This window comes from Prionailurus bengalensis, chromosome X (genome assembly GCF_016509475.1).
Source record: "Prionailurus bengalensis isolate Pbe53 chromosome X, Fcat_Pben_1.1_paternal_pri, whole genome shotgun sequence".
In the NCBI taxonomy this organism is placed as follows: Eukaryota; Metazoa; Chordata; class Mammalia; order Carnivora; family Felidae; genus Prionailurus; species Prionailurus bengalensis.
The window spans coordinates 128591619-128735797 of NC_057361.1; the positions used below are offsets into that span (position 1 = coordinate 128591619).

The 144179-nt window shown below is 38.5% G+C and overlaps 3 protein-coding genes across 6 annotated transcripts; all 3 read right to left on the reverse strand.

The window, feature by feature from the left end:
* Nucleotides 1–701: 701 nt before the first annotated feature.
* Nucleotides 702–2624, reverse strand: LOC122477452 (40-kDa huntingtin-associated protein). Its single transcript, XM_043570437.1, has one exon. It carries the CDS (start codon nt 2574–2576, stop codon nt 1446–1448), a length of 1131 nt encoding a protein of 376 aa, XP_043426372.1. The 5' UTR covers nt 2577–2624; the 3' UTR covers nt 702–1445.
* A 519-nt stretch (nt 2625–3143) lies between these two features.
* On the reverse strand, nt 3144–4406 carry LOC122477455 (histone H2A-Bbd type 2/3-like). Its single transcript, XM_043570441.1, has 2 exons — nt 4299–4406; nt 3144–3884 (listed from the first exon to the last, which is right to left on the reverse strand). The coding sequence occupies exon 2, from the start codon at nt 3595–3597 to the stop codon at nt 3256–3258; it is 342 nt and encodes a 113-aa protein (XP_043426376.1). The 5' UTR covers nt 3598–3884; nt 4299–4406; the 3' UTR covers nt 3144–3255.
* A 9505-nt stretch (nt 4407–13911) lies between these two features.
* Nucleotides 13912–100382, reverse strand: TMLHE (trimethyllysine hydroxylase, epsilon). 4 transcript variants are annotated; one of them, XM_043570432.1, is made up of 8 exons: nt 100234–100382; nt 82405–82595; nt 51418–51594; nt 45581–45860; nt 35545–35664; nt 31716–31952; nt 16642–16780; nt 13912–16244 (listed from the first exon to the last, which is right to left on the reverse strand). In XM_043570432.1, the coding sequence occupies exons 2-8, from the start codon at nt 82583–82585 to the stop codon at nt 16113–16115; spliced, it is 1266 nt and encodes a 421-aa protein (XP_043426367.1). In that variant the 5' UTR covers nt 82586–82595; nt 100234–100382; the 3' UTR covers nt 13912–16112. The 4 variants fall into 4 exon arrangements, with proteins under 4 accessions (XP_043426367.1, XP_043426368.1, XP_043426369.1 ...); XM_043570433.1 differs by lacking the exon at nt 100234–100382 and adding an exon at nt 95727–95854; XM_043570434.1 differs by lacking the exon at nt 51418–51594 and having other exon boundaries at nt 100234–100380.
* Nucleotides 100383–144179: the final 43797 nt, after the last annotated feature.

Sequence of the window (144179 nt, forward strand, 5' to 3'; positions counted from 1 at the left end):
ACTCCAAAATATTAGTACCGTACACAACTTCAGCGTAAAGGATGCATTTTCCCAAACCTGAATGATTGAGAAGATTCTATTCTGAAGACTTCTCGTTATCACTCCCAACACCGTGAAGAAAATAAAATGGAATTGAAAAAGCCCCCAGACTGTAATGTCTGCATGTAACATTCGGACCAAAAAGCTTTGGAAATGTAGTATTTTGAAATGGGATACCACCCTGCTCTTGCAGAACAAAGACACTGTCTTTCACATACATGACCACACAATACCAAAGAACCGTGCTGGTTTTACACATTGGAGTTAAATAAGAGGTACAGAAAGGTCCCTACTACAAATACAGGATTGTCACATGGATTAGGCATACCTCTCAGAATAGAACCTGGAACCAGAACTGTGAATTCCAATGCACACCGACACATTTGCTAAACACATTTGTTAGAACATTCCCGCCCCGCCCCCAACCTTGCACCAGACACATTTGCATGGTAGCTCTCTTAAGTAAGGACCACTTAAGCACCACATCGCAAATGATCTCTGTAGATTCACTGTGGGGCACAGCCTGAATCCCAGGCACACTGTCCATTTCAAATGAATGAATGCATCATGGACCTGAAGGAGAACTGTTTTTCTACCTCCTGCTTCTGGATGGGCAGAGAAGCTATTCCCATGTTATAGATGAAGTAAAGCTAAACCACAGGTTAGGGGCACCAGGATGGCTTTATTGTGGATTTAGGGCTGGAGCAACAACAATGTACTAATCAAATGATTCCCACAAATATGCATGGGGCAGATGAAACTACTTGGGTGATCCCACAGATAGACGTCAATATACGCTAAGAAATGAGATCACGATAAAAAAAAAATCCTATAGCTTAAGTATTTCGGCAGAACTGTGAAACATGAAATCCTCTGCCACAAAGATGTAGGGGGAGTTGGGTGGAAGAAGTAAGGGATAAACGGGGTTCTTTTTATTTCTATTGAGACAGAGAGCATGGGTGCAGCAGGGGAGGGGCAGAGAGGGAGACAGAGAATCCCAAGCAGGCTCCCAGCTGTCAGCGCAGGGCCCCAAGGTGGTGGGGGGAGGTCTCGGACTCACTAACAGCGAGATCATGACCTGAGCTGAAATCAGACTCCGGACTGAGCCACCCCAGGCGCCGCAAGAGGGTTCTCATTCTTATGTTGCAGCCTTGGGGAAGAGAGCCCTGTCTTCCACTCTCATTCTATCACGTTGTCCTGGTTGTTTTTCCCTCCCTCCGTTATGGAAGTCAGTCTTTGGGACACGGGTACCACCCAGTGAACTATATTGCTACAGTGGCCAGAGGAGGACGAGAAACCAAGGTAGAACTTTGCCGGCATCCCCGACTTGTATTTCCCCCCGAAACGCCAAGGGAGACGCACGACGTTTGGTAGCAAGCAACGAGTGCCTTCGTTCACGTGAGTCCTCAGATGCCCTGTCCCGAGGGGGAGACGGTTTCTTGCAGAACCAGGTGAAGGAGGTGATTCTGCTCGGCACTCAACAGTGGCCACATCTCCACTTGCAGCGACTTGACGGCTTCCGTGTCCTTTTCGTGGGTGGCCATGACCAAGGACTGCAGCAGCAGGAACAGCTCGTCAGGAAGCTGGCCGCCGCTCTCCTGCCCGTGGCCGTCGAAAGCCTCCCAGGAGTACTTCTCCAGAGTGTGGGCGTGCTCCGGCAGGAGCTTGGCGGGCGGCGGTTGCAGCAGCAGCAGCAGCAGCACGCGGGACACCTCGCAGCGGACCAGCACGTCGGAGAAGGCGCCCAGCGTGGCGGGAGAGGGCGCGGGCGCAGGGCCGCCGTTCGCAGGGAGCAGCGCGGCGGGCAGGGCCGGGGCCGCGCCGGGCCCGACCTGTGGCCCCGGAGGCGGCGGCGGCGGCGGGGGCGGCGGCGGCGGCGGCGGCACCGGGTGGCTGCCGTGCTCCCGCGCCAGGCGCTGCATGCGCGTGAAGACCGCCAGGGCGCCGTTGTAGTCGCGCGCCAGCAGCTGGCAGGAGGCGGCGTCGCCAAGCGCCTGCAGCGCGGCCAGGGGCAGCTGCGGGAGCTGCAGGTGGGCGGCGCGCTGGAAGTGGCCGGCGGCGGCGGCCGGCTGGCCCAGGTCGCGCAGGGCGGCGGCCAGCTCCAGGCAGAGGGCGGCGGCGGCGGCCGGCTGGCCCAGCTCGAGGTGCAGGCGCACGGCGGCGCCCAGGGCGTTGGCGGCGGCCTGCAGCGGCTCCCCGTAGGCCGCCGGGCAGGCGAGTCGCTGGCGCGCGTCGCGCTCCTGCCGCAGGAAGAGGCGGGCGGCCTCGGTGAGCGCCAGCGCCTCCCCAGGCCCGTGGAAGAGCGCCTGCTGGCAGCGCGCCACCGCCAGCTGGCACCAGGCCGCGTAGGGCAGGCACTCCTGGGCGCGCAGCTCCCGGCCCAGCTGCCCGAACTGCTCGCCCGCCTCCGCCACGTTGGGCTTCCGCAGGAACCGCTTCTTCAGCTTGCTCGACACCTGGCGGTACCGCGCCAAGAAGTCCCCGGCCTCGGGGCCCGGGCCCGCAGCGCCGCCCAGGCCGGGCGCGGACGCCGCCATGTTCGCCGCCACACGCAGACGCAGACGCGGACGCGGACGGTCGGACGTGCGGGCGCCCGGCGGCGACGTGCCCTGCGTCCGCGCTCGGGCAGCCAGGCGCCCCGTTGCCCCGGTGATACGCAAGCGACGGGGCCCGCAGGAGAGGCCTCGCCCCGCGCGGGTCGTGTGTGCAAATCGTGGACCCTGGGGCGGGGCCTGGCCAGGTGCCCCCTGTGGCTGGGTGACGGCCTGTTTACCCGCGTGGCCGAAGGCGTCTCCCAGAATCTGTAACCGAACCGGCCCGAAACCCAGCTCGCCGTCCCGCGTGACCCCAATTCCAACCTGGCAGGGTGCTCGCTCGCCAGGTCCCCCCGCCCCGGTCACTCGTCACCCCTCGCGTCAAAGCCTCCACCCGAGCCAGCCTCTCCCGCCCAGGGCCACCGCCTGCATGATCCCCGAGACAAGCTGCTCTGCTGGGTCTTCCCCGACCACGCCCCCGCCCCACGCCCCCACTCCCCCCCACCCCCGACGAGGGACGTCCCACGACCACGCCCCACACACCAGCGACAGAAGCGCTCACACGGGTTTCTCCAAACACTTTATTGGCTTTCAGTGACTGCCTGAGGCACCAGGCCGGCCGGGGCCCACCCCGGCCAGGAGTAGGCCTGGCGCCTGCCGGACCCCACGTCGCGTGGGACAGCTAGTTCCAGCCCGGGACCGCCTGGGAGATGATGGTGGACTGGAAGAAGGCGCTGAGCAGCGGGTGGTTGTGGACCACCATGTCCACGACATCCGGGGTGATGAGCCTCCTGCCGCTGTTCCGGGCCTCGATGCCGGCCAGCTCCAGGACCTTGGCCGTCAGGGACTGGATGACGGCCGCTAGGAAGATCGGGGCGGACGCGCCCAGGCGCTGCGAGTAGCGGCCCTCCCGCAGGAGGCGCTCCACGTGGCTCACGGAGAACGTCAACTCGGCTCGGGCAGTGCGGGAGCGGACCCGGCTCTGGCCACTGGACGACCCTCGACGGCTCCTCCTCACAGGCATGCTGGGCCTCGGCTGCGCTTTCTCGGACGGGCCTCGGTCTGGCGTGCGCTGCGGGAAGCGGTCGGGTGCGGCTGGATGCGGTCGGATAGGGCTGGATGCGGTCGGGTGTGGCTGGATGCGGTCGGGTGCGGCTGGATGCGGTCGGATGATGTGGCTGGATGCGGTCGGGTGTGGCTGGATGCGGTCGGATAGGGCTGGATATGGTGCGATGTGGCGGGAAGCGGTGTAAAAAGCCAGTTGGCCCGAAGTTTCCGACCGGCAGGGTTCCAAAGCCGCTACTCTATATCCTAGAGATCACAGACCGACCCCATCATTGGTCGGGTGCGCGTTTTGGGACACGTACATCCGGTGAAGTCACTGCTTTCCCATGGGCCCCCGCTGCAGAGAAACAGTGCTGGGCGGGAGCCTGCTCCCTGGAACCCCTGTTTGAAGGAACGCTGGCTTTTGGCTGGGCGGGCGCATTGTGCACACCCAACACCCGTGTAGGAGCCAGCGGCCCCGAGTATACACTAGAGGGGTCGGGCGACCACCACGACCGTCTAGTTCCAAACCGTGGCAGCACCCCTCAAAGAAACCCCTGTACGTGTCAGGCAGCCAGTCCTCACCGCACCCCCCTCCCCCCCACCCCCGTCCTCGGGAGCCCCCAGGCAACCGCTAGTCGGCTTGCTGCCCATAGGGGTTCGCCTGTCCCGGACACTTACTTCTTTCTGCACGCGGGATCGCTGGGCGAATAGGCGGCTTTCTGTGCCTGGTTGCTTTCCCGTAGCGCAGCGTTGTCACTAGGGTTCGTTCGTCCGTGTGGGAGCGTGAGCCAGCGCTTCAAGCCTTTTCACGGCTGAGTAATATTCCACCGCAGGGACACACCGTGTGTGGCGGCCTATCCCAGTTCATGGGTTGACAGGCAGCTCCGCCATTCCCACCTTGCGGCAGATGTGAACAGCGCTGCGCCGAACATTTCCTGCACAGGGTTCTGTTTGAGCACCTGTTTCTGATTCCCTAGGGTAGGAAAATTGCACTGGGACTGCGATTGAGGGGTGGGGTGCTAATTCTGCCGGTAACTTACTGAGGAGCCGCCCAGCGGATTCCCACAGCAGCTTTGCATTCCCAGCAGCAGTGTGTGAGTCCCGGTCCTTGCGCACCCTCGCCCCAACTCGTCTTTTTGCCTTTGTTTTGCTTTCTTGTGCCTAGAAGAGCCAGCCTACTGGCTGCCAAGTGGTGCCTCATGGCGGTTGTGATTTTCATCGCCCTGTTGGCGCATGATGTTGAGCGTCTTTTCATGTGCCTCTTGGCCATTTGCACATCCACTTTGGAGGAACGTCCGTTCAAGTCCTTTCCCGTTTTTTAACTGGGTTGTTCGTTCGTGCTTTCATTGTTGACTTGTAGGTGTTCTTTATGCATTCTGGAAAATACACCCTTATCCCATGTGTGATTTGCAAATGCTTCTCCCATCCTGTGCGTTTTGTCCTTTCACCTTCTAGACAGAGTCCTTTCATGCACAAAAGTTTTTGCTTTGGATGGTGTACAACTTATCCTCTTTCCACCACGCCCCTTCTTTTGTGGCCGCGCTTTTGCTGCCATATGTAAGGAACTGTTGTGTAGTTAAAGCCAGGGGGATTTATATCTATGTTTTATTCCAAGAGTTTCATAGTTTCATCGCTTACGTTTGGGTTTGTGATCCGTTTTGGAATTCATTTTCATACGTGGTGTGAAACTGGAGCCCACGTTCATTCTTTTTTCTGTCAACATTCAGTTTTCCCAGCACCGTTTGTTGAAGAGATTGCTCATTCCTCCATTGAATGGTCTGGGCCCCCTTGTTGAATATCAACTATTCATAAATCTATGGGTTTATTTCTCACTGTAAATTCAAAAACATTGACCTACATGTCTACCCCTGTGCCAGTACCACAGTTTACGATTGCTGTAGTTTTGAAGTAAGTTTTGAAAGTGGCACGTGTGGATCGCACAGCTTTGTTCTTCTTTCCAGATTGTTTTGGCTGTCTCTGTCCCTTGCATTTCCATATAAATTTAGGATTGGCTTTCACGTCTGCAAAAGATCACTGAAAAGGTTTTTAAAACGTTTTAAATGTTTATTTACTTTTGAGAGTGATAGAGTTCAAGTGGGGTAGCAGCCGAAAGAGAGGGAGACACAGACTCTGAAGCAGGGTCCAGGGTCTGAACTGTCAGCACAGAGCCTGATGCAGGGCTCAAACCCACAAACTGCGAGATCCTGACCTGAGCTGAGGTTTGCCACCTAACCAACTAAACCACCCAGGCTCCCCGATCATTGAAATTTTGATAGAGACTGTATTGAATCTATATATTGCCTTCGAGATTATGGCCATCTTAACAATATTAAGTATTCATATCACTAAAACAGAATGGCTTTTCATTGATTTAGGCCCTCTTTAATTTCTTTCAGCAATGTTTTCCTTTTAGCAAATATAATCTTGCACATCTATTGTTAAATTTATTCCCCAGTATTTTATTATTTTCGATGATATTGTAAAAGGGATTCCTTTCGCTTTTTGGTAAGTTTTTATTTAAATGTCAGTTAACATATGGTGTATAATTAGTTTCAGGTGTGCAATATAGAGATTCAACACTTCCGTAAAACATCTGGTGTTCATCACTTGTGCACTCCTTAATCCCCATCACCTATTTAACCCATCCCCCCACCCATCTTCCCTCTGGTAACCATCAGTGTATTCTCCTTAGTTAAGAATTTGTTTCTTGGTTTCCCTCTCTTTTCCCATTCTATGCTTGTTTATTTTTTCTTTTTTTTTAAACGTTTATTTATTTTTGAGACAGAGAAAGATTGAGCATGAATTGGGGAAGGTCAGAGAGAGAGGGAGACACAGAATCCGAAACAGGCTCCAGGCTCTGAGCTGTCAGCACAGAGCCCGATGCAGGGCTCGAACTTATGGGCCACGAGACCATGACCGGAGCCGAAGTCGGATGCTCAACTGACTGAGCCACCCAGGTGCCCCTATTTTTTTTTTCTTAAATTCCACATAAAAGCGAAATCATATGGTATTTATCTTTCTCTGACTAATTTTGCTTAGGATATTATTCTCTAGCTCCTTCCATGTCATTGCAAATGGCAAGATTTCATTCTTTTTTATGGCTCAGTAATGTTCCATTCTATTTATGTGCAAACCCCATCTTCATAATCCATTCACCAGTCGATGGACATTTGGGCTCTTTCCATAACTTGGCTATTGCAAAGAATGCTGCTATAAATATCAGGGTGTATGTATCCCTTGAAATCAGTATTTTTGTATTCTTTGGGTAAATACGTAGTAGTGCAATTGTGGGATGTAGGGTAGTTCTACTTTTATTTTTTGAGGATCCTCCACAATGTTTTCTAGAGTGGCCTCTCTGTTACCCCCATCAACAGTGCAAGAGGGTTTCCCTTTCTCTGCATCCTCTCCAACACCTGATGTTACTTCTGTTGTTAATTTTAGCCTTTCTGAGAGGTGTGAGTTGATCTCTCATTGTAGTTTGATTTGTATTTCCCTGATGATGAGTAATGTTGATCCTTTTTTCATGTAGCCATCTGTATGTCTTCTTTGGAAAAACATCTATTCATGTTTTCTGCCAATTTTTTAATTGAATGATTTGCTTTTTGGGTATTGAGATTTATAACTTCTTTATAGATTTTGGATACTAACCCTATATCAGGTATGTCGTTTGCAAGTATCTTCTCCTATTCTGAACACTTGCTTTTAGTTTTGTTGATGGTGTCCTTCACTGTGCAGAAGATTTTATTTTGATGATGTCCCAGTAGTTTATTTTTGCTTTTGTTTCCCTTGCCTCAGGAAACATATCTAGTAAGAAGTTGCTATGGCCAGGGGCACCTGGGTGGCTCAGTCAGTTAAGCGTTCGGTCTTTGGTTTTGGCTCAGGTCATGATCTTGTGGTTCGTGAGTTTGAGCCCCACGGTGGGTTCCATGCTGGCAGCATGGGGCCTGCTTAGGAGTCTCTCTCTCTCTCCCTTTCTCTCTGTCCCTCCTCTCATCATGTTCTCTCCCTCTTTTAAAATAAATGAATAAACTTAAAAAAAAAAGAAGTTACTATGGCCAATAAAAGTAGTTATTGCCAGTGTTCTCCTCTCAGATTTTGATGGTTTCCTGTCTCATATTTAGGTTGTTAAACCATTTGAATTTATTTTTGTGTATGGTGTAAGAAAGTGTTCCAGTTTCATTCTTTTGCATGTTGCTGTCCAGTTTACCCAACACTGTTGAAGAGATTGTCTTTTTCCCCTTGGATATTCTTTCTTGCTTTGTCAAAGATTAATTGACTATAGAGTGGTGGATTGACTTCTGGGGTTTCTAATGTCTTCTATTGATCTATGTGTCTATTTTTGTCACAGTACCACATTGTCTTGATTACTACAGTTTTGTAATATTACTTGAAGTCAGGAATTATGGTGCCTCCAGCTTTTCTTTTCTTTTAAAAGGTTGCATTGATTATTCGGGGTCTTTTGTGGCTCCATACATGTTTTAGGATTGTTTGTTCTAGCTCTGTGAAAAGTGCTTTTAGTATTTTGATAGGGATTGCACTGAATGTGTAGATTGCTTTGGGTAGTATTGACATTTTACCAATATTTTTTCTTCCAATAAATGAGCATGGAGTGTTTTGCATTTCTTTGTGTCTTCTTCAATTCCTTTCATAAACTTTCTATAATTTTCAGAGTACAGATCTTTCACCCCTTTGGTTAGGTTTATTCCTAGGTATCTTATGGTTTTTGGTTAATTTGTGAATGGGATTGATTCCTTGAGTTCTCTTTCTCAGAAAGAGAGAGAGTTCATTATGAACTGCAACAGATTTCTGCATGCTGATTTTATATCCTTTGACTTTACCAAATTCATGTATCAGCAGTTCTAGCAACTTTTTTGGTGGAATCTTTTGGGTTTTCTATGTAGAGTACCATGGCATCTGCAAAGAGTAAAAGTTTGACTTCCTCCTTGCATTTTGGATGCCTTTTATTTCTTTCTGTTGTTTGATTGTTGTGGCTAGGACTTCTAGAACTATATTAAATAACAGTGGAGGAGCCAACATTCCTGTCTTGTCCCTGAACATAGAGAAAAAGCTCTCAGGTTTTCTCCATTGAGGATATTACCTGTGGGTTTTTCATATTTGGACTTTATTATTTTGAGGTACGTTCCCTCCAGACCTACTTTCTTGACAGCTTCTATCATGAATGGATGTTGTACTTTGTCAAATGCCTTTTCTACATTCACTGGAACGATCATATGGTTCTTATCCTTTCTGTTATTGATGTGATGTACCACATTGATTGATTTGCAAATACTGGACCAACCTTGCCTCCTAAGCAAATCCCAGTTGATTGTGGTGAATGATCTTTTAAAATGTATTCTTGGATTTGGTTTGCTAGTAGGATTTTTGCATCTATGTTCATCTGGGAAATGGGCCTGTAGTTTTCTTTTTTAGTGGAGTCTTTGGTTTGGGTATCAGGGTAATTCTGGCCTCCTAGAATTAATTTGGAAGTTTCCCTTCCATTTCTATTCTCTAGAATGGTTTGAGAAGAATAGGTATTAACTCTTCTTTAAATATTTGGTAGAATTCACCTGTGAAGCTATCTGGCCCTGGACTTTTGTTTTTTGGGAGATTTATTACTGATTGAATTTCTTTTCTGGTTACCAGTCTGTTCAAGTTTTCTAATTCTTCTTGTTTCAGTTTTGGTTGTTTATATGTTTCCAGGAATTAATCCATTTTTTCCAGGTTCTCCAAGTTGTTGGCATAGATTTTCATGATATATTCTTATAATTGTATTTCTGTGGTGTTGGTTGTTATTTCTTCTCTCTCATTTGTGATTTTATTTATTTTGTGTCCTTTCACTTTCCTTTTCAATAAGTATGGCTAGGGGGTTACCAATTTCATTATTTTTTTTCAAGGAACCAGCTCCTGGCCTCATTGATCTGTTCTAGTGCTTTTTTATTTTCTATATCCTTTATTTCTTCTCTAATCTTTATTATTTCCCTTCTGCTGGCTTTAGGCTTCATTTGTTGTTCTTTTTCTAGCTCCTTTAGGTATAAGGTTACATTGTTTATTTGAAATTTTTCTTGCTTTTTAAGGTAGGCCAATATTGTTATACACTTCCCATCTTGGGACTGCTTTTGCTGCATCCTTAAGGTTTTGGATTGTTATGTTTTTTCATTCGTTTCCATGTATTTTTTTAATTTATTTGATATCCTGGTTGACCCATTCATTCTTTAGTACTATATTATTTAACCTCCATGTATTTGTGGTCTTTCCATTTTATTTTCTTGTGGTTGAATTCAAGTTTCACAGCATTTTGGTCAGAAAAATATGCATGGTATTATCTCAATCTTTTTGTAGTTTTTGAGGTCTGATTTGTGACCTAGTGTGTGATGTATTTTGGCAAGTGTCCCATGTGCACTTGAAAAGAATGTGTATTCTGCTGTTTTAGGATGGAGTGTTCTGAATATATGTTAAGTCCATCTTGTCCAGTGTATCATTCAAAGTCATTGTTTTCTTGTTGATTTTCTGCTTAGATGATCTGTCCATTGATGTAAGTGGGGTGTTAAAGTCTCCTACTATTATTGTATTATTATCAATGAGTTTATTTATGTTTGTTATTGATTGTTTTATATGTTTGGGACCTTCCAAATTGGGTGTATAAATATTTACAATTATTAGGTCTTCTTGTTGGATTGTCCCCTTTATTGTGATATAGTGCCCCCTTCATCTCTGTTACAGTCTTGGTTTAAAGTGTAATTTATCTAAGTATTGCTACTCTGGCTTTCTTTTGATGTCCATTTGTATGATATATGTTTCTCCATCCCCTAATTTCAATCTGCAGATGTCTTTAGGTCTAAAATTTATCTCTTGTAGGCAGCATTTGGATGGATCTTATTTTTTTAAATCCATTCTGACACCCTATGTCTATTGATTGGGGCATTTACATTCAGAGTAATTTTGATAGATATGTACTTAGTGCCATTTTATTACATGTTTTGCCATTGTTTCTGGAGATTTTCTCTGATCTTTCCTTGTCTTTGTCACTTTTGGTTTCTCCTTTGCATTCAGAGAATCTCCTTTTTGCAGGGCTGGTTGAGTGTTCATGATCTCTTTTAGTTTTTGTTTGTCTGGGAAAGTGTTAATCTCTCCTATTCTGTAAGATAGCCTTACTTGATAGAGTTTCTTGGCTGTGGATTTTTCCCATTCAGCACTTTGAATGTATCATGTTAAGTCCTTCCTGGCTTGCTGAGTTTCATTGTGAAATCTCCAGCTAGTCTTATGGGTTTTTCCTTGTAAGTTAAGGAATTATTTTGTCTTGCTGCCTTTAGGATTTTTCTTTATTTCTATATTTTGCCAATTTAATTACAATATGTCTTGATGTTGGTCTGCTTTTGTTGATTTTGATAGGAATTCTCTGTGCCTCCTGGATCTGGATGTCTGTTTCTTTCCCCAGATTAGGGAGGGTTTCGGCTATTATTTCCTCAAATAAATGTTCTGCTCCATTTTCTCTCTATTCTTCTTCTGGGACTCCTATAATATGAATGTTATTATGCTTGGTTGAGTCTCTGAGTTTCCTAAATCTATTCTCATGTTCCATAATTCTCTCTTTTGTTCAGATTCATCATGTTCCATTATTTTATCTCTTATATCACTTCTTAATTCCTCTGCTTCTTCCATCTTGTGTTCATTGCATCAAGTCTGTTTTGAATCTCATTTATTGCATTTTTCAGTTCTGTTTTTTCCTCAAATGATATTGGTGATGATGATAAACAATTACTAAGTACTATTTATTGTGTACTGCTCACTATGGTACTCACTTTATACACATGACCTCATTTCATTCATCACAGCTTTATTAAGTAGATGACATTTTTAGCCCCACTTTGCAGATGAAGAAACAGAGGCTCAAGGAAGGAAAGTGGCTTCCCCAAATTTACCAGGTTAGTCAGAGGCAAAGATAGAATTCAAACCCAGTTTGGTTCAAGTCCATGCTCTTCCTATGACACTACTCTGCCTCAGTCAAGGCATCAGAGAGGGATCTAGAAAGCAGAAGCTGAGAAGATACTGAATATCTGAATTGGATGGAGTGGCCATCATCAATGGGACAAAGGATCAACCAAGGAGAAAGGTGGGGCTAGCAGAGAAAAACCTTCACTGACTTCACAGGTTCACCATAGCATTGACCCTTGTGATCTTCACTTGTGCATAGGATAAATTGCTATGTTTATCTACCTATAAAAAAGTAGGTTAGAACACCACTATGAAACTAACATGGCTTACCTAACTTAAGCCACCAACATGGCTTAAGATGATTTTCACAATTGTTAAAGATGCCTTCCAGGAAGGAAGCTTGGATTCCACTAATCAAGCTAATACTTTATATTCTGGTCCAGAAGTGCTCTGAGCAAGATGGAGGACAAAAGCCAGACTCACTGCTTAAAGCCAAGGAGTAGGATAGAACTACCCACAAACCCACCAACCCCTGAATGTAAATCTGACAACAACAATGAAAGAGAACCAAAAAATAAACTACTACCATATCTGCCAGGGTCTTTGGCTGTGGTGAGCTGTAGGCTTAAGGTGGTGAGGGCACAGACATGGCCCAACTTTACAACTAAGCCACCAGCTGGCCCTGTGAGTAGATCTTCAATATGCCCTAGAGTTCCCTGGGGCAGTGATGGGAATATTTCCTGTAAAATGGTTTTGACCTAACAACTGACATATTTTGCACAGTGTAGAAAGAAGGAAAAAGTGCTGAATGGATTGATTTCCTTCTATCATCAACCTTCTACCTTTGGAAGAAGTAAAATTAGAGAATGTGAAAAACACTTCTTTTTAAAAAGTGGGGGGGGGGTTGGATGTTTACAAACTATTTGTAAAACATCTAGATATTCTTATGGTTCTCTTAAGATTCTGTTGGAAGGAACTTAATAATGAAGATGATGATTACTATCTATGAATGATCAGCTAGACTGTAAATATGCACAAGGGGGAAGTAATTAATATTTATTTTGGAATATGGAATATAATTTTTTTTTGCTTTTTAAAACTCACTTTTATTTATTTTTTATATTAAATATAATTTATTGTCAAATTGGTTTCCATGCAACACCCAGTGCTCATCCCAACGGGTGCCCTCCTCAATGCCCATCACCCACTTTCATGAATTAAAAGCAGTTTCTGTGGCCAGATTTTCGAGGTTCTAACAACCTCTGACACTTATTTAGCCATGTGATCTTGGGTAAACCACTTAATCTCTCATTGCCTCTATTTATTCATTTATAAAATAGGTTGCTATGGGGATTAAAAGCAGTTATAACAGTGTCTGGCACACGGAAAGCACTATGAAAGAGTTAGCTATTATTATTGGTCATTATATGCTGTAAACATCTTATTTAATAATTAAAAATTTGTTAGAAAAACCTGTGAGGTAGGTATTTTCCTTACTCTACTCATATGAGAAAACTTAAGCTATGAGAGGTCAAACAAAATTACAGAGTGACAGAGCCTTTAGATGTTGCCTAGTCCAAGGCCTCCCTCCATTTTAAAGTGAAGAAAAGGGGGTGTCCAGGTGGCTCAGTCAGTTGAGTATCCAGCTCTTGGTTTTGGCTCATGTCATGATCTCATGGTTTGTGGGCTCAAGCCCTGTGTTGGGCTCTGTGCTGGGTTGGAGCCTGCTTTGGATTCTCTCTTTCTCCCTCTCCCCTGTCCTCTCTAAAAATAAATAAATAAAGTAAAAAAATAAAGTGAAGAAGAGAAAACTGAAAAGCAAACTATAGCTAAAATAGAGCCTAGAACTCAACAACAAGGCTCTTCCCTTCAGTGATTCTCAAACTTTGATGGGCACCAGAATGCCCCAGAGGGCTTTCCAAAACGCAAACTGCTGGATTCTACCCCCACAGTTTTTTATTTAGTAAGTCCAGGGTGGGGGCTGAGAATTTTCATTTCTAACAAGTGCTCAAATGATGCTGATGCTGCTGGTCTATTTTGGGGACCACCATAACACACCATAGTTTATCCATCTTTTTTCCTTTTCATAAAGGACTACACAGGTTGTGAGGGCACAGAGCACTCATACAGAAATGGGAACCAGTGATGAACCTAAGAAAAAGACATAGCTAGCAGCAAGAGGGTAGAGAGAACAATAGTCCTGGTTTGTGTGGTACTTTCCCAGTTTTAACACTGAGTTCTGAAGCCCAGGAAACCCCTCAGTCCTGAACCCTCCTTAATAGTTTGTTACTCTAGATGAAGGTAAACAAAAGTGCTGGTTAACTGCCAAACACAAAAGGACATATTTACTAAGAACATGGTAATTTCTGGTGAATTTATTTGAAAATGATTTATTAATTTATTCTTATTCCAACAAATTTGTATTATGTAGTGATTATGTTAGGTGCTATGGAACACTATGATAGGCGCAGTGCTCCTGACCCACAGATCCCATCCCACCTTAGCAAAAGGTAAAAGTAACTTTACACTGAGCTTGGTAGACAGAGACTCCATGCTTACATATTCAGGGACACAAGAAAGAGATGTAAAAAAGAAACATCTCACAAAGAAAGTTTTCAATGCACCATGGGCAATACTCAAATGATTACCTTCCTTCTTTCTTCCTGTGAAAAGAGTACATTGTAGAAAAGTATGGATTGAAAATTTAGGCGAGGGTGAAATAATTAATGAATCAAGGTCCTAGGTGAGACAGAAGGTAAAGGAAATCCTTTAGCGAGAAAGACTGATCTGTATCCCTGTCTCTCCAGAGCCCTGAATATGTGATTTGCTTGTTATAAATCAATGCTGACTGTAGTTAAAATATAATTTTCAAGGCTAAGTTAAGCAAGACTTCAAAAAAGGTAAATATCCTGATGAATACTAATGGTGACATATTTCAGGAGTATATAACAGTAGGGAGAATAGACTGCATGTTAAAGTGTTACTTCTGCTCTGATTGCTAACGGGTATATTCTTTAAAACCTAGACTTAATTATCAATCTTTTGACCTAAGGATGACAAATTTCATGAAGACCCTTAAAGATTCCTATATACTACAAATAAAATGGAGAAATATTTTGAGAACATACTTTAGGACACTGGATGAGTCAATAAGATAATGCATACATTACTAAATGTGAACTAGGGACTCTTTGTGAATATTAGATTAGACTCTACTCTCTATCAGAATATTGGTTTTGATTTGTGACTTCTATCCTCACTAATAATGCTTTTTTTCCTCTTGTGCACATAGTAGCCTGGATTCTCTTTCATCATTCTATAGTGGTCAATGAAGTTATTGTACAGCTTCACTTTCAATGAAACCTAGGGGAAAATAAGCCTCATACCCATCTCTCTGTCTCTCTACCCATATGTAAAGGAAGCCATTAAAAAAATAAAAGAAACAAGGTATTAAACTTAACCCTGTCAAATCTTAGCAATTAAAATGTGTAATATTTTAAGAGAAGAAAAAAAAGATCAGCAGAAATGGAGAAAACAGATTGCATCCTAAATTCCGTCAAAAGAAAAAATGCAAGTTTGGATAGTGATGTCCAATTCTTTGGAAGCACATTATCTATCATGATGAGTTCACTGAACAGTCTTACAGACTAACCCTCTGTACTCTCTTGTGGCATATGTGTGTATATATGCATTATCATATGGAACCTCAGAAGTCTCTAAAAACTTTCTGTAATTATCCCTCACACAATTATTGAACTGATGGTTTTGTTCCACAGGAGCTATTGTGACTTCATAGTTTAACTCCTCAAGAGATGACATGGATGGAGATAACTCTTCTTGTAAGATACAAACACGTGTTTGTATTTAGTTACTCCCTTATCACAGAGCTTGTGTTATGAAGCAATTTCTGTAGTATCTGTAGTTATAGGACACTGTAGGTATAAATGTAGGGTTTCAGTTAAACTCTTTAATCCACAGGTCTATGTAAAGGACTGTCCTAAGGTATCCTCCAGCTCACTGGTTCTTAAAGAGTGGTCTGAAAACACCTGTAAGGATCCTTGAGACCCTTTTAGTGGGCCTGTAGTTTAAAAACTATTTTTATGATAACACTAAGGTGATATTTGCCTTTTTAACTCCCATTATCTCATAAATGTATAGAGGCTTTTCCAAAGGCTACCTGATGTGTGATGATGTCATCTCTCTGATACTGAGAGGGATGTGTGATTTTGTGTTCTTGAATTTTAAACATTTCTCAGTCTTAATATCTAATACAGTTAGTATCAATAGATATAATCCACATCCAAGAACTTTTTGGGGTCCTCAATGACTTTTAATAGTGTTAACGTGTCCTAAGACCAAACATTTTGCTTTATCCTGCTTTATAAAGGCTTTGGTATTCCTAAAATGCTTTCCTTTCTAACTGATCTAGTTGCAACTTCTGTTTTGTGTGATGAGATAAAGAGACAATTTGAAGTAGATATTGACACAATATTATTCTGCTGATATGAAATTCTGGTAGGCAGGGTGTCGGGTGTGTTCATAATCCTAATGCTGTCAATTTTAAGCCTGAAGCCCCAAGAGACGAGCAGTGTTTAATACATCATCCCTTGTTAAATAGCAGCCACAGAGTTGGCGATAGCCAGTGAAGGATTCCCTGCCATGTAGGACACGCCAGTTGTCTATAAATAGAACCTGTGAATGGGCAAAAACAGAGAATAAAACACCATCAGAAAAAGGGCAGACCAAAGGAACTCTAAATCAGAAGAGATCACTTAAAAAAAGCTTTAGGTTGTTCTCTGATTACATTTGATGACATATTTTTCTTTTTGAGATTAAACAAACATTTGGAACTTAGGATGTGCATGGCCCTGCAGCAGGCTGGGTGGAAGTTACAAAGATAAGTTACAGTAGGTAATAGGTCCTGCACTTGACAAACTTGTTTCTTGAGTATTCTTTTACTCAAGAATACTTGAGTATCTATTGAGTATCTACACTGGCTTCATTTTATTGTTATTTGACATCTTTAAATCAAAATTATTTGACATCTTTAAATCAAAATTATTTGACATCTTTAGAGTTTGGCACCCACCCTGCCAGGCTTTAGTTTGACCCAAAACTCATTCTCAGGTCTCCTCAACTCTACTGTGAGAGTCCGGTGTGCTGTATACCAACGATGGACAACATCATAAGGCACAGTATTGATGACAGCTCTGTCATAGTTGTTGTATCTAAGATGAAATCACAAGAAGAAAAGATATCCTCAAACACATGTTAAAGACACCTTTTGCTTATTGAACAATTCTATATAAGGCCTTTTCTATATTCATTACTTGTCCTAGATAAGGTGAGAATAAGTCAATGTTTTCTTAGGAATATAGGACTGTAGAGAGGAGCTCCACTGCCTATTGACCATATATATATTTTTTCTTTGGAGAATCTGGGGGTAGGAGATAGAAGTAAGTTCTAGCTGGTTTCTCTTCTTAGGATATGATGTTTTATCTAAAGTACATTCTCTTGGCCAAATTTTACAGAAGCACTGGGGAAATATCTGAGCTTTCTATTCATCAAGCTGAGGTGGGCAAGAGAGGTGATACTAACATGGCTTTATTTTTAACAGAACGACTTAGAACTTCTAAGTGTTTCCCTTTGGGGGGAAAAGCCAAGCTATAGCTTAGTGGACAGTTTACCCAGGGATCTTCATTAATTCATTCATGTAAATCTAACATTTATATGAGCAGCTCCTATGTGCTAGGCGATGTCAGGTGTTAAAGACACAATGATGAACATAGCAGATGTGACCCCAGCCTTTGGGGAGTTTGCATTCTATTAAGAAAGACAAATGAAGAACAAGTAATAAATACATAGATAGTTACAGATGCTATAAAGAAAAAATACCGTAATGTAATAAAAAGTGATTGGGAAGTCTATTTCAGATGGAGTGTTAAGTGAGGACTTTTTTGAAGAAGTGACATTTAAGCTAGTACCTGTATGATAAGAAACCAACAATGTGACATGCTGAGGGAAGAGTGTTCCAGGAAAGAGGAATAGCAAGTAAAAAGCATTAGGATGGAAAGGAGTTTTATTATGTTTGCAGAACAGCAAGAAGGCCATGTGGCTGGAGCTAAGTAAGCAAGGGGAATAATAGGAAGGAATAATGTGGAGGAGATGGCCATAGGCCAGATCATGTATAACCTTTTAGGCCATGGTAAGGACTTTGGGTTTTATTCTGAGTACTATGGGAAGCCACTGAAAAGCCTTTGCCAAAAATATTGGATTTTTTTCTTTTTTTTTTTTTTTTTACTTAAGTCAAATTAACCTTTTACTGAAGTATAGTACATATACATAAAAGTACATAAATCATAAGCCTGATGAATTTTCATGATGTGAACACATTCCTTCCCCTAGCATCCAACTCAATAAACAGATCATTACCCATATCCCAGAACACTCCCTTGTCCCCCTTTCCCATCTTGTCTCTCCCCTAACTCAAGGATAACTACCATCATGACTTCTGTCACCAAAGATTAATTTTTCTTGTTTATAAACTTTATATAACAAAAAATACTACAGAATGTACTCTGCTGTGTCTGGCTTATTTCATTTAATATATTTGGGAGATTTATCATTGTTGTGTTATAGAGAAGTAGATCATTTATCCTTCATGCTGTATAGAATTTTATTTTGTGACTATACCATAATTTATTCATACATTCTACTGTTGATCGATATTTGAGTAGTTTCCAGTTTGGCACTTTACAAATAGTGCTGGTGGTGCTGATCCTTGATGGCAACATAGGAAACTCCCAAACTCACCTCCCCCCCTGCACATACCAAATCTATAGCTACACATGGCGAAACTTCCTCTGAAAGAAATCCGGAAACTAGCTGAGTGACTCCTAAACATTGGGCAAATGAAAAAAAAAAAACTCACATCAAAATGGGTGGAAGATGCTGAGACACAATCTTACTATAAACCCCACCCCTGGTGCAGTAATTAGGAGGGAACTCAATTCCAAGCTTCTCTCTGAGGACTGAAGAGTTAAAAGTTTCTTAATTGGCTGTCTACCCAAGGCTTAGTGCAAGGGAGCATACAGATATGCTCAGATCCTGGTCTTGCCTAGAAAGAAATCTACTTGTATACTTTAAAAGCTGCTAACCAAGAGTCTGGCTTCTAATTAGTTTGCATCTAGGTGCTGACTGATATCCTCCCTTTTGGGAGACTGACAGGTCTTGACACGCCATCAACTACTGGGAGGCACTAAGAACAAAAAAAAGTGGCTAAGACAATCATATAAGTTTGAGAAACAACCAAGAGCTAAGGCTGAGCTGATTTATGAGATCCATCTCCTACACAAGACCACTCTGTCAAGAGTGGGAGAGGTGGCTGTTTTATCTAATATGCAGGAACCAACACAGAGTGAAAAAAATGAAGAAACAGAAGAATATGTTCTAACAAAAGAACAAGGTAAAGCTCCAGAAACAGACCTTAATAAAATGGAGATAAATGGTATATTTGACAAAGGGTTTTTAAAAATGGCCAAAAGATGCTCACCAAGGTCAGGGGACCAATGCATGACAAAGTGAGAATTTTAACAAAGAGATAGAAAATGTTAAAAAGTAACAAACACAAATACACGCTGAAAAATACAATAACTGAATTTACAAAGTTAATAGAGCAGACTAGATAAAGTGGAAGAAAATATCAGCAAACTCAAAGGCAGAAAAGTAGAATTCATTCAGAGGCACAGAGACCCCTTCCCCCTCCAAATCAACTCAAGGAAGTCCACACCAAGATACATAGTAATTAAAATGGCAAAAAAAAAGAGTGATAAAGAAATTTTAAAGCAGCAAGAGAAAAAAGACAGTTAAATACAAAAGAAACTCCATAAGACTGTCAGCTGATTTTTCAGGAGAAACTTTGCAGGAAAGAGGGAGTGGAACGATATATTCAAAGTGTGAAAAGGAAGAAATCTGCAGCCAAGAATACTCTATCCAGCAAGGCTGTCATTCAGAATAGGAGAGAGAAAGTTTCCCAGATAGACAAAAACAAAAGGGGTTCATGACCACTAAATCAGCCCTACAAGAAACATTAAAAGGGGTTTTTTGAACAGAAAGGAAAGACCAAAAAAGTGAGAGTATGAAAGTAAAAAACAAAAGCATTAAAAATAAGTATTTCTCTAAAAATCAGTCAAGGGATTCATAAAAGAATGTAAAATATGACACCATATATCCAAAACATGGGGAAAAGAGGGGTAAAGAATTGGTTCAAACATAGATGGCCATCAACTTAATATAGACTTCAATATGCAGAAAATGTTACATACAACAAAATCATAACCACAAATCAAAAACCAGTAATAAATATGCAAAGAATAAAGAGAAAGGAATACAAGTGTATCATGAAAGAAAACCAATAAAGCATGAAAGATTGTTGTCTGATTGCTGAGGCTAAGACTTCCAGTACTATATTAAATAGTAATGGTAAGAGTGGATATCGCTGTCTTCTTCATGACCGTAGAGGAAAAGTTTAATTAGTTCTTCCCCATTGAGGATGATACTATCTGTGAGTATTTCATATATGGCCTTTATGATGTTGAGTTATGTTCCTTCTCAACCTACTTTGTTGAGGGTTTTTATCAATAATGGATGCTGTATTTTGTCAAAGGATTTTTCTGTATCTATTGATAGGATCATATGGTTCTTATCCTTTCTTTCATTAATGTGGTATATCACATTGATTGCTTTACAAATATTTAACCACTCCTGCAGCCCAGGAATAAATCCCACTTGGTCGTGGTGAAGAAGTCTTTTAATATACTGTTGGATTCAATTTGCTAGTATCTTGTTGAGAATTTTTGCATCCATGTTCATCAAGGATATTGGCCTATAATTCTCCTTTTTAGTGGGGTCTTTGGCTTTGGAATCAAGGTAATGTTGGCCTTGTAGAATGAGTTTGGAAGTTTTCCATCCATTTTTTTTTGGACCAGGTTGAAAAGAATAAGTATTAATTCTTTATTTTTTAAAAAAATTTTTAATGTTTATTTTATTTTTGAGAGAGAGAGAGAGAGAGAGCAAGCAGGGAGAGGCAGAGAGAGAGGGAGACACAGAATCCAAAGCAGGCTCCAGGCTCTGAGCTGTCAGCACAGAGCCCAACGTGGGACACGAACCCACAAACTGCAAGATCATGATCTGAGCCAAAGTTGGAAGCTTAACTGAATGAGTCACCCAGGCCCCCTTAACTCTTCGTTAAATATTTGATAGAATTCACCTGTGAAGCTATCTGGCCCTGGACTTTTGTTTTTTGGGAGATTTATATATATATATAATTATAAATTTTTTTATAACATTTATATAATTTTATAAAAATTATAAAAATATATAAAATTATATATAATATAAAATTATAATTTTATAAAAATTTTAAAATAAAATTTATATAATCATAAAAATATATAATTATATATAATATAATATATATATGTAAAATTTATTGTCAAATTGGTTACCATACAACACCCAGTGCTCATCCCAACAGGCGCCCCCCTCAATGCCCATCACCCACTTTCCCCTCTCCCCCACCCCCATCAACCCTCAGTTCTCAGTATTTAAGAGTCTCTTATGGTGTGCCTCCTTCCCTCTCTATAACTTTTTCCCCCTTCCCCTCCCCCATCATCTTCTGCTAAGTTTCTCAGGATCCACATATGAGTGAAAACATATGGTATCTGTCTTTCTCTGCCTGACTTATTTCACTTAGCATAATACCCTCCAGTTCCATCCACCTTGCTGCAAATGGCCAGATTTCATTGTTTCTCATTGCCAAGTAGTATTCCATTGTATATATAAACCACAACTTCTTTATACATTTGTCAGTTGATGGACATTTAGGTTCTTTCCAAAATTTGGCTGTTGTTGAAAGTGCTGCTATAAACATTGGGGTACAAGTGCCCCTATGCATCAGCACTCCTGTATCCCTTGGGTAAATTCCTAGCAGTGCTATTGCTGGGTCATAAGGTAGATCTATTTTTAATTTTTTGAGGAACCTCCACACTGTTTTCCAGGGTGGCTTTTTGGGAGATTTTTGATTACTGATTAAGTTTCTTTGCTGGTTATGGGTCTGTTCAAATTATCTATTTCTTCCTGTTTTAATTTCAGTAGTTTGTATGTTTCTAGGAATTTGTCCATTTCTTCCAGATAGCCCAGTTTGTTGGCATATAATTTTTCATAATATTATCTTATAACTCTTTGTATTTCTGTGGTGTTGATTGTGATCTCTCCTCTTTCATTCATGATTTTATTTTTTGAAACTGTTCTCTTTTATTTTTGATAAATCTGGTTAGGGGTTTATCCATTTTATTAATTCTTTTGAAGAACCAGCTTTTAGTTTTGTTGATCTGTTCTGTTTTTTGTTTGTTTGTTTGTTTGTTTGTTCTGATGGTTTTAGGCTTTATTTGGTGTTCCTTTTCTAGATGCTTTAGGCATAAAGTTAGGTTGTATATTCGAGATTTTTCTTGCTCTTTAAGGTAGGCTTGTATTGCAACATACTTCCTTCTTAGGATGGCCTTTGCTGCATCCCAAAAGTTTTGGACTGTTGTGTTTTCATTTTCATTTGCTTCCATGTACTTTTTAAAATTTCTTCTTTAATTTCCTGATTAACCCATTCATTCTCTTTTTTGAATTTAAATTCAAGTTAGTTAACATACAGTGCAGTATTGGTTTCAGGAGTAGAACCCAGTGATTCATCACTTCCATAATACACCCAGTGCTCATCCCAACAAGTGCCCTCCTAATGCCCATCACCCATTTATTCTTTAGTAGGATGTTCTTTAACCTCCATGTATTTGCAATCTTTCCAATTTTTTTTTCTTGTGATTGACTTCAAGTTTCATACAATTGTGGTCCTAAAATATGCATGGTATGATCTCAGTCTTTTTTGGTACTTGTTGAGGGCTGATTTGTGACCCAGTATGTGGTCTATTCCGGTGAATGTTCCATTTGCACTAGAAAAGAACGTGTATTCTGCTGCTTTAGGATGAAATGTTCTGAATATATCTGTTAAGTCCATCCGATTGAGTATGTCTTTCAAAGCCATTGTTTCCTTGTTGATTTTCTTAGATGATCTGTCCATTGATGTAAGTGGGGTGTTAAAGTCCCCTACTAGTATTGTATTATTATCAGTGAGTTTTTTTTATGTTTGTTATTCATTGATTTATATATTTGGGTTCTTTCAAGTTTGAGGCATAAATATTTACAATTGTTAGATCTCTTGAAGGATAGATGCCTTAATTATGATGTAATGCCCTTCTTCATATCTTGTGACAGTCTTTGGTTTAAAATACAGTTTTTTCTGAAAAAAGTTATGGCTATTCTGGCTTTCTTTGACATCCATTAGCAAGATAGATGGCTCTCCATCCCTTCATTTTCAATCTGCAGGTGTCTTTAGGTCTAAAATGAGTCTCGTGTAGGCAGCATATAGATGGATCTTTTTTAATCCTTTCTGACACCCTATATCTTTTGATTGGAGCATTTAGTCTATTTATACCCAGAGTGATTACTGAAAGATAGTAATTTAGTGCCTTTGTGTTACCTGTAAAGTTGGGTATTTCTGGTGATGTTCTCTGTTCCTTTCTAGTTTTTGTTGCTTTTGGTCCTTTTTTCCCCAAAGAGGCTCCTATAATATTTCTTGTAGGGCTGGTCTAGTGGTCATGAACTCCTTTAGTTTTTGTTTTCCTGAGAAACTATCTTTCCTTCTATTCTGATTGACAGCCTTCCTGGATAAAGTATCCCTGACTGCATATTTTTCCCATTCAGCACATTGAATATATCCTGCCACTCCCTTCTGGCCTGCCACATTTCTGTGGACAGGTCTGCTGTGAACCTGATCTGTCTTCCCTCATAGTTTAAGGACTTTTTTCCCCTTGCTGCTTTCACACTTCTTTGTGTATTTTGTGAATTTGACTATGATATGTCTTGGTGATGGCTGGCTTTTGTTGAATTTAACAGAAGTCCTCTGTGCTTCTTGTATTTCGATGTCTTCTGTTCCCTTCCCCAGGTTAGGTAAGTTTTCAGCTATAATTTACTCAAATAATCCTTCTGCTCCTTTTCCTCTCTCTTCATCTTCTGGGACTCTTATTATATGAATGTTATTATACTTTAAGGAGTTGCTGAATTCCCTAAGTCTAAATTTGTGATCCAATACCTTTTATTCCCTCTTCTTTTCAGTTTCATTATTTTCCATAATTTTATCTTCTATATCATGCATACATTCCTCTGCTTTGTCCACACTTCTTGTCTTGGCATACATCTGGGTTTGCATCTTGGTTATAGCATTTTTAACTTTGGACTGACTAGTTTTTGGTTCTTTTATCTCTTCAGTAAGTGATTCTCTAGTGTCTTCTATGCTTTTTTCAAGTCCAGCTAGTATCCTTATAATTATTGTTTTATATTCTAGTTCAGACATCTTACTTATATCTGTATTGATTAAATCCATGGCCATTGCTTCTTCCTGTTCTTTCTTTTAGGGTGAATTCCTCTGTCTTATAATACTTTCAAGATATAAAAAGGAAACTAGATTATAGATGTGCTTTGGTATGCTTGTTAAAAGAAACTAGATTAAAAAAAGGTTTTTCTAATTGCTTTTTTTGTATCCCAAGGGCAGGGGGAACCAAAGGAAGCTAGGTCGTATTCCCCCTAGAACTGATGCTTTGTAGCACTCTATGATCAGTACACCTGGTGCCTGTGAGGGTTTGTGCTGGTCTGCTGGGGGTGGGGCCTTCTGCGCTAATTCTTAGATGGATTTGCCCTAGTGAGGATGTACCTGTAGGTTGCAGGGGGGCGGGGCTTGGTGTAAGTGGCTCTGGCCTCCACGTGGTGGCACTGTTTTGCTCATTGAAGTAGGTCAGTGCTGATGGGTGGGGTGAAAATGTCATCGCCCTATTTTCATCCCTGGATTGGGGAATTCACATCCACCTCTCTTCAGGAGGCCCTCACAGAAGAACAATCACCTTTCTTGTGTCTCTGGCTTCCACCAGATCTCTGCATTAACCCTGCTTGCATCTGAGCTGTCTGCCTACCAGGCAGCACAGCACTCCTGTGTTTTATCTCAGGCACACAGCTGGGTTTCAAAACTCCATATTTTAGGGGCGCCTGGGTGGCTCAGTCGGTTAAGCGGCCGACTTCCGCTCAGGTCATGATCTCGCGGTCCGTGAGTTCCAGCCCCGCGTGGGGCTCTGTGCTGACAGCTGGGAGCCTGGAGCCTGTTTCAAATTCTGTGTCTCTCTCTCTCTGACCCTCCCCCGTTCATGCTCTGTCTCTCTCTGTCTCAAAAATAAATAAACGTTAAAAAAAAAAACAACTCCGTATTTTAGAGATCTGCATGGCGGGGACCCATGCTGACCCTCTGGGGGAGGTTCTTGCTGTGCTGTGGCCAGTGCTGGCTTGTCCCAGAAACCGGTTGCACAACCATGCAGTAGTTCAGAGTTTTTGGTAAAGCGTAGCAGAAAGCCAGCACAAAGGCTTGTTGCCCTCAGCCAGTGTTCCTGTTCCTATGTTAGTGAACAGGGTAGGTCAGTGGCATCTGCCAGGTCTTTTGCCCCTAAAGAGGCTGTGCAATCTCTCCCAAATGCGCTCCAAGCAGGGTAACTGCTTCTCCATGTGAAACCCAGGAGATCCTCAGACCACGAATTTTTACTCTCAGTCCTTAGATTTATTTCTTCAGTGTTCAAAATGATTTGATATTTATCAGCTGTATTTGAGGGAAAGGGCAAGCCTAGGGTCTCCCAACACCTCTGCCATCTTAACTCCCCCCAACATTTTTTCCTATTTTTTTTAGTTTTTATTTAAATTCCAGTTAGTTAACATACAGTATAATATCAGTTTTGGGTGTACAATTTAGTGATTCAATTCCATATAATACCTGGTTCTCATCACAAGTGCCCTCCTTAATCCCCATCAACTATTTAACCCATCTCTCCACCAACCTATTATCTGGTATCCATCAGTGTGTTCTCTATAGTTAAGAGTCTGTTTCTTGGTTTTCCTCTCTCTTTTTCCCTGCTATGATTGTTTGTTTTGTTTCTTTAAATCACATATGAGTGAAATCATATGCTATTTGTCTTTCCTGACTTGTTTCACTTAGCATAATACTCTTAACTCCATCCACATCACTGCAAATGGCAATATTTCATTATTTCTTATGGCTGGGTAATATTCTGTCTTCTTTATCTATTCATCAGTCAATGGATGAACATTTGGGCTCTTTCCATAATTTAGCTATTGTAAACAATGCTGCTATAAACATCGGAGTGTATGTGTCCCTTCGAGTTAGTATTTTTGTATTCTTTGGGTAAATACCTAGTCATGAAATTGCTAAATCACAGGATGATTCTATTTCTTTTTTTGAGGAACCTCTCTACTGTTTTCCAGAGTGGCTGCACCACTTTGCATTCCCACCAACAGTGCATGAGGGTTTCCCTTTCTCTGCATCCTCACCAACATCTTCTGTTGCTTCCTGTGTTGTTAATTTTAGCCATACTGACAGATGTGATGAGATATCTCATTGTAGTTTTGATTTGTATTTCCCTGATGACAAGTGATGTTGAGCATCTTTTCATGTGTCTGTTGGTCATCTGTATGTTTTCCTTGGAAAAATGTCTACTCATGTCTTCTGCCCACTTTTTTCTTTCCAATTTTTAACTGGATTATTTGTTTTTTGGGTGTTGTGTTTTATAAGTTCTTTAGCAACATTTTTCCAGATATGTCTCCTGAGGCAGGGGAAGCAACAAGAAAAGTAAACTATTGGGACTACATCAAAATAAAAGCTTTTGCACAGTGAAGAAACAATCAACAAAGCTAAAAGGCCACTTAGGGAATCAGAGAAGATATTTGCAAATGACATATCTGATAAAGGGTTAGTATCCAAAAATATATAAGGAACTTATGCAAGGAAGAGATACACGCATGCCTAGCCAAATTATGGAAGCAGCTCAAGTGTTCATCAATTGATGAATGGATAGAGAAGATGTGGTGTGTGTGTGTATGTACATATATATATATATTTATATATAAATGGAATATTATTCAGCCATATATAAGAATGAATCTTACCATTTGCAACAACATGGATGGAGCTAGAGAGTATAATGCTACGTGAACTGGTCAGTCAGAGAAAGAAAAATTGCATATGATTTCACTCATATTGGAATTTAAGACACAAAACAAGCAGAGGGAAAAAAGAAGAGAGACAGACAAACCATGAAACATATTCTTAACTATAGAGAACAAACTGATGGTTACCAGAGGGGAGGTGGGTGGGTGGGGATGGGAGAAGTAGGTGATGGGGATTAAGGAGTATACTTGTCATGATGAGCACTTAGTAATGTATCAAATTGTTGAATCACTATATTGTACACCTGAAATTAATATTGTATATTAACTGCTCATTAATTAAAATAGAAAAAAAACAACAAAAAGAAACTAATGTGTGGTATTTATTTCTTGATTGAACCCATAGTATTAAATATACACACGCAGACATGCGCACACACACACATACACGCTGTGTGTGTATAGTAATAAATTGTGACCAAGCATAGTTTATCCTTGGAGTACAAGGCTGGTTTAACATTTGAAATTAATATAACTTACAATATTAACAGAATAAAGAAGAAAAATCTCATAGTTATTTTCATTGATGACTGACATGAATATAAAGGATTTATTAAAATTTAATACCCATTTATGATGTAAAAAAATCTCAGGAAACTTGGAAGTGAAATTCATCCAGAATATAAAAGACATCACCAGCACTTAAAAAAATTTTTTAAACATTTATTTATTTTTGAGAGTGAGAGAGACAGTGTGAGCAGGAAAAGGGCAGAGTGAGAGAGAGGGAGACACAGAATCTGAAGCAGGCTCCAGGCTCTGAGCTGTCAGCACAGAACCCGACATGGGGCTTGAACCCATGGACCGTGAGATCATGACCCAAGCTGAAGCTGGACGCCTAACCGACTGAGCCACCCAAGTGCCCCTAGACATCACCAACACTCTTACAGCTAATATCATACCGGGCAAAACACTGAACACTTTCATCCTAAGGATGTCTGCTCTTGCCACCCTTATTTAACATAGTGCTGGAGGTGCTAGCCAGTGCAATAAGGTAAGAAAAACAAATGAATAAGCATATAAATTGCAAAGGAAGAAATAAAACTATCCCTACAACATGATTTTGCATATAGAAAAATTTTAAGAAACCCCAAAAAACACAAACTTAGAACTAATGAATTACTTTAGCAAGGATATAGAATAAAAGGCTAATTTAAAAAGAAATCAATTTTTAATATAATGCAGCAGATAATTTGAAAATAATATTAAAATTTTATTTTATAATACCATCAAAATATAAAAATACTTAGGAATAAAATTAACAAAAGAAATATAAGATCTGTATATTCAATACTACACAACACTGCTAAGAGAAATTAAAGAAGACCTAAATAAATAGAAAGATAAATCAGGTTCATGGATTGGGAGACTCAAAACTGTTAGTTTGTTAGTTATCGCCAAAATGATCTATAGATTCAAAGCAATCCCAATCATAACCCTAACAGGCTTTTTCCTAGAAATTGACAGGCTGATGTAAAAATCTGTATGGAAATATAAAGAATCTAGAACGAGGGTTCGCAAACTATGGTCTGTGGGCCAAATCCAGACCACTGACCACTTTTGTAAATAATATTTATTAGAACAGTCACACTCATTCATTTATATGTTGTTTATGGCTGCTGTTGTACATCCACAACAGTATTGAGTAGTTTCAATAAAGACCATATATGTCACAAGCCTAAAATATTTACTATCTAGCCCTTTACAAAAAAAATCTGTAGACCCCCGATCTAAAATATCCACAATAATGTTAAAAAAGAACGAAGTTAACAAACATATTATCTGACTTCAAGAATTACTGTAAACTTAAAATGAAGTACTGGGACCTCATCAAAATAAAAAGCTTCTGCACAGTGAAGGAAACAATCAGCAAAACTAAAAGGCAACCAACGGAATGGGAGAAGATATTTGCAAATGACATATCAGGCAAAGGGTTAGTTTCCAAAATCTATAAAGAACTTATCAAACTCAACACCCAAAAAACAAATAATACAGTGAAGAAATGGGCAAAAGATATGAATAGACACTTCTCCAAAGAAGACATCCAGATGGCCAACCGACACGTGAAAAACTGCTCAACATCACTCATCATCAGGGAAATACAAATCAAAACTACAACGAGATACTACCTCACACCTGTCAGAATGGCTGACATTAACAACTCAGGCAACAACAGATGTTGGCGAGGATGGGGAGAAAGAGGATCTCTTTTGCACTGCTGGTGGGAATGCAAACTGGTGCAGCCACTCTGGAAAACAGTATGGAGGTTCCTCAAAAAAATTAAAAATAGAACTACCTTATGACACAGCAATTGCATTACTAGATATTTATCCAAGGGATACAGGTGTGCTGTTTTGAAGGGACACATGCACCCCAATGTTTATAGCAGCACTATCAACAATAGCCAAAGTATGGAAGGAGCCCAAATGTTCAATGATGGATGAATGGATAAAGAAGATGTGGTATGTATGTATATATATATATATATGTATATATATATATATATACACACACACACACACACACACACACAATGGAGTATTATTCGACAATCAAAAAGAATAAAATCTTGCCATTTGCAACTATGTGGATGGAACTAGACAGTAGTATGCTAAGCGAAATGAGATAGTCAGAGAAAGACAAATATATAACTTCACTCATATGAGGGCTTTAAGATATAAAACAGATGAACATAAGGGAAGGGAAGCAAAAATAATATAAAAACAGGGAAGGGGACAAAACATAAGAGACTCTTAAATATGGAAAAAAAACAGAGGGTTACTGGAAAGGTTCTGGGAGGGGGGATGGGCTAAATGGGTAAGGGGCATTAAGGGCTCTACTCCTGAAATCATTGTTGCACTATATGCTAGCTAACTTGGATGTAAATTTAAAAAAAATAAAGAAAAAAATTAGTATAAACTTGCACTAGCTGAGACAGTGTGGAACTGTCATAAGGATCCACCAATACATAATGGAATCAAATAGAGGTCCCAGAGACAAACCCCCATTTACATGGCCATTTGATTTTTGACAGAGTTGCAAAGGCAATTCAATGAGGCTACAACACCTGGATACCTATATGTAAAAACTATGAACTTCTACCTATACCTTACCACATAGAAAAAATTAATTTGAGATAGATCACAGATTTAAATGTAAAAATAAAACTATAATACTTTTAGAAAGCATAGGAGAATGTCATCATGTCATAGGGGTAGTTAAAGATTTCTTATGCAGGTCATAGAAACAATGACTGTTAAAGAAAAAAATAATCAATTATATTTTATTAAAATTAAAATTCTCTCCCCATTAAAAGACACTGTTAAAAAATAAATAGGTAAGTTACAGCATAGAAAATGATATTCCTAAAACATATATTCAGTAAGAAATAGTGACCAGCATATATAAAGAACTCCTACAGCTCAATAATGAAAAGACAACTCAATGAAAAAATGGGCAAAAGATTTAACCAGATATTTCAGAAGATATATAAATGGCCAATAAGCACATGGAAAGATGCTCAACATCATCAGTCATCAAAAAAAATGCAAATTAAATCCCAAAGAGATAACCACCATAATGGCTAAAACTAATGGGACTGACAACAGCAAGTAGTGGCAAGGATGTGGAGCAGCTACAATCCTCATACACTGCTGATGACAATATAAAATCAAACAACTACTTTAGTAAAAGTTCTGGCAGTTACTTATGAAACTAAACACTCACCTACTCTATGACGCAGTATTCCACTTGTAGCTATTGACCTGAGTGGAATGAAGACACATATCTACAAAAATACTTTTCTATGAATGCTCATGGCAGTTTTATTCATAATAACCCCAAATTAGAAACAGCCCAGGTGTTTGTTAATAAAAGCATTTATTCTATGGTATGAATTTCTAGAACAGGCCAAACTAATCATTGGTGGCAAAAATCAAAACCATGATCTCCTCTGGGGTGGCTGTGCAGGGTTGGACTAGGAAAGAGTATAAGGGACTTTCTGCAGTGACAGGAACATTCTATATCTTGATAGGTGTTTGGTTTACATAGGTATATGCATTTGTCCAAGTTCAGCAAGTGTATATTTGATATTTTAAAACATAATTTTATGTAAGTTTTATTTCAAAATTAAAAATTTGTAAACAAATATTGAACTTTACTTAAAGATATAAATGCTGAAGCATTTAGGGGGATATGTAGTCATATCTGCAATGTACTTTGAGATGCATCAAAAATGAGATTAATAGGTAGATAGGCAGGCAGATAGGCAGATAGATAAGAAAACAAGCATATAGCAATACCTTCCTGGTAGAATCTAGGTGGTGGGTCTATGGGTTTTACTGTAAATGCTTACAACTTTTCTATATGTTTAAAAATGTTTCTCGTCAAATGTTGGAAAAAATACTGATTACCTGCTCACTGTTCTAAGCAACGGGGATACAAGAGATGACTAAGAGAGAGTTTTCTAGAGGAGGTTATCCGATGGCAGTGAATTAGTATTTATGCAGCTGCTATTAAAATCCAGGGGCAAAGGCAGGAGAAACAGTTTATTTTTATATTTACAACTGGGTGTGGAGGAGCAGACTGAAATGAGTGGAGATGATGGGTTCAATTTTGAATATGATGTGCTTTATGATGCTATAAGATACCTAAGTGGCACTATCTAGTAGACTGTTGGATATACAGGTCAGGGGATTTGCATAAATGTGGGCTACAGACAAGTGTGGTCATGATGCCTTTGGGTACTCTAGCTGTTTGGTCACTGAGCACAATTTAATCACTTTTTTGATTTTAATAATGTTTTCATTTTAAAATCTAGTATTCTTTACCTGTTGGCCTATTTATTATTCCATGGGAAGTATAATAACAGAAATTGTTAATAAAGAGACTTAAAATAGCAAGATTAAAATGTGGTCAGTATAAGGATTTTAGGGATTTTCATTACATTTGAAGGCTAATAATGGGTAAGTACATTACAGTGGGGGATAGTTCTTTGGTGCTCACCTGATCAAATACAGCTCTTTATTCCATGGGTAGGTATTTAAGACTGGCCCAACCCCAATCATGTGGTTGTGACATTCGCCAACATTTTCAATATATTCATGCCTCAGTGGCACTTTGGTGAGGAGTTCAAATTCCTCAGGTGCCTTTTGAAGTACCTGATCTGCTGCATAGAATCCATCTACCAGCAGTGTCCTGCCACCTGTTCCTTCATGCTTAAGACAGTGAAACACTTGAATGCTGAAAAGGGAAAAATTAAAGTCTTCTGTTCAGTGGAAAAAAGAGAACATATCAAAATTTTAGAAAATTATACATGAAATAATTACTGAATCTACTTGTGTCATTTTCATTTCCTAACTATCTTTCCATATAGCCAGTTGTACTTTTTTGTGCTTTGAAATACTAATACTATTACAGGTTTCTTCTAAACATATTCAATATGAATTAAAGCCTATATGTGACAGACCCTGGAAATACAGACATGAATAAGATATAGTCTCTGTTTTAAAGAAGCCCAAAATTAAAAAAAATATGTATCAAAAATAAACATTAAAAATTATAAAAACTCAAAAATAAACATTAAAAGAATTTTTTAAAAATCTCAAAAATAAACATTAAAAAGTTTTTTATCTCAAAAAATAAACATTAAAAAATTTAAAAATAAAAAATAAACAAGCCTGTAGTTTAGTAGGAAAAGATGAAGCATAGAAATATCAATAAGATTATGATAGGAACTATAATACAGTTATATACAAGATATAGAGGGGCCACAAAGAAAGGACATTTTTTACAAGGTATATTCAAGGAAGAGAGCAAGAAGTGTATATCAGCATAGAACAGAGAATCACAAAAGGCTTTTAAACTGGGAAGCTCTATGGTCACATTAACATTTTTAAGACTTGATTAGGATGATACTATGGGAGATGGACTTGTGGGAAGCAAGATGACAAAAAATGTAGAGAACAACTTGATGACTGAAATAGACAAAAATACTGAGGGTTTGAGCTTAAAGAAAGGTGTAGAAAAGACACACCAAAGAGATACTATAGTAGATTTGATGACTAATTAAATGTGGTGGACAAAGAACAAGCAAAAATCTAGAATGACTTCAGGTTTTTCACTTGAGTAACTTGTCATATGCAAAGATGGAGAATTGTAATTGGATTATAATGAGGGAGTATGAGGGGTTGAAGTTCAGTTTAGGGGCCATGTTGAAATAGTTGAGTCATTTGTGGCTGAAAATGTTAACAGGGAAAGGAAAAGTGACTTAATGGGCTAGAAAGCTCAACTAGAATTCCCAAATTAACAAGGGGAAGATAAAATTAATAAAAATTTAGTAAAATAATAAACATAAAAGTAAATAACAAAGTAAAATAAGTAATAAATATGAATGCAGGTAGAAGGAATAAAATCAAGGAGAATCTAATATAAACACAATTAAAATGAGAAAGGTCAGGGGTGCCTGGGTGGCTCAGTCGGATAAGGGTCCAACTTCGGCTCAGGTCATGATCTCACGGTTCATGAGTTCGAGCCCTGCATCAGGCTCTGTGCTGATGGCTCAGAGCCTGGAGCCTGCTTCGGATTCTGTGTCTCCTCTCTCTCTGTGCCTTCTCCACTCATCCTCTCTCTCTCTCTCTCTCTCTCTCTCTCTCTCTCTCTCTCAAAAATAAATAAATATTAAAAAAATCAAATGAGAGAGTTCAGTTCTGGTTTTTGAGCTTTCTGTGAAACATCTAGGTCAAGATTGTTTAGTAGCTAGTTGAAGTTTTTTAACTCAGAAGAGAGGTGGATTTTGTAGTTGTCGGTAGGTGATAGCCAAAGCCAAGATCATGGAAGAAGTCATTTAGAGAGATCATTTCAAGTAAGAAATGGACCGAGGAAAAAAAGGCAGCACAGGATGCTGAGGAAAAGTGGTCAGATATAGGAGGAAAACTAAAAAAAGAAAGGATATTTAAGAAGAGGTAGTGGTTAATGGCATTCGCCAGGGGTCAAGTAAGATGTAGACTGAAAGGTACACACTGGGTATGGCAATAAGTTTCTGGTGACTTTGGAGAGAGTAATTTTAATTGGGAGGGAGTTGGATGAACTAGCTGACTATGAATTTGAGGAATGAATGGGAAATGAAAATAAAAAGATATTGAAGGTAGATGATTCTTTTAATAAGTTTAGATGTGAAGGGGAGGAATAAGGCAGGGCTGTAACTAGAGGGAGACAGAGTCCAAAGAAGATATGAGAAGCTGATAGGAAGGATTCAATAGGTATGAAAAGGGTGAATATGTAGGAGAGAGAAATCTCCAAGGAGGCCAGAAAATATGAGATCCAGAGCAAAGGTAGCTTCAGAAAGGACAAGGCATATAACAATGTTGATGATGATGATGACAATGGCTAAAGTGATAATAATCATAGCTAGCATTTCATGACCACTTAATATGTTTCAGGCAGTATGCCAAGTGCTTTAAATACATTATGTAATTTAATCCCTGAGCAATACTAATGAATAGGTTTTATTACTAGTTTCATTTTACCAACGAGGAAACTGAGGCACAGAGAAGTTATTTGTCCAAAATCACAAAGCTAACATAGGTGCCAGCTGGGATGCAGATCCAGATCTGTTGATGACATGGCCTGAACTCTCAACCACTCTTACTATACTGCTAATGTACTTGGTCCTTGTCATTGAATAGAAAGGGTTAAATTAAAGGCACAGACAACTAACTGCTTATCTTTGGTAGTGAGTTGCTCAAATTTGAGAAAAGGGTTTTTCAGTATTTGAATGTCAACCTCTGTCTAGTTGTTTCTCATCCCATTTCCTCTTTCTTCCTTCTGCACCCCCTAGAATGAGGATGCAGGCTGTTGGGATCTTCATATATTGATAACATTGACAAGGACCCTCTAAAAGCTGCTTTATTCTTCCTCTCCTGAACCAAATATTCTTAAGTTCCAAACTCTTTAAGAAAATCTATGTAGCCACAATCAATTGCATATTATCACCCGCTCATATGCTCTTTATAAATGCATATGTACACTCACTTTAGTAGTATCTTTGTGCCTCAGGCTTATCATTTATATATGCAGGAGCAAGATCAATAACAACAAAATAACTACAAAGTTACCTCTAATAAGTGGCAAATAGTAGATAAGTTCAGTATGGTATTTATTCATCATGTCACATAATTATCATTTTATTTTTGTGGTGAGAACATTTAAGATCTACTCTCTGTTAGCTACAATGATAATCAGATTACAATATATAACCACTATACACTTTAAATTTATATGTTTTATATCAGCTATTAATTTATATAATGTTTTATGTCAACTATATATCAATAAAGGGGAAAAAGTATGGTATATCTTTGGCTCAGCAACTTCTGGTTCTATGTGAAAAAATTTTCATTAATTCATCCTCTGCACCTTCTTATAAATTGGATTCAAATTCCTCTTAACACCACCCAAAGCAGCTGTGTCTAGAATATTGACCTCTTTGCAATATAACTAAATATAAGAAAACTGTGCAATTCCAAAATTAATGGTTAGGCAATACTTTTTTATGTTATTTGTAATTACTTTGACAAAATGTAAATTAAGCAAAATTAAGATCCACTTATGTAGTAAGGTGTATTTTCAATCATTTCAAAAACTTATTCTTGTAAGTTCTAAGACTGAGCAAGGGTATTTAAAAATGACCATGTTGCTAAGAGAATAAAAAGAAATAGTCATAAACGTCAGCAGCAGATATGATATTGGTTCAAATAGAATGGAAAATGATTAAGAAATTACTCAAGACCATCACATGTAAAGATCCTAATATGGAAAATTCGAATCCACTTACCCACAGGGCTCCTGAAAATAGGCAGTGTCAGTGTGCCGATCCAAAGCCAGCTTGGTGTATGCAGTGTCACCCCTGGAGAAGTCTGAAGTGAAATACCACATCCTCCCATAGATGGTTTCTCTGTCAAATGAAATGAAGAAAGATTTTTAACTATTTGAAATTTTTAATTTTGTCTTTTACAACTCTAATAACTTCTTTAGTTATTCACAAATAACATTAGTTTTTTGGCTCCAGATTTCTGTCCGTAAGGTGTAGATGACATTTGAACACACCACCAGTCTTAACAATTCTGTAACTGATTAATATTTTAGGAAGTTTGGGGGAAAACTGAAAGAACACTTGATCCTTGACCAACACAGGTTTGAACTGCATGGATCCACTCATACATGGATGTTTTTTCAATAAATACATTATTGTAAATATATTTTCTCTTCCTTATGGTTTTTTTTTTCAAAAAATTTCTTAATGTTTATTTATTTTTGAGAAAGAGAGAGTGCAAGTGGGGAAGGAGCAGACAGAGAGGGAGACACAGAATCTGAAGCAGGCTCCAGGCTCTGAGCTGTCAGCATAGAGCCTGACGCGGGGCTCAAACCCATGAACTGTGAGATCATGACCTGAGCCAAAGTCGGATGCTTAACCAAATGAGCCACCCAAGCTCCCCATGATTTTCTTATTAACATTTTATTTTCTCTAGCTTCCTTTATTGTAAAAATACAGTATATAATACGTATAACATATAGAATACGTGTTAATTGTTATTGGTAAAGCTTCAGGTCAACAGTAGGCTATTAGCAGTTAAGTTTTTGGGGAGTCAAAAAGTTATACATGAATTTTCTTTCTTTTTTTTATTATTATTTTTTTCCTTTTATTTTTATTTATTTATTTTTTTTTGAAATTTATTGACAAATTGGTTTCCATACAACACCCAGTGCTCATCTCAACATGTGGTGTGGGTGAGGGGTCAGTTCCCCTAAGCCCCCGCATTGTTCAAGGGTCAACTGTATATTGTTGTTTCAAAGCTTAGGGAACCATTCCTCTTTGTTTATATGCCTACTTTTAATAGCTTTCACATTCAAGGTTCTTTCCTATGCTCACTTTCCTTACATAGAAAAAGATGTCTTTATGCAGATGCTTTTAGAAGTGGTTAATGTAGGTCCTCACCCATCTTTTGGACAGGGAGGAATAAGAAAAAGAGAAGATAGTTTCTGTTAGCAAGTATTTAGTGAGATGCTGTATCACTGTTGCTGTATCTTTCCTTGAGATATACATCATGGGTTTTGATTTTACAATTATTTTCCTGGTGGCTCACATCTGACCAAAGGTCACTTTAATTCTTTACTTTTCAGTGTTCATCTTATTTTCTGAACCCTCAAAGGCCAAACAGGAAGCATCCTTTCTCATGGACTATAATCCCTAAAGCCCCCTCAATTTATTTACAGCACAGGTTCATTACTTGAAAGTTCTTAAAATGTGTTTATAACTAAATGGTTCAAAATGTTGATTATGCTGTACAAGGATAGGGCAAATGACCCAGCACACTATCTGCTACATAATGAGCTATATCTAGCCCTTATCAAGTAAAAGGAAAGTACTAATTATAACAAAGTATGTTTACATCACATTTAATACTACACAAGATCAATCCAAGTACTACATAGAAATGCAGACTGGCAAGTGGAAACAACACTGTATTTAGGATCAGGAAGCCTGACCTATCTGAATTCTAGTATTTTTTAATTAATTACTGAATTGTTATTAGTGAACATATTCTGGTAGCACTGTTATATATACATCACACTATTTTTTTAATTTTTAAATTAAAAATTAAATTAAAAATTTAAATTTAAATTTAATTTAAATTCCAGTTGGTTAACATATAGTGTAATATTAGTTTTAGGTGTACACTAGAGTGATTCAACACTTCCATACAACAACCACAGCTCATCATGACAAGTAAACTCCTTAATCGCCACCACCTATTTAACCCTTCCCCCTTCACCTCCCGTCTGGTAACCATCAGTTTGTTCTCTAGAGTTTTTTTCTTCGTTTGCCTCTCTCTCTTTTTACACCTTTGCTCATTCGTCTTGTTTCTTAAATTCCACATATAAGTAAAGTCATATGGCATTTGTCTTTCTCTGACTGATTTATGTAGCTTAGTATTACACTCTCTAATTCCATGCATGTCATTACAAATGGCAGGATTTCATTCTTTTTTTTAATTTAAATTCAAGTTAACATACAGTGTAGTCTTGGCTTCAGGAGTAGAACCCAGTGATTCATCACTTGCATATGACACCCAGTGCTCATCCCAAAAAGGGCCCTCCTTAATGCCCATCATCCATTTAACCCATCCCTCCACCCACCTCCCCTCCACCAACCCTCAGTTTGTTCTCTATAGTTAAGCGTGTATTTCTTGGTTTGCCTATCTTTTCCCCCTATGTTCACCTGTTTTGTTTCTTAAATTCCACGTATGAGTTAAATCATATGGTATCTTTCTCTGACTTATTTCGTTTAGCATAAAACACTCTAGCCCCATCCATGTCATTGCAAATGGCAAGATTTCATTCTTTCTGATGGCTGAGTAATATCCCATTGTATGTACATACCACATCGTTATCCATTCATAAGTTGATGGACATTTGGGGTCTTTCCATAATTTGGCTATATTGGTAATGCTGTTATAAACATCAGGGTGCATGTGTCCCTTTGAGTCAGTGTTTTTTATCCTTTGGGTAAATACCTAGCAGTGCAATTGCTGGGTCATAGGGTAGTTCTATTTTTAATTTTTTTGAGGAACCTCCATACTGTTTTCCAGAGTGCCTGTACCAGTTTGCATTCCCACCAACAGTGCAAAAGGGTTCTCCTTTCTCTGTATTCTCACCAACATTTGTTGTCTCATGTGTTGTTAGTTTCATCCATTCATTCCAACAGACATGAGGTGATATCTCATTGTAGTTTTGATTTGCATTTCCCTGTTGATGAGTGATGTTGAGCAACTTTTCAAGTCTCTGTTAGCCAGCTGGACGTTTGCTTTCAAAAAATGTCTACTCATGTCTTCTGCCCATTTCTTGACAAGATTATTTGGTTTTTGTGTGTTGAGTTTGATAAGTTCTTTCTACATTTTTGATACTAACCCCTGATCAGAAATGCCATTTGCAAATATCTTGTCCCATTCTGAACACTGCCTTTTAGTTTTGTTGATCATTTCCTTCACTGTGCAGAAGCTTTTTATCTTGATGAAGTCACAATAGTTCATTTTTGCTTTCATTTCCCTTGCCTCTGGAGACATGTCTAGTAAGAAGTTCCTATGGCTGAGGTCAAAGAAGTTGCTGCCTCTGTTCTTCGGTAGGATTTTGATGGTTTTCCTGTCTTACATTGAAGTCTTTCATCTATTTTGAATTTATTTTTGTGTATGGTATAAGAAAGTGGTCCAGTTTTATTCTTCTGCATGTTGCCGTCCAGTTTGCCCAACACTATTTGTTGAAGAGACTTTTTCTCATCTTTCCTGCTTTGTTGAAGATTAATTGACCATAGAGATGTGGGTTACTTTCTGGGTTTTGTATTCTGTTCTATTGATCTATGTGTTTGTTTTTGTGCCATTACTATACTGTCATGACCACCACAGCTTTGTAATAGAACTTGAAGCCCAGAATTATGATGCCTCCAGCTTTGCTTTTCTTTTTTAAGATTGCTTTCTAATCCCAATAGCTTTGGCTATTTGGGATCTTTTGTGGTTCCATAAAAATTTTAGGATTGTTTGTTCTAGCTCTGTGAAAGATGCTAGTGGTATTTTGATAGGGATTGCATTAAAGGTGTATAATATAGACATTTTAACAATATTTGTTCTTCCAATCCTTAAGCATGGAATGTTTTTCCATTTCTTTGTGTCATCTTCAATTTCTTTCACCAGTGTTTCCTAGTTTTCAGAATAGAGATCTTTTACCTCTTTGGGTAGGCTTATTCCTAGGTATCTTATCTTTTTTGTGTGCAATTTTAAATTGGGATTGATTCCTTGATTTCTCTTTCTGTTGCTTCATTATTGGAGTATAGAAATGTAACACATTTCTGTATGTTGATTTTATATCCTGTCACTTTACTGAACTTGTGTATCAGTTTTAGCAAATTTTTTGGTGGAATCTTCTGGGTTTTCTATAATAGAGTATCAGGTCATCTGCAAATAGTGAAAGTTTGACTTCTTCCTTGTCTATTTGGATGCCTTTTATTTTTTTATGTTTTCTGATTGCTGAAGCTAAGACTTCCAGTATTATGTTAAGTAACAGTGGTGAGATTGGACATACCTATCTTGTTCCTGACCATAGAGGAAAAGCTCTCAGTTTTTCCCTATTGATGATATTTGCTCTGGGTTTTTCATATATGGCTTTTATTATGTTGAGGTATGTTCCCTCTATCCCTACTTTGTTGAGGGTTTTTTTTGATTTATCATGAATGGATGTTGTATTTTGTCAAATGCTTTCTCTGCATCTAATGAGAGGGTCATATGGTTCTTATCCTATCTTTTATTAATGTGGTGTCATGTTCATTTATTTGTAAACATTGAACCACCCCTGAAGCCTAGGCATAAATCCCACTTGACCATGGTGAATGATTCTTTTAATGTACTGTAGGATTCGATTTGCTAGTAGTTTGTTGAGAATTTTTGCATCCATATTCATCAGGGAAATTTGCCTGTAGTTCTGTTTTTAGTGGAGTCTTTAGTTGGAATCAGGGTAATGCTGGTCTTATAGAATGAGTTTGGAAGTTTTCCTTCCATTGCTATCTCTTGGAACAGTTTGAAAAGAATAGGTTTTAACCCTTCTTTAAATGAATGTTAGATTTCACCCGTGAAGCCATCTGGCCCTGGACTTTTGTTTGTTGGGAGATTTATTACTGATTCAATTTCTTTTCTGATTATCAGTCTGTTCAAGTTTTCTATTTCTTCCTGTTTCAGTTTTGGTTGTTTATGTTTCTAGGAATTAATCCATTTCTTACAGGTTGTCCAATTTGTTGGCATATGGTTTTTCATAATATTTTCTTATAATTGTATTTATGTGGTGTTGGTTGTTATTTCTCCTCCCTAATTTTGATTTAATTTATTTGAGACCAATCTATTTTCTTTTGATAAGACTCGCTAAGTGTGGGGAATAAGTTTTGGAATTCCCTGAGCTTGTACCAATGGGTTAACAAGGCTTACAATGAAAGCATCCAAGATTAGGCAAATAGGGTGAAAGTGCTCCCAGCATAGAACAAAACAGAAAGCTGCTGTCACAGGACTTAAGGTCCAGAATAGGTAAACAGGTAAACAGGGCTATAGACTGCAGCACGGTGAAATTGCCCAGAGCGGAGCTAATTAGCAAAAGAAAAGTGCCTTGTTGATCCTAAGGTAGCCTGCTCTATCTCTCTTATCCCGTAGGCAAGCTAAGATAAACAGACGTGGTGCCTTGTGCCTGCTGTAAACCATCTGCTTGGCACCGTGAGTTTGTTTTGTATTGACCCAAACCCCTAACACTGCACATCTTCGAAACCCCTTTTCTATCACACACGAGTTAATGTTTACTGTTTCATTGTCTCTTTCTGCATGTCCATCACGTTTGTAAGCCTTCTGATCCTAATAAAAACTGAGCAAGGACCCTTATTCGAGGCTCTTGTCACCTCCCGGACATTAGCCTCTCTCATATTCAATTCTGCATCCACTCTCTTGCTGGACAAGAGAGAACTCCAGACTCAAAGTCTGCAACAGCTAGGGGGTTATCAATTTTATTAATTTTTTCAAAAAATCAGCTCCTGGTTTCACTGATCTGTTCTACTGTTTTGTTTTGTTTTGTTTTGTTTTTTAGTTTCTCTATCATTTATTTCTGGTCTAATATTTATTACGTCCCTTTATCTGCTGGCTTTAGGCTTCATTTGTTGTTGTTTTATTGCTGCTTTAGGTGTAAGTTTAGGTTGTTTGAGATTTTTCTTGCTTCTTGATGTAGGCTTGTATTGCTATATATTTCCTTCTTAGGACCACTTTTGCTGAGTTCCAAAGATTTTAGAGCATCATGTTTTCATTTTTCATTTGTTTCCATGTATTTTTAAATTTCTTCTTTGATTTCCTGGTTAACCCACTCATTGTTTAGTAGCATGCTGTTTAACCCTCATGTGTTTGTGGTCTTTCCAATTTTTTTCTTGTGGCTGACTTCAAGTTTCATAGTGTTGTGGTCATAAAACATACATGGTATGATAAAAGTCTTTTTGTACTTGTTGAGGTCTGTTTTTTGACCTAGTAAGTGGTCCATTCTGGAGAATGTCCCATGTGCATTTGAAAAAACTGTATTGTGCTGCTTTGGGATGAAATGTTCTGAATATATCTATTAAGTCCATCTGGTCCAGTGTATCATTCAAAGCCATTGTTTCCTTGTTGATTTTTTGCTTAATTTGTCCATTGGTGTAAGTGGGGTGTTAAAGTCCCCTACTATTATTGTATTTTTATCAATTAGTTCCTTTATATATGCTATTGTTTATATATTTGCATGCTTCAAGTTGGGGGCATAAATATTTATGATTGTTATATCTTTCTATGGGATAGTCACCTTTATTTTGATATAGTGCCCTTCTTCATTTCTTCTTACAAAGACTTGTTTAAAATCAAGTTTGTCTCATAGAAGTTTGGCTACTATGGCTTTCTTTTGATGTCCATTTGCATGATAAATATTTCTCATGTTCAATCTGCAGATGTCTTTAGGTCTAAAATGAATCTCTTATATGTAGCATGCAGATGTGTCTTCTTTTTTTATCCATTCTGACACCCTATGTCTTTTGATTGGAGTGTTTAGTCCACTTACATTCAGAGTGATTACTTATAGATCTGTACTCAATACCATTTTATTACTTGCTTTGTCATTGTGGAGATTTTCTTTGATCCTTTGTTGTCCTTGTCAATTTTGTTCTCTCCTTTCCACTCAAAGAGCCCCCTTTAATATTTCTTGCAGGGTTGGTTTAATGATCACGAACTCCTTTAGTTTTTGTTTGGGAAAGTCTTTATCTCTCCTCATATTCTGAATGATAGCCTTGCTGGATAGAGTATTCTTGGCTGCAGGTTTTTCCCATTCAGTACTTTGAACAAATCATGCCATTCTCTCTGGCCTGCCAAATTTCTGTTGAGAAATCTCCAGCTAGCCTTATGGGTCTTCACTTATAAGTTAGGGACTTCTTTTGTCTTGCTGCTTTTGGGATTTTTTTCTTTATCACTATGTTTTGCAAATTTAAATACAATATATCTTGCTGGCCTGCTTTTTTTTTCCATTTTTATGGGAGTTCTCCGTGCCTCCTGATTCTGGATGTCTCTTTCCTTCTCCAGATTAGGGAAGTGTTCAGCCATTATTTTCTCAAATAAATCTTCCCCCTTTCTCTCTCTTCTTCTGGGACCCCTATGATACAAATATTATTACATTTAATGGAGTCACTGAGTTCCCTAAGTCTATTCTTGTGATCATCACTCTTCTCTCTTTTGTTCAAATTCATTATTTTCCATAATTCTATCTTGTATATTACTCATTCATTCTTCTGCTTCTTCCATCCTTGTGGTCATTACAACCAGTTGGTTTTGAATCTCAGTTATCACATTTTTCATTTCTGATGGATTGTTTTTTAACTCTTTTATTTTGTGGTAAGGGTCTCCCTGATGTCTCCCATACTTTTCCAACCAGCAAGTATCTTTATGATTGTTGCTTTAAATTCTCCATCAGGCATATTAAATTATGTCTGTCTGTTTCAATTAGACCCCTGGCCATGACCTCTTCTTGTTCTTTCTTTGAATATGAATTCTTGTCTTGGCATTCTGTCTAGGTCTCTGTCTTCTTCTTTGTGTTAGAAAAGTCTGGTAGTTTCTGCTCCTGAGTGTAAATGGCTGTATGAAGAGGTCATATAGCATCCAGAGCCTGGTGCTTTAGGAAGTGTCTTTGATGTGTGTTGTGTGATTCTGCTGCTGTGTTTTGGCTGCTCTATCCCTCAGGTCAGTTCCTGCAGAGGCTCTTCTTGCATGCAGTGGGGAGTGTTTGCACCTTAGCCAAAGTGTGGTGCATTTTAACTAGGTGCGCTCTGGTCTCCTTGTTAAAAGGGACCTGATGCTGCTTGCACTAGAACTGAAGCCTTGAACAACTCTCTGGTTGGGAGACATGGTGTGGGCAGGGGTTTGTGCTGATCTTCTGGGGGAAGGGGCCTGCTGTGCTGATCCTAGGCACGCTTGCCTGAGAAAAGAAGTACCAGCAGCACAAAGTGTGACTTCGTGTAAGCAGGTTAGTCAGTTTGTGTTGGCACTGTGCTGTTTTCCTGAAGTTGGTTTATGCTGAGGGGCGAGGGAGGAAAATTGTGCCAGCCCGCTCCTTTGTCCCTGTAGAAGGGAGTCCATGCTTCCTGCTCTGAGAAAAGCACCCTCAGAGGAGCAAATAATTTTCCATTGTGTGTCCTATGTGTTTTTCAGATCACCGTTTTAACACTGTCTCTGAGTCATATGCCTGCTTGGAGCAGCACAGTATACTCTGGGATCTATCTCAGCCAAGCCTGCTGACTTTTAGAACTCCAAAATTTAGGGACCTGCTGTGGCAGGGGCCTGTGCTGGTCCTCTGGGAAAGGGTTTTGCCACACTGAAATGGATACAGTTTGACATGGAAGGGTAGGTGTACCAGAGCACGTGGGTGTGGGATTTGGAGCAAGAAGGCTAAACAGCTAATTTCCCGGTTAGCTACCCTCTGCAGGTATCTCTATGCCTATGCCGAGGGGCGGGAGAGGAAAATGGTGTCGTCTTTTGTCCTCAGAAAGGCAATGTCACCTCTCACAGATGTGCTCCAAGAAGAGCGAATAGTCTCTTCTCGTGTGCCTTACTTAGTAGTTCCTCATATCGAGCCATCTATCCCCAGGTTGTTTGCCTGCCTTCTCTCTAGGAGTCAGGCAGTGTCCTCAGGTTTCTATCCCAGTCAAGTCTGGGGACCTCTAAAATTCCAGTCTTTGAGCCCCATTGGTTGCAAAAACTCATGAAAATCAGCCCCTCTTGTTTTCCCGGCCAATGACTGTGCAGAAGTGATCTCCTTGTGCTTATCCCTGTGTGCTCCACTCTCTCTCACATTTCTCTGCAACCAGGGCTCTCTTCCTCCCACAGCACCTACAGTACGTTTCTCCCCCAAATTGCGTCTCTGCACTTCCTACCTTCCTTGATGTGGCCTCTTCTCTCCCTCTAGTTGTGGTTTGTTCTATCACTCCTCAGGTCAATTTCTTGGGTATTAAGAATGATTTGATAGTTATCTATCTGTGTTTGAGGGACAAGGCAAAGCTAGGGTCTTCCTAGTACACCACCATCTCAGCTCTACCCCAAATCCCAGTTCTACTACCTACTAGCAGAACAATACTGGGCAAGCCACCTACTTAATATATGTGGGTCTCAAATGGCTCAGCAGAACAGGAGATAAAATATACACTTATCATGATTTCTATAATGACCAAAAGAAAATAATGGTGTAAATTTGTTGGTTATGTGCTATATTGTGTAAGGCAGTATTATTAACAACTAGTCTCTGAATCAAGCCTTAGCAATCATAGTAGGTCAAAACTGGATGATCTTTAGACACCATTTTATTCAATCCTTTAATTGTTCAGATGGGAAAATCAAGGCCAAGGGGGTAGAGGTGGAGGTGGAGGGTACAGGTGTGAGTGTAATGGAGTTGCCTATGTTCACACAATCCCCTGATGGTGGAACTCAGAATACTACCTGATTCTCTTTCTTCAAAGTTAGTCCTTCTCCTAGTGTACAATGGTACCTGTCACTTTGAGGACCACTAAGCTGAAAAATTTTACAGTGACTTTGAAGTCTTCATCATATTTAACATGTAAGTGTCTTTAGAGATTAGAAATCTGGGCCTCAAATAAAGCACTATAAATGGGAATCACTTTATTCAGACCACAAAATATTCATGATTAAAAACAAGGTGACCATACCCTGTTGTTATTTTACTGGTATTAATGCTCTGGAAATTATTACTATAGATATTAGAAACTAATAAGTTACCTGATCAAGCTGATCCTTTCAGCCAACTTCTCTGTGTGTTCTTGAGTGGGAGGGACATTTTCTACAAATGCAATTCCATACAGCAGAAAATTTTGCAGAAAGTTCTTTAATCCATCATTTGTTTCTAGGAAGCTCTGGAAATCTACAGATGGAACTTGGGCTTGCTGGTAGATTTCAGCATTCCATAAGATTCTAGGCTGGATGACCTTTTGTTTCTGCCCTTCATAGCTGTTTTTCACCAGCCAATCCAAATCATATTTAGTCACATGACCATCTGGCCCTTTTAAGGGAAAAATAAAAGACATTAAAATAATAGTTATAAGTACTGCCAATAATTTACTGGTTAAGAATGTTATTTTTAGCAACCAATTACCCAGTGCTATATTGTTTATGGAACAAAATTAAAACAAGTGCCTAGAATGTTCCTGAGAACAGAAATATTTGTAGGTTGAGTAGTATGAATTAATAAGTGAATGAATGAACAAATACATCTTACCAACTAGAATGGACTAAATGAATTAGGGTAGTTTGACCTAATGATATGACATCAATATAACAGGATAATGATTTCATAAGTGACTTTGCCCACTGTGCCAAAAAAAAACCCAAAAAGTAAAAAAAAAATCCCCCCCCAAATGCTTTAGAAAATCTTCAGGATATGCAAAGGGTATAGCAAGGGGAGTAAAAGGTTTTGCTGGCATCTTATCTTTTCTCTTACTTCTTTTTACTTCTCTTTCTCTGTCTCTGTTTCTCTCTGTTTGGCTTCCCACCCCATGACAATAAAAGTATCATAAAGAATTTGTAAAGCATAAAACATATGAGAAAGATTTTAAAAATTACCTATATTTACCATTCTACCATGCAGATGAAACCACTGTTAACAGCCTGGCATCATTCCTTCCACTTTTTTCCCATGTACCCTGCCTTTGTAACTTAATATTTTAAGAGTGATTTTATCAATAAAAATTTAAATCTTTGGGGCACCTGGGTAGCTCAGTCAGTTGAGCATCCAGCTCTTGATTTTGGCTCAGGACATGATCTCATTCATGCTAATGGGATCGATCCCACGACAGACTCTGTGCTGGCAGTGTGCAGACTACTTGGGATTCTCTCTCTCTTCCCCTCCTTTGCTTGTGCTCTCTCTTTCTCACAAAATAAATGAATAAACATTTTAAAATTTTTAAATCTTCATCCTATGATTGTTTCATAAATTCATAGACTCTTAACTATAGAGAAGAAACTGATGGTTCCCAGAAGGGAGGTGGGTGGAGGGATGGGTGAAATAGGTCATGGGGATTAAGAGGGCACTTGTGATGAGCACCGGGTGTTTTATGGAAGCGCTGAATCACTAAATTCTACACCAGAAACTAATACTACACTTTTATGTGAACTAACTGGGATAAAAATAAAACTTAAAAAATGAAATCTTCATAAAAATTCTTATAATTTGCAGAATATGGACTACCAAGATTTACCTAACCAATTTTCTCTGGAGCATGTAGGGTTTTTTTCTTTCATTTCCTTATTATTTAATAGTGACATCCTTGTTTATAATTCTGATAATTTTCTTAAAATAGGAACACAGAAGGTGGAATTGTTAAATCTGAAGATCTAAACTTTTACGAGTCTTGATGCATTTAAGTTACTTTATTAGAAAGTCTACCAATTTCAGAGTGCCTGGGTGGCTTAGTCAGTTAAGCGTCCAACTCTTTATTTTGGCTCAGGTTATGATCCTACAGTTTGTGAGATTGAGCCCTGCATTGGGCCCTGCACTGACAGTGTGGTGCCTGCTTGTGATTCTCTCTCTCTCTGTCTCTCTCTGCTCCTGCCCTGCTCCTGCTCTTTCTTTCTCAAAATAAATATTTAAAAAATGTTCCCACAGTATTTTTAAAAAGTATACCAATTTCCATTCTCTACAGCAATATATATGTACCTATCAAAATAGAGTATGCTTATTTTTTAAAGATAGTTTTTCCAATTTGGTAGGTAAAGCTCTTATTGTAATAATTTTAATTTATTCATTTACTAATAAGGCTAATAAGAACATTTGTTAGACATTTATATTTGTTAGACATACATCTTTTATTTTTATTTTTAAATTATTATTACTTTATTTCAAGTTTTTATTTAAATTCCAGTTAATTAACATATAATGTAATATTGGTTTCAGGAGTAGAATTTAGTGATCCATCACTTACATACAACACCCAGTGCTCATTGCAGTAAGTGCTCTCCTTAATGTCCATTACCCATTTAACCTATCCCCCCATCCACCTCCCCTCCAGCAACCCTCAGTTTGTTGTCTATAGTTAACAATCTAGCTCTTGGTTTGTTTTTCTCTCTCTTTTTCCCTTTGCTTATTTATTTTGTTTCTTAATTTTCACATATGAGTGAAATCATATGGTATTTGTCTTTCTCTGTCTACTTATTTCATATAGCATAATACTCTCTAGCTCCATCTGTATCATTGCAAATGGCAAGATTTCATTCTTTCTGATGGCTGAGTAATATTCCAGTGTGTGTGTGTGTGTGTGTGTGTGTGTGTGTGTGTGTATACACATCTTCTTTGTCCATTCATCAGTCAATGGGCATTTGAGGTCTTTCTATAATTTGGTTATTGTTGATAATGCTGCTGTAAACACTGGGATGCATGTGTCCCTTCAAGTCAGTATTTTTGTGTCCTTTGGGTAAATTCCTAAGTGCAAATGCTGGGTCATAGGATAGTTCTATTTTTAATTTTTTTGAGGAACCTCCATACTGTTTTCCAGAGTGGCTGCACCAGTTTGCATTCCCACCAACAGTGTAAGAAGGTTCCTCTTTCTCCACATCCTCGCCAGTACCTGTTGTTTCTTGTGTTGTTGATTTTAGCCATTCTGACAGGTGTGAGGTGGTATCTCATTGTAGTCTTGATTTGCATCTCCCTGATGATGAGTGATGTTCAGCATCTTTTCATGTGTCTGTTAGCCATCTGTATAGACATATTTTTTAAATGCAAGGGTTACCAAACTATGGCCCACAGGCCAAATCTGCCTGGCAGTTGTCTTTATCACACCTGTTTTGGAACACATGATACTCACTTGGTTACATATTGAGTATGTCTGCTTTCACCCTACTACTGAAGAATTGAATAGCTGAACAGTTGTGACAGAGACTGTACAGCTAGCAAAACCTAAAAGTTTTTACTATCTGGCCTTTTACAGAATATTTGCTGACTCATGCTTTAACGATCTGCCTGTTCACTTCTTTCTCACATTTTTCTATTGAAATACTAGTGCTTTTCTTTACAAACTGGCAATAAAATACCTTATACATTAATAGGTTTTTCAGTCTCTGTAATGCATGTTGCAAATGTTTTGCATAGAAATAAACCTTTCTATGGCACGGTTTTTTTTTTTACTATAGAGAAATCAGTAGTCAAAAGTATTGATTGTAAATATTGTTTCCTCCAAAGCTTTTTTCTTTTCACTTTTTATTTTGAAATAATTATAGATTCACAGGAAGTTGCAAGGAAATGCTTTTATTCAGTAAATAAATTCAGTAGTTGCAGGATACAAAATTAATATACAGAAATCTATTGTGTATCTATACATTAATAATAAAGTAGCAGAAAGAAAAGTTAAGAAAACAATCCCATTTACAATTGAACTGAAAAGAATGAAATACTTAGGAATCAATTTATCCAATGAGATGAAAGGCCTATACTGTGAAAAGTATGAGACATGAATGAAAGAAATTGAACAACAACAACAAAAAGCGGAAAGTAATCCAATACTCATGGATTGGAAGAATTAATATTGTTAAAATGTCGATACTACCCAAACCAATCTACAGATTCAATGTAATCGCTATCAAAATACCAACAGTATTTTTCACAGAACTAGAACAAATAATCCTAAAGTTTGTATGAAACCACAAAAGACCCTGAATAGCCAAAGTAATCCTGAGAAAGAAGAGCAAAACTGGAGGTATCACAACCCCAGATTTCAAGATATACTACAAAGTTGTAATAATCAAAACAGTGTGGTACTGGCACAAAATAGACATTTAGATCAATGGAACAGAATAGAGAGCCCAGAAATAAGCTCATGAATATATGGTTAATTAATCTTCAACAAAAGAGGCAAGAATATGCAATGGGAAAAAGACAGTTTCTTCAACAAATGATGTTGGGAAAATTGGAGAGCAACGTGCAAAAAAATGAAACTGGACCACTTTCTTACACCACACACACACACACACACACACACACACACACCAAACTCAGGATGGATTAAAGACCTAAATGTAAGACCTGAAACCATAAAAATCCTAGAAGAGAACAAAGGGAGTAACTTCTTTGTCATCGGCCATAGCAACCTTCTTCTAGATATGTCTCCCAAGGCAAAGGAAATAAAAGCAAAAGTAAACTATTGGGACTACATAAAAATAAAAAGCTTCTGCACAGCAAAGGAAACCATCATCAAAACAAAAAGGCAATCTGGTGAATAGAAGATATTTGCAAATGATATGTCCTATAAGGGGTTAATATCCAAACTATATTAAGAACTAACAAAATTCAACATCAAAAAGCAAATAATCTGATTAAAAACAGAGAACCTGAATAAACATTTTTCCAAGAAGACATCTAGATGGTCAAAAGACACATGAAAAGATGCTCAAAACCTCTCATCATCAAGGAAATGCAAATGAAAACTACAATGAGATATCACCTACACATGTCAGAATGGCTAGCATCAAAAAGATAAGAAATAACAAGTGTTGTCGAAGATGTGGAGAAAAGGGATCACTTATGCAGTGTTGGCAGGAATGTAAATTGATGCAGCCACTGTGGAAAACAGCTTTGTGGTTCCTCAAAACATTAAAAATAGAAATACCATCCCACCTAATAATTCCACTGTTGGGTATTTACTCAAAGAAAACACTAATTTGAAAAGATACATGCACCCCTATATTTGTTGCAGCATTATTTACAATAGCCAAGATAGGGAGGCAGCCCAAGTGACCACTGATAGATGAATGGATAAAGAAGATGAGATATATAGACACACAATAGAATGTTATTCAGCCATAAAAAATGAGATCTTGCCATTTGCAACAACATGAATGGACCCAGAAGGTATTTGTTAAGTGGAATAAGTCAGACAGAAAAAGACAAATACCATATAATTTCACTTATATGTGGAATCTAAAAAACAAAACAAACGAACAAAAAACCAGTTTCTCAAATACAAGATAGCAAATACAAACTGGTGGCTGCCAAGGGGGAGGAGGAGGGGCAAAGTAGGTGAAGGGGATTAAGAGGTACAAACTTCAGTTATAAAGTCAACAAGCCACAGAGATGAAAAGTATGGCGTAGGGAATATACAGTCAATAATACGGTAATAACGTTGTATGGTCTTGGATGGTGATTACATGTATGGTGAGCACTGAGTAATGTACAGAATTGTCAAATCAATGTTATACACCTGAAACTAAGAAGATATTTTATGTTAATTATACGTCAATAAAAAAATAGAATTCTCGGGGTGCCTGGGTGGCGCAGTCGGTTAAGCGTCCGACTTCAGCCAGGTCACGATCTCACGGTCCGGGAGTTCGAGCCCCGTGGCAGGCTCTGGGCTGATGGCTCAGAGCCTGGAGCCTGTTTCCGATTCTGTGTCTCCCTCTCTCTCTGCCCCTCCCCCGTTCATGCTCTCTGTCCCAAAAATAAATAAACGTTGAAAAAAAAATTAAAAAAAAATATATAATTCTCTGTTTTGGAATGAGGCAAACCAGTTTTTGCAAAATAATTGTTCCTTAGAAGAATACTCCAATGAAGGCAAAGTCTGTTGTCTACTCACAAGTGAAAAAGAGTGTGGTCTCATCCAGACGAATGGTCTTTGGCTTGATGCATAAATCTACACTGGCAGTGTCCAGGCTGCGCTGGTGGGTCTTGGAGTTGTAGCAAGATGCTGAGCGGCAGTGGTCTCGAAGCCACACATAATCAAAGCGCATCACGGTGTTTGCATACTGCAGTTCTAGGGGAAAGCATTCTTTCAGATTATTTAATGTATTATTTTACAAAAAGAGATAATTATTTATTGAGGAAAACTTAAAAACAATCAATAGTCAGAAAACTTCCTTCAAAAAGTTTTCTACCAAGAAACAAGCAAGAGCAATGAGAGGAACACGAGCCTCTCAGATAGAAAACATCCTATACAATCTCTAGAATTAAAACAGTGACGTTGGGATAGGCAGAGCAGATAAAACAACACATGCATATAAAATGTCCAAAAATACACCTAAATATAGGAACTTGGTATCTAATAAACTGATAGTTATACACTGGGGAAATAATGACTTTTAAAATAAATGGCGTTTGGACAACTAGGTAGCCATTTGGAAAAAAAGACAATATTGGGTCCATAACCATATTGTCACCAGTCTCCAAGATAAACTCAAAACATATCAGAGTTCTAAATTTGGAAAAGGAGGAGAGGAGAGAAGATGGTGGCATAGGAGGACGCTGGGCCCACCTCGTCCTGCTGATCCCTTAGATTCCACCCACATCTGCCTAAATAACCCAGAAAACTGCTGGAAGACTAGCAGAACGGACTCTATGGAGCCAAGCGTAGACGAGAGGCCCACGGAAGAGGGTAGGAAGGGTGGAGAGGTGGTGTGTGCTACAGGGACTGGCGGGAGGGAGCCAGAGGTGGAGGGGCAGCCCCGCCCCCCCGGCAAGGCAGAGCCCCCAAGTCTGGCTTGCAAAAGCAGAGGGACCAGAATCTGTGAGTTCTGACAGCCAGCGGGACTTAACATGTGGAATGTTAAAAGTCAGCAGCTCTGCTCGGAGAGCGGGAGAGCGAGAGGACACGGGGAGGGAGAGTTGTTGAGCTCCGGAAGACAGAGCTCAGCTCGGCAGGGAACAAAGGTGCTGGCAAGCGCTATATCCCTCTCCCATCCCCCAGCCAAAATTCCAAAGGGAACCAGTTCCTGTCACCAAACTTGCTGGCACCACGCAAACACCCAACGCTGTGCTTCTGTGGACCCATCCCTCCGACAGGTCTGCCTCCCTCCCGGTGCTGCAGGGCCTCTCCCACAGGGGACCACCTATAGCGAAGCAAGCTAAGCCTGCCCCTCCTGCCCCTGTGCACTTTGTGGATCCACCCCGGATAATACGCCAGATCCCATCAAAGCAGCACCACAAGCCTGGCCGTGTGCAAATAGCCCAGACAGGGGCCACACCACTCCACAGTGAGTCCTGCCCCTGGGAGAGGGGAAGATAAGGTACACACCAGTCTGACTTTGGCCCCAGCAGTGGGCTGGGGCCAGACATTGGGTCTGACTGCGGCCCTGCCCACCAACACAAGTTTCTCAGGACAGCACAGGGGAGGTGACCTGCAGTTTGGAGCCACCCCAGGGACTACCCAAAATGACAAATGGAAGAATTCTCCTCAAAAGAAACTAGAGGAAGTAGCCACAGCTAACTAATTGATCAAAAAAGATTTAAGCAATACAATGGAACAAGAATTTAGAATAATAGTCATAAAATTAATCGCTGGGCTTGAAAAAAGCATAGAGGACAGCAGAGAATCTATTGCTACAGAGAATAAGGGACTAAGGAATAGTCATGAGGAGCTAAAAAATGCTATAAATGAGGTGCAAAATTAAATGGAGGCGACCACAGCATGGATTGAAGAGGCAGAGAGAATAGGTAAATTATTTTTTTTTCTTTTTTCTTTTTTATGAAATTTATTGACAAATTGGTTTCCATACAACACCCAGTGCTCATCCCAAAAGGTGCCCTCCTCAATACCCATCACCCACCCTCTCCTCCCTCCCACCCCCCATCAACCCTCAGTTTGTTCTCAGTTTTTAACAGTCTCTTATGCTTTGGCTCTCTCCCATTCTAACCTCTTTTTTTTTTCCTTCCCCTCCCCCATGGGTTCCTGTTAAGTTTCTCAGGATCCACATAAGAGTGAAACCATATGGTATCTGTCTTTCTCTGTATGGCTTATTTCACTTAGCATCACACTCTCCAGTTCCATCCACGTTGCTACAAAAGGCCATATTTCATTTTTTCTCATTGCCACGTAATATTCCATTGTGTATATAAACCACAATTTCTTTATCCATTCATCAGTTGATGGACATTTAGGCTCTTTCCATAATTTGGCTATTGTTGAGAGTGCTGCTATGAACATTGGGGTACAAGTGGCCCTATGCATCAGTGCTCCTGTATCCCTTGGATAAATTCCTAGCAGTGCTACTGCTGGGTCATAGGGTAGGTCTATTTTTAATTTTCTGAGGAACCTCCACACTGCTTTCCAGAGTGGCTGCACCAATTTGCATTCCCACCAACAGTGCAAGAGGGTTCCCGTTTCTCCACATCCTCTCCAGCATCTATAGTCTCCTGATTTGTTCATTTTGGCCACTCTGACTGGCGTGAGGTGATACCTGAGTGTGGTTTTGATTTGTATTTCCCTGATAAGGAGCGACGCTGAACATCTTTTCATGTGCCTGTTGGCCATCCGGATGTCTTCTTTAGAGAAGTGTCTATTCATGTTTTCTGCCCATTTCTTCACTGGGTTATTTGTTTTTCGGGTGTGGAGTTTGGTGAGCTCTTTATAGATTTTGGATACTAGCCCTTTGTCCGATGTCATTTGCGAATATCTTTTCCCATTCCGTTGGTTGCCTTTTAGTTTTGTTGGTTGTTTCCTTTGCTGTGCAGAAGCTTTTTATCTTCATAAGGTCCCAGTAATTCACTTTTGCTTTTAATTCCCTTGCCTTTGGGGATGTGTCGAGTAAGAGATTGCTACGGCTGAGGTCAGAGAGGTCTTTTCCTGCTTTCTCCTCTAAGGTTTTGATGGTTTCCTGTCTCACATTTAGGTCCTTTATCCATTTTGAGTTTATTTTTGTGAATGGTGTGAGAAAGTGGTCTAGTTTCAACCTTCTGCATGTTGCTGTCCAGTTCTCCCAGCACCATTTGTTAAAGAGGCTGTCTTTTTTCCATTGGATGTTCTTTCCTGCTTTGTCAAAGATGAGTTGGCCATACGTTTGTGGGTCTAGTTCTGGGGTTTCTATTCTATTCCATTGGTCTATGTGTCTGTTTTGGTGCCAATACCATGCTGTCTTGATGATGACAGCTTTGTAGTAGAGGCTAAAGTCTGGGATTGTGATGCCTCCTGCTTTGGTCTTCTTCTTCAAAATTCCTTTGGCTATTCGGGGCCTTTTGTGGTTCCATATGAATTTTAGGATTGCTTGTTCTAGTTTCGAGAAGAATGCTGGTGCAATTTTGATTGGGATTGCATTGAATGTGTAGATAGCTTTGGGTAGTATTGACATTTTGACAATATTTATTTTTCCAATCCATGAGCAGGGAATGTCTTTCCATTTCTTTAAATCTTCTTCAATTTCCTTCATAAGCTTTCTATAGTTTTCAGCATACAGATCCTTTACATCTTTGGTTAGATTTATTCCTAGGTATTTTATGCTTCTTGGTGCAATTGTGAATGGGATCAGTTTCTTTATTTGTCTTTCTGTTGCTTCATTGTTAGTGTATAAGAATGCAACTGATTTCTGTACATTGATTTTGTATCCTGCAACTTTGCTGAATTCCTGTATCAGTTCTAGCAGACTTTTGGTGGAGTCTATCGGATTTTCCATGTATAATATCATGTCATCTGCAAAAAGCGAAAGCTTGACTTCATCTTTGCCAATTTTGATGCCTTTGATTTCCTTTTGTTGTCTGATTGCTGATGCTAGAACTTCCAGCACTATGTTAAACAGCAGCGGTGAGAGTGGGCATCCTTGTCGTGTTCCTGATCTCAGGGAAAAAGCTCTCAGTTTTTCCCCATTGAGGATGATGTTAGCTGTGGGCTTTTCATAAATGGCTTTTATGATCTTTAAGTATGTTCCTTCTATCCCAACTTTCTCAAGGGTTTTTATTAAGAAAGGGTGCTGGATTTTGTCGAAGGCCTTTTCTGCATCGATTGACAGGATCATATGGTTCTTCTCTTTTTTTTTGTTAATGTGATGTATCACGTTGATTGATTTGCGAATGTTGAACCAGCCCTGCATCCCAGGAATGAATCCCACTTGATCATGGTGAATAATTCTTTTTATATGCTGTTGAATTCGATTTGCTAGTATCTTATTGAGAATTTTTGCATCCATATTCATCAGGGATATTGGCCTGTAGTTCTCTTTTTTTACTGGGTCTCTGTCTGGTTTAGGAATCAAAGTAATACTGGCTTCATAGAATGAGTCTGGCAGTTTTCCTTCCCTTTCTATTTCTTGGAATAGCTTGAGAAGGATAGGTATTATCTCTGCTTTAAACGTCTGGTAGAACTCCCCTGGGAAGCCATCTGGTCCTGGACTCTTATTTGTTGGGAGATTTTTGATAACCGATTCAATTTCTTCGCTGGTTATGGGTCTGTTCAAGCTTTCTATTTCCTCCTGATTGAGTTTTGGAAGCGTGTGGGTGTTCAGGAATTTGTCCATTTCTTCCAGGTTGTCCAATTTGTTGGCATATAATTTTTCATAGTATTCCCTGATAATTGTTTGTATCTCTGAGGGATTGGTTGTAATCATTCCATTTTCATTCATGATTTTATCTATTTGGGTCATCTCCCTTTTCTTTTTGAGAAGCCTGGCTAGAGGTTTGTCAATTTTGTTTATTTTTTCAAAAAACCAACTCTTGGTTTCGTTGATCTGCTCTACAGTTTTTTTAGTTTCTATATTGTTTATTTCTGCTCTGATCTTTATTATTTCTCTTCTTCTGCTGGGCTTAGGCTGCCTTTGCTGTTCTGCTTCTAGTTCCTTTAGGTGTGCTGTTAGATTTTGTATTTGGGATTTTTCTTGTTTCTTGAGATAGGCCTGGATTGCAATGTATTTTCCTCTCAGGACTGCCTTTGCTGCGTCCCAAAGCGTTTGGATTGTTGTATTTTCATTTTCGTTTGTTTCCATATATTTTTTAATTTCTTCTCTAATTGTCTGGTTGACCCACTCATTCGTTAGTAGGGTGTTCTTTAACCTCCATGCTTTTGGAGGTTTTCCAGACTTTTTTCTGTGGTTGATTTCAAGCTTCATAGCATTGTGGTCTGAAAGTAAGCATGGTATAATTTCAATTCTTGTAAACTTATGAAGGGCTGTTTTGTGACCCAGTATATGATCTATCTTGGAGAATGTTCCATGTGCACTCGAGAAGAAAGTATATTCTGTTGCTTTGGGATGCAGAGTTCTAAATATATCTGTCAAGTCCATCTGATCCAATGTCTCATTCAGGGCCCTTGTTTCTTTATTGACCGTGTGTCTAGATGATCTATCCATTTCTGTAAGTGGTGTATTAAAGTCCCCTGCAATTACCACATTCTTATCAATAAGGTTGCTTGTGTTTATGAGTAATTGTTTTATATATTTGGGGGCTCCGGTATTCGGCGCATAGACATTTATAATTGTTAGCTCTTCCTGATGGATAGACCCTGTAACTATTATATAATGTCCTTCTTCATCTCTTGTTACAGCCTTTAATTTAAAGTCTAGTTTGTCTGATATAAGTATGGCTACTCCAGCTTTCTTTTGGCTTCCAGTCGCATGATAAATAGTTCTCCATCCCCTCACTCTCAATCTAAAGGTGTCCTCAGGTCTAAAATGAGTCTCTTGTAGACAGCAAATAGATGGGTCTTGTTTTTTTATCCATTCTGATACCCTATGTCTTTTGGTTGGCGCATTTAATCCATTTACATTCAGTGTTATTATAGAAAGATACGGGTTTAGAGTCATTGTGATGTCTGTATGTTTTATGCTTGTAGTGATGTCTCTGGGACTTTGTCTCACAGGGTCCCCCTTAGGATCTCTTGTAGGGCTGGTTTAGTGGTGACAAATTCCTTCAGTTTTTGTTTGTTTGGGAAGACCTTTATCTCTCCTTCTATTCTAAATGACAGACTTGCTGGATAAAGGATTCTTGGCTGCATATTTTTTCTGTCTAGCACCCTGAAAATCTCGTGCCAATTCTTTCTGGCCTGCCAAGTTTCAAAAGAGAGATCAGTCACGAGTCTTATAGGTCTCCCTTTATATGTGAGGGCACGTTTACCCCTTGCTGCTTTCAGAATTTTCTCTTTATCCTTGTATTTTGCCAGTTTCACTATGATATGTCGTGCAGAAGATCGATTCAAGTTACGTCTGAAGGGAGTTCTCTGTGCCTCTTGGATTTCAATGCCTTTTTCCTTCCCCAGTTCAGGGAAGTTCTCAGCTATGATTTCTTCAAGTACCCCTTCAGCACCTTTCCCTCTCTCTTCCTCCTCTGGGATACCAATTATGCGTATATTATTTCTTTTTAGTGTATCACTTAGTTCTCTAATTTTCCCCTCATACTCCTGGATTTTTTTATCTCTCTTTTTCTCAGCTTCCTCTTTTTCCATAACTTTATCTTCTAGTTCACCTATTCTCTCCTCTGCCTCTTCAAGCCGAGCTGTGGTGGTTTCCATTTTGTTATGCATTTCGTTTAAAGCGTTTTTCAGCTCCTCGTGACTGTTCCTTAGTCCCTTGATCTCTGTAGCAAGAGATTCTCTGCTGTCCTGTATACTGTTTTCAAGCCCAGCGATTAATTTTATGACTATTATTCTAAATTCACTTTCTGTTATGTTATTTAAGTCCTTTTTGATCAGCTCATTAGCTGTTGTTATTTCCTGGAGATTCTTCTGAGGGGAATTCTTCCGCTTGGTCATTTTGGATAGTCCCTGGCGTGGTGAGGACCTGCAGGGCACTTCCCCTGTGCTGTGGTGTATAACTGGAGTTGGTGGGCAGGGCCGCAATCGGACCTGATGTCTGCCCCCAGCCCACCGCTGGGGCCACAGTCAGACTGGTGTGTGCCTTCTCTTCCCCTCTCCTAGGGGCGGGATTCACTGTGGGGTGGTGTGGCTCGTCTGGGCTACTTGCACCCTGCCAGGCTTGTGATGCTGGGGATCTGGCGTATTAGCTGGGGTGGGTAGGCAAGGTGCTCGGGGGCAGGAGGGGCAGGCTTAGATCGCTTCTCCTTAGGTGATCCACTTCAGGAGGGGCCCTGTGGCAGCGGGAGGGAGTCAGATCCGCTGCCGGAGGTTTGGCTCCGCAGAAGCGCAGAGTTGGGTGTTTGCGCGGAGCGAGCAAGTTCCCTGGCAGGAACCGGTTCCCTTTGGGATTTTGGCTGGGGGATGGGCGGGGGAGATGGCGCTGGCGAGCGCCTTTGTTCCCCACCAAACTGAGCTCTGTTGTCAGGGGGCTCAGCAGCTCTCCCTCTGGTTGTCCTCCAGCCTTCCCGCTTTCCGAGCAGAGCTGTTAACTTATGACCTCCCAGACGCTAAGTCGCGCTTGTTGTGGGAACACAGTCCGTCAGGCCCCTCCGCTTTTGCAAGCCAGACTCGGGGGCTCTGCTTGGCCGGCGAGCCGCCCCTCCGCCCCGGCTCCCTCCCGCCAGTCCGTGGAGCGCGCACCGCCTCGCTGCCCTTCCTACCCTCTTCCATGGGCCTCTCGTCTGCGTTTGGCTCCGGTGACTCCGTTCTGAGAATAGGTAAATTAGAAGATAAAATTATGGAAAAAGAGGAAGCTGACAAAAAGAAAGATAAAAAAAAATTCAGGAGTATGAGGGGAGATTCCGAGAAATAAGTGATGCAATCAAGCAGAACAATATCCGTATAATAGGAATTCCAGAAGAGGAAGAGAGAGAGAAAGGGGCTGAAGATGTACTTGAACAAATCATAGCTGAGAACTTCCTTGATCTGGGGAAGGAAAAGGCATTGAAATCCAATAGGCACAGAGAACTCCCTTGAGGCATAGCTTGAATCGATCTTCTGCATGACATATCATAGTGAAACTGGCAAAATACAAGGATAAAGAGAAAATTCTGAAATCAGCTAGGGATAAACAGGCTCTAACCTACAAAGGGAGACCCATAAGACTAGTGGCAGACCTATCTACTGAAACTTGGCAGGCCAGAAAGGAATGGCAGGAGATCTTCAATGTGATGATGAACAGAAAAAACATGCAGCTGAGAGACCTTTATCCAGCAAGTCTGTCATTCAGAATAGAAGGAGAGTAAAGGTCTTCCCAAACAAACAAAAACTGAAGGAATTCATCACCACCAAACCAGCCCTACAAGAGATCCTAAGGGGGATTCTGTGAGTAAAATGATGCAACGACCACAATGTACCAGAGATATCACTACAAGCATGGAACCTACAGACATCACAATGACTCTAAACCCGTATCTTTCAATAATAACACTGAATGTAATGTAAATGGACTAAATGCTCCAACCAAAAGACATAGGGTATCAGAATGGATAAAGAAACAAGACCCATCTATTTGCTGTCTACAAGAGACTCATTTTAGACCTGAGGACACCTTCAGATTGAAAGTGAGGGATGGAGAACTATTTATCATGCCACTGGAAGTCAAAAGAAAGCTGGAGGAGCCGTACTTATATCAGACAAACTAGACTTTAAATTAAAGGTTGTAACAAGAGATAAAGAAGGGCATTATATAATAATCACAGGGTCTATCCATCAGGAAGAGCTAACAATTATAAACATCTATGCGCCAAATACAGGAGCCCCCAAATATATAAAACAATTAATCACAAACATAAGCGACCTTATCGGTAAGAATGTGGTAATTGAAGGGGACTTTAATACTCCACTTACACTAATGGATAGATCATCTAGACACAGGATCAATAAAGAAACAAGGGCCCTGAACGATATCAGATGGACTTGACAGATATATTAAGAACTGTGCATCTCAAAGTAACAATATACTTTCTTCTTGAGAGCACATGGAACATTCTCCAAGATAGATCACATACGGGTCACAAAACAGCCCTTAATAAGTATAAAAGAATTGAGATCATACCATGCACACCTTTAGACCACAATGCTATGAAACTTGAAATCAACCACAGGAAAAACTCTGGAAAACCTCCAAAAGCATGGAGGCTAAAGAACACCCTACTAAAGAATGAATGGATCAACCAGACAATTAGAGAAGAAATTAAAAAACATATGGAAATAAATGAAAATGAAAATACAACAATCCAAATGCTCTGGGATGCAGTGAACGCAATCCTGAGAGGAAAATACATTGCAATCCAGGCCTATCTCAAGAAACAAGAAAAATCCCAAATACAAAATCTAACAGCACACCTAAAGGAAATAAAAGCAGAACAGCAAAGACACCCCAAATCCAGCAGAAGAAGAGAAATAAAGATCAGAGCAGAAATAAACAATATAGAATCTAAAAAAACCTGTAGAGCAGATCAATGAAACCAAGAGTTGGTTTTTTAAAAAAATAAACAAAATTGAAAACCCCCTAGCCAGAATTCTCAAAAAGAAAAGGGAGAGGACCCAATTAGATAAAATCATGAATGAAAATGGAAATATTACAACCAATCCCTCAGAGATACAAACAATTATCAGGGAATACTATGAAAAATTATATGCCAACAAACTGGACAACCTGGAAGAAATGGACAAATTCCTAAACTCCCACACACTTCCAAAACTCAAATGGGAAGAAATAGAAAATTTGAACAGACCCATAACCCGCGAAGAAATTGAATCAGTTATCAAAAATCTCTCAACAAATAAGAGTCCAGGACCAGATGGCTTCCCTGGGGAATTCTACCAGACATTTAAAGCAGAGATAATACCTATCCTTCTCAAGCCGTTCCAGAAAATAGATAGGGAAGGAAAACTTCCAGACTCATTCTATGAAGCCAGCATTACTTTGATTCCTAAACCAGACAGAGATCCAGCAAAAAAAGAGAATTACAGGCCAATATCCCTGATGAATATGGATGGAAAAATTCTCAATAAGATACTAGCAAATCAAATTCAACAGCATATAAAAATAATTATTCACCATGATCAAGTGGGATTCATTCCTGGGATGAAGGGCTGGTTCAACATTCGCATATCAATCAATGTGATACATCACATTAATAAAAGAAAAGATAAGAACCATATGATCCTGTCAATCGATGCAGAAAAGGCCTTTGACAAAATCCAGCAACTTTCTTAATAAAAACCCTCGAGAAAGTCGGGATAGAAGGAACATACTTAAAGATCATAAAAGCCATTTATGGAAAGCCCACAGCTAATATCATCCTCAATGGGGAAAAACTGAGAGCTTTCCCCCTGAGATCAGGAACACAACAGGGATATCCACTCTCACCACTGTTGTTTAACACAGTGTTGGAAGTTCTAGCATCAGCAATCAGACAACAAAAGGAAATCAAAGGCATCAAAATTGGTAAAGATGAAGTCAAGCTTTCGCTTTTTGCAGATGACATGATATTATACATGGAAAATCCGATAGACTCCACCAAAAGTCTGCTAGAACTGATACATGAATTCAGCAAAGTTGCAGGATACAAAATCAATGTACAGAAATCAGTTGCATTCTTAATGAAGCAACAGAAAGACAAATAAAGAAATTGATCCCATTCACAACTTCACCAAGAATCATAAAATACCTAGGAATAAACGTAACCAAAGATGTAAAAGATCTGTATGCTGAAAACTATAGAAAGCCTTTGAAGGAAACTGAAGAAGATACAAAGAAATGGAAAAACATTCCGTGCTCATTGATTGGAAGAATAAATATTGTTAAAATGTCAATACTACCCAAATCCATCTACACATTCAATGCAATCCAAGTCAAAATTGCACCAGCATTCTTCTAGAAGCTAGAAAAAGTAATCCTAAAATTTGTATGGAATCACAGAAGACCCTGAATAGCCAAAGTAATATTGAAGAAGAAGACCAAAGCAGGAGGCATCACAATCCCAGACTTCAGTCTCTACTACAAAGCTGTAATCATCAAGACAGTATGGTATTGGCACAAAAACAGACACATAGACCAACGGAATAGAATAGAGACTCCAGAAATGCAGTTGCATGGCCAACTAATGTATGGCCAACTAATCTTTGACAAAGCAGGAAAGAGTATCCAACGGAAAAAAGACAGTCTCTTTAACAAATGGTGTTGAGAGAACTGGACAGAAACATGCAGAAGAATGAAACTAGACCAGTTTCTTACAACCATTCACAAAAATAAACTCAAAATGGATAAAGGACCTAAATGTGAGACAGGAAACCATCAAAACCCTAGAGGAGAAAGCAGGAAAAAAAACCTCTCTGACCTCAGCTGCAGCAATTTCCTACTTGACACATCTCCAAAGGCAAGGGAATTAAAAGTAAAAATGAACTATTGGGACGTCATGAAGATAAAAAGCTGCTGCACTGCAAAGGAAACAATCAACAAAACTAAAAGGCAACCAATGGAATGGGAAAAGATATTTGCAAATGACATATCAGACAAAGGGCTAGTATCCAAAATCTATACAGAACTCACCAAACCCCACACCCAAAAAACTAATAACCCAGTGAAGAAATGGGCAGAAAACATGAATAGACACTTCTCTAAAGAAGATATCCAAGGGGAGGGTGGGTGATGGGTATTGAGGAGGGCACCTTTTGGGATGAGCACTGGGTGTTGTATGGAAACCAATTTGACAATAAATTTCATATATTGAAAAAAAAATAAAGTTTTATAGGAGAGGAAAAAAAGAAGATATCCAGATGGCCAACAGGCACACGAAAAGATGCTCAACGTCACTCCTCATCAGGGAAATACAAATCAAAACCACACTCAGATACCACCTCACGCCAGTCAGAGTGGCTCAAATGAACAAATCAGGAGACTATAGATGCTGGCGAGGATGTGGAAAAACGGGAACCCTCTTGCACTGTTGGTGGGAACGCTAACTGGTGCAACCGCTCTGGAAAACAGTGTGGAGGTACTTCAAGAAATTAAAAATAGATCTACCCTATGACCCAGCAATAACACTGCTAGGAATTTATCCAAGGGATACAGGAGTGCTGATGCATAGGGGCACTTGTACCCCAATGTTTATAGCAGCACTGTCAACAATAGCCAAATTATGGAAAGAACCTAAATGTCCATCAACTAATGAATGGATAAAGAAATTGTGGTTTATATATACAATGGAATACTACATGGCAATGAGAAAGAATGAAAAGAAAATACTACATGGCAATGAGAAAGAATGGTCTTTTGTAGCAACGTGGATGGAACTGTAGAAATGCAAGTGAAATAAGTCATACAGAGAAAGACAGATACCATATGTTTTCACTCTTATGTGGATCCTGAGAAACTTAACAGAAGACCATGGGGGAGGAGAGGGGAAAAAAAAGTTAGAGAGGGAGGGAGCCAAACCATAAGAGACTCTTACAAACTGAGAATAAACTGAGGGTTGATGGGGGTTAGGAGGGAGGGGAAAGTGGGTGATGGGCATTGAGGAGGGCACCTGTTGGGATGAGCACTCGGTGTTGTATGGAAACCAAGTTGACAATAAATTTCATATTAAAAACAATAAATAAATAAAAATTAAAAAAAAATTTAAGAAAAAATATTGGAAAAGGAAACCACTGAAGTATTTTAAAAGGAAACACAGGTGGGTAGAGGTTATAAAGGAGGTACTTATACTATTCTTTCAACTTTTCTGTCAGTTTGAAGTTAAACCAAAATAAAAAGTTGCCAAAAAATTAAAGACTTTCCTATATACTGGGTTACTAATATAGGAAAGGTAAATGAAAACGAGATCAAATTTGTTAGAGGAACAAAAAGTATAATGCAGCTGGAAATAAGCAAAAATGTGGAAGACCGCTTACAGAGAAATATGCTCAAAGAGAGGCAGATTCAATAATGAAAAGATACAAATTCTCCAACAAATTAATGCACAAAATTCCATGTACTTCCAGTCCAAATTCACATGGAAATTTTCATGTACTGGACAGGCTAATTCCAAAATTCATATTCAGGATTAATAAACTTATAATTTTGAAAAAGAAGAAAGGCAAGGGGGTAACTGTCTTACAAAATACAAAAAACATATATAAAGCTACAGTCATGTAAAAAGTATGATATTTGAAAAAAAAACAAAGAGGGAGGGAAACCATAAGTGACTCTTAACTCTTATAGAGAACAAGCTGAGGGCTGCTGGAGGGAAGGTGGGTAGGGGATGCACTAGATTTGGGATGGGGATTAAGGAGGGCACTTGTAATGAGTACTGGGTGTTGTATGTAAGTGATGAATCACTAAATTCTACTGCTGAAACCAATATTACACTATATGTTGACTAACTAGAATAAAAAAAAAAGTATGGTATTTGTGCAGAATAGATGAACAGGTTAAGGGAACATAATAGAGTTTCAAAACAGCCCCAAGTATACATGGAAATATGTTTATGTTAAAGGTGTCATTTCATAAGAGTAGAGAAAAGATATATTATTCAATAACTAGTTTTGGAGAAAAAGAATATTTGACAAATTTGACTCTGGATTCATATCATTCAAAACAGTAAATTACTGATATATCAAAATATAAAAAAATAAAATTGTTATACAGTGACAATCTTGAGGTAGGAATGGCCATTTTAATATATATGAAAATCATAAAAGATAAATTTGTCTATATGAAAAGAAACCTGTTTTGCAAACAATATAAAAAAACAATGTTAAGTGGCAAGTTCCTGACCTACCTAGGATCCATGGAATAATAAAATTGTGTGTATGTGTGGGTAGTCCTACATTTTTCCATTGAGAGGATCCATAGCTTTCTATAGAATTCCTATGCAATTCATAAGCTAAAAATATTGAGAACCCTGTCCTTGAAGTGACAAAAGTGATTAACTTCATTCAGATGGGTCATTACACTGAGCTAATCCAGGATGTGACAAGTAGCCTGGGGGTCACATAGAGCCTGTAGCCTGTTTTCATACATCTTGCAAGATAAGAATGGTTTTTACATTCTAAAAATGTTGTAAGACAAAAACAAAACAAAGAAGACCATGAAACAGATATGTACATGACCCATAAAGCCAAAAATATTTACTATCTGGCCCTTTACAGAAAGTGTTTGTTGGCTCCCAAAATAATTCATAGCCATAAAATCGTTTATCCCCTTCTCTTCCACTTCTGGTGATTTCACAGGACTTGCTAATATCACCAACTCAATAACTTTTTAAACATTTTCTCTCAACCAACCCTTCCTTGTACTCTATGAGACAGTCCATATAGGCCAATATGCCATCTTCTCTGCAGCCTTTAAGTTCTTGTACATGCAGCTCCCTCTGACTGGAACATTTATCCTCACCTTGTCACCCCTCTTTCCTTGCCTAAATCATATTCCGTATTCATGACTCAGTTCACAGGTTATATCTTATAAGCAGTCATATGTAACTCCTCAGTTTGGGTCAGGTACTTCTCCTCTTTGTTCTTACAGCACCCTATATATCGCCTAAAAGCATTTATCATGCTGTCTTATAATGGTCTACAGGTTTGTCTTTACCAAAGACTAGGAGCACCTTTAATATACTGAATGTGCCTTCTTCATCACTGCATGCTTAGCACTTATCACAACGTCTAGCTTCTAGACGTTGTGCCCATTAAATGTCTGTTGAGGAAATCAATAAGCAGTGCTGAAGCTGCCTTACTGGTAACTCCAATATAGGTTACACATCAGAAATGAGAAGGATCCTCTCATTGAAATGACCTCTATGAATGACCTTCTCTTGCTCTGTTCAACATCTAGTAATCTTGACTACTACCTGCCATACATATACTGTTTTCAGTTCAGGAGTTGCTAGGCACATACAGTATGGTAGTAGAATCCTATGTCCTATGTGGCTAGACTTCTCTCTTGCAAGCTCCAGAACATCCCCTACATTTTAGTTTAATTGCTGTGCTTATTGTCCATCTTCCCATGACTGAGTTCATTCTCGTCTTTGCCCTTACCATTTATCTGCTTGAAAGTATAAGCTCCGAGGGGCGGCAAGATGGCGGCTTAGGAGGACGCTGGGCTCACCGCACGTCCTGCTGATCACTTAGATTCCATCTACACCTGCCTAAATAACCCAGAAAACCGCCAGAGGATTAGCAGAACAGAGTCGCCGGAGCCAAACGCAGACGAGAGGCCCACGGAAGAGGGTAGGAAGGGCGGCGAGGCGGTGCGCGCTCCACGGACTGGCGGGAGGGAGCCGGGGCGGAGGGGCGGCTCGCCGGCCAAGCAGAGCCCCCGAGTCGGGCTTGCAAAAGCGGAGGGGCCGGGCGGACTGTGTTCCGACAGCAAGCGCGACTTAGCATCTGGGAGGTCAGAAATTAACAGCTCTGCTCGGAAAGCGGGAAGGCTGGAGGACAAAGGGAGGGAGAGCTGCTGAGCCCCCTGACAACAGAGCTCAGTTTGGTGGGGAACAAAGGCGCTCGCCAGCGCCATTTCCCCCGCCCATCCCCCAGCCAAAATCCCAAAGGGAACCGGTTCCTGCCAGGGAACTTGCTCGCTCCCCAAACACCCAACTCTGCGCTTTGGCGGAGCCAAACCTCCGGCAGCGGATCTGACTCCCTCCCGCTGCCACAGGGCCCCTCCTGAAGTGGATCACCTAAGGAGAAGCGAGCTAAGCCTGCCCCTCCTGCCCCCGAGCACCTTGCCTACCCACCCCAGCTAATACGCCAGATCCCCAGCATCACAAGCCTGGCAGGGTGCAAGTAGCCCAGACGAGCCACACCACCCCACAGTGAATCCCGCCCCTAGGAGAGGGGAAGAGAAGGCACACACCAGTCTGACTGTGGCCCCAGCGGTGGGCTGGGGGCAGACATCAGGTCTGACTGCGGCCCCGCCCACCAACTCCAGGTATACACCACAGCACAGGGGAAGTGCCCTGCAGGTCCTCACCACGCCAGGGACTATCCAAAATGACCAAGCGGAAGAACTCCCCTCAGAAGAATCTCCAGGAAATAACAACAGCTAATGAGCTGATCAAAAAGGATTTAAATAATATAACAGAAAGTGAATTTAGAATAATAGTCATAAAATTAATCGCTGGGCTTGAAAACAGTATACAGGACAGCAGAGAATCTCTTGCTACAGAGATCAAGGGACTAAGGAACAGTCACGAGGAGCTGAAAAACGCTTTAAACGAAATGCATAACAAAATGGAAACCACCACAGCTCGGCTTGAAGAGGCAGAGGAGAGAATAGGTGAACTAGAAGATAAAGTTATGGAAAAAGAGGAAGCTGAGAAAAAGAGAGATAAAAAAATCCAGGAGTATGAGGGGAAAATTAGAGAATTAAGTGATACACTAAAAAGAAATAATATACGCATAATTGGTATCCCAGAGGAGGAAGAGAGAGGGAAAGGTGCTGAAGGGGTACTTGAAGAAATCATAGCTGAGAACTTCCCTGAACTGGGGAAGGAAAAAGGCATTGAAATCCAAGAGGCACAGAGAACTCCCTTCAGACGTAACTTGAATCGATCTTCTGCACGACACATCATAGTGAAACTGGCAAAATACAAGGATAAAGAGAAAATTCTGAAAGCAGCAAGGGGTAAACGTGCCCTCACATATAAAGGGAGACCTATAAGACTCGTGACTGATCTCTCTTTTGAAACTTGGCAGGCCAGAAAGAATTGGCAAGAGATTTTCAGGGTGCTAGACAGAAAAAATATGCAGCCAAGAATCCTTTATCCAGCAAGTCTGTCATTTAGAATAGAAGGAGAGATAAAGGTCTTCCCAAACAAACAAAAACTGAAGGAATTTGTCACCACTAAACCAGCCCTACAAGAGATCCTAAGGGGGACCCTGTGAGACAAAGTCCCAGAGACATCACTATAAGCATAAAACATACAGACATCACAATGACTCTAAACCCGTATCTTTCTATAATAACACTGAATGTAAATGGATTAAATGCGCCAACCAAAAGACATAGGGTATCAGAATGGATAAAAAAACAAGACCCATCTATTTGCTGTCTACAAGAGACTCATTTTAGACCTGAGGACACCTTTAGATTGAGAGTGAGGGGATGGAGAACTATTTATCATGCGACTGGAAGCCAAAAGAAAGCTGGAGTAGCCATACTTATATCAGACAAACTAGACTTTAAATTAAAGGCTGTAACAAGAGATGAAGAAGGACATTATATAATAGTTACAGGGTCTATCCATCAGGAAGAGCTAACAATTATCAATGTCTATGCACCGAATACCGGAGCCCCCAAATATATAAAACAATTACTCATAAACATAAGCAACCTTATTGATAAGAATGTGGTAATTGCAGGGGACTTTAATACACCACTTACAGAAATGGATAGATCAACTAGACACACGGTCAATAAAGAAACAAGGGCCCTGAATGAGACATTGGATGAGATGGACTTGACAGATATATTTAGAACTCTGCATCCCAAAGCAACAGAATATACTTTCTTCTCGAGTGCACATGGAACATTCTCCAAGATAGATCATATACTGGGTCACAAAACAGCCCTTCATAAGTTTACAAGAATTGAAATTATACCATGCTTACTTTCAGACCACAATGCCATGAAGCTTGAAATCAACCACAGGAAAAAGTCTGGAAAACCTCCAAAAGCATGGAGGTTAAAGAACACCCTACTAACGAATGAGTGGGTCAACCAGGCAATTAGAGAAGAAATTAAAAAATATATGGAAACAAACGAAAATGAAAATACAACAATCCAAACGCTTTGGGACGCAGCAAAGGCAGTCCTGAGAGGAAAATACATTGCAATCCAGGCCTATCTCAAGAAACAAGAAAAATCCCAAATACAAAATCTAACAGCACACCTAAAGGAACTAGAAGCAGAACAGCAAAGGCAGCCAAAGCCCAGCAGAAGAAGAGAAATAATAAAGATCAGAGCAGAAATAAACAATATAGAAACTAAAAAAACTGTAGAGCAGATCAACGAAACCAAGAGTTGGTTTTTTGAAAAAATAAACAAAATTGACAAACCTCTAGCCAGGCTTCTCAAAAAGAAAAGGGAGATGACCCAAATAGATAAAATCATGAATGAAAATGGAATGATTACAACCAATCCCTCAGAGATACAAACAATTATCAGGGAATACTATGAAAACTTATATGCCAACAAATTGGACAACCTGGAAGAAATGGACGAATTCCTGAACACCCACACGCTTCCAAAACTCAATCAGGAGGAAATAGAAAGCTTGAACAGACCCATAACCAGCGAAGAAATTGAATCGGTTATCAAAAATCTCCCAACAAATAAGAGTCCAGGACCAGATGGCTTCCCAGGGGAGTTCTACCAGACGTTTAAAGCAGAGATAATACCTATCCTTCTCAAGCTATTCCAAGAAATAGAAAGGGAAGGAAAACTTCCAGACTCATTCTATGAAGCCAGTATTACTTTGATTCCTAAACCAGACAGAGACCCAGTAAAAAAAGAGAACTACAGGCCAATATCCCTGATGAATATGGATGCAAAAATTCTCAATAAGATACTAGCAAATCGAATTCAACGGCATATAAAAAGAATTATTCACCATGATCAAGTGGGATTCATTCCTGGGATGCAGGGCTGGTTCAACATTCGCAAATCAATCAACGTGATACATCACATTAACAAAAAAAGAGAGAAGAACCATATGATCCTGTCAATCGATGCAGAAAAGGCCTTCGACAAAATCCAGCACCCTTTCTTAATAAAAACCCTTGAGAAAGTCGGGATAGAAGGAACATACTTAAAGATCATAAAAGCCATTTATGAAAAGCCCACAGCTAACATCATCCTCAACGGGGAAAAACTGAAAGCTTTTTCCCTGAGATCAGGAACACGACAAGGATGCCCACTCTCACCGCTGCTGTTTAACATAGTGCTGGAAGTTCTAGCATCAGCAATCAGACAACAAAAGGAAATCAAAGGCATCAAAATTGGCAAAGATGAAGTCAAGCTTTCGCTTTTTGCAGATGACATGATATTATACATGGAAAATCCGATAGACTCCACCAAAAGTCTGCTAGAACTGATACAGGAATTCAGCAAAGTTGCAGGCTACAAAATCAATGTACAGAAATCAGTTGCATTCTTATACACTAACAATGAAGCAACAGAAAGACAAATAAAGAAACTGATCCCATTCACAATTGCACCAAGAAGCATAAAATACCTAGGAATAAATCTAACCAAAGATGTAAAGGATCTGTATGCTGAAAACTATAGAAAGCTTCTGAAGGAAATTGAAGAAGATTTAAAGAAATGGAAAGACATTCCCTGCTCATGGATTGGAAAAATAAATATTGTCAAAATGTCAATACTACCCAAAGCTATCTACACATTCAATGCAATCCCAATCAAAATTGCACCAGCATTCTTCTCGAAACTAGAACAAGCCATCCTAAAATTCATATGGAACCACAAAAGGCCCCGAATAGCCAAAGGAATTTTGAAGAAGAAGACCAAAGCAGGAGGCATCACAATCCCAGACTTTAGCCTCTACTACAAAGCTGTCATCATCAAGACAGCATGGTATTGGCACCAAAACAGACACATAGACCAATGGAATAGAATAGAAACCCCAGAACTAGACCCACAAACGTATGGCCAACTCATCTTTGACAAAGCAGGAAAGAACATCCAATGGAAAAAAGACAGCCTCTTTAACAAATGGTGCTGGGAGAACTGGACAGCAACATGCAGAAGGTTGAAACTAGACCACTTTCTCACACCATTCACAAAAATAAACTCAAAATGGATAAAGGACCTAAATGTGAGACAGGAAACCATCAAAACCTTAGAGGAGAAAGCAGGAAAAGACCTCTCTGACCTCAGCCGTAGCAATCTCTTACTCGACACATCCCCAAAGGCAAGGGAATTAAAAGCAAAAGTGAATTACTGGGACCTTATGAAGATAAAAAGCTTCTGCACAGCAAAGGAAACAACCAACAAAACTAAAAGGCAACCAACGGAATGGGAAAAGATATTTGCAAATGACATATCGGACAAAGGGCTAGCATCCAAAATCTATAAAGAGCTCACCAAACTCCACACCCGAAAAACAAATAACCCAGTGAAGAAATGGGCAGAAAACATGAATAGACACTTCTCTAAAGAAGACATCCGGATGGCCAACAGGCACATGAAAAGATGTTCAGCGTCGCTCCTTATCAGGGAAATACAAATCAAAACCACACTCAGGTATCACCTCACGCCAGTCAGAGTGGCCAAAATGAACAAATCAGGAGACTATAGATGCTGGAGAGGATGTGGAGAAACGGGAACCCTCTTGCACTGTTGGTGGGAATGCAAATTGGTACAGCCGCTCTGGAAAGCAGTGTGGAGGTTCCTCAGAAAATTAAAAATAGACCTACCCTATGACCCAGCAATAGCACTGCTAGGAATTTATCCAAGGGATACAGGAGCACTGATGCATAGGGCCACTTGTACCCCAATGTTCATAGCAGCACTCTCAACAATAGCCAAATTATGGAAAGAGCCTAAATGTCCATCAACTGATGAATGGATAAAGAAATTGTGGTTTATATACACAATGGAATATTACGTGGCAATGAGAAAAAATGAAATATGGCCTTTTGTAGCAACGTGGATGGAACTGGAGAGTGTGATGCTAAGTGAAATAAGCCATACAGAGAAAGACAGATACCATATGGTCTCACTCTTATGTGGATCCTGAGAAACTTAACAGGAACCCATGGGGGAGGGGAAGGAAAAAAAAAAAAGAGGTTAGAATGGGAGAGAGCCAAAGCACAAGAGACTGTTAAAAACTGAGAACAAACTGAGGGTTGATGGGGGGTGGGAGGGAGGAGAGGGTGGGTGATGGGTATTGAGGAGGGCACCTTTTGGGATGAGCACTGGGTGTTGTATGGAAACCAATTTGTCAATAAATTTCAGAAAAAAAATATAAATAAAAATAAAATAAAATAAAAAAAAAAAAAAAAAAAAAAAAAAAAAGTATAAGCTCCCCTAATTAAATGACCATCTTTTCCTTCAAAATCTGGCTACAAATTCATTTATTCAAGGAAGCTTCCTTGAACAACCCTACATTTTCTTTGAAATTAAGTATTTGGTAGGTAACAACTTAATGTGCATTTGCATATGGCATAAGGTATTCATACTTCTTACATTTATTTACTTACGTTTCTTGGATACCACATCTTACATCTTGGGTCTCTAGAAATTCTCAGCTATACACAAAATTGACACTAAACAAATGTTTCTTAACTAGGCCAAAATGTCAATACAGAAAAGAAACTTGGGATTCATCTTAACTCATCTTTCTCATAATCTGCATTTGATCGATCACCAAGGTGTGCTGCTTCTACCTCCTAAATCTTTTTAAAATCTATATGACCTTTCCACTCCTTTCTCATGCCACATTTAGGCAACCACTGTCTTTCACCGTGGGCCTCCACAAAGAGATTTTTAAAATCGGAGTTGTGAAATCAGATTGTATTTTGGAAAGAGTGTTCTAGTTTTTGCTCAACAGGGCAAGACAATGCTGTAATCATACTGGTAGGATAGTTGTTCCCTTGCTCTTCTGAAACTCATGCTGTCCTATATGACTCTACCCTTCTTCATTACTCTAGTCAAATATCTCCTGAGCCCCTCTATTTTTAAATAAATAAATAAAGATCATTTTACTGCCATCCCTCTCCTGTCAGCATTCTTAACAACTTCATCACCATTAATTGTAATACCTTTATAATCTTCATTTTTAACATCCTATCCTACATCTTGTTCCTTTTCAGTTCAATTATTTGTGCACTCCTCACTCTGATACTCTTTCAACCCCACAAAGAACTCTAATCCATTGACCACAACCTCCTTTTTGTCATCCATCATCTTGTCTTCTTTAATGTTTTCATTTCTCTCCTTATGGAGCCCAGATGCAATGGTCCTTCATTTTAATCAATTCCCTGAAAACACCCTAACTCCCTTGCCCTTCTCTCTCCTTCCACCATACTTCCCTGAAAAAGCCCCACTCCTTTTTTTCTAAGCCCCACTCCTAAAAAACTCAAGTCCCTACTTTGTGCCTGTAGCCAAGCAGCTGAACATTGTCAGAGAAAATTTTCTAAACCACAATGACTATTCTCATTTTAAAATCATCACCAAAAATCTCAAATGAGTACTCACCACTGCCAAACAATCCTTGCATAATTTCCTGGGAAAGTCACGCACTCACTCTCCAAGAAGACTATTTCACACTGTCTCCTCTCTCCTCAAACTGCTAGCACCGCCTCTCCCTTCCCATTTTCAACTGATAACTTTGCTTACTCCTTCAAAGAGAATATGGAAGCAATTAGAAGAGAATCTCCACAAACTCATGTTCCTTCCACATCTGCCCACTTACCTGCACCTGTGCACATTCTACCTTCCTTCCTGTTACTATGGTTGAGACATCTGTGCACTTAACTAAGGCTAACAGTTCCATTTAGGAATTAGACCCTATCTCTTCTTTCCCACACAGGTACTACACTTCTGAAATTGCTCCACCCCCTTCTTTGCATTATCAAAGTTTCCCTCCCTACTGGATCATTCTCATCAGCAAACATGTTGTAATATCCCACCATCTTAAAACGATGTTCCCCTTCACTCTGTGTACCCCTCCCATTACCACCCCACCTCAATCATATTCCCTTTCATAGTGAAACTTATGGCTTGATGTTTCCACTACCTTCTCCAATTTCCTCTTACTAAACTTGTTTTAAGTTTTAGAATGGTTTTAGATTTACAGAAAAGGTACAAACAGTTCCGATAAAGTCCTTACCCAGTTTCCTCTATTATGAATATCTTATATTAGTTTGGTAAATTTGCCACAACTAATGAATAAATATTGATACACAATTTATTAACAAAATCCCATACTTTATTTGAATTTTGTTAGTTTCCCCCTAATGTCCTTTTTCTATTCCAGAATCCCATCTAGGTCCCACCGTACACTTAATCATGTCTCTTTAGGCTTCTCTGGGCTGTGACTTTCCTTGTTTTTGATGACCCTGACAATTTTGAGAGGGATTTTGTTATTAGAGTGCTCCCCAATTTGGGTTTGTATGATGATTTTCTCATGGTTGAAGTGGGGTTATAGTATAACCTATAGTATAGGTTTTTGGGAGAATGGCTACACAAGTGAAGTGCCCTTTTCAACACATCATATCAATGGTACATACTAGTAATAGGACTTATTACTGATGGTGTTATCCTTTAACACCAGGCCAAGATAGAGCTTGCCAGATTCCCTACTTAGTTATTCCTTCTTCCATATTCTATTCTTTGGCAGCAAATCACTAAATGCAGCCTACATGCTAGGACTGGGGAGTTAAGATTGACCTCCATAGTGGGAGGAGGAGAAATGACTACATAAACTATTTGAAATTCTCCTGTATGGGAGATTTGTCTCTACTCTCCCCATTTATTTGATCATTTGTTTATATCAACATGGACTCATGGATATTTATTTTTTATCTCGGGTTAGAATCCAATATATATTATTTATTTTCTTGCTCAAATTGTTCCAGCTTCGGCCATTGGCAACTCTTTTAGTTGGCTCCTGTGTCCCTTTAACATCGTTTCATTTTTTTTAGCACTTCCTTATTTTCTGGCACTTCAAGTTTCTCCAGGTTTATCTTGTATTTTCCCTGACCAAGCCCTAGAATAAGTCAGTTCACCCAGGAGGCTTGGTTCCTTTTATTGGAGAACAGCATTAGAAATCAAGATCTGGTCACTGAATGCACTCACTGCTACTGAGGTATCACTGCTTCTAGGCTCTCGCAACGAACAGAGCTAGGAAATACACTATCTATGTGAAAAAACATCTATAATGATTTCTGCATGTATCCACCTGTATCTATATTAAGCTATACATGAGTTCATATTGGTATCTCCAACTCTAATCCAGAACCACACGATTCATTCTAGCATTTCCCCTGTGCTTATTTGTAACCACACTCTCTGATGCTGAGAAACCTGGTTCCCACTGTCTGCCATGCTCTTATGTGTTTAATCCTGACACATATACAGCAGTTTTAGAATTGTAAATCTGTTTTCATATAAGAAACAACTTTAAAAACTAGAGTATAGTGTTTATGTATAGCTCCTTTTGTCTTTAGCCTTACGGTTTCCAGTCAAAGCACTGTTTTCCAACATTATATAGGCCACCACCTTTCCGTCCATTCCCTTCAATAGTTACATATTTATAATACAGTTGGATTCATTTATTACAGGATGTATTCCATCCTCAGATCTGACTTCCTGGTTGATTTTCTAAAATTTGTATATATTTAAATTTGCATACTTTCACTTTTTGCTATAAATGTCTATAGGTTTTTTTTTTCAAATGTAGTTATTGCTACTATATTTCCATACAGATTGTTTCTACCGGCCTAAAAATATCCCGTATTACACTACCTCCTCCCAACACCCTGGCAACCACTGATTTGTTTTCTGTCCCTATAGTTTTGCCTTTAACAGAATGTTATATGAATGAAATCATACAGTATGTAGCCTTTAATGGTCAGGCTTCTTTCAGGTAGCAGAATGCATTTACGATTCATGCTGTTGTGTGAATTAATAGCTCATTAATTGTGTGAATTAATAGCTCATTACCTTTTATTGTTGAACAGTATTCCATTGTATGGATGTACTACGGTTTATTAATCAACCTTTGGAAGGATATCTTGGCAGCTTCCCACTTTTGACAATTATGAATAAAGCTGTTATTCATGTGCGGGGTTTAATTTTAGAGGAAACTGCCAAACTGTCTTCCAGAGTGGACATACCATTTCTGTATAATCACCAGCAATGTATAGGACTTTCTGTTGCTCTGCACCCTTTCCAGCATTTAGTACTGTCCGCTTTTTATTGGGGGGGGGGTTAGTTATTCCAGTATGTGTGCATGATATCTCGTTTTGGCTTTAATTTGCATTTACATAAAGAAAATAATGTTGAGCATCTTTTCACATGTTTATTTACCATACTTACATCCTCTTTAATGAAATGCCTGTTCATATCTTCCCACCCTTTTATTTTTTTTAATTTAATGTTTATTTATTTTTGGGAGAGAGATAGACAGACTGTGAGTGGGGGAGGAGCAGAAAGAGAAGGAAACACAGAATCTGAAGCAGGCTCCAGGCTCTGAGCTGTCAGCATAGAGCCTGATGTGGTGCTTGAACTCCTGAATCATGAGATCATGACCTAAGCCAAAGTCAGACACTTAACCGACTGAGCCACCCAGGTGCCCCAAGATCTTCCCACCCTTTTAAAAAGTGGGTTGTTTTCTTACTAAGTTTAAGAGGTCTTTATATATTCTGCATGCAAGTCTTTACTCAGATATGTGGTTTGCAAAAATTATCTCCAAGTCTGTGGCTTTTCTTTTCATTCTCTTAAAAGTGTCTGCCAGAGAAAAAATGTTTTGAATTTTGATAGAGGCCAATTTATCATTTTCCCTTAATGGGTTATACTTTTAAAGTTGTATCTAAGAACTCTGTTTAATCAAAGGTAATACTTTGTTCTGTTTTCTTACACAACTTTTATAGTTTTGCATTTTACATTTAGACCCATAATCAACTTTGAGTTAATAGTTACACCAAGTATGAGGTAAGTGTCAGGATTTTGATTTGATTTGTTTTGTTTGCACATGTATATCTAATTGTTCCAGCACCACTTTTTGGAAAAAAAATATTCATAGAATTGGCTTTGTATTTTTGTCAAAAATGATTTGACCATATTTGTATGGGTCTATTTCTGGGTTTTCTCCATCTTGTTCCACTAATCTGTGTATCTATCCTTTTGCCAACACCACACTGTCTTGATTATTATAGCTTTACAGTAAGTCCTAAAATCAGGTAGTTTGAGTCCTTTGACTTTTTTTTCAGAATTGTACTGGCCAGTCTGGTACCTTTGCCTTTCCACATACATTTTATAACCAGTTTGTTGATATCTATAAAAAAAGCTTGAGTGGGATTGCATTGACTCTATAGATCATATTGAGAATTCTCATTTTAACAATATTGAGTCTTCTAATCCATGATCATGGAATGCCTTTCCAGTGATTTCATTCTTTCATTTCTTCCATCAGTGTTCCACAGTTTCCTGAATACAGATTCTAAAATATTTATTTAAACTAAGTACTTATTTTTTGGTGCTATTATAAATTGTATTGCTTCCTTAATTTCAAATTGCAGTTGTTAGTTGTTATAGGAAAACAAATGACTTTTGTATATTAACCTTGTATTATGCAACTTCATTAAACTTACTCTCATGATTTTTTTGTAGATCCTTTGGGGATTTCTACATAGATAATCATATCATTTGCAAAAAAAAGAGTTTTATTCCTTCCTTTCTAATATGCATGCCTTTATTTTTCTTTCTTTATTGCACTAGTTAGGATTTCCAAAAACAATGTTGAATACAAGTGGTGAGAAAAGGATATCCTTCTCTTATTCCTGATCTTAGGAGGAAAGAATTCAATCTCTTGACATTAAGTATGATGTTCGTTGTATGTTTTTCATATATGTCCTTTATTGGGTTAAGAAAATTCCTTTCTATTACCAGTTTGTTTAGCTTTTATAATAAATGGGTATTGAGTTTTGTTAAACTGTTTTTCTGAACCTAATGAGATGATCATATAGTGTTTCTTAGCCTATTCATATGGTGGATTACACTGATTTTTTTTTTAATGTTGAAAGAGCCTTGTATTCCTGGGATGAATCCTAGCTGGCCTTGATACTTTTTATATATCATTGGATTTGATTTGTTAATATTCTGGCATGATTTTTATGTTTATGTTCATGAAATACTCATCTATAGTTTTTCTTTCTTTTACTGTCTTTGTCTAACTTTGGTATTAGGGTAATGATGACCTCAAAAAATAAGTTGTGAAATGTCCTTTATTCTTCTATTTTCTGGAGGAGAATGTATAGAATTGGTGATATTTCTTTCTGAAATGTTTGGTAGAATTCATGAGTGAAACCATCTTGGCCAGGTGTTTTCTTTTTTGAAAGTTTTTTTTATTACTACTTCTTTAAAAGATTTGGGACTATTCAAGTTATGTAATTTTTCTTAAGTTTTGGTATTTTGTGTCTGCTCAGGTCGCCATAACAAAATGCATAGACTGGTTGGCTTAAACAATGTAAGTTTATTTTCTAATGGTTCCGGAGGCTAGAAGTCCAGGATCAAGGCACCAACTGATTTGGTTCCTGGTGACAGCTCTCTTCCTGGTTTATATAGATGGCTACCTTCTTACTACATCCTCATGAGAGAAAGAAGGCTGGCGGGGGGTGGGGGGCAGTGGGTAGGGAGATATCACTGGAAATTATCACTACTCTTCCTCTTTTATAAGGATAGTGCATTTGGGCCAGGGTTCTATCCTCATCATGTCATTTAATCACCCCCTTAAAGACCATCTTTCTAATACAGTAATATGGGGAGTTAGGGCTTCAACATGAATTTTGGTGGGAGGGAACAATTCAGTCCATAGTAGTGTATTTGTAGGAATTGGTCCATTTCATCTGAATTATCAAATCTATGGGCATAATGTTGTTTCTGGTATTCCTTTTATTGTCCTTTCAGTATCTGTAGGATCAGTGATAAAAATTCTTGACATTGGTAATCTTTCTCTCTTCCCTTCTTTTCTTGGTTAGTCTGGCTAGAGGCTTATCTGTTTTATTGATATTTTCAAATAAACAGTTTTGGGTTTATTGATATTCTTGTTTTTTTCTCCCCATTTTCTATATCATGGATTTCTGCTCTAATTTTTACTATTTCCTTCCTTTTGTTTGCTTTAGGTTTAATTTGCTCTTCCTTATCCAATTTCCTAATGTAGAAGTATAGGTTATTGATTTTTGACCTTTATTCTTTTCTAATATATACATTTATTGCTACATATTTCCCTCCAACCACTGCTTTAGCTGCTTACCATAAATTTTGATAAGTTCTATATTAATTTTCATTTAGTTCAAAATATTTTTAACTTTGAGACTTTATACCAATATATTTTTTGGAATACAGCTTAATTTCCAAATATTAGAGACTTCTATCTTTTTGTTATTGATTTCTAGTTGATTCCATTATGGTCAGAGTACATAATCTATGCTTTTAGATTCTTTCAAATTTGTTGAGCTTTTTTATGGCCCAGAATGTGGTCTGTCTTGGTGGATGTTTCATTTACATTTCAGAACAATATGTACTTTACTTTTCCTGGATGGACTGTTCTATAAATGTCAATTAGGTCAAGTTGGTTGATAGTGCCATTCAGGTTATTTATATCCTTACTGATTTTCTGGCTGCTTAATCTATCAATAACGGTGAAGAAGGAGGTTTTAACATTTCCAAGGACAATTGTGGATTTGTTTATTTCTAATTTTATATCAGTGTTTGCTTTATGTACTTTGATGGTCTCTTGTTAGGTTCTACATTTTTAAAATGGTTACATGTTCTCTTAAAGAACTGATCCCTTTATCACTATGTCATGTGCCTTTTTATCACTAATAATCTTCCTCGTTCTGTAGACTGCTTTGTCTGAAATATAGCTACTATTCGTTTGATTATCATTTGCATGGTGCTTCTTTCTCCATCCCTTAGTATCGTCCCACAGTGTGTGAATACTGTATGTTTTTGTCTCTTCTCCCTGTCTCTCTCTCTCTCTCTCTCTCTCTCTCTCTCTCTTGCATTTCAGTATGGGTAATTTCTACTGACCTATTTTTTACATCTACTGATTATATCTTTGAATATGTCAAGTCTACTGATGAACCCATTAATGTCATCCTTCAATTCTGTTGCTATGATTTTGATTTTAAAAATTCTTTCTTATATTTTTCATCACTCTGCTGACATTATCCATCTGGTCTTTATTTTGTCTCCCATCTCCATTATCCATTAGAGTCCTTAACATATTAGCCATTAATTTCCTGACTGATAATTTCCACACCTGTGTCACATGTGAGTCTAGTTCTCATTGTGCTTTGTCTCTTCAAATTGTTATTTGTTGCCTTTTAGCATGCTTTGTAATTTTGTTGTTGTTGAAAGGCACATGTGCTGTATAAAGCAGTAGCCGCTGAGGTAAATAGGACTTTAAGGTGAGTATTTATACCAATCTGGCCAAGAGAGGGGCTAGAGCTGATGTTTTTGTCTCTATGGGTACCAAAGGCATTGAATTCCTCTAGTGACCTTGTTTTTGTCTCTCTTCTTGGCCTTGGCCCTTCTCTTTGTGCTGTATCTCAGAAACTGCCTGTCTGTTGCAGCTCTCCCAGCTATAATCCACTGTTATTTTAACTGGGGGCTTATTATCAGGTTATAATGCATAATGCATAATGTATAATGTATGGAGGAGAAGGGCACTATCTAATATTTGGATTAAGTCTCAGTCTTTGGAGTAAACAGTGGGCCTATGTCTTTGGGTATAGCCTTCACAATTGTTTTTGTCCCTTTTCAGGGTTATAGGTTGAACAGTATTCCCCCAAAAGATGTTGAACCCATAATTTCTAGCTCCTGTGAATGAGACTTTATTTGGAAATAGGGTCTTTGAAGACGATCAAGATACGATGAGGTCATATGGTACTAGGTCATATTACACTATTGACCCTAAATCCCACAGCTGGTACCCTTATAAGGAGAGATATTTGAAGACACAGAGGACACACAGGGAAGAAGCCATGTGATGACAGGCAGAGAGTGAAGTGATGTTGCCATAAGTCAAGGAACACCAGGGATTGTCAGCAACTACCAGAATGTTGAGGAGGCAAGAAAGAGTTCTTTCTTAGAGTCTTTGGAGGGAATATATCCCTACCTGCCTTGGTTTCAGGCTTCTATCTTCTAGAACTGTGAAAAAATAAATGTCTCTTTTTGCTGTTTAACTTTTTAAAAAAGTTATTTATTTTGAGACAGAGAAAGCACGAGTGGGGAGGAGCAGAGAGAGAGGAGGGACAGAGAATCCCAAGTAGTCTCTGCACTCTCAGTACAGAGCCTGGAAAGGGGCTCAAACTCATGAACTGTGAGATCATGACCTTAGCCAAAGTCAAATGTTCAACTGACAGAGCCACCCAGGCTCCCCAGATTCTGTTGTTTTAAGCCAACTAGTTTACGGTAATTTGTTATAGCAGTGTTAGGAAACTAACAGACAGGGTAAAGCTTTTTTCCCCTCTGCCACCTAATACCTTACCTGGCTGTAGCATTCCCAGTCTATGCCTTTGAAACCCTCTTCCCTATATACTGAGACTTTCTTTTATTTTATTTTTCCCATTATATGAGAGAGAGAGACAGAGCGGGACTGGAGTAGAGCAATGTTCCCTTCTCTTTTGCTAGGATGAGATTATACTGTTGCTGTATATTATTCTTGTCTTTCTTGCAACCTGTAGGATAATCTTGGAAATAAATGGCTAGAGGCCCTTACAACTGCACAGAAAATATTTTCAGTCCGCATGAGAAGTATCTGATATTGAACAACAATGTGAATATAGTTAACACTTGAACTGTACACTCAAACATGGGTTAGATGTTACATTTCATTTCTGTGGGATACATCCAGTGGAATGCCACTTGGCGATCAAAAAGAATGAAATCTTGCCATTTGCAACGATGTGGATGGAGCTAGAGTGTACATTATTCTAAGCAAAATAAGTCAGTCAGAGAAAGGCAAATACCATATGATTTCACTCATGTGCAATTTAAGAAATAAAACAAACAAGCAAAGGGAAAAAAAATAGAGTCAACCCAAGAAACAGACTTTACTATAGGGAACAAACTGATGGTTCCCAGAGGGGAGGTGGATGGGGAGATGGGTTGAACAGGTGATGGGCATTAAGGAGTGCACTTGTTGTCATGTGCACCAGGTGTTGTATGGAAGTGTTGAATCAATTCTACACCTGAAACTAATATTACACTATATGTTAACTGACTGGAATGAAAATAAAACTTAAAAAAAATGAAGTATCTGTCTCCATATATCTTACCAAAATGATCTTCATGTTGCTGCCAAGCACAGTTCAGAGACTTGGAGGCCGTATGGTGCCAATGGATGGCTAATGGAAACAAGCTTTTGAAGTTGGGCTGTTGGAAGGCTGAGCATGTGACTCCTCTGCTCAGCAGGTTCTGGAGCCTGCCGTGTAGATGGGACAGCCTGCAGCACCACATCTTAGAAAATCTGATGGTGAGAAGAGAGAGTTAGTAACAGTATTAAATAACCTTTATGAAGCTGTAGGAATAACACTACAGATGTAACTATATGAAAGAATAGATTTAATTATCTCAATTCAGGATTAAACAAAGGAAAAATTCTGAAAAGCTAAGCATAAGTGGTCTATAACCATTACTTCCATTTTCTCACTACATAGTCTTTTCGTATGTCTTGTAATCTTGCTTCTAACATACTATTTAACTGAAATGGTTCTTTAAAAATTCACTAATTAAACAAATTTTTTAAATGTTTATTTATTTTTGAGAGAGAGAGACATAGTGCAAACGAGGGAAGGGCAAAGAGGGAGACACAGAATCTGAAGCAGGCTCCAGGCTCTTAGCTGCCAGCACAGAGCCTGATGTGGGGCTCGAAATCACAAGCCGCAAGATCATGACCTGAGCTGAAGTCTGACACTTAACTGACTGAGCCACCCAGGCACTCCCGAAATTCAGTAATTTTAACGTTACCACCACATAGAAGAATTGCTTTACAGGTCTAATCCTTTTGGCCCTCTCCACTTGTGACACTATTTATTGATCACTCTCACCTGACTTCTTGAAACTTTTTTTTCCCACTGATTATGCATGATTGTGGGCAAGTTACTTAAACTCTCAGTCACTCTGGTTTCCTGTTTTGTAAAATGAGGATAATAATAATAATACTTATTTAATTTGTCTAATATAAAGACTAAAGTACTTAGAATTGTGTCTGTCCCATATTATTATTATCATTATCATTTTTATAATGATTATTGTTAGGGATAAAATATATCTGTTGGTAAAACTACCTTGACAAACTTGCTTAGAGTTGGTGACTCCCTGAGTGTCATGGTTTCAGAAAGATTAATAAAAAAACTTCATTTGCATAATACCTTTAAAAGAATTAATTTGTTCTGTGAGAAAAGAGGGAGAAAGCCATCCAACTACAGAGAAGCTGTATGGTGCTTGATGTGAACCTTTTCAATAACCCCTTAAGGTCACTAAACCCATAGAATGATTGCTTTCAGTGGTATGTGCATGTGTGTGTGTGTGTGTGTGTGTGTGTGTGTGTGTGTCTGTGTGTGTGGTGTAAGCTGAGGAAGGAACTGAATGTCACGTTGATGTGGGACGACATCAATGATAAACACAAAGGCCATAGCTAGAGATGTAACTGCATATTCTGATGACTTGGGGTGATGACTTGGGCATATTCTGATGACAGGCTAGGAAATGAGGAACTAAAGTCAAATTTATTGATATTTTATGGGTGTAAGCAAGGAGCAGAGCATGGCAAGGCCTCTGCTGGTGTCTTGGTTACCTTTATGTTCTCTACTGTCTCTTGTTTCTCAACCTCCTACCTACAGAGGCTGGCAAATTATAGTCCATGCCTAGTTTTATATGTCCCACAAGCAAAGAATGGATTTTATATTTTTAAAGGATTGTAGGGGTTCCTGGGTGGCTCAGTAACTTGAGCATCTGACTCTTGACTTCAGGTCAAGTCATGATAACAGGATCATGAAATCAAGCCCCATGTCAGGCCCCATGCTGACTGTGGGGCCTGGTTAAGATTCTCTCTCCCCCCCTCCACCCCTCTCCCTTGCTCATGCTCACTCCCTCTCTCTCAAAAATAAATAAAAAATAAAAGGTTGTAAACAAGAACAAAAAATAATATGAGGCCAAGACCATATGTGGCCTGTAAAGTCTACAATATTTGCTATTTGGTCCTTCAAAGTACAATTTTTCCAACCCCTGGTTTAGTGCTCAGTTCTTTTTTTTAAGTTTATTTATTTTGACAGCAAGAGAGATGTGGTTGGTGGTGGGGGGAGCAGAGAGAGAGGGAGAGAGGGAATCTCAAGCAAGCTCTACATTATCAGCATAGAGCCCGATACGGGGCTTTCGTGAGATCATGACCTGCTGAAACCAAGAGGTGGATTCTTAACACACTGAGCCACCCCTAGTTGACACTAATTCTTAAACGAATACTCTTCTCCCTTTACATTGGATTGCTCCCCCAGAAAACCACTCTTAAGCAAGTATATGTATTCCTTTCTTCATTATTTCACTCAACAAATATTACTGAGCATGTGTGTAACAGGTTCTCTCTCTCTCTCTCTCTCTCTCTCTCTCTCTCTCTCTATATATATATATATACACATCTTTTTAAATGTTTATTTATTTTTAATAGAGAGAGAGCATGAGCGGGGAAGGGGCAGACAGAGAGGGAGACACAGAATCCAAAGCAAGCTTCAGGCTTCTAGCTGTCAGCACAGAGCCCAATGCAGGACTTGAAGTCACAAACTGTGAGATCATGACCTGAGGTGAAGTCAGATGCTTGACTGACCCACTCAGGCACCCCTAGCAGGTACTTTCTCAAGTACTGGGAAGAGAAACATAAATAAGTCAGCAATCTCTGCCACCATTCAAGAAGCTCACAATCTAGTGGGGAAGAAAGACAAATATAGGGTGGTAACTACTGCTACTTGTGACATTTTTAAACACAGAATACCGTGAAAAACTGCAAAAGAGAAAGCAGTTAACTATGCCTGGTAAAACCGGGAGGACTCCACGTGATCTATATTATTTGAAGAAGTGTTTCATTGTTTTGTATTTACTTACAAAATAAAATTTGCTCACATGTAAAAAGAAAAAAAAGTCTAAACAACCCATAAATATAGAAGAAAATAAAAAGTGAAACCTCCTGTCTTCAATATTTGTCATTCCCATTCGTCAACAATCAACAATCAACAGTTTGGAGAACCAAATTCCAGATCACATGCATGTGAAGTCTCCACACCTTCTATTCTCACATACAAAAATACATTTTGCATTTTATAGTTTTCAGATCACTTCGGTAAATACTTAAGAGTGCAATTCATGGGGGTTCCTGGGTGGCTCAATTGGTTAAGCATCCGACTCTTGGTTTTGGCTCAGGTCATGATCTCACGGCTCCATGGTGCTGAGCCCCACTTCAGGCTTTGTGCTGGCAGCACAGAGTTGGCTTGGGATTATCTCTTTCCCTATATCTCTGCCCCTCCCACTTGTTCATGCGCTCTCTCTCTCTCTCTCTCTCTCTCTCTCAAAAATTAATTAATTAAAGCAATAAATAAAAAACTGACAATACCAAGTTATAACAAGGATGTGGAGGAACAGGAGTTCTGATTCATTGCTGGTGGAATGCAAAACAGTCTAGCTACTTTGGATGACAGTTTCAGTTTCTTATAATGTCAAATATAGATTTAGCATGTGACCCATCAATAGCACTCTTTTTTTAAAAAAGAGTTTATTTTTGAGAGAGAGGGTGTGAGCAGGGGAGGGACAAAGAGAGAGGGTGACAGAGGATCCGAAGAAGGCTCTGTGCTGACAGCAGAGAACCCAATGCAGGGTTCAAACTCATGAACTGTGAGATCATGACCTGAGCTAAAATTGGACGCTCAACCAACTGAACCACCCAGGTGCACCGTCAGTTTTTTAAATTTAGCTATTCTAATGGTTGTGCATGACACCTTATTATTTTAATTTGCATTTCCCTAATTATATATGATGTTGTGCATCTTTTCATAGTCTTAATTGCTATTTGTATATCTTCTTTGGACAAGTATCTGTTCAGATCTTTTGCCCACTGAACATTTTTTAAATTAAGATTTTATTTCTTTAGACAAGTCTTAGGTTCACAGCAAAATTGAGGGAAAGATACAGAGATTTCCCCAGACATGCATAGGCTGCACCCTTATATCAACATCCCCATCAGAGTGGTGCATTTGTTATAACTGATGAACCTATAATTGACACATCTGTATCACCCAAAGTCAATAGTTTACATTAGGGTTCACTCTTGGTGGCCTACATTTTATGGGTTTGCACATGTATAATGACATGTACCATCATTATAGGATCATACAGATTAATTTCACTTTTTGACTGCCATAAAAATCCTCCCCGCCATGGATTTAATATGCAATGTTCCATTTTTCAGTTCATTTAAATATTTTCTAATTTACATTGTGATTTTTAAAATTTGACCAACAGGTTATTTAGAAGTATACTACATATTTTAGGGAGATTTTCTAGTTTTTTTTACTGTTTATTTATTTTGAGGAAGAGAGAGACAGAGTGCGAGCCAGGGAGGGGCAGAGAGAGAGGGAGACAGAACCTGAAGAGGGCTCCAGGCTCTGAGCTGTCAGCACAGAGCCTGATGTGGGGCTCGAACCCATGAACTGCGAGATCATGACCTGAGCTGAAGTTGGACGGTTAACTGACTGAGCCACCCAGGCACCCCTCTGGATTTTTCATTATTATATTCTAACTTCATTTCGCTCTGAAGTGAACAAAAGCAAGCAAACAAACAAACAGCTAGTATAAATGACTAATTGTTTCAAGTTTTTGAGACTTACTTTATGGCCCAGGATTACCATCTATTTTTCTGTGTGTATAAAAAGGACATTACAAAATCTCTCTATGTCTAGTAAATATTCCTATCTTAAAGTCAACTTTGAGCATTTCTTCACTAACTGACTTTAGAGCCTGAGATTTCCACATTAATTCAATCTTTGGATTTAGGCAACACAGGGATCCTGTTACCATGTGTTCTGGGTACCGGTACTTTTTTTTTTTTTTTAAATTTTTTTTTCAACGTTTTTTATTTTATTTTTGGGACAGAGAGAGACAGAGCATGAACGGGGGAGGGGCAGAGAGAGAGGGAAACACAGAATCGGAAACAGGCTCCAGGCTCCGAGCCATCAGCCCAGAGCCTGACGCGGGGCTCGAACTCACGGACCGCGAGATCGTGACCTGGCTGAAGTCGGACGCTTAACCGACTGCGCCACCCAGGCGCCCCTGGGTACCGGTACTTTTATAGATGTAGTGTGTCAGATTGGTTCAAATCCTCAGTAGGATTGACATTTGATGAAGAAACCAAGATACATCCCAGGTAGGTCTGCTTGTTGAGGGTGGCTTCAGTAAACTGCCACTGAACAGGATCCCAGGTGGCTATGGAAAGACCCCTAATGAGGGGAGCTCTGAAAATGGAGTGGCTATACTCTTTCCTAGAAAAAAAAACCTTCAACTTTGTTATTAATATATCTCCATCTGTTGTCTTTTGGATGGTGTTGGCATTGTATATTTCTTCCACCCTTTAACTTTCAATTTTCCTGTATTTGTACATTTAACTTGTGTCTCTTATAAATAGCACATAGTTATATTTTGTTTTTTAAACAGTTTAATATTCTTTGTTGTTTAATGTGTTCAGTTCATTTACATTTAACACAATTATTGATATATTTGAACTTAACTCTAGTATATCAATATTTGCTTTCTATTTCTTTTGCCTGTTTTGTTACCTTTTCTCTGTTGTTTTCTTTTATACTTATTAGGTAATTTATATTATTCAATTTCCTCCTTTGTTTACTTGTTTATTATACATTCTTTTACTGGTTTTTAAAAAGGAGTTATTCTAGGACTTACAACATGTATCTTTGACTTATTAAATTATAATGCAGATTAGAGAATTTATATTCACTCCATTTATATTCCTTCCTCAACTACTATTGTGTATTTTAATTAACACATATATATCCCACATAACATGACATTACTATTTTTGTTTTATACAACCAAGGGGCATTCAAACCTACTCACATATTTAACCTCTCCATCACACTTCATTCCATCTTATAGCTCCCAGCTTTTATTTGGGATCATTTTACTTCTGCTTGAAGATCATTAATATTACCTTTGCAGTTGGTGGCAGATTCCCTAAGTTTTGAACCATCTAAAAACAGCTTTTAGGGGCGCCTGGGTGGCGCAGTCGGTTAAGCTTCCGACTTCAGCCAGGTCACGATCTCGCGGTCCGTGAGTTCGAGCCCCGTGTCGGGCTCTGGGCTGATGGCTCAGAGCCTGGAGCCTGTTTCCGATTCTGTGTCTCCCTCTCTCTCTGCCCCTCCCCCGTTCATGCTCTGTCTCTCTCTGTCCCAAAAATAAATAAACGTTGAAAAAAAAAATTTTTTAAAAACAGCTTTTACTTCCATTTTTTAAAAGTTTATTTATTTATTTTGAAAGAGAGAGAGCATTAGAAGGGAGGGGCAGAGAAAGAGGGAGAGAGACAATCCCAAGCAGGCTCCACACTGCCAGCACAGAGCCTGACACAGGGCTTGATCCCACGAACCCTGAGATCATGACCCGAGCCAAGATCAAGAGTCAGATGCTTAACTGACTGAGCCACCCAGGCACCCCTACTTCCATTTTTGAAGGCTATTTTCACTGGATATAGAAATTTGGATTGGCAGTTACTTCCTCCAGCATTTTGAAGATGTCATTCCATTATCTTCATGTTGTTTCTGTCAAGAAGTCAAAGCCAATCTAACTGCTGCTCTGTATTAGGTATTACATCTTTTTTCTCCAACTACTTTTACGTTTTTATCTTTTTCTTCATTTTTAGCAGTTTTTACAAAAACACCTAGATAAGGTTTTCTTTGTATTTATTCTTCGAGTCACAGCACTTTTTGAATCCTTGACTTGATGTTTGTGATAGACAGAATTCTAAAGTGACTTCCAGTGATCCTTGTCAAATTATAATCCCTTCCCCTAGAGTATGAATATGATGGGATTTCACTTGAGTGATTAAGCAATGTATAATGCACAGATGACTTTTAGAAACATCCTTGGTTGGACTGTCCTTATCCAGCCATCCCTTAAAAGGGACAGGGATCTTTCTGGTGAGAGATGTGAAACCAGAGAGGGATTTGCTGTCAAGGAGATTCTCCATTGGCTTTGAATATGGAGGGGACCACAGGGAAAGTCATGCAGGCAGTCTCAAGGAGAGGAGAGTGAGTAACAGATGGCATGCAAGAAGGAAACAGCAACCTCAGTCCTACAGCCATGGGGAACTGAATTCAGCCAACAATCTGAATGAAGCTGAATGTGCATTCTTAGCCAGAGCCTTCAGAAAGGAATGCAGGCTGGCCAATACCCTCATTTTAGCCTTTAATATACCGGCCAGTAATGACAAACCTGGTATCCTGATCTATAGAACTGTGAACTAATAAGTGGGTGTTAGTTTAATCTATTAAGTGTCTGGTAAGTTGGTATGCAGCAATAGCAAAAGAATACAATGCTTTTGTTACTTTTAGAAAACTCTTAGTTACCATCTCTTCATGCTTCTGTACCATTCTATCTCTCCTCTCCCTCTAGGGCTCCTATTACAAATATATCAGACCTTTACATGTACTAGGTGCCAGGCATTGTTACAAGTGCTGGAAATGTATCAGTAAACACAACAAATATTCCTGTCCTCAGCCCTCATGAAGCACCTTTTAATGGCCTCCGGATATCTACTGTACCTAAACTGGCTCCTCCCACAGTGTTCTTTCTCACAGTCAATTCCAGTAACATCCAATCAGTTCTATAACTGGTTCAATCTGAAATCTGTGCTTCAAACTGATACCTCCTCTTTAAAATTTCTCCCCTATGGGGGTGCCTGGGTGGCTCAGTTGGTTGGGCGTCTGACTTCAGCTCAGGTCATGGTCTCACACCTTGTGAGTTTGAGCCCCACATCAGGCTCTGTGCTGGCAGCTTGGAGCCTGGAGCCTGGTTCGGATTCTGTGTCTCCTTCTCTCTCTGCTCCTCCCCGACTTGTGCTGTGTGTGTGTCTCTCTCTCAAAAATGAATAAACATTTTGAAAAATTTTGAAAAAATAAAATTTCTCTCTTATGGGCAATTATCAAATCATAACTTTTACTCTCTAAGAAATTCCCTAACCTGACCCACTGCATTATAGCTTTACTTGCCACCATCCCAGTCAAAGCCCACTGTTATTTCTCTCCCAAAGACTGTATGTAATAGTCTTCTAATTGATCTCTCCATATACACATTTGCCCTCCCTTCAAACCATTTTGCACACTATAGGAAGAGTGAACTAAAATAGACTTGTTGGTATGTAATTCTCTCTGAATGGATCCCTAAGGCCTTCAGGGTGAAGTCCATCCAAGTTTGTTATCATGTTACATAATGCCTTCTTTTACCTGGTCCTGAGTTACCTTTCAGCCTCACTTCCTCCTTGTACTTCATTGCTCATTGTTTGCCGGACTCACTATACTCTTTCCTGATTCTAAGAAATTCATGTTCATGCCCTTTGTTCTCTCAAACAGAGTAGGAAACCCTGCCTTTTATTCATATTTCAAGAATCAGTAGAGATACCATTTCATTTAAGAATTCTTCCCTAAATTCCCAGAATGAAGCTTTCTTTTGTTCTCTCTTAATATTCTGTTTATGTCTCTATATTCCTTCTTTATACATTTTGATGAAACTATGTTTTTATGTCTCTCTTCCTAGTAATATTTGGATGCTCCTCAACAGGAAGATGTATGTCTCATTAATTTTTGTACTCTAACATCTAGCATGGTTCCTAGTGCTTTGTAAAACTCCATAAATGTTTGTGGGAATTCAATCGAATTACTTTTCTCCCAACTTCCTATTTTCTTTAAATCTGGTAAGATGTCTGTTGTAACTCTTCACTTTAGTCAGTAATGAAAATAGTCAGCTCAAACCAAAGGTAGGCTTTGCAGGAGGCCAGCAGAAACTCTTCCTTTGCCTATGGTCTCTTAATCAGTTCCCTTTGAGTATGTAAATTTAATTAATTAATACATAATTATATTAATTATAAAACCCATCAAAATATAGATTTGTAATTCTTGTTCATGAAGGTTTCATGAAAGAGTTGTTAAAATCTTAATGAAATTTCATTCATTAATTCACTTAATGCACATTATGTCTGCCAAATTTCCATAAACTACCCCTAATAAGCTTTTTTTTAAGAAAAAATTACATTTGTGTGAAATGTCTTTGTTGATAACTTTGTAATTTTCTAAGTACACACTTACTTGAAAGCCTGTTCTAGAATCCAACCCAGGAGATACTTAGTTCACTGATTAATAGATTGAAAATTCTTCCTTCTTTGTCTTTGTTAGAAGTGGTAATATATTTACGTAAATCCAGTCTTAAAGCACTTCTCCTATTCTCCATAATTCCTTTGATCATTGAGAGTAGTGTAATGATATCATCGGACTTATAGCTTTCCCATGCCAGGACACATGCACATTGTTCTTGTTCTTTTTGCAAATATGTATTTCTACCAACCTGAGGTGATTTTGGGGCCTTATGTTTCCAAATACTGATGCTTTAGGCACATACCACCTGTTATATTCATCCTTCTTTTCATATTATTCTTTTAAAAAGGGAACTATGAGCTCATTGTAAAACTTCCTATGTAGCCCCATGGTTTCCCTCATTTCTCCTTTAATAGAATAATTTGCTGTTTCATAGTCAAAATTATGTTTTTGAGAGCTTCCCAATCTTTAGAGTCTAAAACTATTTTAATGTAAATTAAGGTCCAACAAGTATCAATCACAATAACAGAAACTTTTGGAGAACAGCCATAGCTAGAAATTCTAGTCAGAGTAGGCAATTACATAATAGGTCAATTTGAATCTTTTCATGGTTATTACTAAGGAAGAAGCATTACCTCCTGAAAGGCTTAAAGCCAAGAATCCATTTAGCTCCCGTCAATTTTTCCTTCCAATGTCTCTCAGATTTGTCCTCCTTTTTCCATTCCTATAGAAGCCTTCATCACCTCATGCCTGGACTACTGCCATAGGCTAGATGGTTTCTTTGCCTCTAGTCCATCCACATTCCAATCCATTTTCCATACTATTGCCAGATTAATCTTCTTAAAACACTTTCATCATGTCACTCTCCAGCCTGAGATCTAGCTCAAATGTCACCTTCTTTGTAAAATCTTCCTAACTGCCCTAGGAAGAGGTAATAGCTGCCTAGTCAATGTTTTCATAGTTCTTTGTGCATACCCTTATTAGTGCACTTACAACATGTATAATAATCACCTGCTTAAATTATTATCTTTCTCTCCCCTTTTGCTAAGAGCTCCTTGAGGGAAGGCAAAAGGATTGAGTCATCTCTTTACAATGGCACTCAAGGTTTTACATAATTGGCCCCATCTTGCCCCACCACCTCAGGGGCTTTACCTATGTTTCCTCTGACTATCATGTTCTCCCTCTTATTCTTTCTACTCATTCTTCAGGTCTCAGATTAAATATCAATTCACTGAAGAAAACTTCCCTAACACTCTTAACTAATTAATTAATCAACTCATTTAAAAAATATTTATTGGACGCCAACTTTGTTCCAGGCACTATTTTAGGTGCTTGGGATATATAAGTGAACAAAAAAGACAAACACTCCTCCTTTCATGGAGTGTATCTTCCAGTGGGAGGAGGGAGATTATTAAAGATAAACACAATACATAAGTAAACTATATAACACATTATAAGATGATAAGAGCTATGAAAAAAATCCAGCATGAAAAAGGGGTAGGCTGGAGGTAGTAGGAGGTTTAAATATGATGGTAAGGCTAAACCTCATTGAGAAAGATGACATTTGAACAAAGAGGAAGTTAGTCATGAAGATATCCAGTGTAAAGTAAGTTAGTGCAAAGGTTCTAAGCTGGGATTATATCAGATCTACTTTTATCCTCCTTTTAAAGATACTTTCTATTGATTTCCTTCATGAGTCATAATAAAATTTGTTAGTATCTTCTTTTTTCTCTCCCCTCCTTCTGACCCAGCCTCTAATTTAAACCTATATTTTCTTACTCCTGGTTAGTATCTATGTCCTCTTTCTACACCCATTTTTTGTTACTTGTGTAATATCTATATTTCAGAGTATAAAATATTTGCCTCTATTCTGTCATTTCATCTTCCTCACTTATTCTTAGCTTTACAAGTAAACATAGTTACAGCTCACCATTAAACATACATCAAATGTCTCCTATGATTTCTAGGTTATCTGAAGCTTTTTTATTTCTATTAAATACCTTAGTAAAGCATCATGGAACTAATATTTCCTGAGTCTTGCACATTCATTATAGCTTGCATTTATGACTTAAAGTTAACTTAGTTGGATAGAAAAACCTTTGGCTCTCATCTTCCTGTTATTTAGCTATCACATTTATAACAAGTAGTTTTCTAACATCACAACATTTGTAGATTTCTCCGAGGTTTCTTCTGGAGCTCTTTCCCTGGAAGAACTCTAAGACTACATTTAAATACATATAGATATTTATTATAGTTACTATATGTAATAAATATTTATTACATGTTAATCAAATGCAGACTTTTATACATTTATTATATATAACCTTTTAATATATATTATATACATATAATTATATATAATATATAAAACATATTTATTCTATTTATATATGAAATTCATTTATGTTTAAATATATGTATAAAAGCCATTATATATACATATACATATATATATAGTTAGTATATATATGTATATAGTATATATACATATACTATATATGTATATAGTATATAGTATATAGTATATATACATATACTATATATATATAGTTAGTATATACACATATAGTAACCTTTTGGTGTGTATTCAGGAATCTGGTGTTCACGGGTGAGCAGACCCTTTGTGGAAGAAGTGCAACACTGGCCTGCTGCAGTGACCAGTTCTGTCCAGAGTCTTTCAGAACATGGAGATTCCTTGAGGAGCTAGGTGAGGCCACCACAGTGCACTCTGGGCTGCATTTCTTCCACTTTTCCACTTCCACTTTTGGTCTTTTTTATAGGCATTTGAACCCACATCCTAATTAAGGCTCATCTACAGCCTAGACTAAGACGGAAAAGTTTCTTTGATGTATCACTATTCTGTTGGTGGAGTTTTTGCTAAACTGTGTGTAGATCTTTGAGGTTCTCCGTCCCAATTCTATGACTTGTAAGGACCCAAGGCCTTCTCCTGCAAGCATTGACACTCAAGCCAAGGTAGAGTACCTGACTAGACATTTTTGTGAAGACATCCAGATGGTCAACACACATGAAAAGATGCTCAACATCACTCACCATCAGGGACATGCAAATAGAAGCCACAATGAGATATCACCTTACACCTGTCAGAATGGCTAAAATCCAAAAGACAAGAAATAATAAGTGTTGGTGAGGATGCGTGTTGGTGGGAATGCAAATTGGTACAGCTGCTGTGGAAAACAATATGGAGGTTCCTCAAAAAATTACAAATAGAACTAAACTATGGTCCAATAATTCCACTATTGGGTATTTACCCAAAGAAAACTAAAACACTAATTTGAAAAGATATATGTACCCATATTTTGTTGCAGCATTATTTATAATAGCCAAAATATGGAAGCAACTTAAGTGTCCAGTGATAGACAAATGGATAAGGAAGACGTGGTGTGTGTGTGTGTGTGTGTGTGTGTGTGTAACAGAATATTGTGCAGCCACAAAAAAGATAAAATTTTGCCATTTGGACAACATGAATGGACCTAGAAGGCATTATCCTAAGTGAAATAAATCAGACAGAGAAAGACAAATACCATGTGATTTCACTCGTATGTGGAATTTAAAAAGCAAAACAAATGAATAAACAAACAAACAAAAAGCAGAATCAGACCTATAAAAACTGAGAACAAATTGATGGCTGCCAAAGGGGAGGGGAGTGGGGGGATGGGCAAAATGGGTGAAGGGGAGTGAGAGATACAGGCTTGCAGTGATGGAGTGGATAAACCATGGGAATAAAGGGAAGAGCACAGAGAATATAGTCAATGGTATTGTAATAGTGTTTTATGATGACAGATGGTAGCTGCACTTGGGGTAGGCACAGCATAATGTATGGAGATGTTGAATCACTATGTTGTATACCTGCAACTAATGTAACACTGAGTGTCAACTCTACTCAAATTAAAAGAAATTTAAAAGTCACTCAAGCCCTAGGCTTTTACCTCTGGTTAGGTTGAAGAAAGTTACAAAAGATTGTTTCACCAGCCCTAAAAGTGAGAATCAGCCAGATAAGCTACAAGATCATAGTTTAAAAACCTCATCAGACTTTGGGTTTAAGTTCTGACATGTAAAAAGCTTGGATCTTGTCATTTCCGTCCTAACAATAAGGAAAAGGTGATCAAATTGAGAAACAATGGCTCTTCTTAGATTTAGACAACTGAGGTTGCAGGGCAAACTGCCACCCAAAATCTGGAGAGACTGGCAAAGCCAGAGAAGCACAGCCAAGATCTATTTACCTGGAGGAGAAACTCCATTCACTTAAATGGTAATTTTGATGAACTGCTGGAGGCTGAGTGTGGTCCACCTTGAGAAGGAGAGACTTCTGGGATCATAGTCTTAAGGGGGAACCCACACTTTCATGGGTTTTTACCTCCATGAATCCCACCAGGATCTTATGGTATAGGGTCCAAAACAATTCCTGCATGGTTCTGGCAGCGGAGAAGAGAGTAAACATTGCATTGTCCATAATAGAGTATTCTCCAAACAGAGCCGTCTCTATAACAAAGGCCTGCTCTCCAGGGGAAAAGACTTTAATCAGAGTCTTATCCCATCTGGGGAAAGGGCCCTTCTCTTACTTGAATCTTCTTAAGCCTTTCCATGTTACCAAAAGGGAGGTGGTATGAAACACTGTTAAGGACACAGGCCCACTAAAAAACTTAGATTTAATCATAAGATTATAGAATGCATCCCCTATCTCACACCTTACCACCATGCCATCAGACTTGAGTATAATAAGAGTGGATTATTAAATGAAGGATCTGCAAGATGTAGACTCTATCTGATGAGTAGTACTTAAGGCATAGGAGGGACAAAAGGGAGACAAAAATCAAGGACACTAGGAAAATGTGAAGTCTTTGACACCTACAGCTACCACAAACATTACATACAGCCCAACTTCCAGCCAGATTAAAACAAATCCTCATATTAAAGGCTATTTATGTCAGTACCATTACACAATACATTATGCCTGAATTTCAACAAAAAAATTATAAGGCACATTAAAAGCAAAACAAACAAACAAACAAACCAACAAAAAACCCAAACCTAGTCTTAAGATAAAAAACAAGTATCAGAGCCAGACTCAGATATGACAGTTTTGAAAGAAAAGACATGATTAATACGTTAAGGGCTCGACTGGAAAAAGCAGGCAATATTCAAGAACAGATGGGTAAATGTAAGCAGAGAGATGGAAATTCTACAAAAGTATCTAAAAGAAATGTTAGAAATTAAAAAACACTGTAACAAAAATAAAGAATGCCTTAGATGAGCTCATCAGTAGACTGGACATGGTCAAAGAAAGAATCAGTGAATGTAAGCATAAGTCAAGAGAAACCTCCCAAACTGAAATTCAAAGAGAAAAACAAATTTTAATAAAGCTCAGAACAGAATACCTATGAACTATGGGGCAATTTCAAGAGGTGTGACATACACTTAATTGATTAGCAGGAAGTAAAGAAAGGAGCTGAAGGAATATTTGAGGTAATAATGGCTGAGAATTTTCAAAAATTATTGACAAACACCAAACCACAGATCCAGGAAGGTCAGAGAATGAGCATGATAAATATCAAATAAAAAAATCTTGGGGTGTCTGGGTGGCTCAGTTGGTTAATCCAACTCTTGATTTCAGGTCAGGTCATGATGTCACTGTTCATGAGATCGAGCCCCACATCGGGCTCTGTGCTGTCAGCACAGAGCAGAGCCTGCTTTGGATTCTCTCTGCCCCTCCCCTACTCAGGCTCTCTCTCTTTCCCTCTCTCAAAATGAATAAATAAACAACAAAAAAAGAAAAAGTCTATACAGAGTCATGTGATATTGAAGAACCTGGGGTGGGGGGAGAATACCTTAGAGAGCAAGGATAAGAATTATGAGAACTTCTCTAAATATATTTAACAAAATTTGGAAGATGAAGTTTTTTTTTTAAATGGATAAGTAAGTAAGTCACGGAGATGAAAAGCCCAGCATAGAGAATATAGCCAATAATATTACAATAACATTGTGTGTTGACAGATGGTGACTGCATTTATCTTGGTAAGTACCAAGTAATGTACAGGATTGCAGAATCAATATGTTGTACATTTGAAACTAACATAACACTGTGTATCAATTCTATTTCAATGATAATAATTTTTTAATAAATGAATTTAAAAAACTATGTTGCTGGCTTGAAATTTGGAGTAGCAGTGGGGGCAAAGAGAAGTGGATAGGTTTAAAAATATTCAGGAAGCAGAAGTGAGAGGATTTTGTATTGATTCTATATTGGGAATCGGGAAGAGAGAGGATGCCTCCGACTTAGCATGCTTAAAGTGGAATTGCTGTTCGCCTCCGAACTTACTGTCTTCCTTCACTGCTAATCTCAGTGAGTGGATCAGCATGCTGGCACAGACTAAGCATTCATTGATTGTCTTTGGAGTGAAAGAATAAATGAATAGAGTAGAAATACGGCCAAAGCATTCACCAGTGCCTGCCAAACAGCCAGTCCTAAACTCACCCTCAAGGTCAGCTCAGCAGAGGTCTATCACAGTTTCCCTCTCACTTTATCAACCGTTTGGAAAATCGCCATATCTCAGGTCCAGAAGAACAGCCACCTTCACATCAGACACTCCTTGCCTAGAACCTGTAGGTGTGGCACAGACCGGGTTTTGCCAGGAGCCTCTTCTGTAATTTCTTTTTTTTGTTTTCAACGTTTATTTATTTTGGGGACAGAGAGAGACAGAGCATGAACGGGCGAGGGGCAGAGAGAGAGGGAGACACAGAATCGGAAACAGGCTCCAGGCTCCGAGCCGTCAGCCCAGAGCCCGACGCGGGGCTCGAACTCACGGACCGCGAGATCGTGACCTGGCTGAAGTCGGACGCTTAACCGACTGCGCCACCCAGGCGCCCCTGTAATTTCTTTACATGAGGCCAATGGCACAGCGTACAACCCTTAGGAGCACAGGGGATGTTTGGTGTTGTAGAAACAGGGTCACAATGGCACCCAACTGGTGGATCTGTGTTCACCTTGGCTTGGATCAGAGACTCTTCCCACCAAACGGGTTTCTTAATCCAGCCTCTCCCCCCGACCCTTGGGCTGGCAGGCAAAAAATACAACTGCCAGAAACACCACAGACATCAAGTGATCAGCTTGGATATTTTATTGCTTCTCCCAGCCAGGGCTGACAAGCAGAGATACAGAACTGCTTGTGGTTCCTGGTACAGAGACCAAAACCAGGAAGTGATCTGTCCCAGTGCAGATTTCCCAGAAATAAGAATGAGATGGGGTATGTGGACGATGCGCCTCAGACTCAACTAACCCAGTGACCATTCCCTTCATCATATTGGTTATGAGATAGAACACATCTTTAAGTATGGTGACAAATACATTCATGTCTCCCGGTTGTGAAGACTACAGGATTTTGCATAGTATATGGCTGTCATTATCATTATAAGCAGTTTCTTAATGAGATGGAATTGGAATGACACCAAAATGTTGGTCCATAGTGTTTATAATTCTATCTCTAGAGTTAATGTACAATAAACTGTATGTAAGTTTTACTATAATGATTCCTCAAAGGACAATGCCAGCTAAGAAGCAACTCTAATTTTTTTTTAATGTTTATCCATTTCTTGAGAGAGAGACAGAGTGTGAGTGGGGGAGGGGCAGAGACAGGCAGACACAGAATCGAAGCAGGCTCCAGGCTCTGAGCTGTTAGCACAGAGCGCGACGCGGGCTGGAACCCACCAACTGCGAGATCATGACGCAAGCCGAAGTCGGACACTTAACGGACTGAGCCACCCAGGCGCCCCAAGAAGCAACTCTAAACGACTGCTATGTGGGAATGGATTATGGAAGTGTTTCTCCATATGAGAGCTCAAGGTTTTTGTTTGTTTGTTTTTTGGTTTTTTTGTTTTTGTTTTTGTTTTTGTTTGCAGCGATTGGGTAACAGGTAAACCACCCAAGTCTTTTATGAGGAGACTTTTGCTAGGCATTGTGTTACGTTCATTCAACTCATAATGTTTTGATCAATCATTTGGTTAAAAATCTTTAACAGTAAAGCATTCACAAAAGCATTCTTCCAGAGTGGACATTCACCTCTAGGGCATTGGATGAATGCTTTTTCCAGTTTTGGGGGCAGTCAGTAGTTAAAAACGTTGAAAAGGTTTTTCAGAATTGTTTTCGTAAGGGAGAGCACTTCCTCGCGTAAGTTCTCCGCTGCCCTGCCCTGCCACTCCCGACTCCTGCTAGGCATTCCTGCTCGGGAGGGGCAGAAGAAGGGTACAATGCGCAGACAACACTGGTGGATATTATAACGAAAGGAGTTCCACCTTCCACTCTACCGCCGAACAAAGTGAGACATGGACAGGCTAGGGGCTCTCTGAGAGCTAGACACCAAGTCGGTGACAGACCCAGGGCGGGGAAGTCGGATCGAGTTTGAAACAATGTACACTGGGCGTCACTCCGAACCCGAGCTTCCTTCAGCTCTCCCAGCTCTTTCCGAGCGCTAGGCCCATCTCACCCTGCGCTGATCTCCGGGCTTTGTAGCGCAACTGGCATAAACCGTGACGACAGCCCTGCGGAAATGCACGAGTGGCCTTCTCCTCAGCCAGGGTTAAGGTAAGTACCACCGCCCTGGTACCGAGCAGACGGGGTGGGAACCATTCCCCTCACCCCGCCTCCCGTGCCAGGCCTTCAATAGAGCGCCCGGGCTAACCCAGCCACTGCACCCACCAAAGACACCCCTTCCCGATCCGTGGAACGGGACCCACCTGTCCTGGAGGTCGCGACTCCCAACTCAGCAAAACGGGAGGAAATGCAAGCAAGTAGAGCCTTGGGAGGCAGCCCTGCAACCGCCTTTTGCTTTTTCCCAGAGACCATCTGCCCCGCGCTCCCCTCCCCCAGTCCGCTCAGGCCCAACTGCCTAGAGGCCCCGCCCCACTTCTTCCGGCCTTGTGGGTGCGCGTCCTGTGCGCCCGGGACCCGGACTGCTGCGGGGGTGTGCTACAGCCTCTGGTCCAGAAGGGTGGCGACGGGGTGCCCTAGTCGATGACCTTAGTTTGACAGATTTGGAGCCCCAGGCACAGAGAGGAGAATACACGGACTCATAAAAGTATACTGGGTGTAACACCTAGGTTTCCGTGTTTGCCTTTTCTGTGCCCCTCCTGACTCTCCCCACTGCTGAGGTTGCTTATCGAGGTTTGCTGGAACAAAAATTCTTCCACTTCCTTGCACCACTTTCTTGAACTTAAGCCACATACCACTCACTGCTGGACTCCCAGGAGTTCATTTGAGCTACTTGAATCCAGGGCCCCTGTACCGTGCTAAATACAATGAACATTAGAATGGAAGGAGCCATCACGAATGCACAGCTTATGCACTTAAAAATTTAAGAACAACACATATTACAAAATGACCAAAAACTGCACTGAAATAGTATATACAATGAAAATGAAATCCAGAACAAAGGGGGAAAAAAAATCTAGAGCAAGAACAAACAAATATAACGTACAGACATTGAAAAATAAACTGACCGGTATTGCACTTATTACAGATGAAAAATAATTCGTCTAATATCAAAGGGTAATAAAGGAAATGGTTTGTAACAGTTAGCACCAATAAAAGAAGGAAATGACTTCATAATTTTGTCCTGAAAATCTTTCTGCCACACGCTCTACCCCTACTTGTTCTTTAGGAAAATTGCTACTCCTTATTTTGACTCAGTTTAGATATTACCTCCTCTATGAATCAGTCTCTCTCTTTCCAGATAAATTTCTATTCTTTTCCATGGGTTCAATATGCCCAATGGATCCAGTACAGGCCTTCGGTATAGCAAATATCACTCTGTATTATTACTTCTACCTTTGCATGCCTGTGTCTTTCAATGAACAAGTGGCCTCTTGAGATGGTAAGAAAAATATATTTTTTAAATAAATTTTAAATAATAAATTATAAAATTTATTTTCTAAGACCCTAGCACAGAACCTAACATATAGTATGTATTTACTGAATATTTGTTGAAAATTGTCTAGAACCAGTGATTAGACAGAAGAAAAGGCTCTAGCTAGTCTAGGATGTGAATTCATATACAGAGGAATAGCTGAATGTAGTGACTCTAGACTCAGGCTGGTTTTCATGCCAGTATTAATGAGTGCCTACTGTACAGCAGGTGTGATATCAAGCTCTGGGTGTAAAATGGTAAACACAAACCAGATAGTGTCCATGCCCTTATGGAGCTTAATGAACTGATAGGAATTGGCCAGGCAAACAGGAAAAGGAACATTCTACACAGAAGGGACAGCCTGATCAAAGGTCCTATAATAGGAAGGAACATGACAGTATTAATTAGAGTGAGTAAGATCAGTAAAGGTAAGGTGAAATCAACAGATAGTAAGTACCCAGAAAGAGGCAATAGGTTGGTAGATAAAGCCTGTTTAACAGTTGGAAAAAGAAGTCATTTGCCCTAGTAATATAACCAACATTTATTAAACCTGCCGTATATGCCAAATTCTGGGCCAAGTTTTTTTTATAACAAACACTAATGTAGACAACATTATTATCTCTTCTTTAAGGGTAATGGAACAGGGTTACAGACCACTTAAGTGATTTCATCAGAATCGCAGAATAGTTAAGTTTCAGGGCTGAGATTCAAACCTAGGTAATCTAGCTCCAAACCTGAGGACAGGAACTATAATAAAAGCACAAGTAAAAACTACAAAGAACTCTTTCACAAAATATGTTCATTGTTCCCAGATATAGGACATCTATGAGAAACAATAACCTGGAGTCAAACATTAATGCTCTAGACAGAAGAATTTGGTATAGACATTGGTTGGTATTGGCAGGGGTAGTGGTGCCTTTGGTAGGTGATACCATCAAGCAGCAATGATCATAACATTAGGGATCAGCAGCAAGCCAGAGTAGATGAGGAAGAAAATAGTAGATGTCCTGAGTGCTACTTTGTGAGACACACATGAGACCTTGGTTTCTGACCCTCAGTTTCTGATTTTACGAATGGGCATAATAATAGTCTCTATATTACAGGGTTGTGATGATTAAATAAAACAATGTGTATAAAGTACCCAGCCGTGTCTGACACACAGTAACTGCTCAGTGAGTACTGGCTGCTATGATTATGATTATTAATGTTATAATGATGCGTTTTAGTGAATGAAGGAAGGGAGCTATGACCAACCAGATAAGATGTGGTTCAGGTATAATCTGAGGAAGGTACCTTGGAATATCAGATAAGTATTGAGTGGGCGGTGAAACAAAAGTTAATTTCCTCCTTTTGGCATCAATTGCATTTTTAGTTAGTGCTTACTATTCTGTGTTGCGATTGTTTACTTGCTGCTTTCCCTTATTACAATTCTATGTGCTTGTGTGTGTGAAGTAGCTAACACTGTCTAGCACAGAGTGGGAACTTAAAGAACATTTGTTGAGTGAGTGAATTAATGTCTCAAAAATCAATAGGTACAAATGTGCTAAAAAAAAATACACAATAGTATGTGGGTCCTTTATGTTTCAACCACACTGGTCTTCCTTTTGTTCTAGAATACACCAGGCTTGTTCCTGCTCTGCTTCCAAAAATATAATCTGCTCATCTGTTCGTCTCCACATGTACTGATAATACTTGAGGCTGAGGGTTGGCATTTTTTTTCTGTAAAGGGTCGATAGTAAGTATTTTAGGTGTTGTGGGACACATACAGTCTCCGTTACTACTTGATTCTACCTTCATTGAGCAAAAGCAGCCACAAACAACACTTAAATGATGAGTGTGAATGTATTCCATTAAACTTTATTTACAAAAACAAGAAAGAGGTAGAATTTGGCCTGTGGGCTCTAAGTTGACAGCCCTGCCCCAGACCAAATCAGCACCATTCTTGCATGAATGTTCTAGAAGGGTGATGTGTAGGAGCTCTCATCTTTGGCCAACTTCTATATCGTACTTTTGTCAGCATCTGAATGAAGCTTTCATACTCTCTAAATTGGTCACAACCTTACGAGTTGTTGAAAAGTGATTCAAACTGTATATTGTGATTTTTGAATTTTGATTTATCAAAATGGTCCTTAAAGGAAGCTACTAGTGACCTTTGAAAAGCTTAAAAATAATTAAGAAAAGAAAGAAAAAATTCATATTAAAACTAACCTTTATTATATGATTAAAAGTGACTTTTAATCAGAAAATAAATATTCTGGACAAAGTTCAATGTCGAATTTGGCTGAGGCTTTGGTCTATGACAACAATTCTATATATTCTATACAGAAATAAGTAAATGCTAAAACATCTCAGAAATCATGTAGGCCATGCAAAATTTTCCTCATCTACCAATGAACAAAAACATGGTAAACCTTAAAAGTGTTGTATTAATTTATGCCTGAGGATATGAGCAGGGTATGAACATTTCTGACTTAACAGAAATATGACTCAGCACAAAATCAGTAGCGTGTATAATAACTTTTGCAGTGAAGAGGTATTTCATTAGTTGAAAGGGACACAAATCTACCTGAAACTAACTTAAGTGAGAGAGAAATCTGTGGAAAGATATGGAGTTTGTCACAAAATTTAAGGAGTGGAACAATCAAAATTTGGAAAGGGCAAGATACAGTTAGCCCTCAAGAATGGTCAAATGGCAATTATTCAAATGCCATTATAGCTCTATCATTCTTTTATCCATATTCTTCCCTACACATTTGTGCTCACACTCTCTCCCTGTCTCTGTCCTCTCTCTCCTCTCTCTCCTTCCCTCTCCCTTTCTTTCTCTCTCCTTCCCCCATCTCCTTTAAAATATTCCTTTGTTTCTCAAGTTCATGCAATAAGAAATATGGTTACTGATACCTTCCCAAATTTTCATCTTACAGCTTCAACCACTGGAGAGAGACATTATGCCACATTGGGTCCTCTGAAAAGCAGATGCCAAGATGGAGTTACAAGTCCAGAGATCTATTGTGGGTAATGATTAAGAAGATAAAGAGGAAGAGCAGGAGTAGGCAGGGGAGAATTCAGACCATAGTACAGGTCTGACACTTATTAAAGGAGAGGAAATTAAGGAGGAATGGGTACAAAATGCCTCAGACTGCAGTGCAACTCTGTGGAATTTCCAGCCAGCCCAACTGGGAACTCTAGAGCAAAGGTTACTAATTATAAGAATCCCACATTGAGCATAAATGTTCCTAATATCCCTTCTGTGCTCAGAAATTGTCTGGAGATGCCTGGGATGGGTATGGCCTTGGGTAAAATGATGCAAAAATATCCCCAAAGTGCTACAGCTGGAGGCTGTTGTCTAACTCCACTGCCCACAGTAGATTTTCTCTTGAAAGAAAATCTGAAAGGCACCTGCCACAGACACTGGGAGAGGGATTCATCATCAAGCTTTAAGTCATCAAGACCAATTAACTGTAGTTAAGTGACTGATGTCATATTATAGTAAAGGACAGTTTTCAAGGGTGACCAACCATCCCAGTTTGCCTGAGACTGAGAGATTCCCTAAAGATTTTCCTAAAACTATGATACTCCAAGGTAAACTGGGATGGTTGCTTTTCCTAGTGTTAATAGGCATGGGAAGGGCATTTAAGATAATCTTATAGGATTTTAAACTGTATGAACAATTGCATCTTACTGCATTTTATGGAGGAAATTCTCTGGTATAGTGGTTTTATTAGATTAGGGGAACTTATGAAGGTCTCAGAACTGTTCCCATGAAAATGCCAAAGGTTTCATATTTTATTTCTTGTCATGTTCACTCTCTTGTGCATTTATACATGCCTAGTCCATATAGAAAGTTTCTCTCACTGAAACCTGCTTACCCTTCTTACCACTGTTAGAGAGAAATGCCTCTTCCCCAATGCTTTGTTTTCTACAAGGAAGGATTTCCCCAAATAAGGATTAAGTCACATAATATATTCTAAGCAACTATCATAGAGCGTGGCATAAAGTAACAGCTTGCATCAGTCAGGACTCTTAGCTGCATGCAACAGAAGCTGAATCTGCATGATTTAAACAAAGGAAAGTTTAATAAATCTATATTGTTAATGGCACCAGACTAGCACTCATGCTATTACAGAAATCATAAAACTGCATAATATATGCAAAGAAACTGTTTACAGACATTAACTGCATAATATATGCCAAGAAACTGTTTACAGGTATTGAAAAATAGTCAGCACATGACTGTGATTTACATTAGAAGAGAAACTCACAAGGTAAGCCCCCAGGATCACTCCATTCTTTGCCTGGTGTCAATTTTCTGACGCCAACATAGAAAGCTGCATTCCAAGATGAGTTTAGCATTCTCACTAAGCTCAGGAGGCAAGGATCAGAGTTCAGAGCAGCTAACCAAATTAAATCCATGGAACAAGACATTAGAGAAGACAAAGCTGTGAAGATGTTTGAATGTCTTGGGGTTTCCAACAAATCTTTAAAAATAGGGAAAATAGAACTTACACTTCTTGGTTTCAAGACTTCTGTAAAACTACACTTATCAAAACAGTATGATATTGTAGACAAATAAGTCAATGGAACAGATTAGAATCCAGTAATATACCTACACATATATGGCCATTCATTCATTCATTCATTTATTTTGGGGGGTTTGTTCAACCATTAACCAATCAAAGAACATCTGGGCTGTTTCCAGTATTTTTCTACTGTGAATAAAGTTGCTATGAACATTCATGTACAGGTTTTTGTGTAAACACAAGTTCTAATTATTCTGGGCTAAATATCCCTGAGTATAATTGCTGGGTTATGTGGTAGTTACATGTTTAATATTTTAAGATACAACCAAAGTGTCTTCCAGAGTGGGTAAAACATTTTACATTCTCACCAGTGATGCATGAGAGATCCATTTTCTGTGCAACCTTTCCAACACTTTATATTGCCAGTATTTTTCATTTCAGCTTTTCTGATAGGTCTATAATGATATCTCATTGTGGTTTTAATTTGCATTTCCCTGATGACTAATGATATTGAGCAAATTTTCATGTGCTTACTTACTATATGTGTATTATCTTCAGTGAAATGTCTCTTCATGTTTTTTGCTTGGATTTTTTTTATGGTTGAATTTTGAGAGCTCTTTATATGTTTAAGATACTAATCCTTTGTTGGGTACTTGAGTTACAAATATTTTCTCCCCTTTCTGTTGCTTGTCTCTTTCATTCTTTTGAGTATTCTATAGAGTAAAAGTTTTGAATTTCAATGAGGTCTAATTTGTCAGTATTTCTTTTGTTGCCTATGCTTTAGGTGTTAAAGTTTAAGAACTCTTTGCCCAGGCCTATATCCCAAATATTATCACATGTTTTATCTGAAAGTTTTATAGTTTCATGTTTTGCATTAAAGTTCATGATCCATTTTGAGTAATTTTTGTAAGGTGTAAGTTAAGTTGAGGTTCATATTTTTGCCTATGGATGTCCAGTTGCCCCAGGACAATTGCTTGAAAGTCTGTCCCTTGCAGGGCTGGTTCAATATACACAAATCAACCAATGTGACACATCACATTAATAAAAGAAAGGACAAGAACCACATGATCTTCTCAATAGATGCAGAGAAAGCATTTGACAAAATACAGCATCCTTTCTTGATAAAAACTTTCAAGAAAGTAAGGATAAAAGGATCATACCTCAAGATCATAAAATCCATATATGAAAGACCCAATGTTAATATCATCCTCAATGGGGAAAAACTGAGCGCTTTCCCCCTAAGGTCAGGAACACGGCAGGGATGTCCACTCTCACCACTGTTGTTCAACATAGTATTGGAAGTCCTAGCCTCAGAAATCAGAAAACACAAAAAATAAAAAGTATCCAAATCGACAAGGAGGAAGTCAAACTTTCACTCTTTGCAGATGACATGATACTCTATATGGAAAACCCAAAAGATTCTACCAAAAAACTGCTAGAAATATTCCATGAATTCAGCAAAGTTGCAGGATATAAAAACAATGCACAGAAATTGGTTGCTTTTCTATACACCAATAATGAAGCAACAGAAAGAGAAATCAAGGAATTGATCCCAATTACAGTTGTACCAAAACCCATAAAATACCTAGGAATAAACCTAACCAAAGAGGTGGAAAATCTATACACTGAAAACTGTAGAAAGATCATGAAAGAAATTAAAGAAGACACAAAGAAATGGAAAAAGATTCCATGCTCCTGTATTCAAAGGACAGATATTGTTAAAATGTAGATACTATCCAAGGCAATCTACACATTCAATGCAATCCCTATCAAAATAACAGCAGCATTCTTCACAGAGCTAGAACAAACACTCCTAAAATTTGTATGGAACCAGAAAAGACCCTGAATAACCAAAACAATCCTGAAAAAGAAAACCAAAGCTGGAGGCATCACAATCCTGGGCTTTAAGCTGTATTACAAAGCTGTAATCATCAAGACAGTATAATACTGGCACAAAAACGGACACTCAGACCAATGGAACAGAATAGAGAACCCAGAAATGGACCCAAAAACCTATGGCCAACTAATCTTTGACAAAGCGGGAAAGACTATCCAATGAAATACAGTCTCTTCAGCAAATGGTGCTGGGAAAACTGGACAGTGACATGCAGAAGAATGAACCTGGACCACTTCCTTACACCATACACAAAAATAAACTCAAAATGGATGAAAGACCTAAACACAAGACAGGAAGCCATCAAAATTCTTGAGGAGAAAGCAGGCAAAAGCCTCTTTGACCTTGGCTGCAGCAACTTCTTACTCAACACATCTCCAAAGGCAAGGGAAACAAAAGCAAAAATGAAAGCAAAATTGGGACCTCATCAAAATAAAAAGTGTAAGCATGGCAAAGGAAACAATCAACAAAACTAAAAGGCAACTGATGGAATGGGAGAAGATATTTTCAAATGATATATCAGATAAAGGGTTAGTATCCAAAATTTATAAAGAACTTATCAAATTCCACACCCAAAAACCAAGTAATCCAGTGAAGAAGTGGGCAAAAGACATGAATAGACATTTCTCCAAAGAAGACATCCAGATGGCTAGCAGACACATGATAAATTTTCAGCATCACACATCATCAAGGAAATACAAATCAAAACCACAATGAGATACCACCTCACACCAGTCAGAGTGGCTAAAATTAACAACTCAGGCAACAACAGATGTTGGTGAGGATGCGGAAAAAGAGGATCTCTTTTGCACTGCTGGTGGGAATGCAAACTGGTGCAGTCACTCTGGAAAACAGTATGGAGATTCCTAAAAAAAATTAAAAATAGAACTAGCTTATGACCCAGCAATCACACTACTAGGTATTTATCCAAGGGATCCAGGTGTGCTGTTTCAAAGGGGCACATGCACCCCGATGTTTACAACAGCGCTATTGACAATAGCCAAAGAATGGAAAGAGCCTAAATGTCCATTGACTGATGAGTGAATGAAGAAGACGTGGCATATATATATATACACATATATATATACACACATATATATATGCACATACATACATATATATATACACACATACATACAGTGGACTATTAGCAATCAAAGAGAATGAAACCTTGCCATTTGCAACAATGTGGATGGAACTAGAGAGTATTATGCTAAGAAAAATTAGTCAGAGAAAGACAAATATATGACTTCACTCGTATGTGAATTTAAGATACGAAACGGATGAACATAAGGGAAGGGAAGCAAAAATAATATAAAAAACAAGGAAGGGGACAAAACATAAGAGACTCTTAAATATAGAGAACAAAATGAAGGTTGCTGGAGGGGTTGTGAGTGGGGGGATGCACTAAATGGATAAGGTGCATTATAAGGAAGACACTTGTTGGGATGAGCACTCGGTGTTATATATAAAGGATGAATTACTGGATTCACTCCTGAAATCATGATTGCAGTATGTGCTAACTAACTTATATTTAAATAAATAAATAAATAAATAAAGCGTACAGGGGCACCTGGGTGGCTCAGTCAGTTGAGCGTCTGACTTAAGCTCAGGTCATGATCTTGCAGTTCGTGATTTTGAGCCCCGCGTCAGACTCACTGCTGTCAGCCTGTCAGTGCAGAACCAGCTTCAGATCCTCTGTCTCCCTCTCTCTGTCCTTTCCCCACTTTCATTCTCCCCCAAAATAAATAAATATATAAAGTGTACAAGTTCAGTGGTTTAATATATTCACATTGTTGTACATCCATTAGTACAATCAACTTTAGAAATTTTTCATTAACTTGAAAAGAAACGTAACCCTCCTTACTCCCTATTCACTCCCATCTCTCCCATCCCTGGGTATCCACTAACCTATGTCTGTCTCTACATATTTGTTTATTTTGAATAAATGGAATATTTATATATATTCCATTCCAATGGAATATATATATATATATATATATATATATATATATATATATAAAGGCTACTCTTACTCTATTGAATTACTTTTACAAAAATCATTTGGACATATTTGAATGGGTCTATTTCTTACTTTTAAATTCAATTCCATTGTTGTGTCTATCCTTCTGCCACCACCACACTGCCTTGATAACTTCAATTAACTTTTTCTAAAGTTACCAATGCCATTAAATAAGGAAAGGAAGTGTCATAAACCACTGATTATTGAAGAAAATTAACCTTAAACTCTACCTCATGCCATACACAAAATTTAATTTAGGATGAATCATAGACATAAACATAAATACAAAACTATGAAGCATAAAGAAGAAAACATGGATGAATATCTTAATAATTTTGAGATAGGCAAATATTTCCTAAAACAGAAGAAAAACATAAAATAACAAATTGATAAATTGACCTTCATCAACATTAAAAACTTTTGCACATCAAAGATATTATTATGAAAATGAAAATATAAGCCATGGACTAGGGAGAAAATAGTCATAATGCGTACACATTACAAAGATCAGATAATTAGAATACATAAAGAACTCTTAAAGGTAAAAAGTGAAAACACAGGGACACCTGGGTAACTCAGTCAGTTAAGCATCCTACTCTTGATTTTGGCTCAGGTCACAATCTCATGGTTGGTGAGATTGAGTCCCACATTGGGCTCCATGCTGGCAGTTCGGAGCCTGCTTGGGATTCTCTCTCTCCCTTTTTCTCTTCCCCTACACTGCTCTCATGCATGCTCTCCCTCTCTCAAAATAAATAAATAAACTTAAAAAAATAAAAACACAAAAAAACCCAATTAGAAATAGGCAAAATACTTGAATATATACTTTACAAAAGAAAATATAAATGACTAATAACACATGAAAAGAAGTTCAATGTCATTTACCCCTTAGATGAAGGGGGGAAAATCACAAAACAACACACCAACTAAAATATATAAAAATTTTAAATAATGATACTGCCAAATCTTAGTGAGAGTGTGGAACAGTTTGAGCTCTCATAACTTGCTGATGGCAAAATAAAATGCACAATTGCTTTAGAAAACTATTATAAATTTAAACACATACTTTCTTTTTATCAGGTTTTAAGTTAAATTCCAGTTAGCTAACATACAATGTAATATTAGTTTCATGTGTACAATATAGTGATTCAACACATCCATACAACACCCAGTGCTCATCACAAGTGCACTCCTTAATCCCCATCACCTACTTCATCCATCTCTTCACCCACCTCCCTTCTGGTAACCATCAGTGTGTTCTTTATAGTTAAGAGTATGTTTCTTGGTTGGGCTCTTTGTTTCTTCTTATTTTCCCCCTTTGCTTGTTTGGTTTCTTTAATTCCACATATGAGTGAAATCATATGTTATTTGTCTTTATGTGACTGATTTATTTTGCTTAGAATAATACTCTCTAGCTCCATCCATGTCATTGCAAATGGCAAGATTTCATTCTTATGGCTGAGTAATGTTCCATTGTGTATATATACCAAATCTTTTTTTCCCTGCAGGTCTAATATTAGGGTTTGATTTAGAGTGACTATATGTGCCTATTGTCCTGAAGTTCAGAGACCTTTTCAGAAAGACAAGTTTATGGTTATGGTTATGGTTAGGTTTAGGAGTTACTGGTTAGCAGTTAGGGGTTTGGGTTAGGGTTAGATTTAGAAATAAGGTTACTGTTAAAGAGTATGTGCCTCGTATCCTGCCATTCAGAGACCTCTCCACAGGTTAGATTCAGGGTTACAGCTAGGGTTATGGGCAGATTTTATGGGTGACTGGTTAGAGGTAGCATTAGGTTTAGGGTCAGGATTAAGGTTAGGGTTAGGGTTTGTATTTGGCATCTTGCAATTCAGAGACTCTGCAGAGAATAAAACCTCAGACTTCTGTTGTGATGAGAATAAACATGGCAACCATCCATCGAGCTGAGGTAAAGAGGGGATTTGGCACTCTAAATACTCTTTAACTGGATATTGATCTCTCTCTTTGGATCTCTATCTTCACACCTATTTTCAGAAATACCACAAATTCATTTTTTAAGTGTTTATTTTTATTCCAGTTAGTTAACATGCAGTGTAATATTAGTTTCAGGTATACAATATAGTGATTCACCACTTCATACCATACCTGCTGCTCATCCCAACAAATGCACTCCTTAATCTCCGTTACCTATGTAACCCATTCCCCACCATCCTCCTCTCTGCTAACCATCATTTCATTCTCTATAGTTAATAGTCTGATTTTTTGTTTGTTTCTGTTTCAGTTTTTTTTCCATTTGCTCATTTGTTTTGTTTTGTTTTGTTTTGTTTCCATTTGCACATTTGCAGAATCAGAAGGTTCTGCAAGGCCTCAGTTCTGGTGGAAGTAGTGACAGGTCTCATTTCACAAGCAGACCAGAGCATACCTAGTTAAAACTCGCCACATTCAGGCAACGGACCAAACACTGCCCACTGCAGGCAAGGAGAGCCTCTGCCCATGACTGACCCGAAGGATAGAGCAGCCAAAAACACAGCAGCAGAGTGCACACTGCACACACCAGAGACACTACCTGAAGTCTCAGGCCCTGGAAATTATATGACCTCTTCTTCATAGCCATTAGCAGGAAACATAACTGGCTTTTCTAACACAGAGAAGAGGACAGAGACTTAGACAAAATTCAAAAATGGTGGAATTTGTCTCAAATGAAAAAACATGATAAGGCCATGGCTAAAGATCTAAGCAAAACAGATATAAGTAACATGCTTGATAGATAATTTTAAAAAGTGTCAATCATAAGGATACTCACTGGGCTTGAGAAAAGAATAGAAGGTATCAGTGAGACCCTTACCACAGAGATAGAAAGTTAAAAAAAATCAGTCAGAGATGAAGAATGCAATAAAAGAGATTGGAAACAGACATGATGTAATGAACAGCAGGCTGGAAGAAACAGCAAAATGAATTAGTGACCTAGAGGACAAAATAATAGAAAATAATGAAGCTGAACAAAACAGAGAAAGAAGAATTATGGAACACAAGAATAGACTTAGGGAACTCAGTGACTCCATCAAATGTAATGACATTTGTATTATAGGAGTCCCAGAAGAAGAGGAGAGAGAAAAAAGGGACAGAACATTTATTTAAGAAAATAATAGCTGAAAACTTCCCTAATCTCAGGGAAGGAAACAGACATCAAAATATAGCAATAAAGAAAAATCCTAAAAACAGCAAGACAAAAGAAGCCCTTAACTTACAAGGAAACCCCATAACACTAGCTGGAGATTTCTCAACAGAAACTTGGCAAACCAGGAGGGAGTGTAATAAATTCAATATGTTGAGAGGGAAAAATTTGCAGCCAGGAAACTCTATCCAGTAAAGCCATCATTCAGAATAAAAGGAAAGGTAAAGCGTTTCCCAGTCAAATGAAAACCAAAGGAAATCATGATCACTAAATCAGCCCTGCATAAAATATTAATGGGGACTCTCTGAATGCAAAGGAGAGACAAAAAGTGACAAAAACAACAAAGGATGAGAGAAAATCTCGAGAAATGATGATAAAACAAGTAATGTGGCAATAAATATATATCTATCAATAATTACTTTGAACGTAAATGGACTAAATGCTTCAATCAAAAGACATAGTGTGTCAGAATGGATTAAAAAAAAACAAGACTCATCTATATACCTCCTACAAGAGACTCATTTTAGACCTAAAGACACATGTAGATTGAAAGTGAGGGGATGGAGAAATATTTATTATGCAAATGGATTTCAAAGAAAGCTTGAGTAGAAACACTTTTATCAGAGAAACTAGACTTTAAAACAAAGACTGTAAAAAGGGACAAAGAAGGACATTATATAATCATAAAAATAACAACCCAACAAGAAGATATAACAAATGTAAATATTTATGCACCCAACACGAAAGCATACAAATGCACAAAACAATTAATAATGAACAAAAGGAACTCATTGATAATATCACAATAATAGTAGGAGACTTTAACACCCCTCTTACATCAATGGACAGATCATCTAAACAGAAAATCAACAAGGAAACAATGGCTTTGACTGACACACTAGACCAGATGGACTTAACAGATATATTCAGAATATTCCATCCTAAAGCATTATAATACACATTCTTTTCAAGTGCACATGGGAAATTCTCCAGAATAGATCACATACTAGGTCACAAATCATGCCTCAACAAACACAAAAAGATTGAAATCATACAATGCATTTTTTCTGACCACAACACTATGAAATCTGAAGTCAACCATAAGACAAATTTGGGAAGACCACAAATATATGCTGCTTAAGCAACATGCTACTAATCAATGATTGGGTCAACCATTGAATCAAAGAAGAAATTTTAAAAATACATGGAAATAAACGAAAATGAAAGCACAACAGATGAAACTGTTGGAGTGCAGCAAAAGTGGTCCTAAGAGGGAAGTATATAGCTATACAAGTCTACCTTAAGAAGCAAGAAAAATCTCAAATAAACAAGCTAAACTTACACCTAAAGGCGCTAGAAAAAGAACAACAAATGAAGCCTAAAACCAGCAGAAGAAGGGAAATAAATATTATAGTATAAATAAATAAGATACAAACTTAAAAAAACCAATAGAACAGATCAATGAAATGAGGAGCTGGTTTGTTAAAAAAATTAACAAAATTGATAAACCTCTAGCCAGACTTAATAAAAAGAAAAAAGACCCAAATAAATAAAATCACAAATGATAGAGGAGAAATAGCAACCAACACCACAGAAATACAAATGATTATAAGAGAATATTATGACAAACCATATGCCAACAAATTGGACAAACTAGAATTAATGGATAAATCCCTAGAAACATACAGGCTACCAAAACTGAAGCAGGAAGAAATAAAACTTGAACAGACCAATAACTAGCAAAGAAGTTGAATCTGTACTCAAAAAGCTCCCAAAAACAAAAATTGAGGGCCAGATGGCTTCATAGGAATTCTACCAAACATTTATTTTTTTTAATTTTTTTAAATTTTTTTTCATGAAATTTATTGACAAATTGGTTTCCATACAACACCCAGTGCTCATCCCAAAAGGTGCCCTCCTCAATACCCATCACCCACCCTCTCCTCCCTCCCACCCCCCATCAACCCTCAGTTTGTTCTCAGTTTTTAACAGTCTCTTATGCGTTGGCTCTCTCCCATTCTAACCTCTTTTTTTTTTCCTTCCCCTCCCCCATGGGTTCCTGTTAAGTTTCTCAGGATCCACATAAGAGTGAAACCATATGGTATCTGTCTTTCTCTGTATGGCTTATTTCACTTAGCATCACACTCTCCAGTTCCATCCACGTTGCTACAAAAGGCCGTATTTCATTTTTTCTCATTGCCACGTAATATTCCATTGTGTATATAAACCACAATTTCTTTATCCATTCATCAGTTGATGGACATTTAGGCTCTTTCCATAATTTGGCTATTGTTGAGAGTGCTGCTATGAACATTGGGGTACAAGTGCCCCTACGCATCAGTACTCCTGTATCCCTTGGGTAAATTCCTAGCAGTGCTATTGCTGGGTCATAGGGTAGGTCTATTTTTAATTTTCTGAGGAACCTCCACACTGCTTTCCAGAGTGGCTGCACCAATTTGCATTCCCACCAACAGTGCAAGAGGGTTCCCGTTTCTCCACATCCTCTCCAGCATCTATAGTCTCCTGATTTGTTCATTTTGGCCACTCTGACTGGCGTGAGGTGATACCTGAGTGTGGCTTTGATTTGTATTTCCCTGATAAGGAGCGACGCTGAACATCTTTTCATGTGCCTGTTGGCCATCCGGATGTCTTCTTTAGAGAAGTGTCTATTCATGTTTTCTGCCCATTTCTTCACTGGGTTATTTGTTTTTCGGGTGTGGAGTTTGGTGAGTTCTTTATAGATTTTGGATGCTAGCCCTTTGTCCGATATGTCATTTGCAAATATCTTTTCCCATTCCGTTGGTTGCCTTTTAGTTTTGTTGGTTGTTTCCTTTGCTGTGCAGAAGCTTTTTATCTTCATAAGGTCCCAGTAATTCACTTTTGCTTTTAATTCCCTTGCCTTTGGGGATGTGTCGAGTAAGAGATTGCTACGGCTGAGGTCAGAGAGGTCTTTTCCTGCTTTCTCCTCTAGGGTTTTAATGGTTTCCGGTCTCACATTCAGGTCCTTTATCCATTTTGAGTTTATTTTTGTGAATGGTGTGAGAAAGTGGTCTAGTTTCAACCTTCTGCATGTTGCTGTCCAGTTCTCCCAGCACCATTTGTTAAAGAGGCTGTCTTTTTTTCCATTGGATGTTCTTTCCTGCTTTGTCAAAGATGAGTTGGCCATACGTTTGTGGGTCTAGTTCTGGGGTTTCTATTCTATTCCATTGGTCTATGTGTCTGTTTTTGTGCCACTACCAAACATTTAAAGAAGGGTTAAAACCTATTCTTCTCAAACTGTTCCAATAGACGGAAAAGGAAGGAAAACTTACAAACTCATTCTATGAGGCCAGATTTACCCTGATACCAAAACCGGAAAAAGACCCCACTAAAAAAAAGGAAATACAGGCTAATTTCCCTGATGATTATGGATGCAAAAATTCTCAACAAAATATTAGCAAACCAAATCCAACAGTACATTAAAGAAGCATTCGTCATGATCAAGTGGGATTTATTCCTGGGCTGCAAGGGTGGTTCAATATTCACAAGTCAATCAACATGATACACCAACCTAAATATAAGATAGGATAAGAACCGTATGATCCTGTCAATAGATGCAGAAAAGGCATCTTTTGGCAAAGTACAACATCCATTCATGATAAAAACCCTCAACAAAGTAGGTTTAGAGGGAACATACCTCAACATGATAAAGATCATATAGGAAAAACACACAGCTAATATCATCCTCAATGAGGAAAAATTAAGAGCCTTTCCTCAGACAACACAAAGAAATAAAAGGCATCCAAATCTGCAATGAAGAAGTTAAACTTTCACCAGTTGCAGATGACATGATATTCTATGTAGAAAACCTGAAAGACTCCACCAAAAAATTGCTAGAAATGATACCCAAATTCAGTAAAATCATAGGATATGAAATCAACATGTGAAAGAAATGTGTTGCATTTTCTTTAAAATTTTTTAGCCTTTATTTATATGAGAGAGAGAGAGAGAGAGAGAGAGGCAGATCGTGAGAAGGAGAGGGTCAGAGAGAAAGGGAGACACAGAATCCAAAGGAGACTCTGAGCTGTCAGCACGGAGCCTGACGTGAGGCTCAAACTCACGGACTGTGAGATCACGACCTGAGCTGAAGTCGGACGCTTAACTGACTGAGCCACCCAGGTGCCTCGTGCATTTCTTTTTTTAATGTTTAATTTATTTTTTGAGAGGGAGAGGGTGCAAGTGGGGGAGGCGCTAAGAAAGAGGGGGACAGAGTGGGGATAGAGGATTCAAAGCAGGCTCCATGCTGACAGGCTGATGCCAGTGAGCCCAATGTGGGGTTTGAACTCACCAATGTGAGATCATGACCTGAGCCGCAGTTGGATGCTCAACTGACTGAGCCACCCAGGCGCCCCAAATGTGTTACATTTCTATACACCAATAATAAAGCATAATAAGGAGAATTTAAGGAATCAATACCATTGTTATAATTTCACCAAAACCCATAAAACAGCTAGGAATATACATAACCAAAGAGGTAAAAGATAACATTGATGAAAGAAATTGAAGATTACACAAAGAACTAGAAAAATATTCCATGCTCATAGATTGGAAAAACAAATGTTGTTAAAATGTGCATATTACTCCAAGCAGTCTACACATTTAATGAAATTCCTATCAAAATACCACCAGCATTTTTTACAGAGCTAGAACAAACAATCCTAAAATCTGCATTGAATGATGAAAGACCCTGAGTAGCCAATGTAACCTTGACAAAGAAAAGTAAAGCTGAAAGCATCACAATTTTGGACTTCAAGGTATATTACAAACCTGTAGTGATCAAAACAGTATGCTACTGGTACAAAAATAGACACATAGATCAATAGAACAGAATACAAAACCCAGAAATTAACCCACAACTGTATGGCCAATTAATCTTCAACAGAGCAGGAAAGAATATCCAATGGGAAAATGACAATCTCTTCAACAAATGGTATTGGGAAAACTGGACAGCAATACGCAAAAGGATGAAACTGGATGATTTCCTTACACCACACACAAAAATAAATTCTAAATGTATGAAAGACCTAAATGTGAGACAGGAAGCCATAAAAATCCTAGAAGAGAGCACAGGCAATCACCTCTTTGATATCGACTATAGCAACTTCTTTCTAGATATGTCCCCCTGAGGCAAGGGAAACAAAAGCACAAATAAACTATTGGGACCTTATCAAAACAAAAACCTTCTGCAGAGGGAAGAAAAAAAATCAACAAAACTGAAAGGCAACCTACAGAGTGGGAGAAGATATTTGCAAATGATATATCTGATAAAGGGTTATTATCCAAAATCTATAAAGAACTTATAAAACTCAATACCCCCAAAACAAATAATCCAGTTAAAAAATGGGCAGAACAGATGAATACACATTTTTCCATGGAAGACGTACAGATAGTCAACAGACACAGAAAAAGATGTTCAACACCACTCATCCTCAGGGAAATGCAAATCAAAATTACAATGAGATATCACCACACACTTGTCAAAATGGCTAAAATCAAACAACGGAAGAAACAAGTGTTGGTGAGGTTGTGGAGAATGGGGAACCCTCTTGCACTGTTGGGGGGAATACAAAGTGGCACAGCCGCTGTGGAAAACAGTATGGACATTCCTCAAAAAGTAAAAAATAGAACTACCCTAGGATTCAGCAATTGCACTACTGGATATTTACCCAAAGAATACAAAAATAGTAACTCAATGGGTACATGCACCCCAATGTTTATAGCATAATTATCTACAATTATGAAAAGAGCTCAAGTATCCATTGTCTGATGATGAATGGATAAAGAAGTGGTATATACATACAATGGAATATTACTCAGACATAAAAAAGAATGAAATCATCCCATTTTTAACGACCTGCACTGAACTAGAGAGTATAATGATAAGTGAAATAAATCAGTCATAGAAAGACAAATACCATATGATTTCACTCATATGTGGAATTTAAGGAATAAAGCAAATGAGCAAAGGGGAAAAAAGAGAGAGAGAGACAAACAAAGAAACAGACTCTTAACTATAGAGAACAAACTGATGGTTACCAGAGGGGGGAGGTGGGTGAGGGATATGTTAAATAGGTGATGGGGATTAAGCAGTGCACTTGTTGTGATGAGCAGTGAATGTTGTAAGGAAGTGTTGAATTACTAGATTGTACACCTGAAACTAATATTACACTGTATGTTAACTAACTAGAATTTAAATAAAAACTTGGAGGAAAAAAAACTTAAAAAAATATGTTTTCCCTTTTTATGGCTATATAATATTCCATTATGTATCACATGTCTTGGCTATTATAAATAATGCTTTAATATAATGGTGGTACAGATATGTTTTTGAATTAGTGTTGTATTCTTTGGATAAATGCCCAGAAGTGGAATTGCTGGATATATAATAGTTCTATTTTTAATTTTTTGAGGAATATCCATACTATTTTCCATAGATGCAGCACCAATTTACATTCCCAAGAATGGCACACAAGAGTTTCTTTTCTTCCAAATCCTTGCCAACACTTAATTCTTACCTTTTTGATAATAGCCATTCTTACAGGTGTGAGGTGATATCTCATGGTTTTGATTTGCTTAAAAACATTTAAAAAATTATTTTTAATGTTTATTATTTGAGAAAGAGACAGAGAGAAAACAGGAGAGGGGCAGAGAGAGAGAGAGAGGGAGACACAGGATCAGAAGCAGGTTCCGGGCTCTGAGCTGCCAGCACAGAGCCTGACGTGAGGCTCAAACCCACAGGCCGCGAGATCATGACCTGAGCTGAAGTCGGCAGCCTAACCGACTGAGCCACCTAGGCACCCCACCCTTTTTTTTAATTTGCTTAAAAACATTTTTAATTTGAATGTAACACAAGTACAGAAAACTGGGCATAGTATAAGTATGCAATTCAGTTGATATTCACAAAATGAAACCACCTGTGTCGACACAAATTCAGTCAAGAACTAGAATGTTGCCAGTACTCCAGGAGACTTCCTCAGAAAAATAAATATCCTGATTTATCAACATAAATAAGTTTTGCCTGTTTTGACTTTATTTATTTATTTGTTTGTTTATGTATTTATGTATGTATGTGTGTATTTATTTATTTACTTATTTATTTATTTATTTATATAGTACAAGCAGGGAGAGGTAGAGGGAGAGGAAGAGAATCTTAAGCAGGCTCCATGCCCATCATGGACGTTCTTGGCTCGATCTTATGCCCATGAGATCATGACTTGAGCCAAAATAAGAGTTGGACATTTAACCAACTGAGCTACCCAAGTGCCCCTGTTTTGAACTTTATATAAATGAAACCGTGTGTGTGTGTGTGTGTGTGTGTGTATTTGTGTTGTTTTGTCTCCATTCCCAAAATATCATGTTTATGAAATTCATTATTAATTTTGTGTACAGCAACAACTCATTCATCCTCATTGCTGTGTAGAATTCCATTGTGTGACCATACCACAATTTATTCATCCATTCTACTCTTGATGGGCATTGAGGTTGTTTCCAATTTGGGAATGTGAAGTATAATACTGCTATTAACACTCTTGTACATGTCTTTTGTAGTATACGTGCATAAATTTTTGTTAGGTACATCCCTAGGGATAGAATTGCTGGGTCATAGAATATACATACATTCAACTTTAGGAGATACTGTCAAATTGTTTTTCAATGTTGCCTTGCAAAGGGATGTCTATTCTTCTCAAGATCTACTGTCCTACTACTTTTTGCCACTAGACTTGTAACTAGGATCAGATCTCAATGTGCTGATGGGCAAATGCAATCTGACTCAAGAGGAAATAATTTATACTTGGTCAAAATTTAAAGATTTTCTAAGTTATAATACCATAAACCTGAGGGAATATATACTGAAATAGATTCTAAAAGTGTTTTACCAAGAAAGATGGAATCTAACATTGTATCAGGCCAAATGTATTGATATAAGTATACTTACCAGAGATTCTGGATTTAATGCATTAGCTTTTGCAGAAGGAAGTAGCTTTAGCATCTTAATGTGGACTGAATGATGGCCTATATTTAATGAGGTTACGGTGCTAGAACTTCCATGGCATAATGTAGAGAAAATAATCCAGAACCTTAAGAGGACAGAAAAGATGGAGTGAATTTATCACATAAAGTTTCTACACTCACCAGCACCACTACCACAGCCAACTGTCAACACTTAACTACAGGAGAAGATGAGAATAAATACCATAATTGGAAATGAGGACAAAGCAATGATCATAGTGCTTTAGTCCTCAAGGATCTTTGATGATAGCTAATTCATCAATGTCCTTAGGAATACAATAGATGAACATACTATTAAAATGATACTTTAAATAACAAGAAAGCTCCAGTGTGAGAGAAACTTTACTGGAATTACTAAAATGGAAATCCGTGTTCTCTAAGAACCCAGTTCCAAGACCTAAGAAGTTCCCAGACAGACCCAGAGCTCTGTGATTGAAGGAGAGGCTAGGTCCCCTGGGGACAAACCCTACAGCATTGCTATACATACTGTACTGTAAATCTTATCCCAAACTTTACCCAAAGGGACCTGTGGCCATTCACCATAGTGACACCACTGGGGAAAAGGAAATATTCATACACGTTGGGGGATACTAGACACTGTCTTTGAATTAATGTTAACTTCTAAGGACCCCAGTCATTACTCTGGTCCACAAATCTAAATGTGAGCTTGTGGCAGTAAGATAGTAAGTGGAGTTTTGACCTATGTTTTAATGACAGTGACTAAATAGGTAGGATAACACACTCTGTGGTTGTTTCCCTTAGTTATTGAATATACAATTGAAATAGATACATTCAGACAATGACAGAATCTCCATATTTGCTATTTGATCTATGAAATGAGAGCTACTGTTGTAAGAAGAGACAAGTATAAACCTCAGGAACTTTCCCTTCATACCAGGATAGTAAACCAAAAGGAAAACTTAAATGCTTGTGGAAACCATAGGAATTAGTAACACCATCAGATACTTAAAAGAAGAGGGGTATTGATACATACCACATTCTCATTTAGCTCTCCTGTTTGGACTGTGCAGACATAGGATGGAACTTGGAGAATGACTGTGAACTTTTATAAACTTCATCAGATGGTAACAGCTGCATTCTAGATGTGCTTTATTTACTAGAGCAAATCAACACATCCCGACATATGCAGCCATTGACCTGGAAAATGCTTTTTCTTTATATAAGTTTGCAAGGATCACAAGAATCTGTTTAGTTTTACCTGACTGGGCTGACAGTACACCTTCACAATCTGGCCTCATGGCTATATCAACAATTTTCCTCTGGGCCATAATATATAAATATGCTAACTCTCGTCGTATTCCACAAAATATTATACTGGTTATCTACATTGATAGCATTACAGTGATTTTACCTGATGAGGGGAAAAGTAGCACGGACTTTAAATGCCTTATTTAAATATGAGAATCAGAAGATGGGAAACAATTACCATAAAATTGAGAACACAAGATCTCAGTGAAATTTCTGGTGGTCAACTGGTCAAAAGCATTTTGAGATATCTTCTCACAAGATTATAGGGGTATTGTTGCTACTGAGTGCCTGACATGCCAGGAGAAAAGCAGAACGCTTAGCTCCACTCCCTTAGAAGGGACAAGCCATCCACCTGGTGGCATAGGGTTGCTTCTGTCAAAGGAGGGGGAAGCCATTGTCCTCACTGGAGTAGACATTCACCCTGGGTATGATTTACTATAATGCTTCTGCTAGCTCTACCATGTGTGCACTTGTGAAATGCCTTATTCACTATCATGGTATTTTAATGACATTGATTCTGAACAATAAACTCATTTCATAGCAAAAGAAGTACATAAATGGGCTCATGCCATGGAATTTATTTGTCTTACCATATGCCATATCACCTAGAAGCAGCTGGACTGATTAAACAGTGGGTAGACTACTGAAGACTCAGTTGTGGCATCAGTTGGAAGATAGTACCCTAAGTGCACGTACCCATGTACTTAGGAATCAAGGAATGAATGTGGAAGTGGCTCCCCAGTAACCCACTTGCAGAATTTTTGCTTCTTGTCCTTGTCACTTTGAGCTCTGCTTGCTTGGAGGTCTTATCTACCAAGGGAGGATTGTTTTCAGCAGGGACCACAACAATGGTTTTATGAGATCGGAATTTGAGACTGCCACCTCCTATTGCATATTTGGAGGTTCTTATGCCAACTGAACCAACAATTAGGAAAGGGGGTTACTCTACTGGCTGGAGTGATTGATCCTGATCTTCAAGGGAAACTGGGTTGCTGGCACACAACAGGGTCAGGGAGGACTATGGCTGGTGCCCAGGAGATTCTCTGGGGCACCTCTATAGTATGTCTGTGCCCAATAGTAAAAGTTAATGGAAAACTACATCAAAGAGAAAATAGGTAAGACCATTAAAGGTTCAAACCTTTTAGAAATAAAACTGTGTATCTCCCCACAAGGTGGCACAAGTTGGGGCAAGGAATATTTGAATAAGTAGTGAAAAAAGAATGCTTTAGATACTAACTCAGAACCAGAGGATATATAAATGGAAATGAAACATCATTTTTACTTGTTTTTTTTAAATGTATGTATTGTATATAAAATATATGTGTATTTGACTAATTTCTTTTTCTCTGCTTTCTCATTATTTTTTTATAAAGATTGTTGTTAGAGGTTAACTTTACAACTTAGCCTTTAGGTAACAGAAATTTCAGATGAGCTGTGCCTGAATTTAAGGAGAAATCAACATAGTCCAGAGATGTATACAATGACTATTGGAATTTTGTCACTCCTCACTTGGAGAGACTATGACACTGTCTCGTTTGCATGAAGGATAATTACATCTTGTTAATCAAATACAGAGAGTTATTCTGTTGGTGTATGGAATTGAAAATACATGTAGAAGGATATGAATGAATGCTTACTAGGCAAATGGGTTGACTGCTGGTTATTAAGAAATTTTCTCTTAAGATTCAAGCCCACATTCTGTATTTTGCTTTGTGAATATTGGGGCTAATGTTATGCAAACCACATTTATGTTTTGACTGCTAGGTCCCTGGTAGGCATTGCCAATAGGGAGTGCTAGAGCAGCATAAATTCCTGCATGTAGTAGCAGCTAAATCCAGTTTGCAGTTTTCCCAGTGTTTCCAGAACCAGCCTCATTACATCCCCTCAGACACCCCACCACCAGCTGGAAGCACCTCCTCCTCAGAAGTCTTTCACTGGGGACTGTCCTCTGCAATCAGAGACACAAGCATCAGCAGGCCTCAGAGATCTGAGTTTCACATCTCAGGATGTCTTCTCCTCATTTCTAGGACTTAATAATTCCAAACTTTCCTCTTAGTTTCCCAGTCCTAGGGGTGGTAGCTGCTTCCTATCATTATGATATCTACGATAACTTATTGTTCTCTTTTTGCTTTTTTATTTGTTCAATGTTTGGCCAATGTTTAGTGGTTTCTGTAGTTTCTGTCTCCTGACTGGACCCTGATTGATACAAGCAATTTATAGGCATAGCAGCAGGTGTAAAAAGTGCCCTTTATTCCACCAGCCTAACAACAGAATTAGTAGTCAATGATAGATTTTTTAAAATTTTAGCCTTTTTTGTAGGTGTGTAAGCTATTACATTGTGGTTTTTTGAATTTTTTTTTTGAGGGAGTGTGAGAGCATAAGTGGGTAGGATCAGAGGAAGGGAGAGAGAGAAAATCTTAAGGGAGCGATGCGGCGCTCACAATCTCACAACTGTGAGATCATGACCTGAGCCAAAATCAAGAGTCTTAAAAAAATTAAAAAAAAAATCAAGAGGCTTAACTGGCTGAGCCACCGGGTACCCCTCATTCTGTTTTAACTAAAAATTTCCAGGTGATTTGGGGAACCTGGGTGGCTCAGTCGGTTAAGCGTCTGACTTCGGCTCAGGTCATGATCTCGTTCTTGGTGGGTTTGAGCCCTGAGTTGGGCTGTGTGCTGACAGCTTAGACCCTGGAGTCTACTTCAGATTCTGTATTTCCCTCTCTTTCAGCCCCTCCCGACTCACACTCTGTCTATCTCAAAAATAAATAAACATTAAAAATTTTCCAGATGATTTATAAAATCAATGCATCTTTTTTTTATTATTATTTTTAGTGGCCATTTGAAAGCCCCTTTTAGGGGAAAGCATGACTTTTTTTTAGTTTGAATATAGTTGGCACACAATGTTATATTAGTTTCAGGTATACAACATAGGGAGTCAATGTCTCTATACCTTATGCTACACTCGCCATAAGTGCAGCTACCATCTGTCACCATACAATGCTATTACAATACCATTGACTATATTCCCTATGCTGAATCTTTTATTTCTATGACTTTTTCATTCTGTAACTGGAAGCCTATATTTCTCACTCCGTTTCACTTCTTTTTGCCCATCTCCCACCCCTCTCCTCTAGCAACCATCAGTTTTTTTCCCTGTATTTATAAGTATGATTCTGCTTTTTGTTTATTTATTCATTTTTTCTGGTTTTTGGATTCCACATATAAGTGAAATCATATGATATTTGTCTTTCTATAATTTATTTCACTTAGCATAATATCCTTGGGTCCATCCATGTTGTCACAAATGGCAAGATCTCATCCTTTTTTATGGCTGAGTAAATTTCCATTATATATGTGTGTGTATGTATATATACACACATACATATATTTTTATATATATGTATGTATGCATATGTATATATATGTATATATATACGTAATCTTCTTTATTCATTCATCTATAGATGAATGCTTGGGTTGCTTCTATATCTTGGCTATTGTAAGTAATGATGAAATAAACATAGAAGTGCATATTTCTTTTTCCTTTTTATTTTTTTAAAGTTTTTACTTTAATCTCCAGTCAGTTAATATACCCAGGTGCCCCTTGGATACTAACTCTTTATCAGATATGTTATTTGCAAATATCTTCTCCCACTCTGTAGGTTGCCTTTTAGTTTTATTAATTGTTTCCTTTTCTATGCAGAAGCTTTTTATCTTGATGAAGTCCCAATAGTTTATTTTTGCTTTTGTTTCCCTTGCCTCAGGAGACATATCTAGAAAGAAGTTGCTATGGCGAATGTCATAGAGATTGCTGCCTATGTTCTGCTCTAGGATATTTATGGTTTAAAATCTTCATTTAGGTCATAAAGTCACTACTTTCATGAGCAGAAGACACAGCTGACTTTCTTAACACAGAGAAACAGAGATAGAGGGGCAAACAAAATGAGGAGACAGAGAAATTTATCACAAATGAAAGAACAGGACAAAGCCATGGCCAGAGATCTAAATGAAACAAATATAAGTAACATGCTTGATAGAGAATTTAAAGCAATGATTATAAGAATACTCACTGCACTTGAGAAAAGAATGGAAGACATGAGTGAGAATCTTAACATAGAGATAAGGAATAACATAATGGAGATAAAGGGCTCAATAAACAAAATGAGAAAAACACTTGATGGAATGAACAGCAGGCTGGAAGAAGCACAGGAACAAATTAGTGACCTAGAAGACAGAGTAATGGAAAGTAATCAAGCTGAACAAAAGAGACAACAAAAAATAATGCAAAATGAGAATGGACTTAGAGAACGCAGTAACTCCATCAAATGTAATAACATTATATTATAGGAGTCCAAGAAGAAAGAGAAAGAGAAAGGGGGGCATAAAATTTATTTGAAGAAATAAGAGCTGAAAATTCCCCTAATTTGTGGAAGGAAACAGATATCCAGATCCAGGAAGCATAGAGAACCCCCAATAAAATAAACAAAAGCAGACCCACACCAGGACAAATTGTAATTAAATTTGCAAAATATAATGATAAAGAAAAAAATTTAAAGCAGTAAGACAAAAGAAGTCATTAACTTACAATGGAAAGCTCATAAATTTAGTAAGAGATTTTTTAGCAGAAACTTTGCAAACTAGAAGGGAGTGGCATGATATATTCAAAGTGCTGAGTGGGAAAAATCTGCAGCCAAGAATACCCAGCAAGGCTATCATTCAGAATAGAATGAAAGATGATTTTCCCAAACAAACAAAAACTAAAGAAGTTCATGACCACTAAACCAGTCCTGAAAAAAAAAAATACTAAAGAGGACTCTTTTAGTGAAGAGGAAAGACCAAAAGTGACAGTATACAGGTAGGAAACATACAAAGAGTAAAAATGAATATTTCCTTTTAAAAATTTTTTTAATGATTATTTATTTTTGAGAGAGGCAGAGAGAGACGACAACACAAGTGGAGGAGGGGGAGAGAGAGAAGGAGACACAGAATCCGAAGCAAACTCCTGGCTCCAAGCTGTCAGCACAGAGCCCGACATGGGGCTCGAACCCATGAACTGTGAGATCATGACCTGAGCCAAAGTCAGACGCTTAACTGACTGAGCCACCCAACCCGACATCCCCAAAATGAATATTTCTGTAAAAAATCAGTCAAGGAATTCAGAGAAAAAAGGATATAAAATATAATAGCACATACCTAAAATACGGGGATAAAAGGAGAAAAGAAATGTGTTCAAACTTCAACTACCATAATCTTAATAGAGACTGCTATATGCAGAAGATGTTATATGTAAACCTAATGGTAACCATATGTCAAAACCCACTAATAAACATGCAAAGAATAGAGAAAAGAAATCCAAATACAACACTAGAGAAAATCAGTAAAACATGAAAAACCGAAAGGTAAGAAAGGATCAGAGAAAATCTTCAGGAACAACCACAAAACAAATAATAAGATGGCAACAAATAAATACATATATGTCAGTAATTAATTGGCATGTAAATGGACTAAATACTCCAATCAAAAGACATAGGGTGGCAGAATAAATAAGAAACAAGACTCATCTATATACTGCCTACATGAGGCCCATTTTAGACCTAAAGACACCTGCAGACTGAAAGTGAGGGGATGGAGAAACCTTTGTCATATGAATGGATGTCAAAAAAGGCCAGGGTAGCAATACTTGTATCAGATGAAGTCTAATTTAAAACACAGACTGTAAAAGGAGACAAAGAAGGACACCTTATAATAATAAAGGGGACAACCCAACCAGAAGATGTAACAACTGTAAATATTTATGCACCTAACATTGAAGCACACAAATACATAAAATGGTTAATAACAAATGTAAGGAGCTAACAGATTATAATACAATAATAGTAGGGGATTTTAACACCCCACTTACATCAATGGATTGATCATCTAAACAGAAAATCATCAAAGGAACAATAGCTTTGAATGACACAGTGGGCCAGATGGATTTAACAGATACATTCTGAACATTTCATCCTAAAACCAAATAATACACATTCTTTTCAAGTGCACACAGAATATTCCCCATAATATATCACATATTAGCCCACAAGACAAACCTCAACAAATTCTAGAAGATTAAAATCATACCAAGCATCTTTTCTGACCACAGTGCTATGAAACTAGAAGTCAACCACAAGAAAAAAAAATCTGGAAAGACCACAAATACATGGAAGTTAAATAACATGCTACTTAAAGAGTGAATGGGTCAACCATGAAATCAAAGAAGAAATAAAAAAATACATGGAAACAAATGAGATGAGAACACAATAGCCCAAAACCTCTGGGATGAAGCAAAAAAAAAATATTACTCATCCATAAAAATGAATGAAATCTTGCCATTTGCAATTACATTGATGGAGCTAGAGAATATTATTCTAAGCAATGTATTGAGCAAAAGTGCCAGACACAGCAAAGTACATACTATATTATTCCATTTATATCAATTTTTAGAAAAAGAAAATCTATGATAGCAAAAAGTCAGAATAGGGGTTACCTTCTGGGAAGGGACAAATGAAATATAGAATCAGAAAGCACCAGAGGAAATTTTGTGTGCTAGATATGCTCTATATCTTTATCTACATAGGCATTACACAGGTATATATACATATGCATGATTTTATTTAGCTGTGCACTTCAGATTATTGCTCCTTATGCATTTTATACATCTTATATCTTGAGATACTGCGGTAATTCTTATATTAAATATCTCCTCACTCCTTTGTTTTGAGCCTTTAAAAAAAAAACCATGAAATGTAACACTACCTTGGGGCTTCCAGAATAACTACCTGTCCTTGGGCCCCATATTGTTCCTGTGTCTTCTCTGTTTAATTGCTGATCCTATTTCGCTTTTCTCTTTTGCTTGGGCCGATCTCACAGAATATTTCAGTCTCTATGTTCTAAGCCATACCTATCAGTTCTAGGATATTCTATTTCTGTCCTCTTCCCTATTCCATGATTTAGGATTGCCCGTATTATAAAGGCCCAAGGGCTCAGGGGTACTTGTAGAGGATTTTTTTTAAGTGTCTTTCAAATTTAAAAAATTAGGTCATCATAGACAGTGAGCCATTAGTAACCTTAATGCAATACTGGCTTCATTCCAATGATTTGCTTTAGGAGATAAACAACATAGATTAGGCAAGTAATAAAGGGATTATTTCTGGGCTTTAAGTACTGACTGAATAATTTCTAATGTGTCTCTAAATAATCATCAACGGCTTTTATAGAGTTACCTTTAGACTAATTCTCCTTTACCCTTTTTTCTCATCCTTCCTCTATCCTTCTCTTCCTATTCTGTCACATCATGCTATCCATTTATACTATTGTATTTCTCATTCATCTTCTACAAAGTTTTGTGTTTCTCGTTCATCTTCTACAAAGTTTTAAAATTTATCCTTGGAACTCTCACCCTCCACATTCTAAGCGTTAAAGTATTTAAGGTATACAATATGTATAATCCAAATTAATCTCCCACATTATTACCTGTATCTCTAAGAAACTGACTTTAAATTGAAAATATCACACCTTACAAAAAGATGTCATAAGCATTTTTATAATTCCTATGCTGATATATTATTTGCTAATTACAATACAGACCACAGTACTATTTCAATTAATAGCTAGACATGTTTAGGATTACAAAAACTTTGTTAAATTAAAATCCACAGAAAAATAATTAAATTTACAGTGACAATACCTAAACATTCCTCAGTAAATTTTATTGCAGTGTGAATGCAAATGTGTAGATTATCATTCTAAATTAATTAGACACCCCATGCTTGCAAGCTCAGTCAATTGAGTTCTGACATATACCAAGTTTGTGAAGGAGGTAAAAATGGTGTAGTGGAGAAAGCGCTTGACTAAGTCAGGAGAATGAGTTCTTATTTGGGCTCTGCTACTATCTGTATTTTTGAGCAAGTACCATAATATCTTTTGGCTTCAGAATTGTCTCTTCTGTAAAACAAAGAGGTTAGAGTAGAAAATTCCCTTTATTTGTATTTTGCTTTATAGTTTAAAATTATTTTATGAGAACTACCACATCTGACCTTATAACGACCTGTGAGTTAGGCAAAGTAGATATTATTTTTTTCTATTTAAAAAATTAGGCCCAGATTGGCAAAAGAACTTGTTCAAGGCCATGCAGAGTACAACCAGAACTAGAAACTTTCTATTTTAATGTTCTTTCTCTACTACCATACTAGCCTTTTAAAGTCTTTTAGGAGCCAGATTCACTGATCATCCTCAAATAGAGTTCCCTGAGGAAAGCCATACCGATTACCAGTCCATGATTTTTCCTTGTCCTCAGATGCAAGCTCATGGCAACCTTTTCCTTTTATGTAACACACTTGGCGTACTCTGTGCCATTTACCTCCATCTATATTCTGCTAAACCACTGTACTCCCACCGTCTGAGGTTTTGGAAGGTGCTAACACAATCTGCTAGGGTATGATACTTTATTTTAGAGGTGATGAGGAAGCTGAGGCCTTGGGAATGTAGAACTAAGAGACATAGGGGGAATTATAGGCTGAGAAGAGAAAGATAGTTACTTATTTTAAATTGTTTTCTTCTAGGATGCTCATGATTTAAACAGTAATCTTTTAGCCTGATAACATTTTTTGTTAATCACTCTCTTTCCTGAGTCATTCTGATCCCTGAGGCAAAGAGCCAGTTTTCTTCTGCAGGAAGGTTATTGCTTCTCCTAATGTCTGGGGGATGGGAATATTTTGAGGATTGGTATTTGGGATTGGTGAGGAAGCAGGAAGGGCGTGCCAAGGGCTAGGACAAATCATTCTGTCTTCTTATGAGTGTCATTCCAAGTCTTAACGATTACCCAACTATTTCATTCAAACATTTGTTTTGAATAGACATCCATGATCCTCCCTCCCTCCCTCCCTCTCCCTTCCTTCCTCCCTCCCTTCCTTCTTTCCTTCCTTCTTTTTTTTTTTTTTTAATTTTTTTTTCAACGTTTATTTATTTTTGGGACAGAGAGAGACAGAGCATGAATGGGGGAGGGGCAGAGAGAGAGGGAGACACAGAATCGGAAACAGGCTCCAGGCTCCGAGCCATCAGCCCAGAGCCTGACGCGGGGCTCGAACTCACGGACCGCGAGATCGTGACCTGGCTGAAGGCGGACGCTTACCCGACTGCGCCACCCAGGCGCCCCTTTCCTTCCTTCTTTCATTCCTTCCTTCCTTCCTTCCTTCCTTCCTTCCTTCCATCCATTATCTATCTATCTATCTATCTATCTATCTATCTATCTATCTATCTATAATCTACCTAATCTATCATTTTAATATATCATCTATCCATCATGCTGTGCTCTGTTGGGCACCAGAATGCAAATACAAAAGCTCAAGACCATTTCTTGCCTTCAATGACCTTATGTCATGAGCACAACACATGACTATGAGCATGATATGCTTTCAAACTACTACATGTATATAACATTGTTTTCTCCTTTGTTCACTAAATATTAAGTAGGTTTGAAATGATGTTGCTATCGCTTCTATGAAAAGCATTTGTTGGTTTTAGTAAATCTGCCTGGTATTCTCAAAAGGGGACAATGCAGTGGGAGATGTTTCTGGCCACAGTTTGTCAGAAATGCTGCCAAAGTGTGGAAGTTTGTCAGAAAAGCTGCCAAAGTGTGAAATCAGCCAATGTTTTTTTGGTGCCCTTCCAACTTCCCTGACTACTGGCTCTCAAATTTCCAATGCCTTCAAACTGTCCCCCAGCTTTTCAGGCCCTCTTCTTATTGCATCTTATCCAGATCAGCCTTCCTTGGACAGTTCCTTCTTGGAGTTTTCTATTTAGTCTTTTGCTGGTCAAAATGTATCTATACTCTTTTTCACAAGTCATGGACTTAGAAAAATTAACCCTTCAGAGGTAGGTACTTATTCAGGATACAATTAGAGGGCAGTCATATTTGCCTCTGGTCAATGCTATGATTAATACAGAAAGAATGGGACTTACCCTCCTAATACCAGACCGTTAGAGCTGTAGCCTATGTCCTTTATCTTCTCTGCCATCTTTCTCTAAGTCAAATTCACAGCAGCTATCTTATTTTGCTTCAATTCAAGATTCTATTGCTATTTTACTCTAATTATGGGTTCTGTAATTGAGAAAAAACCCTGGACTAATTTCTAGCGACAATTCTAACTCTATATTGTACAATTTAGTCATCTTAGTTGAAAGGAACCAAGAACTCATTTTGGACTGTGGCTCCCATTCTTTTTCACATCATGACACAAAAAGAAAATAATATTTGTATATCTCACTGGGACAAAGAGGTAAGGCTGTTTGCAGCCAGAGACAACTGGCATGGAGATTCCAGCTACCCAAAGCTCTATCTGGTAACCATGAGAGTTGAAGGAATAAATATTTTATTGCATCCCTATAGTACATTTGTGGAGAAACACTTGTGCCAAAAACATACCAATTGGGAAATTTTGAGATTTATTTATTTTTCACCTATCCTGTCATGCTGAAGATGAATCTCTTGTACAAAATCTTTCCAAGTAGATTTCCATTTTCTCTTTGTACATGTCCAGTGTTGGGAAACTCACTGCCTGTCAAGGAAGGAAATCTGTTCCATTGTTGGCTAAGTCTAATGGTTATACAGTTCTACTTGTTAACTAAAAATTGTCTCTCAAAATAGAGCACATCCCTTCAGGATGGATTTGGTCAGAGCAAATTTAAGTAGAAGTTTCACATCTTCCTTCCTCTGTATACTATACTTTTACTAACAAAGACTGATTTTAGTAGCTTTCATAGTAGCCTTTATTTTTGTAAATTGTTGATTCATAGGATTACTGTCAACTAAGACCTCTACACTTTTTTATTTTTTATTTTATTTATTATTTATTTTATTTATTTTTAATTTTTTTAACATTTATTTATTTTTGAGAGACAGAGAGACAGAGCATGAGCAGGGGAGGAGCAGACAGAGAGGGAGACACAGAATCCAAAGCAGCACCAGGCTCTGAGCTGTCAGCACAGAGCCCAACGCGGGGCTTGAACTCACAAACCATAAGATCATGACCTGAGCTGAAGTCGGATGCTTAACTGACTGAGCCACCCAGGTGCCCCTACACGTTTTTTAAACAACATTTTTAATGTTTATTTATTTTTGAGAGAGAAAGAGAGAGTGTGAGAGGGGAGGAACAGAGAGAGGGAGACACAGAATCTGAATCAGGCTCCAGATCTGAGCTGTCAGCACAGAGCCCAACGTGGGGCTTGAACTCACGAACCATGAGATTATGACCTGAGCCGAAGTTGGACACTTAAACGACTGAGTCACCCAGGTGCACCCTTACATTTTTTTTTTTACATATGAAGCCCTTTTTTCATATATGAAGCTCTTCTTTTTTTGAATATGAAATTTATTGTCTAATTGGTTTCCATACAACACCCAGTGCTCATCCCAACAGGTGCCCTCCTCAAAACCCATCACCCATCCTCCTTTCCCTCCCACCCCCAATCAACCCTCAGTTTTTTCCCAGTCTTTAAGAGTCTCTTATGTTTTGGCTCCCTCCCTCTCTAACCTTTTTTTTCCTTTCCCTCCCCCATGGTCTTCTGTTAAGTTTCTCAGGATCCACATAAGAGTGAAACCATATGGTATCTGTCTTTCTCTGTATGACTTGTTTCACTTAGCATAACACTCTCCAGTTCCATCCAGATTGCTACAAAAGGCCATATTTCATTCTTTCTCATTCCCACATAGTATTCCATTGTGAATATAAACCACATTAGGGAAATACAAATCAAAACCACACTGAGATATCACCTCACGCCAGTCAGAGTGGCTAAAATGAACAAATCAGGAGACTATAGATGCTGGCGAGGATGTGGAGAAACGGGAACCCTCTTGCACTGTTGGTGGGAATGCAAACTGGTGCAGCTGCTCTGGAAAACAGTGTGGAGGTTCCTCAAAAAATTAAAAATAGATCTACCCTATGACCTAGCTGCTAGGAATTTACCCAAGGGATACAGGAGTGCTGATGCATAGGGGTACTTGCACTTACCCCAATGTTTATAGAAGCACTTTCAACAATAGCCAAATTATGGAAAGAGCCTAAATGTCTATCAACTGATGAATGCATATATGAAGCTCTTAAGCCAAGTCTGTTCTATCCCATGTATTTGAAGGATTTTTCCAATTATTGCATCTCATTTTTTAAAAAAAATCTCAGGTCCATTTCAGCTTTCTTCATCCCTATCCAAGTCATCCTCAAAAATATTGAACTACCAATCTCCCTGCATTTGATACTTTCTATCTCTTCACTTAACATTTCTAGAGCACCTTTTATGTGATGAACAAAACACCTACAGTTTCCTTCCTCATGGACCTTATGATTAATTCAGTAAACAGAACTATTTTGGTGTAATTGTTCAATTAGTTGTGAGCACACCTAATTATGTTGTCACCTTTCCATTTTTTTCATAAACATCTCATGTGCAACTTTGTCAAATACTTGGATTATTCAATCCAGATACAGTATATATACAACATTCACCTTATTTACTAACTAGTAAACCTTCAGAAGGAAGTGCAACATGTCCATAAAAAGGTATGAAATTATAAATTGGAAGATTTAGCTGTCACCAATAAGTACACAGGAAGAGTTTGTGGAAATGCGTCCCTGGCTTGCTTGTGGAGAAAGGCTCCAAGGGCAGCCAGAAATATGTCTTTGCATGGAAAGAGAAGAGGAAAATTTGGGGGATCATGCAATGAGAAGGGAGATGTATCAGAGTAATTGAGGATGACCAGCACATAGCTTAAAGAAATGACAGTAACTCCAAAAGTAAGAAGTAAAGCAGTCAGTTGAGTCTCCCCAGGGTGGGAGGTACAAAATTTTAGGTGTTAGGAGACACACAGCCAAGATGGCCATTTTAAAACAGGAATGTTTTCTACAACTTTGGTCATTACAAGTGATACAAAGGACATCCAAAAGACTATGAATTAAGCAGTGTGGGAGAGATGTGTCTGGCCAGCTACACATGCCAGCTACTGACAATGTTGTTATATATTGTTTTCTGTTAATTGAGCTTCTTAATGTAACATTGTGCCAAGGGTGTACAATATGCAAAATATGATACTTAGGGGGAAAAGAAAGCTGCTTGGTTCAATACAACAGATATTTCTAGCTGTACTATATAACAAAATAGAGTTGTCATAGTACCTTAATTTGGGCCTTTTGTTCTATCAAAAATCAGCATGGAGTTTTCAGTAGGAAATTAGAATCTTCTGTCAAAACCATTGGTCACACATGTTAGTTCCTGGTGATCAGCACTTTTTTCTTCTCATCAATACTTACTTTTGGTAATCAGTTCTAAAGCCCTGACAAAACTTTACATTGAGATCACAGTTTATAAGTTTCAAAATTTTCCCCTTATTCTTTTGAAACTAAGGACTATATTATCCAGCCTCTATTTTTTAACAGACTTTATATTTTTTATAGAGGTTTCATATTCACAGCATGAATGAGCAGAAAGTACAGAGATTTTCCGTAAAATCTCTGTCCCACACAGGCACAGATTCCCCTGCTTTTAACATCCCACACTAAAGTGGTATGTTTGTTACAACTGATGGACCTACATTGACATATTGTTATCACCAAAAGTCCATAGTGCATATTAGGGTTCATTCTTGATTTTATGCATTCTGTGGTTTAGACAAATGTATAATCACACCCATCTACCATTATAGCATCATATAGAATAGTTTCAATGCACTAAAAATCCTCTGTGCTCTGACTTTTTATTCCTCCCTCTCCCTGATCCCTGGCTACCACTGATCTTTTTACTGTCTCCATGGTTTTGCCTTTTCCAGAATGTCATATTGTTGTAATAATACAGTATGTAGACTTTTCAGATTGCCATCTTTCATTTAGTAATATGTATTTAAGTTTCCTCCATGTCTTTTCATGGTCTGATAACTCATTTCTTTTTAGTGCTGAATAATATTCCATTGTCTGGTTGGATCACAATTTATCCATCTACCTACTGAAGGACATCTTGGTTGCTTCCAAGTTTTGGAAATAATGAAAAAAATCTCTATAAACATTCATATGTAAGTTTTTGTGTAGAAAATTTTAACTCATCTGGGTAAATACCAAGGAGTGCAATTGATGGATCATATGGTAAGAGTATTTTTAGTTTTTAAGAAAATGCCAAAGTGTTTTTCAAAGTTACTGAACCATTTTTGCATTCCCATCAGCAATAAGTGTTCCTGTCGTTATACATCCTTGTTGAATTTTCAACATTCTCATAGGTGTGTAGTGATATTTCTGCTATTTTAATATGCAATTAAATGGGTCTATTAAATGAACATCTTTTCATATGCGTATTTCCTATCAGTATATCTTCTTTGGTGAAGTGTCTGCTCATTTCTGTTGCCCATTTATTTTTTTAATGTTTATTTAATCTTGAAAGAGAGAGAGAGAGCATGAGTGGAGGAGGGACAGAGAGAGACACACACGGAATCTGAAGCAGGCTTCAGGCTCTGAACTGTCAGCACAGAACCTGACACGGCTTGAACTCATGAACCGTGAGATCATGACCTGAGCCTAAGTCAGACACTTAACCGAATGAGCCACCCAGGCACCCTTTTTTTGCCCATTTAAAGAATTGTGGTAAGAACACAGAATGAAATCTACCCTCAACAAAAGTTTAAGTGTACAATACAGTATTTCTAACTATAGGCACTATGTTGTGCAACAGATCTCTAAAACTTATTCATCTTGCATAACTTATCAGTTATGGGTTACCCCAGACCCTGGTAACCACCATTCTACACTCTGCTTCTGTGTGTTTGACTGTTTTAGATATCTCATATAAGTGGAATCATGCAATATTTGCCCTTCTGTGATTGCCTTATTTCACCTAGCATAAGTGGATCCTGTCCTCAGGATTCATCCATGTTGTCATATATGACAAGATTTCCTTCTATATAAGGCTGAATAATATTCCAGTGTACATATTTAGTGCATTTTCTTTTTTCATTCATCTGTCAATGGACATTTAGGTTGTTTCCATGTCTTGGCTTTTGTGAATAATTCTGCATTGAAGATGCAAGTTCAGACACATTTTTGAGATCCTGATTTCAATTCTTTTAGATATATACCCAAAGTGGTATTGCTAGATCATATTGTGGTTTTATTTTTAATTGAGGGGCCTCCATATGTTTTCCATAGTGGCTGCACCATTTTATATTCCCATCACAAGTTTACAAGGGTTCCAATTTCTCCACATTCTGAATAATACTTATCAGCATACTATAATACTTTGATACTTTGATCAACATACAATACTTTGATAACGGCAATCTTAACAGGTGTGAAGTGATGTCTTATTGTGTTTCAGATTTTCATTACCTTGATGATTCATGATGTTGGGGGCCTTTTAGAGTTCCTCTTCCATTCTCCAAAAGTCTTCAAAGATCACCAAGAAGGATCTCATCCATAAATTTCTCAGTATGAATATGATTCATCTGGTCAGAAGACTTGAGCCTATTGAATGAACTACATACTTTTCTCTGTTTCATTACCTATATTAGGCTTAAAATCAGTCTTTCCAAATTGTAATATGTTCAGTGTAAAAATTGTCTTTGGCAGAGAGGATGGGGCAAAATGGTTACTGAGTAATTCTGATCTTTTTAAAAATCACATTAACATATGGCCCAAGTATTTTACCCCTGTGAATCAGCATATATGAATGGTACTCAAAAGATAAATCTTGGTGATATATATTGTAATGGGAATCAGAAGACCTGATTTTTAATCCCACTGCCTTCTCTATGTTCATACTTGCTGTTCTGATTTTGGCAAGTTACTTCTCCTCCATGGACCTTAGTGTCAAATGAGTTGGAGCAAATGACCCTAATATCTTTTATAGATTCTGTGGTTCTAAGGGTCTATTAGAATATAACACTTCTGTTGTAATGGATGCTTACCAATTATGTTATTCATTGTCCCTAAAAACATCATGGACTCCTTTTGTGTTCTTCCTGTTTTTTTTTTAATCCTGCCCATTTCTAGAAGTATTTTACCCAATTCAGATTAGTGATTATAGATGTTAATTGATTCATAGAACTATATAGTTTCATCTCTCATAGTATGTTCACAGTGAGAAACAACAAATTGCAAAGAGTCATTTGCAAAGATGCCATTAAGTTACCAGTAACATCAAATTTAGAGAAATATTTATTAATAAAAAATATTGATGCAATGTTTGGAAATATCTAATTACTCTACCTGGATATAGACTTTTAGCACATTAGATGTTGCAGGTGAATAACTGATGTTCTGGGATGTGGAGACCAACTTTTCCACTCTCCTCTGGTTTCCAAGAGGAAAGGTCTTCCCTAATCTCTCCTGTTCCCTCACCTACTTACTTACTGTATGTTCTCTCACCTACTTATTCTGGTGACTTACCTGACTGATGAATTTGGGAGCATAAACTTAGCATGTGTAACTGAGCCTCTTTCTCCTTCTGTTCCTTTGGCTGCCAGCTGCCCACATGCATTTGTGTCTGCTTCTTCCTTATTTTACAAGGGCAGGCTTTCACATAAGGATACCTGTGGTTGTATAATATTGCTTGCAAATGGATGAGTAAGCCTGACTGATTCTTTGGTGCATTAAGGAATCTGCATTCTCCAATATTAGTTTTATCAGTAATAAAGCTGATGTTTTTATCTCCATGTGCATGACTTCCCTATCTTTCATTTGGTTCCAAACTCTGGCAAAGAAAGGAGGACTTATATTGTGGCCCTCTAAAACCCATATAATCAGGAAGTAGAACTCCTACAAACCTACAAAGTGAATGCAACCTCCGTGGACCTCAGTCATGCTCCATTATGTATCTGTGGAGACATTCCAATGAATGTCTTATCAGAACACATATGTTGCCTATTTTCCTGGCCAAGACTTTGTGGATCTCCTGATCATAATATTATTTCATCACTCCCATTAACAGAATGAAATGGCTACTGGACACTCCAGTAACTGGAAAACTCCCACCAGAAAGACAGCACACAAGGTGTGGTTCTTATATATTAAAAAAAAAAAATCTTAGACTTTTTCCAGGCTGTAATAGCACCTCCCACATAAGCCTGTAGGCCTTTTTTTAAACAATGCAGAGAGAGATTTCCAGGAGTATCTCAGCACTGTCACATTGAATGAAGGCCTGAGCTGAAATATGAAGCTTCCTACAGATTCTAATGGATTGTTACTTCTAGACTGAATGGACTTGTTGTCAAAGGGGATGCTCAGTGTAACAGAAATTCTTCTCTCCTTATCTTTATTGTCTGTGCTCCGAATGTAGGAAAAACTTTCTACCTCCCAAACTCTTAAAATGCAGTTAGGAGAAAATTCCTATAATTTTATTTTAGGAGAGAAAAAGAAACTTTGATCACTTCAGTAAATGACTCCAGTACCCTTCAGAAGGGACAGGAAAAACCATGCTGAGTAAGATGCTGGCCTTCTATTTGTGATTCTGTTATGTTAATCTATAAAGTATCCAATTCTAATGTCCTTTTTTTTCTGGCTGGAGAAATCCCTTAGCAAATACTTAGCAAATTAACAGTATATGTTCCTTTGCCAAAGCTCCCAAATCATCCCTTTCACTTGGAGCAAAAAAAAATGGACCAAAAGTGGGAGAGAAGGAGTAACTACACTGTTAAAGAACTAAAAAGAGTGGCTTTTGGATGATGTTTTTAATATTTCTTGAAGTAAAGGAAAGACATAGGAAATTGCGATGTCTTGCAAACTGTGCAAGCCAAGTCAGTCTAGGCTACATTTTATTTAAATGTGGTTGAGAAATCTGTAGTCTCACTTATTACTATGTGTTTTATTTTTCCTTATTTTCTTAGCAAAGTCTATTTTTTAAAGATTTTTTTGTTTTTTATTTTAATTCAAGTGTAATTAATATAGAGGTCTACATTACTTTCAGGTGTACAATGTATTGATTCAACAATTCTATACACTACTCGCTGCTCGTCATAAGTGTATTCTTTAATTCCCTTCACCTATTTCACCCATCTCCCTGCCAACCTCCCCTCTGGTAACCATCAGTTTGTTCTCTATAGTTAAGAGTCTGTTTCTTGATTTGTTTCTCTTGCTCTCTTTTTTTCTTTTTGCTCATTTTATTTTGTTTTCTAAATTCCACATATGAGTGAAATCATATGGTATTTGTCTTTCTCTGACAAACCTATTTTGCTTAGCATTATTCTCTTTAGCTCTATCCATGTTACCAAAAATGGCAAGATTTTGTTCTTTTTTATGGCTGAATAATATTCCATTCTATATATACCACATCATCTTGTGGACACTTGGACAGCTTCCATAATTTGGCTATGGTAAATAATACTCCAATCAACATATAGGTGCATGTATCACCTTGGATTAGTGCTTTTGTATTTTTTGGGTAAATACCAGGTATTGCAATTACTGGATCATATCGTAGTTCAATTTTTACCTTTTTGAGAACTCCCCCTACTGTTTTCCATGCTGGATGCACCACTTTGTATTACCACCAACAGTGTTCTTGTAATTTTGATATTTAGGCATTTGGCCAGGTGTGAGGTGATATCTCATTGTAGTTTTGATTTGTATTTCCCTGATGATGCGTGATGTTGAGCATCTTTTCATGTGTCTGTTGGCCATCTGGATGTCTTCTTTGGAGAAATGTCTGTTTATGTCTTCTGCTTGTTTTTTACCTGGATTAACTGTTTTTCAAGTGTTGAGTTATAAAGTTCTTTATATATTTTGGATACTAACCCTTTATCAGATATATAATTTGCAAATATCATCTCCTATTCAGTAGGTTGACTTTTAGTTTTGTTGATTATTTCCTTTGCTGTGCAAAAGCTTTTTATTTTGATGAGGTTCCAATAGTTTATTTTTGCTTTTGTTTCCCTTGCCTCAGGAGACATATCTAGAAAGAAGTTGCGACAGCTAATGTCAAAGAAGTTACTGCTTCTATTCTCTTCTAGGATTTTTATGGTTTCATGTATTACATTTAGGTCTTTAATACATTCTGAGTTTATTTTTGTGTATGGTGTAAAAAAGCAGTCCACTTTCATTATTTTGCATGTTGCTGTCCAGTTTTCCCAACACCATTTGTTGAAAAGACTGTTGTTTTCCCATTGGATATTCTTTTCTGCTTTGTCAAAAATTGACCATAGAGTTGTGGGTTCATTTCTCAGTTTTCTATTTTGTTCCATTGATCTATGTGTATATTTTTGTGCTAGTACCATACTGTTTTGATCACTACAGGTTGTAATATACTTGAAGTCTAGAATTGTGATGCCTCCAGCTTTACCTTTCTTTTAAAAGGTTGCATTGGCTATTGGGGATCTTTTGTGGTTCCATACAAATTTTAGGAATGTTCGTTCTAGCTCTGTGAAAAATACTGGTAGTATTTTGTTTTTTTGTTTTTTTTTTATGTATTTATTTTTATGTATGTATTTATTTATTTATTTATTTATTTATTTATTTAAATTTATTGACAAATTGGTTTCCATACAACACCCAGTGCTCATCCCAAAAGGTGCCCTCCTCAATACCCATCACCCACCCTCTCCTCCCTCCCACCCCCCATCAACCCTCAGTTTGTTCTCAGTTTTTAACAGTCTCTTATGCGTTGGCTCTCTCCCATTCTAACCTCCTTTTTTTTTTCCTTCCCCTCCCCCATGGGTTCCTGTTAAGTTTCTCAGGATCCACATAAGAGTGAAACCATATAGTATCTGTCTTTCTCTGTATGGCTTATTTCACTTAGCATCACACTCTCCAGTTCCATCCACGTTGCTACAAAAGGCCATATTTCATTTTTTCTCATTGCCACGTAGTATTCCATTGTGTATATAAACCACAATTTCTTTATCCATTCATCAGTTGATGGACATTTAGGCTCTTTCCATAATTTGGCTATTGTTGAGAGTGCTGCTATGAACATTGGGGTACAAGTGCCCCTACGCATCAGTACTCCTGTATCCCTTGGGTAAATTCCTAGCAGTGCTATTGCTGGGTCATAGGGTAGGTCTATTTTTAATTTTCTGAGGAACCTCCACACTGCTTTCCAGAGCGGCTGCACCAATTTGCATTCCCACCAACAGTGCAAGAGGGTTCCCGTTTCTCCACATCCTCTCCAGCATCTATAGTCTCCTGATTTGTTCATTTTGGCCACTCTGACTGGCGTGAGGTGATACCTGAGTGTGGTTTGGATTTGTATTTCCCTGATAAGGAGCGACGCTGAACATCTTTTCATGTGCCTGTTGGCCATCCGGATGTCTTCTTTAGAGAAGTGTCTATTCATGTTTTCTGCCCATTTCTTCACTGGGTTATTTGTTTTTCGGGTGTGGAGTTTGGTGAGCTCTTTATAGATTTTGGATACTAGCCCTTTGTCCGATATGTCATTTGCGAATATCTTTTCCCATTCCGTTGGTTGCCTTTTAGTTTTGTTGGTTGTTTCCTTTGCTGTGCAGAAGCTTTTTATCTTCATCAGGTCCCAGTAATTCACTTTTGCTTTTAATTCCCTTGCCTTTGGGGATGTGTCGAGTAAGAGATTGCTACGGCTGAGGTCAGAGAGGTCTTTTCCTGCTTTCTCCTCTAAGGTTTTGATGGTTTCCGGTCTCACATTTAGGTCCTTTATCCATTTTGAGTTTATTTTTGTGAATGGTGTGAGAAAGTGGTCTAGTTTCAACCTTCTGCATGTTGCTGACCAGTTCTCCCAGCACCATTTGTTAAAGAGGCTGTCTTTTTTCCATTGGATGTTCTTTCCTGCTTTGTCAAAGATGAGTTGGCCATACGTTTGTGGGTCTAGTTCTGGGGTTTCTATTCTATTCCATTGGTCTATGTGTCTGTTTTGGTGCCAATACCATGCTGTCTTGATGATGACAGCTTTGTAGTAGAGGCTAAAGTCTGGGATTGTGATGCCTCCTGCTTTGGTCTTCTTCTTCAAAATTCCTTTGGCTATTCGGGGCCTTTTGTGGTTCCATATGAATTTTAGGATGGCTTGTTCTAGTTTCGAGAAGAATGCTGGTGCAATTTTGATTGGGATTGCATTGAATGTGTAGATAGCTTTGGGTAGTATTGACATTTTGACAATATTTATTTTTCCAATCCATGAGCAGGGAATGTCTTTCCATTTCTTTAAATCTTCTTCAATTTCCTTCAGAAGCTTTCTATAGTTTTCAGCATACAGATCCTTTACATCTTTGGTTAGATTTATTCCTAGGTATTTTATGCTTCTTGGTGCAATTGTGAATGGGATCAGTTTCTTTATTTGTCTTTCTGTTGCTTCATTGTTAGTGTATAAGAATGCAACTGATTTCTGTACATTGATTTTGTATCCTGCAACTTTGCTGAATTCCTGTATCAGTTCTAGCAGACTTTTGGTGGAGTCTATCGGATTTTCCATGTATAATATCATGTCATCTGCAAAAAGCGAAAGCTTGACTTCATCTTTGCCAATTTTGATGCCTTTGATTTCCTTTTGTTGTCTGATTGCTGATGCTAGAACTTCCAGCACTATGTTAAACAGCAGCGGTGAGAGTGGGCATCCTTGTCGTGTTCCTGATCTCAGGGAAAAAGCTCTCAGTTTTTCCCCGTTGAGGATGATGTTAGCTGTGGGCTTTTCATAAATGGCTTTTATGATCTTTAAGTATGTTCCTTCTATCCCGACTTTCTCAAGGGTTTTTATTAAGAAAGGGTGCTGGATTTTGTCAAAGGCCTTTTCTGCATCGATTGACAGGATCATATGGTTCTTCTCTTTTTTTTTTGTTAATGTGATGTATCACGTTGCTTGATTTGCGAATGTTGAACCAGCCCTGCATCCCAGGAATGAATCCCAC

Coding starts and splice junctions, on each gene's coding strand:
- LOC122477452 (XM_043570437.1), bottom strand. CDS start 2,576: ATGGCGGCGTCCGCGCCCGGCCTGGGCGGCGCTGCGGGCCCGGGCCCC.
- LOC122477455 (XM_043570441.1), bottom strand. CDS start 3,597: ATGCCTGTGAGGAGGAGCCGTCGAGGGTCGTCCAGTGGCCAGAGCCGG.
- TMLHE (XM_043570432.1), bottom strand. CDS start 82,585: ATGTGGTGCTGCAGGCTGTCCCATCTACACGGCAGGCTCCAGAACCTG. Junction 45,861..51,417: donor GACCACACTCTTTTTCACTT/GTGAGTAGACAA, acceptor TTCCCTTAAAAG/GGCCAGATGGTCATGTGACT. Junction 16,245..16,641: donor TCAAACTAAAGCCTGGCAGG/GTGGGTGCCAAA, acceptor GCCCATTCACAG/GTTCTATTTATAGACAACTG.